The sequence below is a fragment of the Rhipicephalus microplus genome, chromosome X (genome assembly GCF_043290135.1).
Source record: "Rhipicephalus microplus isolate Deutch F79 chromosome X, USDA_Rmic, whole genome shotgun sequence".
Classification (NCBI taxonomy): Eukaryota; Metazoa; Arthropoda; class Arachnida; order Ixodida; family Ixodidae; genus Rhipicephalus; species Rhipicephalus microplus.
Window position 1 is genome coordinate 429,213,219 of NC_134710.1, and position 144,179 is coordinate 429,357,397.

Sequence of the window (144,179 nt, forward strand, 5' to 3'; positions counted from 1 at the left end):
TCATTCGAAGGTCGCAGGTTAGGATCTTGCCCACGGCAAGTTATCTTTTCACCCACTTTTCTTCATATTGTAACGGGGTTTATTTGCAGCGCAGAACGCAGAAAGCGAAGCAGTCAGCAGCGTCCGGCCAAGCGCAGCAAGCACGAGCTTATGCTGATGGCGATGCCTCTGATGCGCCGAGAAATGCCGCTGAAGCTCCTCTTCTTCACTACAATCGCCCTCCGCACAAAAAGACGCCATCCTGGCGGATTAGGGAGAAGAAACGACTAATGGGTCGTAATATGGCTTGAGACGAGAGACGTGGACAGTGTCGCGGCCGCGGTAGCGTAGGTCTGTGGATGGGATGATGGGCTCCACGATATAGTTGACGAGTGACGTTTGCTCTACAACGCGGTATGGCCCGATGTATTTGGGAAGAAGTTTTGCGGAGCGGCCAGGCGCGGTAGCAGGTGCCCGAAGCCATACTAATGAATCAGGTGGAAAGTTCGGAGCCGAACGGTCCCCAGTCTGGCGGGATTGCTGCTGCCACTGGTCCTCGGTAGAAAAAGAGCGGGCAAGCTGGCGGCATTCTTCAGCATGTCGGGCAGCTTCGGACAGAGTTGTACTTTCGGACTCATAAGGTTTATATGGAAGAATAGTGTCTACGGTATTTGAAGGTTCTCGTCCGTACAAAAGAAAGTATGGCGAAAACCCAGTAGTAGCTTGTACGGCAGTATTATACGCGTAGGTGACGAACGGGAGAACTTGGTCCCAATTTGAATGATCAGAGGCGACGTACATCGACAGCATACTTCCAAGAGTACGGTTGAAGCGCTCCGTCATGCCATTTGTTTGAGGGTGGTACGCTGTACTTGTGCGGTGCACGAAAGTGTAACACCTCTCGCAGCCTGCACCACACGAGTCATCATCGAAGGGATTGTGTATATTGTCGAATTCGTAGTGCTGCCCCCGTGTTCCCATGACATGATACTCGGCTGGGACTTCCTTGCGAATAATAATGCCGTCATTGACTGCTGTCGCGCTGAACTTGAGCTATCTGCACTTCCTGATGTTGACGCTGTCGAAGCCTCCCTGCCGTGTTATAAACTGTTTGTTTCCGACGACACCACCGTACCACCGCGCTCTTCTCTGCTGGTGACTGTGTCGTGTGACGCTATTTCCGACGGTGATGTTGTGTTTACGCCCTCTGCCCTGTTCATTCAACGGAAATGTTCTCCACTGCCCATTGCTCTCCTTACTCTCCACCATGGCGTCACGAAGATGCTCATGTACAATACGCTAGAAGGGCCTTTACCTTTATTCTATGGTGAACGTCTCGGTCACGTGCATCCGATCGACGACCGTCACATTTTTGACGCTCCATCTAGTTTACTTTCTACGGACCTCAGCGCACTCATTTCTGACTCTGTTGTTGACCAGTCACTCCTTGACGCTTTCCACCGCTCCATCGATGTCGCAACGTCTTCGTCAGAACGAAGCCAGTTAGTGAACTTGCTGCAAGTTTCGTACTTCTTTTGACAGCCACGCTTCTGGCCTCAGTCGCACATCGAACATATCTCACAAGATTGACACAGGAAGCCATACGCCTCTACGGCAGCGCCCCTACCGAGTCTCAGCGTCGGAGCGCCGTGTTATTGACGACCAGGTTGCTGACATGCTTCAGCGGGGTATTGTACAGCCTTCTAACAGTCCCTGGGCGTCACCGGTCGTTCTTGTTAAGAAGAAGGACGGCTCCATTCGGTTCTGTGTGGATTATCGACGTTTAAACAAGATCACCCGCTAGGACGTTTACCCGTTACCTCGAATAGACGACGCCCTTGACTGTTTGCAGGGAGCAGAATATTTTTCTTCGCTGGATTTACGGTCTGGATACTGGCAAGTTCCTATGGAAGCATCTGACCGACCGAAAACAGCATTTGTCACACCTGATGGGTTATACGAGTTTACCGTTATGCCTTTCGGCCTTTTTAACGCTCCAGCCACTTTTGAAAGAATGATGGACGCTATTTTACGAGGCCTCAAGTGGAACACATGTTTATGCTACCTCGATGACGTAGTTGTCTTTTCCACCGATTTCGACACCCATTTAAATCGTCTCGAGCACGTCCTCACACGTCTCACCGACGCCGGCCTTCAACTCAACCTCAAGAAGTGTCGTTTTGGTGCTCGGCAGCTCACCATTCTTGGCCACGTCGTATCGCGGGACGGCATACTTCCCGACCCCGCCAAGCTTCGAGCAGTCGCCGATTTTCCGAAGCCAAAAAACTTGAAGGAACTTAGAAGCTTTGTCGGCTTGTCGTCATACTTCCGACGCTTTATTAGAAATTTTGCTTCCATATGTGCGCCCCTTACGGACCTTCTTAGCGGCGACAAGGACCTTTCCACCTGGTCACCAGCATGCGACGATGCATTCACCAAATTACGCCACCTGCTGACTTCACCACCCATCCTCCGCCACTACAATCCTGCCGCTCCCACGGAGGTTCATACTGATGCCAGCGGTGTTGGACTTGGCGCTGTGCTCGCGCAACGAAAGGCAGGGTTTGATGAATATGTCGTCGCCTACGCAAGCCGTACTTTGACGAAAGCCGAGGCTAACTACTCCGTGACCGAGAAAGAGTGTTTAGCTATTATTTGGGCCCTTGGAAAATTTCGCCCCTACCTGTATGGTCACGCATTCGACGTCGTCACTGACCACCACGCCCTTTGTTGGCTATCCACACTTAAAGACCCTTCCGGACGACTTGCTCGCTGGGCGCTCAAACTTCAGGAATACGACATCCGCGTTATTTACAGATCTGGTCGTAAGCACACGGACGCCGACGCCCTTTCTCGCTCACCCATATCGGATGAAGGTGTTTGCCTCTCTTCTCTCGAGCCTGCACTTGCGTCATCCGCCTTGCGCAACATGACGGTGGAACAACGAAAGGATCCCTGGATCAGTGGCCTCATAATCATTCTTTCTGATCCTCTCACTCCTTCGCCGTCTCGCGCTCTCCGCCGCCAGGCTAGCAACTTTTGCCTAAGGGATGATCTTCTTTATCGACGCAACTACCTTTCTGACGGTCGCAAGTGTCTCCTTGTGATACCCCGCCATCTTCGAGCTGCCATCTGCGAAGCTTTTCACGCGGACCCACAGTGCGCCCACGCAGGCCTCTTCAAGACATACGCTAGGCTTCGACTCAGATATTATTGGCGTGGCATGTATAACTACGTGCGAAAGTTCATTCGCTCGTGTGCTCAGTGCCAACGACAAAAGTTACCTCCCGGGCCAGTCTACCCAGCACCTCCACCACTTGTAACGGGGTTTATTTGCAGCGCAGAACGCAGAAAGCGAAGCAGTCAGCAGCTTCCGGCCAAGCGCAGCAAGCACGAGCTTATGCTGATGGCGATGCCTCTGATGCGCCGAGAAATGCCGCTGAAGCTCCTCTTCTTCACTACAATCTTTACATTACCATTTGGTCTAATATCTTCCCCTATACTTTCCTTGGCATTATTGTCTGTTAGATCTCATTATTATTGTGTAAAATACGGAAAAACAAGCCCTTAGGTTATACACTTGTTTCCTTAATTCATAGCGAGGGTCTCCTACTGGCAGACTTAGTGCCTTTAAGTTGTATACGCGGGACAATTGGTCAGCTGCCCACTCGTAACAAGTTCACGTGCTACGTGACGCCAAAGAGGCTCAAAAAGAGTATGCCACACTCGCCGCCATGGCTACTGGTGGTGCTGACTGACATTCCCACGTTTAATTCACATATAAAAACCCTATAAAGAGGCTGAGGCCATTTCTGGGGGGGGGTCGCTTAAGGTAACACTGGAGAGAGGGGCGTGTTCATTACTTTTTTCTTATTAGAACAAAAACTTTATCATACCATAAATACTATTAATGTGTGTTCAAAGAGATTCTACTTATTTGTCCTAATAGGTGGTGGCAGGTAGACGGCAAGCGAGAGGGGGTACCGACAGGCTTTGGGGGGGGGGAGGGGTGCGGTCGCCTCTACCACCCTCCTTCTGGATCTGCCACTGGCTGTCGACCATGGAGACCATGGAGAAAGGGTGTCCACTGTGAAAGTCGGCAGGTTTTTTTTGAGGGAGGAGGGTGCACGGGCATGCTGGGCCACCGCCTGGCTACGCCACTGGTACGAGCGCATGCATATGCACGTGCACAGCGAGTCTTATAAGTGATTTCGCACTACCATTTAGTAATGTTACTCACATATCCTGCTTGTGAACCATTTACTTGGGAGCAGCGGCACCGAAGAAGCTAGGCTATAGAGAAAACTAAAAGCGAAAAAAAAAAATTCGCAGCATATCCACGGAGTGAATGATAATGAGTGGGGCGAAGCGTCCATCAGTCTGTCTGTCCGTGCTTGCTTCCGTGCGTCCATCCGTTCGTGCGACCATTCATCCGTACGTTTGTCTGTCCATCCGTGCGACATCGATCCATACGTCCCTCCATCTAGTGAACACTCCAACTACAACCATCTCATATCTTTTCGTCAAATCTTCATCGTATAGAAGTAGCGCCATCCAGCGGACATTCTAAGGACTAAACAAGAGGTGACTACTACTATAAGCACGGGACGTACGACCTATGGCGTAAGAAACTTTGCCCCTGAAAAAAACTAATAAACAACAACAAAAGAAGGATGATCAGCGGAAGCACCAATGGCAAGTGTGCCTTCTGTTCGAGAACGGTGTCTCTCGACCTAAGGCTTTCAGTGCCTTCATAGTAGCACCGCTATTACGCAATGGGCTAGACATCCGAATTATAGCCGAACGTTCACTGGACCCTGATCTGGTTATTCCCAGGATGACCAGGGTGCCGTCGCATTTTGTGCTCTTAACACCAGTCTTGTTTGCCCATCTTAAATATCCTGTGGAATTCATGCGAACGTTTGCGCTGTATATTCTGTGTTAAGGGACATATCTGTTGGAGCCTTTGCATATGTAATAACTCCGAGATTGTAAACTTTTCTTGGCAGAATTGCCGCCTCCTGCAAGAAAAGTGAGAGAGAAAGCATTTATTGAATGAAGCTTGTGAGTGCACGTGGGAGGGTCCCTTATTCCAGAAACCTTCTAGCCTGGACAGCCCGCCAGGCTCGAGGAACGAGTTGATGCTGCTCGACTAGGTCCGGCTAGAAAGATTAAAAAAAAAACCCTGCACGGAACCCACAGCACAGGCACAACGAAAGGTGGAAGGGCAGTCTCTCTGCAGCTTTTCTAAGAAGCTAAAGAAAACAAGGAGTTGTTTTAAATTGATAAACTGCCCTAAGAGAACTCTAATGTCGCAAGTTTCTTTGTTATAAGTTCATTATTAGTGAAAAAAATTATTAGCGGAGGGTTTCATTTTTAAATTTCGCGCCGTAATCTCCTCGCACGATGTAATTCCACAATGTATTTTTTGTATTTTCGCCACAAATTTTCTGAAACTTAATATTCTAAGTCTCTGACACCCAAAGATTACAATTCACTTCCCTTTTATGAGGCTGCAGTGTTTGGAGACAGAATCTTGAGATGTCGTCTCGACCCGCAGTTTCTTTTCGCCAGTTTTCTCGCTCAACCAAGTGTCGTGTCGTGGTAAGAGTGGCGTTTTCAAGGTCGTGAAATTGTACTTTACTAATATGCGTAAAAAAAAGTTTTGCTCTTTAGCGTCCTTTTAAGCATTCTTGGGAATCTATACTACTAAAAGTATGCTTGCATGGTACCCACTACACCATAAAAGATAACCTTCGTGAAGATTGGACGTGTGGAACCCACTACATACCTGTAAAGCATACGTTCGAAATGTCCGTGCAACACCTGGTGGTTTACTAGCCTGAAACATTTTAATATGCGAAAATGTTAGCGCGATTCCGTGGACATGAAGCCTCCACAGGTAGCATATGGGCGGAGCTTCTGCCCATGGCCGACATCTACAGTACGCTTTCATACGAACGTACTAGGTTTGTGATATTTCTGAAATGGTGCTAAAATATACAGGTTATATATAGCTTCAATTGAAAGCTATGACAAGCCTTGAGATACTAATGGATATGCAGCATAGAAAAAGTAAGCGAAATCATTATTGCACTCTTAAACGCTGATGCCAGCTGTTCAAGCCCGCGTGCAAAGCGGGCACCATACTTTATTGTTCGTACTTGTTCTTCTTGGAAAGCAACAAATAAACATAATAAACAGCTTTATTAAAGGGATCCTAATTAATAAAAAAAAAGGTGCACGGCCAAGCAGGAGCTGGGAAAGTACATAAAGGCAACATATATTGCACCATAATTGTTCTGTTTGCAATTAAGCACAGGGCCCACTTCGCATCTTTAGGGCAACGCTCAAACCTACGCAGATGTGCTCTTTGTTGCTTTCCTGCTGCTGCCGATTATTAATTATGAGGACATTGTGATGGGTAGGCCTTTTAAACACACACCTGGCGTTATTCCAAGCCTCTGCCACGTAATATGATACGTTAAGGAGACTCCTTTCACTACATAACATGCACTTTTCTTTTTCAAAGCAGTTCTCACAAATATTGTTCTGTAGTAGAACACCTACCTGCTTGCCACAAAAGCAGATGGCCTGGGTTTGACACACGCAGACACGAAAATTCTCATTATTTTATTTGCATTTCTCTCAGTTTTTTGCCTACGAGTGACCCCAACACCAAAATCACAGCGAAGTGAGCTTTTACACTATTGCATCAAAAACAAAAACTGAGGGGCCGCTGCTCTTCTTTTTCGCAGAGCGATTACTTTTCTGAAATGCCTTTTTGAGGAGGCCTCTCCGAAAGTAGCTGCTCGATTTCTGGCAACCACTCCTTAAAGGTTCGACCTTCAACTTTTGTTTCAAGTACTTCAAAAAGCTTGTCTTGATCCGACCTGAGAGAGAGACGAAACAAAACCATACATACGTGCTATCTTTTTAAACAAGAGCTTTTGAAAAAATCAAGAGTAGTAGCTACGTACAGAATATCCAGAGAATGTGCAACTTCTAATGCCCGTGAGACAGGGTCGCTCTCCACAAAAGACTTTAAACTGTTGACAGCTGCTTCAGCCACTGCGAGTTTGTTGGCAACTTCTGGGAAGAAATGAAAGAAATTGTGCTTAGACAGAGCATTTATTTGGTGCAGAAATAATACTGTACTGTAAGGACATTACCCATCATGACCAAACATTATCTTTGAAATTTAAACACATTGGTAGAGACTTAGCTGTGACCCAAAGAATTTGGCACTGTACACTGTACAAAACCTTCAAAAGTGTTTGCAAAAAATATTTTCAAACGTGCATTTTAGTAAATAACCATATGGTGCGATATAAAAATCATAACACAGTCGTGTGCAAGCACTCTCAAACTTTATAACAACAATGTTGCATCTTACTCTAAAACAAGTTCTTTATATCAAAAAATTTGTTATAAAGGTATATCTCTAACATGTCAAAACTGCACCTGATTTGCTTCGTTATAACCAATATTTTGTTATATCTGGGGTGATAATGTGTTGGTTTGAGTATACATATGATATACATTATTACAACTAATACCTTGATATAACGAACGCAGATATAACAATTTAGATTATAACGAAGTACGTGAAAAGTATTCTTGCAAGATATATCATTAGGAATATACCTTTCAAAGAAATTTTCAGATGAAACGAACTTAATTTTGTGTAAGATGCAACTTTTTTATAATGAGGTTTGAGTGTACTTCACGGTGGTCCCAATAAGAAGGCAAGAATATATTATGGGGCAACCAGAAGTAGCCAGAATAAAGCTGGGTGGAGCTATCACAATACACAGTTTGACAGCTAGTTAAGCACTGCGCAGCTTCTCTTGAGTTTATTTTTTTCTCAGAGAGAACCAATCTTAAAGAAGGTGCCGGATGCAGAGACATTTTCGAAACAAAATGATTTAGGAGCTTTTGGTTTTTTTGTGATAACAGATGTAGGTGAACAGGGTATCTCTGTGAATTTGTTTCTTGCTCCAAGAAAATTTTCTCAAAAGCTGTTTAGATGGTGATCACTGCTTATAAGGATGTTGCTATAAGAAACACTCAAGAATACAAGCGGTTATTACATAAGGGAAAAAAAGCAATGTCAGTTCATAGCACTTTGCTTGATTCATGACACCAATATTAATAATAATTGTTGGGGTTTAACGTTCCAAAACCATCATATGATTATGCGAGATGCCGTAATGGAGGTTACCGAAAATTTCGACCACCTCGGGTTCTTTAACGAGCACCCAAATCTGAGCACACGAGCCTTAAGCATTTTCGCCTCCATCGAAAATGCGGCCGCCACTGCCGGGAGTCCATCCTGTGACCTGCGGGTAAGCAGCCGAGTACCTTAACCACTAGACTACAACGACGGATGCTCCGCACACCAGTCTTACAAACTACAGCCACATGCAGTTTGTAATGCTTGTGGGGGAAAAGAAAGGCATACATTGTTTGCGCCCTTCACACCAGATAGCATAGTGCTTTGTACAGAACAAAAACTGTAAATCCATAAAAGTAACGTATGTATGCACTGCAATACAGGGTAAGTACCACACTCAAACCTCGACACGAGATATTGTGATATAACGAAGTATCTGTTATAGCGATGTAAGTGAACAATAGCTTTGTCACAGTGTTATAAAAAATTGCTTATAATGAATTTTCGGGTATAACAATTTATTTCCATAGATTGTGACCTTGTTATAAAGAGGTTTGAGAGTATAAACAATGCCGCAAATGTGCAAAACAAGACTAACAACTAAAGACCAGATTATAGGCAAATGCCTATATTGTTTGTTGCGCTTCTCTTGTGCCACTTTGATATACGAGTATGAATTAGAGGGTGGAAAGAGCTTTTATAGTGCTTATTTCTGATGTTTGTGCCTAAATCTTATAAGTGCCCATAAATGCTTATTTTCAAGATCGGTGCCTATATGAACACTATTTAAAGAGACATGCTACTCGAAGACACTTTTTTTTAAATATTCACACTAAAGCAATGAAACTTGAGCTGTTTATGAAACTTTTTATGCTAATTTCAAATATAAAATTAGTTTTCTTGCAGGTTGCACACCTTTAGCTCTGGAACATGACAAATTGAGAACCTTAAACCTTTTGCCCCCCCTCTTTTTATCCCTAAACTTCTGTAAATTTTTACTATTCATAGTTCGTAACGTTTCAAATAAAGTGTAGAATGCAAATAACTAATTAGAAAGCAGATACAAAATATCTAATATGCGTGAAAAATAATAGATGTAAAAAGTCTACATTTGACCTCCTCTAGTGAAGGTTTACATACAATTTTTATTATACCAAAAAATATTGGAATTTAAACTAGATACTTGCATTTGTCGACAAAATTTCATGTAGATCCGAGAGATAGAAGTGCCCGAAAAAGGAAGGGCACTTTGGAAAAAATGGCAAAATTGGTGTTTTGAGAAAAACTAGTTTTAAAGTTCAAATTGAGTTTTTATTTATGAAAGATATCATTATATCTGATGAAATTGATTGATATGTGGGGTTTAACGTCCCAAAACCACCATATGATTATGAGAGACGCCGTAGTGGAGGGCTCCGGAAATTTTGACCACCTGGGGTTCTTTAACGTGCACCCAAATCTGAGCACACGGGCCTACAACATTTCCGCCTCCATCGGAAATGCAGCCGCCGCAGCCGGGATTTGAACCCGCGACCTGCGGGTCAGCAGCCGAGTACCTTAGCCACTAGACCACCGCGGCGGGGCATATCTGATGAAATTTGTACACCTACAAGAACAATCCTTCTTGTAGTGGCCATTGGGACTAAAATACGCCAGCACCATGAGTTTGTACCTCTCATCTTCTTCGAGCCGACTCCTCACAGACATTTCGCTCACAGAGAGGGCTATGAAACGCTTGCCAAACTTCCACTCAATCTGGCAGAGCCTTGTGCCAACTGCAAGGTAGGAAGAAGTTTGACAGGACTGCGAAATGCAAACTAAGTCCAGTGTCATGCCATTTTGTGGCCATGTTTGTGCCACATACGATCGTACATATTGGCAATGTCGTCCCTGCTAAGTTCTCTCACTGCGAGCTCTTTCGACCTCGCAAGATTGGCGCTGACGTCATCCATTGCCGCATCACGAAATTTCCAGCTGAAGGGTGTGAATAACTTTTGACGCATTGGCTTTTGCAAGCCAACAAATTAACGGCCGCAAATGGGACCAGCTGCTCGTAGTCTATTCCTACAGAGCGCGCCGCACAACAGCTTTCACTTGCGAGCAATTCCTTTTTTCATTCATAACAGAGATAATTACACGAGAAAAGCATTGTTCAGCTGCGCTGCTCGACAAGACACGGACCCGCAAATAAGTTTCACAGCACATACAGGCGCGCAGCAGCCAATGATGGTCCCCGATTCGTACCACGTCATAAGCCAGTCGCGGCGCTCGAGAATCGCGCAGAAGCGTGCTTCTTTTTATTATTTCTAGCGCTGCATCAGCGAGAGAAACCGTTGTTATTTGAAAAGTGAGGCTAGACTCTTCGACTCATGCGATCAACAATGGCGAGCGGCGACGCATTATCACCAGCAAGGTGCTCGAAGACTGCACACTTTGGACCTTTTAACAGGCACCTTGTGCTCTTTAGATGCAATTTTAAAGCATTTCCAGCGAAGGCTCGATATGTACTTTTTTTTCCATAACAGTAGAGGTACTAATCTTATCAAAACAGGCAAAAATAAAAGAATCAGTAATTTTGAAAAAGCTCGCGTATTTCGACCCGCATCTCCCCTAACCTCATATTTTGCTTTTGAGTACAGTTGGAGACTGGTGTTCATGTTACCAGACAAAATTGAGCTTTCGGAATTCTATGGGGTGCAACCTACATACTCTCTCTCTTAAGTTCCTTTTAGCACCATCACAGGCCTTTTAGACCAGCGGTTCTCAGCTATGGATTTGTCAGGGACTCCTTGTGGACTGGTGGAAGTGATGGGGAACCCTTTGCAGCAGAGGTGAGAGAGTGGGAGGGGTACGTAGGTAAATTAACTCAACTGGAGCGTGAACAGGTGCCTTTTATTGCTACCAAAAACATCAAACAAACGTGCCAGATCACTTCATTTTGGACAGTTCATCAATACGTGGCTCAGTCACCCTTAAAGAAAAATGTGGGTGAGAGTTTGGCGAATCATAAAAATGGCTTTTCGGACCCTAGGGGGGGGGCCGCGCACCTCCGTTTGAGAAGCACTGTCTTGGGCAACAGGAAGGCCTATCAGTCTCTACATATGTATTCATCCACACTGCGTCATCTGCTCGGCCTTTCCCCGGCGTCTGGTCGCATGCATAGGGAACAAGGCGCAGGGCTTATGTGCAGCCGCAGGACAATGAAGAACGAATGCGAAACCCTGGAGTGTCATCAAGAGAAAGTAGAGGGTAGATTTAAAAAAGATTTCCATGTGGTCCTAGTTTTGTTTGTCATTTACTTCTTAAATGGTGTTTCACCAGGTCCCATGAAAAATTTTACCTAGAAACTGGAACTTATCGCGTGCCCGATGAAAAGCTTCGTACCATAATATTTTTTAATTCGTTCATAACAAGCCGCAAAAGCGTGATGTGAGGTTGTGAGCTTAAAACCCTTATCACTTGCCCAGTATAGACTTCTTAAGCCAAATTCCTTCCCTGATTTGATACACTGGTATGTGGGGCTTATGTACCACAACCACAATATTGTCGCAGTACAACGCGAACAAAGCAAAAGTACGCCTTGACGCAGCAAAAGCAGCATGTTTTTAACAGCTGAGCCGCAAGATTGTCTTCTTTGTTCTCGAGTCAAGCCAGAGGCCCACCACTTGGTGTCCGCTAAATCCCCACATCACCGTTGTCGTTTACACGCAGACACTGGTCATTTGCCTCCCTCACAAAGAGCATCGACCCAATGCGAAGTCAATAGTGAAGTTTTTTTAAAAGAAAAGTCTCACGCAATCACTCGCTGACGTAAGGCACTACGTGAACGAGTTCAGGATGCTGCTGGCGACACTTGGTACTACACAAACTGTCGGGAACAACTTCGTAAGTAACCTCACTCAGTTGTCGCAGCACTCGGTATGGCCCAAAGTATCTTCTTAAAAGCTTTTCGGAAAGTCCTCGTTTCCGTACGGGTGTCCAAACCCATACTTTGTCGCCAGTTTGATAGACGACTGTTCTACGGTGAGCATTGTAGCGGCCTGCATCATACTCTTGTTGCTGGCGGATTCGTAAACGTGCAAGTTGCATAGCTTCTTCCGCGCATTTTGTAAACGTGTTAGCGTATGGGTCGATGCCGTCACCTTCGTGCGGTAGCATCACATCTAACATAGTTCGTACTTCTCGTCCATAAACGAGGCTAAACGGGGTCAGGCGGGTCATTTCTTGCTAGGCCGTATTGTATGCAAACGTTATGTATGGCAAGATTTCATCCCAATTTTTGTGTTCAACGTCTAAGTACATCGAAAGCATGTCTTCAATGGTTTTGTTTCGACGCTCTATCAGCCCGTTCGTTTGTGGGTGGTAGGCGGTGGTCTTACGATGCGCTGTTCCGCTCAGCATGAGGACGTGATCCAAAAGAGCTGCCATAAATGCGACTCCTCTGTCTGTAATCATGACGGTTGGTGCACCATGCTTCAGTACAATGTTCTCGATGAAATATCTTGCCACCTCTGCTGCTGTACCTCTCTGGATAGCCTTCATCTCGGCATAACGGGTCAGATAATCCATTGCGACGACAACCCAGTGGTTCCCTGCCGTAGAAGTAGGTAGTGGGCCCAAAATTTCCATGTCGAATTCTTGCAGCCTGAGACTCCAACGCGCTAATCACCCAGTAGGGTCTTTTAGACTTGCTAACCAGCACAATGAGTGGTGGTCGCTAATTACATTGAAGGGGCGGCCATATAGATATGGGCGAAATTTTAAAACCGCCCACACCACAGCGAGACATTCCTTCTCAGTTGTAGAGTAATTAGCTTCAGCGCGTGTTAACATTCTGCTTGCGTAAGCAATTACCCTTTCTGTGCCCTCTTGCTTCTGCACAAGCACAGCTCCCAGACACACATTGCTAGCGTCTGTGTGAAGCATCGTCGGGGCTTCTTCGTCGAAGTGGGCAAGCACCGGGGGCGTTTGAAGACGTTGACGCGGGTCATTAAAGGCAGCTTCTTGTTCTTCGTTCCACTCAAAGGCAACGTCGTCTCTTGTGAGACGAGTTGGTGGCGATGCGATGCGGGCAAAGTCTGCGATAAACCGGCGATAACAGGCACAAAGGCCCAGGAAGCGTCTGACAGCCTTCTTATTGGAGGGTACTGGGAACTGTGTGACTGTGAACTGTGGCGTCCGGCCCAGGATCGGGCCGGACGCCTGCGTTACTGACGTGACCGAGAAACTGAAGTTCGTGGAAACAGAATTGACACTTTTCCGGTTTCAATGTTAGGCCCGCAGACCGTATGGCACGTAAAACAACTTCCAGCCTTTTGAGATGCTCGTCAAAAGTCGTTGAAAACACTACAACGTCGTCCAGATAGACTAGACACGTCTTCCACTTCAATCCCGAAAGTACCGTGTCCATAAGCCTTTGAAATTTCGCGGGCGTGGAGCACAAACCGAAAGGCAAGACTTTACATTCGTATAAACCATCTGGCGTCACAAAAGCGGTTTTCTCTCGGTCTCTTGGGTCTACCTCGATCTGCCAGTATCCACTCCTCAAGTTCATAGAAGAAAAGTAGTGAGCGTGCCGAAGTCATCAAGGGAGTCGTCAATACGTGGGAGCGGGTACACATCTTTTTTGGTCACCCGATTCAGCTTCCTATAGTCCACGCAAAAACGCAGCGTGCCGTCCTTTTTCTTTACTAGCACTACAGGCGATGCCCAGGGGCTCTGTGGTGACGGTTGGATTACATCATCTTCAAGCATTTTTGCGACTTGTTGTTGTATGGCTTCGCGTTCCTTTAAAGCTACACGATAAGGGTTCTGGTGAATAGGTCTCGTCGTGTCCTCTGTGATTATTCGATGCTTGGTCAAAGGTGTTCGACCAACTCCTGAGGTCAATGAAAAGCAGTCGCGGAATTCGGCTAGTAGCTGAAGAAGTCTCTGTCAGTCATCCTCTGACAGAGTGGGGCCATCGTCAAGAACAGGTTCTGGTTCTTGATTAGGCGGTTCGTCTAATACCGATAAACATAAACTGCCTCGAATTTCTACGATATTGTCGTACCAAGCGATAGCTGTGCCTTTCGGAAGGTGCCGGTGCTCAGTAATGAAGTTGGTCGAAAGTAAATTCGTGCGCCCACCAGTGAGACGGACGATACCTCGTGCGACCGAAATGCCATTGGTGAATCGCAGCGAGCCAATTTGGTCGGCAATGCCTTCGCCATCAAACGCTTCGAGCCCTTCCACCGAAACAAGGGTGCATGGCCGTGGCGAGACGACCAAATCATCATCAATTATACGTAAAGTGTTACGTATTGCGTCTGAACAGTCCACCAAACCAGGGCTGTTGCGGAACGTAATTAAACGGTCCGGGATGTTGATGACGGCACCATATTCTCTTAAGAAGTCCATCCTTATGATCAGGTCCTTGCAACATCAGACGATGATGACAAACGTCGCCATCAAAGAAGAGCCGCCGATGCCGAGTCTTGCTGTACACCTTCCGACAGGCATCAACAGCTGGCCGCCTGCTGTCCTCTAGTGAGGTCCCGTCCACGTAGTCTTCACTTTTTTGAGGCGCACGGAAAGGTTTTCACTTATGATTAGAAAAGTCGGCGCAGGTGTCAACTAAAGCTGTTACTTGCCGTCTGTCTACAAAAACGGTAAGATCTGTGGTCACAGTTTCGTCAACGTTATAACTAGTCGGCTTTACGGCGTTCTGTGGTAAGAGTAACGGGGGCTTTTTTTCGTTGCCTTGGCGGCCTGCAACCTCACCCCCGGAGGTCGCCGCCTTTAGTTTCCCCCGCGTGGACTTGGTGACCTCCTTCCGCTGGCGTTGGCTGCAGTGCGGTGGCGCGACGAAGGCGAATATGCCGGAGACGGGAGAACGTGGTCGACGTCCCAAACCTGGCTGGTAATCAGGCTTACTGTTGTCATTGTTGGCACGGCAGTTGTCAAAATGGAACCGAGACAAGGAAGGTCGTTGAGACTCAGCGTCCCGGCGTGGTGGGTAGTCGTCGTTGTGGCGTCGATCGTCAGACTATTGCCGAAGAGGTCGAAACGTATTGACCCGGTGCCAGCAATGACAGGAAATGTGGTCCACACCTCCGCAGGTAAAAGAAAGCGGCCGTCTATCTACGGTGTTCCAGGCGTCTGTTTTACGAAGCTGCGGACACCGCAACGGCTCGTAATGTTGCAAATGCCGTGTCTCGTTTGGGAGACGGCTCTTCGTACGGCGGCACGACGGCAGGGCGCCGCGGTGTCTGTTCTTGCGGCCAAGGAACGGCTGCCGATAGCTGGTGGTACGACGGTGGAACGGGCGGCGGGCGGTGAAGCGTGGCTGCGTAGCTCATGGGTCGCTGATCGGGAGTAGGATCAGCTGCTGAAAATGCTTGGCGTGTTTCTTCGCGGACGACTTCAGCAACAGACGCCGTGGGTGGTTCCGTGACCAGAGTCCGCAAGCTTCAGCAGCTCTTCGCGAACAATCTCTCGTATTAAATTGCGTAACGAGCTTTGATTATCAGATGTCATAGCCGCGAGTTGAATGTGGGTGCTGCTGGACAAGCGATCGTATTGTCGGCATCGTAATTGAAGCGCCCGCTCGATAGCCGTAGCTTCTTTGATGAAGTCTGTCACGGTGCTTGGCGGGTTCCGCAAAAGTCCGGCGAACAATTGCTCTTTAATGCCACGCATGATGTAGCGTAACTTTTTGTCATCGGTAATGTGCGGGTCAGCTTTACGGAAGAGACGGGCCATGTCCTCAGCGAACATTCCGACCGTTTCATTGGGTTTCTGAGCCCGTAGCTCAAGTAAATGTTGCTCACGTTCAACATCGGCAAATGTGTCAATCATCCCTCTTTTAAAGTCACTCCATGTTGACAAACTGCCGTCTCTGTTCTCGTACCAAGTACGAGCACTGTCGTCGAGATAGAAATAGGCGCGGGAAAGAACAAAGAGACCACTGCTTGGTGTTGGCGACACGTTCATAGTGATCAAGCCAGTCTTCGACGTCTTCATGTGCTCCCCCACCAAAGCGATCAGGCACCGGCGGTGAAAAAAAGATTACCTGAGATGGGGTTGGCGGACTATTGTCTCGTAGTAACTGTTGTGGACTGGCAGTGGCCATTGGTAGATGTGAGCGGTGCCTTGTAGAGTGTTCCTGCGAGGGGGTGAACTCTGCAGGGAGGCTTCGCAAGCGACGACTGAAGCGATGCACGGGAGTGTCGACAAGTGCTTCTGGGCTGGATGAACAGCTCCCCGTGGGAGTGTGGAGCATCAGGTGGGGTCGCGAGCCAGCACCTCCACCAGTGTCGCAGTACAACGCGAACAAAGTACAAGTACGCCTTGAGGCAGCGAAAGCAGCATGTTTTTAACAGCTGAGCCGCAAGATTGTCCTCTTTGTTCTCGAGTCAAGCCAGAGGCCCACTACTTGGTGTCCGCTAAATCCCCACATCATCGTTGTCGTTCACAAGCAGACACGGGTCAATATGATTATGAGAGACGCCGTAGTAGAGGGCTCCGAAAATTTCGACCACCTGGGTTATTATACGTGCCCCAAATCTGAGCACACAAACCTAGAGCACTTTCGCCTTCATTGAGAATACAGCCGCCGCAGACGGGATTCGATCCCGCGACCTGCGGGTCAGCAGCCGTGTACCTTAGCCACTAGACCACTGCGAAGGGGCCAAAATTCCTTCCCTGCCCTCTCTGGTATCGAAGGATCTCGGAGCCGGAAGATCACTTGACACAGGCGCATCAACACGTCATGCACACGCAAGGTTACATTGGCATGAAATGCCCATGCCAAGCCGTGCACGCAAGCAGTGTTGTGTCATTTCGACATTATCAGTATTAAACTGCCTCCTCCTTGGGTTGAATCCCTCTATGCACGCACGTTTGGGGAGGCTGGCAACACTGGAACTGCTATAAGGAATGATGGACCAAAAACAAGCCAAGCGTTGTGAATGCTGGCAACAGCACTATGATATATTGGTGAGAACACCAACGCAAACAAAATGGAAGAGCCTTGGTCTCGCATCTACTCGGTATGAAACGAAAAAAATATAACAGGCATAGATTCCGTTTCTATGTTTTAATGTTTCTGTCAAACGTCATACTTCTATTCAGGCAACAAGTTGCACGAATTACACACGTCACCTCCAATAATTCTCGCAGTGTCCCGTACTATTTCAACGTAAGCAATACCATTCCTTGTTTTATATTTCAGCTCCACCATGTCGGGGGGCACGCCAATAAAATGAAGGTTAAGCGGCGTTCAGTCTGATGCTGAATTCCAACGGCAGAGTATGAGCGAGTTTTTCTGCTTTTTTTGGAGCAAGTGTGTTCTAATGGCAGAGTAAGCGCGGGAGTCAAGTGTTCCAATCAGAGACTCAGTGGATTCAGACCGGGTGTGACTTCGAGAAGCAGGAAAAGTTCATTCCAACGAAATTGGCCGAATGAACTGGAACTCTACATGCCGTACTCCCCTGACAGTGAGGGGACAGGGTGCTTGACCGCTGTGTGAGTGACCCACAATACGTTCCCTCGCTTGGGAGTGCCCCCGTTGTCCCATGTTTTGACAGTAATGGTGGAAGACATGACCGACTGGACACATCAATTCATCACAGAGTAACCGCAAAACAACGGCATATGAGTAATATTTCAACCGAATTCAACAGTGGAATTAGCGGAATGGAATACAATCGAGCCCACACATAACGGCCCCACTTAAAACGAACTTTCGCTTAAAATGAACGATACCCGCATGATTATGAAAATCTACATTATTTCAATGGCACAAAATTGCACATACAACGAATGGAGTCGGCACTCTGGCGACTTTCAGAGAAACCACTTTCGACGACTGGTGAGCAATCGGCGAGGTGCCAATAGACTCTTCTTGTTAAACACCGACCCTGCCTCTGCACCCCTCTAGATGTCGCTCTCCCTGATCGTTTTTCATTTTTTTCATTTCATTTTTTTTTCATTTTATTCAACTGTCAGCCCTATTTGGGCTATAACAGGGGTGGGAAAAAAAACCAATATACATACAGAAAAATAGGTACTCCCTATACAACTTCTATTATACATGACTATGAATGACAAGAAATAGTCAAAGCACTCTGCTTTTGAGGACATAGAATAAGCAAAATATAAACTATACATCTTTAGACACGACATCCCTTAGGCCCTTCAAGAAAGAAGGTACACATTCTGATAAAACAGTGGAATTTGGCAGCCTGTTCCACTCACTGATCGCCCGCGCAAAGAAACTGAACTTAAAACAATCGTTGTGTGATCTGGGAGGGGGGATGTACATGTTATGCCGGTGCCTTGACGTTTCCCCAGTTTTTATATACATATACTTCGATTTGTTTATTTTTACTTGTTCTTTATAGATTAAAAAGAGTAATTTAGGTCTTTAATACTCTGTCCTTTGTTGTAGTGGTTCAAGGAGGGCCAGCTTGCAAAGCTGAGTTGGGGAGTGGCAGCTCTGGTATTTGTTAAATATGAAACGTGACGCCAATCTTTGTATTCTATCTAGCTTAGTGCGATTACTTGTGTTGTACGAATCCCATACCACCTTTGCGTACTCCATAATTGGCCGTAAGAGAGCCTTGTAAGCCAAGCATTTGATTTCCGGGCTAGCATGGTGCAGATTTCGCCGAAGTCCCCACAATGCTTTGTTAGCCTTAGCACAAACGGAGTCTACATGCAAATTCCATCGTAGATCGGAAGTTAATAAACCTAAATATTTGTGTTGTTCTACTCTGCCAAGCTCATGATCCTTTATAGAGTACGTCGTATTTAGAATGCGTTGTTTCTTAGTTACGGTCATCGCTACTGTTTTTGTGGCGTTTAGATCCATCTGCCAAATGGTGCACCAGTTTTGTATTTTTTGGAGGTTTAGATTTAGTTCTGATTGATCGGTAGGAGATCTGACTGTTTTATACATTACGCGATCGTCTGCAAAAAAACCTTATGGGGACTGTAATATCTTTAGGTAAATCGTTGACAAAAATCAAAAACAGTAGTGAGCCCAAGACACTGCCTTGGGGAACTCCAGAAATAACATTGGCAAGGGCAGATTTTTCCGTGCTGACTTGAACATACTGCTTGCTATTGGAGAAATAGGAGGAAAACCACTGCGTTAGGTTTGGGTTTTTAAAGATAGTGTTTATTTTTAACAACAGTTTAGCATGGGACACCTTATCAAAATCTTTTGCAAAATCTAAGAGTATCATGTCAACCTGACCTTGCGAGTTAATTTCAGAGGAGAGATCATGAACAAGTTCAACAAGCTGAGTAATAGTAGATAGGCCTTTTCGAAATCCATGTTGCTGTGAGTATAATAGGTTGTGAACATCTAGATAAGCCAAAAGATGCTTGGAGACAATATGCGCGAGAATCTTTGAACAAGTGCTTGTGAGCGAGATGGGACGGAAATTTTTGCAGTCGCTAGTATTACCACCTTTGTGTATCGGTATGACCTCACCAACCTTCCAAGCAGTGGGAAAGCAACCACTACTTACGGAGGACTGGAAAATAATTGTCAAGTACTTCGAGACCCAAACTGCGTAACTATATAAAAATTCATTTGGTATTCCGTCAGGTCCTGCACTTTTCTTTTTGTCGATTTTATGGAGCAGGTTCAATATTCCTTGTTCACTAATTGTTATTCCTTCTATGACAGGTGCGTCCGAAGCCTCATTAAAAGTCGGTACTTGTCTATCATCGTGGGTAAATACTGACGAAAAAAAGGCATCAAAACTTTCAGCACGTGCTTGTGAGTTTCCTTTATCTGCATCAGGATGGGTTTTTGTGTTTGGTTTCATGTATCTCCAGAACTTTTCGGGTGCTTCGTGCAAGAACTTTTTTAGTTTAACATTATAAAAATTATCTTTGTAATTTTTAACTAGACGTCTCAATTCCTGGCTCATAGTGTGAATGGTTTCCTTCCCTTCAGGGCAAGGAGTTTTCGAGTGAGCTTTCCGTTTTCGTTTCAGTTGCCTTTTGGTATGGATCACGTCACGCGTTATCCAAGGATTTTTCTTTGCTATCTTTTTTGTCGTGTTGGAATATAGAATTGAATGCATTCAGTGACCACCTGTGAGAAATAATCCCATAGTCTATTTGTACATGCATTAGAATTTTGCAGGAGAACAAAAGTATCGAAAGAGTTTTCAAGTTTTTTTTAAAACAGAGAAGTCATCAGCAGCTGCGAAGTTCAGAACTGTATTTTTGTAGTCCTTGTGCAACCAGCGAACGTCATATCCAAGGAAAACATAACCATCTGATGATCTGATATGCCTTCAATTACATCACATGCTTTAACATTCTCCTCCAGGAGTGAAGATACAAATACAAGGTCGAGAATAGAGGAAACAGCCTTAAAAACACGTGTGTAGCTAGACACGATTTGGCATAGGTTAAAACAAAAGGCAATGTCCAAAAGATGTTCACAATGAGCTACTTCGTTTCCTATAATATCATGCGAATCCCATTGAATGCCTGGTAAGTTGAAATCATCAATCAAAATTATTTTGTCGTCCTGGTGCATATTAGAATCCATAAAACATCTCAAGTCGGTCAGAGTCGTAGCAGGAGAACAGGGGGGTCTGTACATAACTCCAATGTACACAGGGTGATCATTTAATCGAATCTTTACCCATACGGCTTCAATATCACCATCTGGCAAAGTTAGATACTTTATGTCTCTTTTAATCATAAGTGCTACCCCGCCTCCTCTCCCGCCTCGGTCCTTCCTTATTAGGACGTAACCTGGCGGTGTGACTTCCACATCATGTACATCACTGTGCAACCATGTCTCAATGATTGCCAATATGTCAGGATGATATTCCAAGGTTACACTTTCTATTAAGTGACTTTTGTTCAGTACGCTGCGAGCATTTAGGTTGATCTTAAAATCGGCCTGTTTTTCTCTTTCAGGTCATCGGTGGTTGGGTTTAGCAGATGCTTTGCACTTGATCTTCTCCTTGACATCATCACTCCAGGTGTACAAAACATTGTTGATAAGAACTTTGTCATAAACCAGTCTAACTTTCGCTCCTTTCTTTCTTTCTTCTAGACTTGAGACCCACAAGTTTCTCCGTATCTCAGTTGCACGTTTTGAGTAGTCCTCACTAATGTTAATATGAGTGCCTTTCAGCTTGAAACAATTTTTCAGTATCTTTACTTTGTCTCGGTAGTCTGCCACTCTAAGGATTACAGGGCGGTCTTTGCCAGGAAATTTCTTTCCCAGTCTATGTATTCTTTCTATAGAATTCAGTTTCTGGTTTAGAATGGAGCCAAATATATCGTCATTTATTTTTTTAGTAAGTCATCATCATTCCCAGAGCCTTCTTCTTTTAGGCCTCTAATAATAAGGTTGTTTTGTCTCGAGCGGTTTTCTAGGTCATCAACCCTACTGCATAGAGCACTCAATTCCGTATGGCTCCTATCGACTGCATTCTCAAACTTTAGCAGCCTACCATCCACTTTATCAATGCACTCTAATTTTTTCTCAATTGTTAATAATCTGTTTTGAACTTGAATCATAGCAGACTCAGATGAGGCCTGTTGCTCTTGCATTTGCGAAATTTTAGACAAGATAGTTTTTTTGCGTTTCTAGTAGTTCCTTAAACATTGCATCCGTAATAGGTCTAGGGTTTTGCTCGACATCTCCCGACAGTGAAAGCAACAGACCCAGTAGCGCAAAACAATCACTTATGCAGTTTAGAATGGCGTGTGGACACGGCAACACTATTAAGCAAGGATCGTCACTACGGAAACCATATTTCCAGTCACCAACCTGCACGAGTAGGGGTACGTTAGGTGACATCGTTGCGGCTTGGTTTCCGTGTCCACTGCCGCTTGAAGCAATTGGCGTCCCTTTTATAGCCGCTGGCGTGGCGCTGGCGGGCTGAACTGGTGACGTCATCATGCCACGTAGGTGTGCGCAGTAAAGATGATGCTCGGGCTGCAGGCGCGGCGCCACTGGCGTATCAAGAATATCACCAGCAACGATACCCGTGCTGAGCTTGAACGATGCATCAAAGGTGTGACGCGGATCAAGCTGGCCCGTGCGAAACGCCGATGGGCCGGTCGACGAAAAAAGGCATCCCGTCAAAACCTGCACGAGTAGGGGTACGTTAGGTGACATCGTTGCGGCTTGGTTGCCGTGTCCACTTGGTTGCCGGTGTTTTTGTTACACACCCCTCCATCCCTCACCCCCATCTACTCGGGGAACCTCGATTCGCCAGGCGAGGCCCGTATTTTCATGCTGCCACAAATCTTTTAAAGACTGGTCGGCCAAATAGTCTCCCCTCAGTTTTTGATTGTTGGTTTTGTCGTTGGCCTCGCCAGCCCGGAGTGACCAGATCATTCGTCAACATTGTCGGCCACCGATTGTACCCATTCATTTGCATCTTGTCAATCGGTGTCGTATCGTTCCAGTGCACGCCCTCGTGCTAGCCCACCGACTTTGACAATTTGCAATTTCTCCCGTGTTTAGGACCTGTTCTTGATCACTTCGCACTCGGCTTTGCATGCCCTCGGCACACTTTCATAAGCCTAAAATGAACTTTGATATGGAACCAATCGCGAATTATCGAAGTCAGCGGGGCCGCGCAAGTCCGCCGGTGCCACAATGCAATACCGTATTTACTCGATTCTACCGCCCCCTCGATTGTAACGCGCACCCGGTTACCACGACGGAAAAAAAAACAACTAAGACATCGATTGCAACGCGCACCCATTTTTCTCGTTGGCCCGCACGATCACACCACTCGGGAAAATGACTCCTTTCGAGAGCGTCTTCCGTTTAAATATGAGGTACGGGGGAAGCTTGTGCCTATCTGACGTGCAACGGAGCATTGTTCTCACTCTAGTTTTACCGTGGCCCGATGTCAGCCCACGAACTTGCTTCGCCCCCTTCTCCTCGACGGTTGTGGTGCCAGGCATGTCGAATTAAAGAGGCGTCTGATCGGCATTCCCGATTTGCCCAAGCAGGTAGCTGTTGTTGTGCCGCAAGTTTAGGACGAACCTCTGAAAACTGTGAAGCTTTTCTTTGTACTCTCGAAACTTTTCGCATATGCCCGTTCGCCTTCGGAGGGAAAAGATTTTCCTCTTCATAAAGTTAGTTAGCCAGCACCTGCTCGCTTTAAAGTGGCTCCGCATTAGCCCTTTTTCTATTTTAAAGCTAACTGATTAGCCCGCACTTGGAGCAGTTCTGTCGTCACGGGCCGCTGTGCCGCTCGCTACTCAAGCACATACTTGCCGAGACGCTCTTCAATTTGCGGAAACCGACCCTGCTGTGGTCCACTGAAGCCTTTGCGTAAAGCTTTGCTGTCGACAATCTTGTGCTCTTGTTTCCGCCAGTCCCGCAATCACGTTTCGGGAACTCCGAACGACCGCGATGCGGCCCATTTCCGTCCGTTTCTACACACGCGACGACTTTTCTTTTAAAAGCAGCATCGTGGTGCACACGAGTTTTTGGAGTCGCTCCTTCCATACCGTCGACGCTAATGCAGTACAAAATGACGAACTCCTCAGCACACGTACGAAGTGCACCACATGGGAAACATATAGGCAGAAATGGTCGACGCGCCATGCCGACGCATGTAGGGGGCGGCCATTTTGGAAGTGCCGATGGCTACAGAATGACCGTATTCACTTTTTTTTTTCGTACTCGATTCTAACGCGCATGTGATTTATGAACTCGCTAGACCGGAAAAAAGGTGCGCGTTAGATTTGAGTAATTACGGTACTTTGACCTCTGCACACGCAGACCACTCTCCCAAGTTTTCCTACGTGTCAGTTGCTCGTTTCAAGGATCCTGCAAGTAAGCAACCCATCCTGCTCATTTCCGAGTGCTTTGGTTTTCAAGGTAGCCTTCCCGTCGAACTCTCCTCTCTTTATCGCAACTCCTTCATTCGTTGCCAACGCCAGTCATGCTGGCTCAAGTTCAGCAGTTTCTTTTTCTGACTAGAAACTGGCCCAAAGCAGTTCCACTATTTCCACGCGTGCTGGCTTCTACGACACACATGCGCATCTTTCTCGCTGTTGGAGTGCGTGTGTAGTCAGAATGGCGGACAAGGTCTTCCACGCTTTTTTACGCCGCTCAACAAAATGTCGAAAGTGTGACCGCTTGGCTCGGGCGTAATCTGCGTGTTAAACACTTGTAGGTGCCGTGTTGTCCCTTCAAGTGTCCCTGTATTCAGCTTTTGAGATTGTGGAGGCTTCGTGGGCAGCAGTGACGGCTATGTGTATGCAAAACTATTTTCATGAGGCTTACTTCGCCGATGTCGGACCCGATACTGAGCCTGAAGCTTCTGCACAGGACCACTCTGGTGGAGATTTGTGGTGGCGCATCGTCAACTATGACATGGGAAGGTGTGTGAGACATCCATTGCGATGATTTCATTTCAGCCTATAATGATGCAGACACTGCAGAACTGTGCGAGGATAAGGGAATTTTGAATGAAGCGCACGACAAGAGCGATTTGGAGGAAATGAATGGCGAGGATGACGAAACTTTGGAGCCAATGCCTACAAGCGTGCTTGTAGCAACTGGCTACATTAATAGCCTCGAGCAACTTGTATATATGACATGAGCCTCGGGGAAGCGCATGCTGCCGTTTTAAACAAAATCAAGACCATCCTTATCGCTTGTGCTCTTCCAAACAAGTGCATCGCAAACTTTTTTGGGGAAAAAAAATTGTGTTTTCACCCGCAACTTCTTTTAAAGCTGCGTTTTATTTACAGTGAACTTCGGGTTACAGCGAACAGATGCCGAGTCGTGCTCAGATTTGCTATAAGCGAGCTCGACTGTACTACATGCAAGGTATTCTGGGTAAGCCAAAGCTTCCGTATCGACTTTGCTCCCCATACTTGCTCTGGCAGCGTCGATTGTCTTCCAATTGTGGATTTGGAGGGGTTGCTTTACAACAGGGTGAAGTGCTTGCCGGCAGTGGCTATCAGCTGCTCTGACTCTGCCATTGGAATTCAAGATGACGTTTCACCTTTTTCTGGGGCGCGTAGCGTTGCCAATTTCGGCAGATGAGATCGCGAGAGCCCAGTGCATGCATTCCAGTTGCCTGTTTGAAATTCTAAAACTGGTGGAGGGCCCTCTAAAGGTGTACAAAGGCAAAAGAAAAATCGACCCTGTGCGTTTAGACTGAGCTAGTAGGAGGCAAAAAGACCCTTCTGGCCCATTAGCGCTCCGGCTAAATGCCCCTGTGTTGCGCTTCACATCCATGCCAAAAGAGAGAGACCCGGGAGCATGTTTATCTAATGGTGGACACATTGCTCACCATGCCAAACTAATAAGGAGACAATATTCTGCAAACCCTGAAGGAAAAAAAAATTGCATGACTAGGATAAACTGCTGGCGCCTTTGTACAATCATAAGCTTAACACTTCTGTTTCCTTTCCTGTCATAGACACATACCCCACATGTATTTCTTTAAAAATTATAATTTTGTCAAAGTATATTGTGCCTATATTTACGATCTTGGGGGGCCTAAATGGCTGTTTTGCACGCCTATTTTCGCTGCAAGCCCGGTTTTTTTAGTGCCTATAAATTTAGCCTCTACTGAAAACGTTCCCTTTGTGAAACATCCTCAACATTGCCAAGTATCAAATAACGTATAGGTTGCGCCTCACCTGAAACGGCAGCATCACTCTTTTGTGACTGCATCTCAGCGAGAGAGTCGTGAGCTGCCTGGAGGATCTGATTGTAGATTGTAAAGTCACCAGTGTAGGCTGGTGGCCTCTCTTCAGCAGAGCGTGCACTGTAAGACATGAGAGCGTCCCGTGCTTTGATGTCCTCGACTTGCAGTCTCTTATGAAGGTGTTCCACTTCCAAGATCAGCTGCTGGCACTCCTTGGCAGCGGATGTTTTGGCCTGTGCACAGGTTACACACACAGGCATGTAAATGCTGCCACCACTGTCGGTACTACACTGCCATTGTGCTGCAAGATTCGACATTGTGCAGTGATTTTGTGGCTGCAAGGGCTACCATCAAAACCTGGCACAATGCTGCAAACGTTGCAGAATCAGAGCATGCAAGCGTTTACATCTTGCCCCCACTGAAAAGCCACCACTGCGGTGTTAACGCATGTATGCCCAAACTTAGGAAAATTAACAAAACTAATTTAATTCCCCAAAATTATTGCTCCTACGACCTCAAAAAAACAGAATAAGACTTTACAAAAAAACTCTTTCAAACAATGATTTTGGAGCCGTCCTGTATGTAGGACACCTATGTTTGACACACCGCAAACAAAAAACATTAGCGCCTGTCACTGTCATACGAAAGTTACTGCACACCCAAAAACTGATGAACAATCATCAAAAATATGAGCAGCATTGAGAACAACTGGACTCTATATTACTTACATATTTTTTTTTCTCGGTATGGCACTCAGCTACATTCACGTGAAATAGCCATTTTGTGACTGCCAGCACGTGGCTATTTGCAGCGCAGCGGTCACCTAGACTTGGATGTGATGATGACAGGGAATCATGAACACATCTTAGGTGGTGCTCTTTTTAAGAAATAACATTTCAGTTACACTGAAAAGTTTCACCGCCTTACAAGTAGGACACTGGGCATATGACGCAGGCGTGCACAGGATCCCTCTCCAGGGGAGGGGGAGGGGCGAAGGCAAATCTCAAAGCCCCTCCATATTATGTTAATGCATGGGGTTGACTTTTGTGGTCGCCACTCTACACTGACCAGAAGGGGCAGCCCCCTTCTGGTCATTGATTGATATGCTGGGTTTAACGTCTCAAAATCACTATATGATTATGAGAGACGCCGTAGTGGAGGGCTCCGGAAATTTAGACCACCTGGGGTTCTTTAACGTGCACCCAAATCTGAGCACACGGGCCTACATTTCCGCCTCCATCGGAAATGCAGCCGCCGCAGCCAAGATTCGAACCCGCGCCCTGCGGGTCAGCAGTCGGGTACCTCAGCCACTAGACCACCGCGGTGGAGCCCCCTTCTGGTCATTATGTTTGACACAATATAATGAGATCTAACAGACAATAATGCCAAGGAATGTATAGGGGAAGTTATTAGAACCAATGTAATGTAAATAAGAAGAAAGAAAAGTGGGTACCTCGGTGTTTCTCGGTGGTTTCTCGGAAACACCGAGGGCACCTCGGTGTTTCTCGCACGCTCGCGAGGATACAAGAAAGGTACTACTGGCCACGTCTTACCACCGACGTTACTCGTTCTGTGAGAACATGCCGGGACTGTCAGCGACGCAAGACACCGCCGACAAGGCCAGCGGGACTTCTGAAGCCAATTGATCCACCTTGCCGACCTTTCCAGCAGATTGGTATGGACCTACTGGGGCCGTTCCCGACGTCGGCTTTCGGAAACAAGTGGATTGTGGTAGCTACCGACTACCTCACCCGCTACGCCGAGACAAAAGCCTTGCCAAAAGGCAGTGCATCCGAAGTAGCTAAGTTCTTCGTCGAAAATATCGTCCTACGTCACGGCGCCCCGGAGGTCCTTATCATCGACAGAGGAACGGCATTCACTGCCGACTTAACTCAAGCGATCTTGGCATACAGCCAAACAAACCACCGCCGGACGACAGCGTAACACCCACAGACCAACGGCCTCACCGAGCGGCTTAACAAGACCATCGCCGACATGCTGTCAATGTACGTCGATGTCGAACACAAGACGTGGGACGCCATTCTTCCGTATGTGACCTTCGCATACAACATGGCGGTGCAGGAGACGACGCAGATATCTCCATACAAATTGGTCTACGGAAGGAGCCCGACAACGACGCTCGATGCCATGTTACCCAACGTCACCAACGAAGAAAACCTCGATGTGAGCGAGTACCTTCAACGCGCCGAAGAAGCCCGACAACTTGCGCGTCTCCGTATCAAGAATCAACAGGCGACCGACAGCCACCGTTACAACCTTCGACGGCGCTTCGTGGAATACCAGCCTGGTGAACGTGTTTGGGTGTGGACGCCGATACACCGACGTGGACTAAGTGAAAAGCTTCTGCGACGGTACTTCGGACCGTACAGGGTGGTTCGACGTCTCGGCCCACTTGATTACGAGGTTGTCCCCGACGGCATCACGAACTCTCAACGACGCCGATCGCGACCTGAAGTCGTCCATGTCGCGCGCCTCAAGCCGTTTCATGCGCGTTAACCAGTTTTTTTTTGTATTATTGTTGTATCGTAATTTATTCATTGTACTTTCTTGCATTATTACTGTACTTTCATCTTTAGTTAAAGCATCGGGACGATGCCTTTTTTCAGAGGGGGGCAATGCCACGTTCCATTTCCCAAGTTTTTGTTATCGTCCCAAAACACCACACGATTCTCAGCGCAAACCGCGCCTGCAGTTTTCTAGAAGGTTCCGGACTGTAGTAGATCATTTCGATAAGATCACGCCCACTGTGCGAACGGTACAGATTGTTCTGGAACCTACACCACCGCCAGCGATAACGCTAGAACATTCGACGGCAAGCGTATAAATGCCGACGCGCTTCGCCGCTTGTCAGTAGTTGTTGATCGAAGGCCGACGCTGCGTTCGCCGCTATCAGTCCGAGACTGCTATCTGTGCAAGACTGCTGCTGTAATTAGACTTTCCCTTTACCGGGCACAGGTTCGCCCAAATAAACAGGTAAATCGCAACACGAAGTTTCCTGTCTTCGGCCACGTCACGACCCCGTGACAATATACATATATATATATATATATATATACACAACCCCGTGACAATATATGTATATATGTGAAACCTTCCACAAGATGTCACACGTCCTCACTTAAGAGGGGACGACATGGGGCCCGATAGTGGAATATGTTAGTATTAAGCCTAAAGACATAATTTTTGGGGGGAATATTCAGCTTTGTACACTAATTGAAAATATGTATTTACATTTTCTTTACATCAATCCAAAAAAAAAGTTGCAACTATTGTAATTTTATGAATTTGGGATGTGACTTTCATTTAAAGTAATGCATCAAAAGAGCTATAATTGAACCTGTATATTGCTGAATATTCAAATAGTGCAAATATGCAATTTCATGATAGTATCTAAATTTTACCAAAAGTTATGACGTTTTTATGTTGCAGTCTCCTAGCTCTGAGTTTTCACTGTTGATTTCTCAAAGTTTCAAAAATTTACAAAGTCCTTAAACATTTTATTAAAGTTTTCTTGCACACTTCAATAACCTAGCATTCAAACGAAAAAACGATCAAGAAAATCGAATCAGTATTAGCGACACAGTGCTCATCCAACATTCAAAGCATGCAGAAATCTGTATTTGAGAAAAACGAAAAAAACTGAAAAAGTTGTGAAAATGAAAATTTCATGCATAAAAGCCACAGCACTTGTATTCACAATCACTCAGAAAGCCCCAGCGGAGTAGTCTGAAGCAGGCTTTTGCTTGTGCTTCTTTGCGGCTGCCTGGAACGCCTCTGAAAATGCACATTTCCTCTCCGAGCCGACAGCACGGCGATAGTCTTTCTCAACTGCCCGCTGGTTACCTGCGCATGTTTGATCTAGGTGCAGTTCACACAAAATAAGCGAACTAGATTCCTTGTTCCCTAAGTTGAAATGCATAAGAGCATCTGCCATGGCAGTCTCAACGGCAAACAATGACGCGGTTTTGTCCTTCTGTGAGAGGCTCCAAATGACCGAATGCAAGGCCTCATTCGCATTCTGCGTCTTCCCCCTGGTGCATCTCTGCAGGAGCTTCTTGTCGGACAAGCGTTCATAAACAGGACGCAGTGCATTGCTCACAGCCTCTGGCAAATTGTACTTGCTTTTTGGGATGGGCTCATTCCTTGCCATGGCTGCATTATGCTTGCACCTAGACTCGGGGCCGTGTGGACAGAAACTGTGGTGTAATTTCTCGTCACTGGATGTCACATGATGATACGTAGCCCACACAGCTTTGTGCATCTCATCCACATTCCCGGAATGGTATTTCAAAGCCCAGCCGTAATAACTCGTCAATTTTGTGATGAGGTCACCCGTGAGGCGGCCCTTGCCACTGATGCGCTCGTTGCTGTCCCCTTGGTGCTTCTGCACAAGGTTCCGAAGCGCAGTTCCCATGCGCTTCAGCACATGGTTTGAGCAGTCTTCTTTTTCAACATTTATGAAGCCGTACACCTTAGCTTCTTTGACAGCACTGTACGACTGGCTGTCACCATTCACAAAGCATGGTGGTGTACCTGAGGCCATAAAGCGAAAGGAAGCGTTGAAATAAAATCATTGCTCCCTGTACTTCCATTTAGCCAGCCTTGCATGAGGTATTTTTCTGGCTTTCCATTCAGAGTATTCCGGGCTCTCAGGTTTTGGAACAGATTCACAACCGAGGCAAAAATTAGAAAGCACAACATAGTCTAGCACATGACCAGAAAAACCTTCTATCACAGTAGCTATTCCAATGAGAAAGGTGTGTCCTCTTGTGTGCCAGCTTCCATCAAGAGAGACGGCAATATTTCCGGGGTGGCCGAAATTGACGTTCTTGTAGAGGCACTTTACCACTGTGGCACACTTATTCAAATGTTTGGCACAAGCTCTCGTTGCTGCTAACCGAAGGTTCATTTTCAAGTACTCTTGGTATGTTTTCGTGTGAAGGCCCTGATGTGAAACACCGATTGCGGCAATTGATTGGTATATATGTGGGGTTTAACATCCCAAAACCACCATATGATTACGAGAGACGCCGTAGTGGAGGGCTCCAGAGATTTCGACCACCTGGGGTTTTTTAACAGGCACCCAAATCTGAGCACACAGGCCTACAACATTTCCGCCTCCATCGCAAATGCAGCCGCCGCAGCCGGGATTCGAACCCGCGACCTGCGGGTCAGCAGCCGAGTACCTTAGCCACTAGACTACTGTGGCGGGGCACCGATAGCGGCAAAGACGTCATTCAGAGCTGTGCTGGGATGAATAAACACGACATTTTTTGGCTCAGCAACCCGCCATTTTGAGTTCATTTTTTGCTGGCAAGTGAGGGATGATATGAAGATAACGAAAATTACCAAACTGAACAATCGATTTTTTTGGCGTTTTTTCGTCACCAAGACCCATGTCCCCCCTTAAAGGAACACTAAAGTCAAATAGCAATTTACATCAGACTGAAAGCTCAATGTATGGCAACATCTAGAACGACAATATTATCAACAGCAGTGCCCTACTTACTGGGAAATGCAGGTACCAAATACACAAGAATACATGTGCCTCAGTACGACATTCTCAAAATTATCCGATGATGTCAGACAAACCACCCATAATTTATCACTAGTAATCGATCGAGCTGCACCAAATAAAGAACCTTCGGTGCATCAAGAGACGCAAAAAATGCTGCTTGTTTGTTTTGTTTCATTAAGGGAAAAAAGAACCGCCGGATGTTACTATGGGGAATGACACAAGTGGTTCGAAAATTCAATTTTCGCGTAGTAAAACTGTTATGATGGTGCCATCTAGCGGGGCCCAGTTGAGCGATAACATGTCTGCCATCTCTGAGCCAATGGCAGGAAATTGATCAATGGTTGTTGTTGGTGCTGTGGCTCCCGCAGCTTTCGTTCTGCTTCTACTAGTATTGGCGGCCACGCAGTATAGCCGAGCAACATTGTGCACGGCAATTAACAGTGATGTGAGTCAGTCCGCTTTCAGAGGCAGGTAATTTGAAGTGCACTAACTTGATACGGGCCACTAAACGCAATCTCATTTAAAAATAAGCCGTTCCTTGGCAAAAAAGTAACACTACGAGGTTTCTAGACCACTATTTTAACAATCAACGTCGACTTAATAGCTGTCTTCAGTGTCCCTTTAAGATGCTGTAATGCTGCGACACTGTTGCTGCTTTCACCTCCTAGATACTCAGAACAGAACTGCTGGGCCCAAGCCAGCGTTGCTGCCAATCACCTCTGATCGTTCAGACATCCACTTTGTGCAAGAAAAAGTGTTCAGACAAAGAATACTATGCGAGGAGGTATTTAAATAAAGATTAAAGTCTGGAGTTTTTGTTTGCCAAAAGCATGAGCAGGTATGCCTAGGGCAGACAGAAATTTGGAATGTGCATTAATGAACGAAAACAAGAGAACTGCGCAGCCATCAATGTGCAAGCCGTAAGAGGGGAATGTTATTGTCGCTAATGCCTATGCCTTCTAGCATTGACAGACATGCACACTCTGCACACTAATAAGTGATAAAGACAGGACAAATTTACAACACCTTGATGGGGCACCTTATCCCCTATATATTACTCGTCTGTCGTCGGCCTGTCTCTCGCACCTCCTTTCACCAACATTTCATGTCCATTGTACAATGAACCTTTTCGACAAGACCTAGCTCCCTTGCCACCACATGCTGTGATGAGCTACGCATATCCATCCTGCTGGGTGAAAACCACGTGCTCTGATAGCACTTTGTGGGTGGCATGGCTGACAACTGACCCCAAGAGAGACGCAATGCCTGTACACTCTTTCAATAGGAGAGACGAGACAGAGGAGAGGAAGATGTGAGGGGAACAAGATAGGAAAATGAAGGGGGAAAAATGATGAAGGCTTAGACAAAAAGTGGGTTAAAGACATGAAAAAAATTAATCCACACTTCAATCATTCACAATTCATGGCAAGAGCTATGAATTGTGAATCGCTTCGATAGATAGCATATGTATGAAACACTCCACTCACATTCACGTGCTTCTTCTGAATTTCCTCGATGGTCTTCAGGTTTCTCTTCTCAAGCGCTATGCTTAGCTGGTGAAGGTTTTTCTGCATGTTTGTATAATCACAGATCAGTAACCAGTGAGCACTCGCAAACTTTGGCATGAAACAATTTCTAAGAGCACTGAAGTCCTGACTCCAGCAATACTGAGCCGCAAGAGAAATAAATCCCTCAGCCCATCTTGCAAAATGACAAAGCAGAGACGGGCGGCTCGCACAGAAGTGAAACTTTCACAAATAATCCTCCATTCAGCCACTTTTCAATATGAAAAGCTGCCGAGAAAAAGAAAATGCCAGGCCTGCACGGAAGGCACAGCACAGAAACAGCGAAAGCGGGAAGAGTGGTTTTTCTAAAATGTTTTTTAACGCTCTTGGGGAAACTATTACAGGTAGACTTGCTGACACCCACTACGCCATAAATCCAATTGTTTTTTTTGTAGTGGGGAAGCATTCACACACCCTTCATTCTTTGCAAAAGCGTGGTACCCGCTACAAACTTGTATGATGTACAGTTTGTTGACACTGTGAACGACGACGATGAAGAATTATGCCCGAGGCTTTTGTAATGGGTTGGAGCATTCAACAACCCATTCGTTACATAATTCGCATTGGGTGACGTCTAGTTGTTACTTTACTAAACTAAGACACTTTATTACACATGTTATTGCGATTCCTTAAGTGACATAAAGACTGCACAAAGTCCGTTTGCAACACAGTCAAGCACTGGCATAGGTTAGTAATAGAGCGCTGAACTGCCCCGCAGAGTGACCAAGTTCGATTCGGCCTTCAGCGTTTTTCATTTATTTCGCATTTTATACTTCACACAACAGTGGTTAAAGAGAGCAGCGGCGGCGGTCAACTACAGCAGCTGTCGTGATCTTATGTCACTTTCGCTGTAATAAACGCGTGTTGACGTACACTTTCAAAATTCCAATCTCCTCATATTTCTCCCAAGAGATGATATCTAGCACGAAATGTTTAAAGTGATATGCTTCGAGCTTTCCAAATGTTTTTGGCACATGATGTTAGCAAAAGTACAGCAGAGGTCTGTCCACAAAGAAGCGATTACTGGGGCATCACATCTATGGCCTAGCTTTCACCTACGTATGGCTGCCTCCGTGCCCTTATTCTGGAGACAGACAAGCAAAGCCAATTTATATAAAACAAAACCGCATTGCTGCACCAATGGGCTGGTAGCATCACACTCAATTTCAGTGCACTCACCTTCAAAAACACACGGTCGCATGGCTCAGTCGTTCAGTATTTCAAATTATAGCAAAACTAAAAGAGCACAACCTAAGTCTACATAAAATGCAATGAACCAAAATGTTTCAATGGATGAACGCAGTGCTCACAGTTATTGCAATAAGGACTGGCAACGAGGGTTCTTTCGATAAGCCACTCGAAAGCAGCGCCATTTTTTCTACTAGTGACAACTGAACATTTCTTTGCACTATGCAAGTTACCTGAGAAATTATAAAAGGAAATTTTAACTTAGAACAGGGTTTGTACAGGTTTTCGATGTGAAAATTTCAAGGATATTCAAGAACTTTCTAGGACCTGTTGTAGGTTTTTCACGGTCTCTAAGCGGCATGCAAACTTGTAACTTTTTCGTCTAAAATCTTCAAATAAGGCTAGTTTTATCCTACTTATGTAAATGGACATCACAATTATAAAAAAAACATTTAGTAGTCTTTGATATGTTCTCAAGAGCCCAACACGCACTGAATGTTTACAATAGTGGTTGAGTTTATAAGAATTAGAGATAGCATCCATTGCTATGCCACACCGATAGACAAACTGAATTTTTTTTCCCACAACGACCATGTGCGCTGGTGGTAAATTACTGTTCATGAACTGGGGAGTTTGTCAGATCCACAGCAGTCTACCACGTTAAGGAGATTGAAATGCTAACCTGGGAGTGCACTGCTCGAGAAATTCAAAAATTTTCAAGGGCTTTGAAAAGCAGTTTTTCTAATTCAAGGGCTTCAAGGATTTCAAGGACCTGTACACACCCTGTTAGAAGAACGATATCCACACATGCCTTGTTCCAATGAAAAAGTATATCTACATATTGTACAGATTATGTTGTACGAAAACATTCATTTCTGTTTATGCGAAATATATTATTGGCCAAATCGCTCTTCGCTTCGAACTTAAAGCTCACTATTCTGACATTCCTAGGCCTGTTATGCAAAATCATATCTGGGGTTTTATGTCCCAAAATCACGATATGATAGTGAGAGATGCCGTGGTCGAGGGCTCTTGGAAACTTCTACTATCTGGTGTTTTTTAACGTGCACTGACATAGCATAGCACACTGGCCTCGAACATTTCACCTCCATCGAAATGCGACCACCATAAACGGGATCGAACCCGCGACCTCTGGATTAGCAGCCGAATACAGCACTCGCGATAATTCAAACTTTCGGTCTATTCAAATAAAATTCTATTTCTTGATTGGCCCTGTAATCTTAATTTTTCAATGCATTTAAAGGCCTCTTAATTCAAACTCCGCCACTCGGTTCATTTATTCCTTTTGCGGTTCCATACCACAAAATATCTGCTGCTTTCCCACTACTGAAAATTTGCATGTCTATATAATCCTAACAGTCTAAAAATGAAAAATAGGCGCCTCAGGCCTTGAAGACCTGAGGCGCTTGTAAACATATGTTTGAAACGAAGCACACGCATGGTAAACCGTGATGCTTCTCAACTGGTATAAAGAGCTTTGTGCTGAAGGCACATAAAGCAAAAAAGCACTTAGCAATTCAAGATTTCTTTAAAAGGTGTGATCAACAGTAAATGGCCGATAAACTTGTGGACCTTACACCTCTGCTTTCTGTTTTAGCATGCGGTTAGGTTTTGCAATCGCTTGAAAAATTTTTAAATCTCATAAAATCAATGCCTAATCATAATGTGTGATGTCACTTCACCCACAGTCATGCATCTGAAAACTTCTGATAATTCAAAAAAATTTCAAATGTCCCTTCGAGTTCGAATTAACGAGAGTCGACTCCATTAGTAAAAATCGAACCTCTGAATTGATAAACCTGATGCAAGAGAATTTATTGACTGGTAGCATTATAGGAGAGCTGAATTGTTTCAGCATCTCGACACCTTTCAGTGCACGCTCATACCACCATATAATGAAGCCGGACATAATGAAATATCGATTATAATGAAGTAAATAAAAAACAGTCTTGCAATGAATATAATGTCGGAAATATACCGTTATAATAAATTTTCGGATATAAAGAACTTATTTTCAAGCAGGGTGCAACTTTGTTTTATGAGGCTTGTATGTTGTGCAATTTTCTAAATAAAAACAATTTAACTTTAGATAACGACACCACAGCAGAAAATCAAGAACATTTCAAAGTTAAACCTAATGAAGCATGCTTAGCTACGATTTCAATAGACAAGTTTCACTGAGGCAATGAGTGGATACTATGGAAGGTGCCCGGGGTAAAATGGCTGAATTACGTATACATGCAATTACATCCGACACGAAAATAAGTTCGTTATATCCGACAATTTGTTATAAAGATGTTCGTAACACCACAGCCATTGCAAGACTGTTTGACATTTACTTCGTAATAACCAACATTTCATTATACCCGGGTTCGTTATATTGAGGTTGGAGTATACACGCACCACACGACTGAGCCACTATCGTGTGGAGCATCACCTTTGCTCACAGTTGATAGCAAGCTGGCAATGGCCTCCGTCGCTAGCTCACTGCTTCTCAAAGATCTCTACAATGGGTCCTTCGAAGGAACAACCGGCGTTCACTGAAGTTACTTTACTTTTGCCTGTGTGTTAGGAGTTTAAATGGCCATTGTCATAAGCCGAATTAAAAAAAAAATTATTTGACATGCAGTAAATGATCCAGCTCTAGCAATTTTCATGAGCAGTTGACTGTTTACAAGCTACTTTTACCCCCGAAATATATATGTGCCCATCATAGGAAACATTTTGACAACTATAATGATTACTAATGCACGCTGCGAAAACGTGAAATCTCAAGACATAAAAAGCACGCATTTCAAGGGAATCGAAGTATCAGCTGAAGAGACTGCACTTACAATGTCTTGCTTTAACTCTTTTTTCAGCTGTTTCTGTTGATCCAGACTATGCCTCTGGTGCTCTATCTGATCCCGAATCCCATTTCTCAGTAAGAGCATTGTTTCTTTAAATGAAGGGTCCTCAAATGTCCACTCTGCACTCAGCTTCTTTCGTCTGCAAGAAATGTGAATCCTCTATGTTATGACCCCAGTTGCCAAATAAAGCAACTAGGAAATCATAAAGAAAAGCATGAGGAAATAGGGAAATCTATTCCTCCATTTGTTACAACCAGATGAAGCCAACAGACAATGAACCCAAAGAAAAACATGTGGGACATCAACAGCACTTTTCAATTGCAGATGAAAGCCAGAAAAAAAGCAGGAACTTAGGTTTACTAGGCGTGTACGCCACCAACTTGAAACGAGAAGTGGCACAGCGGTCAGTGCATCAGGCTTCGGCGCTGGAAAGTTGTGGTGTCAAAGGTTTAGATTCGCCGGTCAGGCATCCGAGTTAAAGAAATTCGGTGAAAAAAAAAAGAAAGCATGTGAGCTTCCTGTGCATGTTTTTTAACGTAACACGGCAATTTTGTGCGTCGATTCTAGATGGATACCAGCATAAAACACTTGAATGCACACACGAAATGAAGCTTTGCTCTGCAACTGTTGTTGCCAGGGTGCGGTTGAGTTTTGCGAACACGTGTGATGGCTCAGTTATTAGGATGCTTCACTACACTCAAACCTCATTATACCGTAACGGGATATAACAAAACAATGGATGTAACAAAGTAAATGAAGTTCCCCTTGAAAGCTCCATTGAGAACCATGCATTTTAAACCTCGTTGTCGGGAAGTAAAACTGACCGGTAAATGAATATACCCAACAAAAGTCTATGGATATCGCCACATTCCATTTCCCAAGTTTTGTTATCGTCCCAAAACACTACACGATTCTCAGCGGAAACCGCACCTGAAGTTTTCAAGAAGCTTCCAGACTGTAGTAGATCATTTCGATAAGATCACACCCACTCTGCGAACGGTACAGATTATTCTGGAACCTACGCCACCGCCAGCGATAACGCTAGAACATTCGACGGCAAGAGTATAAATGCCGACGCGCTTCGCCGCTTGTCAGTTGTTGATCGAAGGCCGACGCTCCGTTCGCCGCTATCAGTCCACGACTGCTATCTGTGCAAGACTGCTGCTGTAATTGGATTTTCTGTTTACCGGGCACAGGTTCACCCAAATAAACAGTTAAATCCCAACACCAAGTCTCCTGTCTTCGGCCACGTCACGACCCCGTGACAATATTACTAAGTAAATGAAACTCCCCTTGAGAGCTCCATTGAGAACCATGCATTTTAAATTTCGTTGTAACGAAGTAAAATTGACAGGTAAATGAATATAACAAACTAAATTAGTCTATCAAATAGTCTATAAAAAAAACCACTCGTAGTGCATTAGGTATACCGTTTTTTGCGGAGTTTTACGCTCGTTCGGCGCAACTATTTCAAAACGCCGACCTTACAGCCGTGCCCCGCACGGCCGAGAGAGCCGTTCTCCTAGCACAGCCAGCGGAGAGGATTGGAGAAGCGCTCAGTGGGTCACATGACCGAGAATCGGCGCCGCGGTGCAAAGCAATTTCCCTCTCACGACAGCAATGACTGCGTCTCCCCTGCTACCCTCTGCACCGAGAAAGGAGAACTCTCCGCGACAGCTTTTTTTTTTCCTCTCCCTCTACGCGCAGGGCCTTGAAAGGAGAAGGGTCTCTATGTCCAGAGACAGAAAACACAGAAGCGTGGCACAGGCGCGTCGCGGATCGGCATTTGAGAGAGAGCAAACAATCCGCCACATTTTATTTTTCCCTTTTCTTCTTTTCCTTCTTCGCGCGCAGTGTTGAGAGATGCCGCTGCGGGATGGGGCATGGCGCTGAGAGCATTTTCGGAGTGCGGTATATTTGAATTAACCATCGCAAGTGCTTGCGCGTACAAACTACATGGCGTTTTCGCTCGTTGGAATACACATAAAACTTTGACGGGACCTCAGCGTGAGCTCGAATGACCCGAAAGTTCAAATTAATGGGATTCGACCGAGTTTATTTTGCGTGGCACGTGTGGTCGCTTCACGGTACATAAGCCGCGAGGCGGCCTCCTTCTTTGCATGCTTATAAGTGTGCGCCCATCTGAGCATACTTTGCCACAAACTGTTATAATCGATATTACGAAGTAATGGATATAACGAAATTATTGTGGCTCCTCTTCAACTTCGTTATACCGAGGTTTGAGTGTACATACTGAGCCGGGAGACAAGAATCTCTGTGCCAGGTGCTGAATTTCAATGGAGGCGGTACGCAAGGATGCCTGTGTGTTGCATAACACCAATCAACATCAAGAAACCCCGTGCAGACAAAATTAACCACTGTTCTTTCTTACGTTATCACAGGCAAATGGCTTTGTAGTGTTGAGCACCTTGAATCAATGCTCAGAAGTTTGCAGTGCAGTGACCCCATTTGAATGAACTCACTGTTGCAAAGAGTGACCACTTGGTAGTAGCGCACGGAAACTTCCCAGCCCGCTGCAGTGAGTGAAGTGCGCTTTCATGCAACGCCAATGCAGTACGCTTTCATGGAACACAATAGCGATGTGCTCAAACACTACATGCGCTCAGAAGCGCTTCATAGCAGAGCAAGCCCAGCACGCTCTTGCCGTTTGGGAGGCCACGAAGCGCCCCCTTCAAGCCTCCGAGTGTCGTGCCACTTCGCTTCAAATCGCAGTCGCGCTGCACGTGCTGGTACTAAACAGAGTGGCCACAGAGCACAGAGAGTGGCCTAAGTGCACAGGTCGGGGGCAGTTTCCGACCACGATGAAGAAGTGTTGCAGGGGCCGTTTAAGGTGCATGAAATTGCGCGCACAAGTGTTCTGCATTTCTTTTTCCCACGAAAATGCCACAGTCATGGTAGGAATTGAACCTGTGACCCCAAGTCTGCCAGTACATCCTCCTCTGGCAGTACATTATTAAATATATGTGGTATCACTCCTACAGTTACCACTGATTCACTAACATGCGCATCCACATACATATTTTTTACTTCATTTTCAGAAAACCATTTTCTGAGAAATTCCCCAGACGTATAATTCGGCTGCTGCATAATCACGACCTGTTCTGCTACTAGTCTGTGCAGTTGAACACAAAGCAAACATTAGCAGTGATGGAAGAGATCAACTTTTGGAGCAGATTCCGGAACAGAAAAAATGCTAGCCTGGAGCAGGTATTAATGTTTTCAGAGCAGATGGCAAAATATTCCAAACAACTCCTTTGAGTTTATTGTAATATTTTAGCCTCTTATAAATAATATTAGTACATATTAAACATATTGCAGATACAATAATTGGATCAAATTAAAAGAAACATTTAGCAGATGGATGCTCAATGGACTCGAAGTAACATGAGAAACACATTTAAAATACAAGCAGGCGTGGCATACATTATATAGAAGCATCAAAGCTGAGCACCAAACTACAAAAGTACCCACAATAACATGTAATTATTGTCAAAGAGGGTCTTATAAGCGGTACAAGATCGAAGCAATAAATTATTTTAACATTTTGCCAAAATAGCCAGCACTGAAACTTTCAGAAATGAAAAGCTAGATGAACTACTCCCTTGAAATGCTCATTCTTGTGGCATAAACGAGATCAAAGCTGACAAAATGCTAAACAATAAATCAATAAATCACACTTCAAAGTCATCACAGCAGCAGTTAGCGATCGGTATGATATCAAACTAACCTCACATTTCACCATAATAGTCTACTTGTAAGGTACAAATATGTATATAGGTGATGCCGGTACATGCAGCATTGTCAATGTGCTGTAGTGTACAGCTTGCACACCAGCTGCATAGTTACTAACAAGTATTACGCATTGGAGTAGCACTTTTATTACCTCATTAGCAATATTCATTATGAGTAGGCTTGTGCGAATAGTGAATTTTAGGTTCGAATCGCATTCAAAGCAAATAGTGATTTTGGTCGAACAATTTCGAATCGAATAGAATATATGTTGTGCAAAGAACTAACCTGCACCATATATACATTTTTCAACAAGGCCTCTATGCAAGAGCTTTATTTTTTTCTATTCAAAGAAAGTTTAAACAACTTTGAGGAGTAGCACGATTTTACTTTCAATAGGATGCAAGTGATAACCTGTAAAATACGTAATATTATTCATTACAGCTAGAGTGTATAAGCCAGCAAAACAAGCCTTTAAGATTAGAAAATGATCAATCGCATTAAGGTTAATATTGAGGGGAGAAGCGGCAGCGACCGATGCGTACGATGGTAGCGGCAACGTCATGTTTATTTAAAGGAATCCTGCAACAGTTTTTCAAGTTGCCATAGAATGTATTCACTAAAGAAGATTATTAACTTATGAATTAACCACTGCAAAAATTTTTCGAATTTGTCCAGTGTGAGCCGAGGCACAAAGATTAGCTACATGCTGCAATTGCATTCTCTCTTCTCGTCCCAACGAAAGTGCTAGAAGCAAAGCAGCAAAGAATAGCATAGGGAAGGAAAATACGTCACTTGCGTGCTGTGACCCTGAGCACTCTTTCTCTCTCTTTTCTTTTTACTTTGAATTCACGAATTTTCAGTGCGATCATGCATGTACGCAGAGACATGTCGCGGCCACACGCAGCGGCTCCAGTAACGACCGAGTGCACCATGCTCAAATCAGCCAACAGCTGCTAAAATCGCTGTGACGAGCGTTTTTTGACACTGTGGCACCATTTGCCGAGAGAATAGAGCAATTTTTATCTGCCGTTGAGAATATATTGTGCCCTTCAGGTCACGTGCTGCGCCATAATATCTAGCTCATGTGTTCTTGGTAGCCTCGACTACTGATCGACAGCGTTTGCTGACCATGCTCAAAAAGTATTGCAGGGCCCCTTTAAATTTGAAGTAGGGCTTCGCGGCAAAGCAAATTTCTCTTAATGAGGTGCTTTCACGTCTTATCACTGCTATACTGCAGTGAAGCCACCTTTACAAGCAGTTACATGCGGTTTAGCACACATTTATTCGTTCATCACGAATACTTCGAAATATTCAATCATTTAAATTCGAATCGAAGCGAATGCGAATACTCTACTATTCGTTCGAATATTCGAAGCATTCGAATATTCACACAAGCCTAATTATGAGGCACCGAACAGGAGGAGTTAAACGTCTCCTCACGTTGCTTTCGCATTTGCGCTGCAGGAACTCTGAAGTGTTTCGACAAGTTTCATCCAGTACTGCAGAGATGAATGCATTGACACTTCAAGCAAATGAAAAACTGAACGTGAAAATTTTTGGAAACAAGTGACAGCGATACAGGACAAATTACGGGAAACTTTGAGACAAACTAGTCTAATACGGAAGTCAAATGCGATATTGCTGCATAGTGTGTGAGCATGAATCGCTAACAAATACTTGAAAAATATGGCAGAAGTCCAAAACACTTGTAAACGTGTTCAATACATAGACATAAGAAAACTTCGTTGCGTACACTGTTGACATGTGGCACCTTTGTCTGAACTTGCGGCAGCAAGTTGCAGTAAAAGAAAGCTTTTTTTTTCATTTCTTATTTGTATTCCATATCTTAAAGCCATTTTTTTTTCTTTAAACACGACTAGTGCGTTGTAACACACCTGGCAGCGCACTACATATTTAACGTGGCAGTTGAGCATTTGTATCACACTAGCAGCATGTTTTTTTCTAAACTTTATTTCTCTTTACCGTTGCTTGGAATCAAATATTTACACATAACTTCCTTCTATGCTTTCCTTTCCTTCACTATCTGTTTGATTATTACAGTCAAAACAATAAGCTATATACAAGTTGTGCAACATTGATGGAAGAGATACTTCTTCGCTATTATGGTGTTACTTCTAATAGCAGAAATGAAAACCTAACAGAAAGGGATACACAAGGCATTATACATGTACTAGTACAACCCATATAAGAACAATAATAGGTAAAGTTGCAATAATGTAATTACACCACAAACTGAAAAAATAAGCAGTTTTTTAAGGCAAGACTCAAAGAAAGCTAAATTTAAAACAAAGTACCACAAGCTTATTATTTTCAGTTAACAGCTTCAATGGTTCTCATATGCGACTAACATTGTACAATTAACAGTGTGACCAACAACAAATGTTTAACAAACTGTGAAACACTTGATAATACACCTAGAAGATTGATTCAACTTATATCAGACAAACTGGACACTCACTTTGGTGCACTGTTCCACGGGATTTTCCGATTTCATATAGCCGCCTTTCTTGATCTTCCGAAACACTTTCCTGTAACAGTGAACACATGAATGACCTCTTGATAGATATTGATTGCTTACAGCCTAAATGAGAAGGCAAAGGCGAGTACTTTAAGGGGAGAATGCGAGAGGAAGGGGGAGTCAATGGCAGTGGCCCCCCACTACCTTGGAATCGAAAGGACCCTGAAAGCTTTTGAAATTCAGTCAGCATTTAGGCTACTTTGCCATTACTCATATGCACCACAAATTCAGCAGCGGGCAGTGCATCAAGGCAGCTGCCAGCAATTCTAGTTATACCCTCCTCCTCATCACCACTTTGTCTCCTCAACTTGTGAAATATCTAGCTGCACTTACTGAGGTGGCCTCCACCAAGTGCATTTTGCAGTGCACACCACCGGGCAACAGTGACAAAGCACGCGGAGCAGTTGGGATCTGTTCAGCTAAGCCATTGTACACTACCAGCCAATCTACGTAAGAATCTCAAAAGCATGCGGACAAACAGAAGTATTAGAGATTGAACACAGATTAGCGTAAACTCTGTCAATGTGCTTGCATTTTTAGGGGCAAAGTTAGAGCTGCAGGCATGTGGAGCCTGGCGTTGATTGGATAGCCAGAGTCCGAGGCTCATTGTGTTAACGAGCTGAAGAGACTACACCCACTATATGCCTCGTGCCATGTCGCAGCTTTGCAAGTCACCAATCACTAGATTTGCAACACTCAACTCTGCTCAAAAAATTCGTTGCGTCGGATAAAAGAAACTCCGAGATAAACACCGTCAAGCAGTGCACACTAACATGGAGCCCATAAAGGTAAAGCGAAAGACTGGACATAACCAGTAAGACCCGTTGCCGGCGCTCCTTAACATGTAACAACGCTACATAGAAAGGGTGTGAGAAGTTGGAAACTCATTCAGCTGAGTTGCTGCGACAATCTATCCATTCACATAGTTACACTGCAAACACAACGCAGTTGAACCATAGCTTAAATCTGTCAGCAAACAATTCTTCAAGCTGGCTTTAGCGGCTCACGCGTTTGCACAAAGTTGTCAAAAAGTTGCTTCAGGGGCCTTTTAAAATACTGCAGGTTGCCTTGACCACCATAGAGCATTTTGAAATGAAAATATTAGTGGTGAGACTAGATACATTTACACAGAAGCTTCTCAAGAAACAAGCATTTGCACTTAGTGCCTGTAAAATGTAATGCTGAAATAAATGCTTTGCATCTGTTGCAGCGAATGTGCACTTTGTTGCATTATGAGCACTTTGTTTATGCGGTGGCTTACCGCAAAGAATCATGCCCGAGTTGTTTTTAAGGGGTTAGAAGACTTAAACAACCAACTATTTATGCGATTCCCATTGCGTGATGCACAATACTTATTTTACTATTCCACCAGGCTATACACTCAAACCTCATACTAACAAGATTGTGTCTTACTTGAAAGTGAATTTGTTATATACAAATTTTGTTATAAAGGCATATTCCTAACACTATATATACTACAAGACTACTCATGTACTTTGTTATAACAGATATTTCACAATTATCAGGTTTATATAGAGGTTGAATTGTATTACAGACATGGACAAGAGAGAGAAAAACCTTTTAACACGATGGAGTTGAAAAGCTCGTTTCGTAGAAATACTAATGTCGGTGTCGTTGGCTGCGAGCAAAAAATTATGTTTGCATGACCGAAAAATTGAGAAAGATGCAAATAAAATAAATTAAAACATTCTGGGTCTGAGTGGGGATTGATACCGGGTCGTTTGCATGCCAAACGGGTGTTCTGCCACCCATCCACGCCTCTGCTTGTGAATACAGTCAGAAGTTAAAAAAACCTTCATGCTCTACAGACACATGTGTCCTGTATACGTGCTTCACTATAAAACGAACTATTGCCGTAATAATGCGTGGTACAAACGTGCATTGTCATCCGGCATCAGAACATGGGATTATAACAATGATTTCATTGTTCAAAGCCAGTTGCTCACTACAAAAGGCACACATGCTACCACATCCTTACTGCCACGTAGAGGGTGCATAGCAAGTTGGAGATTTCATACACCGAGTGTTTGAATTACGCACTAGGAATAGATTATCCCAACGGCGTTCAACCATTAATGGAGAAGCTTAAGGACCCCCCTTCCCCCTTTAAAGTTTCATGCACCTGCATGGCTCTGTGGTAGAATACTGGGCTGCCACGGAGAGAGCCCAGGTTCGAACCCTGTTCTATCCAGGCTATTTTTTATTACTTATTTTTGAAAATTTTCGGGGCACTAGCCGTGGCAGACTACTATGGCACCAAAAAAGGGTTGCGATTTCGTACAGCTATCGGTGTGAAAGTAGGAACTAGAATGATGCTTACCGATATTCTTCAAAGTCCCTGTGAAACTGGTTTACAGCATTCTCTAGTGCAATAAGGGTTTCGTCCTGGAATATAGCACAGCATGCCAACTTTCATGTGTCAGGTCACACGAACTACAGCAACAGGCAAGACTGTATTAGTGCCAACAAAACTGCCCCAACAGTAGCTATACTATACAGTGTTCATAGAAATGCTTTCCTTAATTTTTATTTTTTTCAGCCTCCGATCTAATCTCAAGACTAGTGTGCGAGTAGTTGTCTCTCGAAAATGTGTCTCTGTCTAGTGGCTAAGGTACTCGGCTGCTGACCCGCAGGGCGCGGGTTCGTATCCCGGCTGCGGCGGCTGCATTTCCGATGGAGGCGGAAATGTTGTAGGCCCGTGTGCTCAGATTTGGGTGCACGTTAAAGAACCCCAGGTGGTCTAAATTTCCGGAGCCCTCCACTACGGCGTCTCTCATAATCATATAGTGGTTTTGGGACGTTAAACTCCACATATCAATCAATCAAAATCAAAATGTGTCTCTGAAATTTAATGGAAGGGCTCCTTGCAGCAGAGTTACTAAACCGAAAGCCCCGTGCCCCCCCAAGTGACAGAGAGACCGCCCAAGCACTCACCTTTCATCTCTCAACTGAGGTTGAGAGAAATTAGAGAAAAATGCCGTCATGGCAGGCGCCAATCATGTTCTTTTCTCGCAACACTGGAGCATCGTACGACCTTGGAAGCAAAGGTAAGGACATACCATACCCAAGGCGCACATGATCGAATGTTTTGAGCTTCTCAGTGGGCCTTTCCCCACTTTCATTCTCCAACCACAGGGACAAGGCACAGGAAAATAAGAAGGGCAGGAAAGACAGGGATGGGAAAAAGGTGCAGTGTTTCTGCACTATGGAAGTACACAGACGTACATTTGCTCAAGAGGATGTGCGTGTGTGTGCATCACAGTTTTTTATTCGTTAAAAATGCATAATTTTTGCAGTGCGACAGACCAAAGGAGACATTAGGCGAGCCAACGGGGCTTTCACCACCCCGCTGCACACTCATTGTGGCGCAGAGCTCGATAAAAACAAGCATCAGTTGCTCACTCGTGCTGCTACTTTGCATTGATTCTGTCACCATAATGTAAGGCAGCGTTCTATTAGTTGGAAAAATTAAAAGAGTAAAACTTCACTCACTTCGGCTCCCACCCGAAAAAGTATATGCTTTTCATATCTCACTCGGATTTAGATTTCCTAAAACTCTTCTTGCACTGGTATACTCACATTGAAACTCGCAATACCTAATATAAGCCCTTGCAGTAGATTCATAAGATTACAAACCCACGTCCCTTTAAAACTCACCAATTCATTTTTGCCTCCAGCAGCCATGCCTGGTTCCCTACACAGAGTAAATGATGAAGCAGAAATGACTGCATTCAATAATGCTCACTACTGCCAACTTTCACATTCCATTTGATACCTTCGAAGATATGTGCAAATACAAGTAGCTTGTACATCAAACAAAATGAAGCTTTATAAATATGCCTTCTATCCACAACAGCATCAGACCAAATCAAATGAAGGACAGAATGTCTGTCAAAGGCCATCAGCTGCAACTTTAATCCAGTGGCATATTGAGATACCCTATAAATGCAACATTCGATTAATCATTCAATAAGCGCACAATCCTTCATAGTGTGTTGAATGATTGTGTGCTCCGCTGCCACTCACTGAGGCCGTTAACTCGGTAGCACCAACAACTATGTTCGGTTTCCTGCGCGCAGTAAATTACGAAGTAAAAACTGAATGCAATGATAGCGACAGCTGCCAACTTCGACATCCTGTTTTACAATAACTTTGATCGCAACTTTGACGATCTCTGCAAATCGAAGTCGTTCGTACATCAAAAACAGCCAAGCTCCATGAGTAACTTTATCCGCAACAGCATCAGATAAAGTTGTGTGAGCAGTAAAATGATAATACCTGGGATTTAAGGTCTCAAAACCACAATATTATCATGAGATACACCGTGGTCGAGGGCTCCGGAAATTTCGACCATCTGGTGTAACGTGCACCGATATCCCACAGTGCACGAGCCTCTAGCGTTTCGGCTCCATCGAAATGCAACTGTCGCGGCGGGGATTGAACCCACGACCTTCAGGTCAGCGGCCGAGCACCTTAACCGCTACACTATCACGGCAGACTTGAATAAGCAGTAGTGGTGTCTGTAACAGACTGCCAACTACTATTTTGATCTCGCAGCACCTTAATTAAACAAAAAGATGTGGAGATGACGTGGTTATGTTGGTGATTGGCTTACTAATCTTATTGCACTTGATCCTCAGTTAATTCAATTGCATTTGCCTTTTTTAGCATTGTTGCCAAATATAAATAAAAAAACTCACAATGTCTCCTCGAGGTCATCGAGGGAGTCAAAATCAGTAGACCATGGCAGCTGAAAAATAAAGAAAAGACACTCCTACAATGATGTCTGTAAGACTTCGTTAGAACAAAACAAAAACTTGTAATGAATTATTGAATTATATTATTGCATCATACGTGTTATAAGCATTGTTTCATTATATCCCATTTCATTAAAACACTGTACACTCGAAATTTGTAACATGGGAAGTGATATAGCAGGAATATATGAAAGTACAGACACTTTATACGGTTCCTGTATTTCTATTTGACAAAAGAGATAAACTGGCGGTGGACTGAAAATCTATGGAACTAAAGCAATTAATCTGTATAAATTAAGAAAATTCCACTAATTAATAAAATTAAGGTAGTGGAAAAGTGAAATGCCTACTCTTAAGACACGACAGACGGTGAAAACCTGCAACAGTTGTGACCCTGTACTACAGAACGCATAGCTGAACAGGAAATTGCCGCATCGGTGGTGTACAAAGTACACAAGCTATCCTTCCAGTCTGTCATATGTGCGAAACAACTACACTCGCAATAGGTGCGTCCAGCAGCCATCAGCAAAATACAAGACTTAAAAGTCACATTGAAACTTAGTCTCTTAGTGCACAACCTTATCGTGCACGAAAATGGAAAGCTTCACATGGTGCACTAGGGTCCATATTTGAAAAATTGAATCCTTAAAATGCCCATTTCACACTCACCAAAGTCTCCTCTGCATCATCAGCGGCTGCCAAGTTCAGTTTTCTGCACGTAGACAACCGAGTGAAAAGTGTTTTTCAAAACTCTCAGTTATCGCCGGACGCAAGGGTGGTGTTGTAACATGCAAGCATCCATTTATTTATTTATTTATTTATTTAAAAGTACCTTACAGGCCCTTGTTGCAGGGCATTGTGTAAGGGGGGTTACAAAGGGGGAGTGTCGCGACAAAACCGTAAGGAAACATCAAAGTTTGAAAGAACTCAACAAAAAAATAACGCGTTATATGTCACTAAAGAAAAAATGTACAAAAAGTCAATTGAAGTTACACATCAGAACATTGCTGGTGGGAGGAGAACAAATATCCGCAATACACTTACTAAAAAACACCTAGCACACACGTAGCCAATAATATTTTAGAGCAGCGCGCAGAAAGCAATTTGTTCTTGTTTAAGAAATACAGGATAATAAAGGGCGATAAGAGAGTTTTTCTCGTGTGTATAAGAACATTATAAAGTAGGAAAATGCAGGCGGTCACAAAGTGTAAAAAAAACGAATGAATATAATTACACTGGAACGATACAGGAGGTGCAACAAATACTTGTAAAAAGGAACCAATCGAAGTGTCTATGACTGAAAGAAAGAGTGAAGAAGTTGTCTGAATTTTTCGGGGTCTGATTGATATACAATGTCATTCGAGAGATCATTCCAGAAGCGGATGACGCGAGGAAGAGCCGATGAGTTAAAGGCGTCCGTTGACCCATATAATCGCGTGAAACTTAAGTTATTATGCAGCCTACAAGATGTAACGCAAGGTTTATCGAGTTGGAATGGGAATGGTTTGTTACTGTAAACATACTTATGGAAGAGGCATAGGAGAGAAATATCCCGCTGAGTACTCAGCAGTTGAAGAGAAAGGCAAAGTTTAATTTCCGTTATGCTGCTATTGTAGTCGTAATTTCGTGAGATGAATCGGGCTGCCCTATTTTGAATAGCTTCAAGCATGTTGATTAAGTAATTTTGGTGTGGGGACCAGATCGATGCGGCGAATTCAAGTTGTGGTCGAACAAAGGTCTGATAAGCTAGCTGCCGAACATGGGATGGGCAGCTATGCAAGTTGCGGCGTAAGTAACCCAACGATTTTGAAGCTTTCGCACAAATGGTGGTGATATGGTGTGACCAAGAAAGATTTGGTGTGAAATGAATACCGAGGTACTTGTAGGATGATGCGTACGACAGAGGGTAGTCATCAATTATGTACGAATGGCTAGAAATATGTTTCTTGCGTGTAAAACACATAATTTTGCACTTCTGCTTGTTTAGCGACATAAGCCATTTTTTGCACCAATCATCAATCTTGTTGAGGTCATTTTGCAGCGTTATGTGATCATCGGTACAGGTTATTGAGCGATATATAATGCAATCATCGGCGAAAATTTGCATGCGAGATGAGGTGCTGATTGGCAAATCATTAATATAAATTAAGAACAGCAGGGGCCGAGGACGTACCCCTGCGGTACACCTGAGGTTACGTGGGAAGGAGGGGATTGGATATTGTTTATTACCGTGAACTGCTGGCGGAGTGAAAGAAAGTTTCGAAGCCAAGATAAAGTGAGCGAATCCAATCGGAGTGCAGATAATTTAGAAATCAGACGACAGTGGGGTACACGATCAAATGCTTTTGAAAAATCGAGAAAAATGCAGTCAGTCTGAAGGTTATTGTTCATGTTGCAATGTAGTTCTGACGTAAATTCCAGCAGCTGTGTTTCGCACGAAAAACCTTTTCTAAATCCATGTTGGTTGATAAAAATGTAATGGTTAGATTCTAAGTGCCTGAAAACATGAGAAGCGATTATATGTTCCAGGAGTTTGCAGCAGATGCACGTGAGAGAGATGGGGCGATAACTTTCGGGTGAATGTTTATCGCCGGCTTTAAACACAGGGACTATTTTACCAATCTTCCAGTCAATGGGAAGCTGGCCTGTTGCTAATGATTGTCTGAAAAGGTGATACAGGATATTAACAGAAACAGAAAGGGTGTTTTTCAGAAGTTTGGAATTTATACCGTCAATGCCAGCTGAAGTAGATAGTTTAAGATTAGTGACAAGAAGTGCGATACCCTCAGGCGTTATTTCAATACGTTGCATGTAACCTATGTTGAGATCGGGAACGTTCGGAACGTCAACGTGGTCTTCCCGGGTGAAAACGGATGAAAAGAAGGTGTTAAATGCTGAGGTGCAATGACTATCTGAGAGGGGAGCATGGTGATCATCTAGCAAGGAAATCTGTTTAACATCGTGTTCCGCGGATATTTGATTCCAGAATTTTCTAGGATTTGATTTCAGAAGGGAAGGCAAATCATTAGAGAAATACTTTAGTTTAGCTGATTTAATTGTGGAACAGTATATTTTCAGAACATTTTTGTACGCCTCCCATGCAGAGGACGTACCAAGTCGTTTAGCCGCGCAGCATAGACGCTTCTTTTTATTTCTGAGCTGCCGGATGGATTTAGTAAACCAGGGGTTTGTTTTATCATTTTTGACCGAAACAAGTGAAATATACCGGTTTGCCAGTGCGCATAATTTGTCTCTGTACAGCATCCAGTTATCATTGATCAATTTGTCTCTGTACAGCATCAGTTATCTTGTGTGTGAGTTATCATCTCACACACAAGACTGTAGTTACATTGTCTCAAATGATAGCTTTCGTACCCTACAGAAGCACTGTGCTTCGCAGTTGCTAGGGCTCAGAAGCACTGCTGGTAGAACCAATAAAAAAGTGTAGTGCCCCTTGCTATAGGGTCACAGCAATGTGGGTTAATATACGATGGAGCCATAAGATAAAGAAAAAACAATCTGCCAAATAAACACAACATGGCTGCACCCACAAGGTAGAAGAACATTTTAGTAAAGGAAAAAAAGCCATTCACCCATTTCCAGCTGAAAACTATTGAACAACTTAATAAAAATTACTCCGAAAGAAAAGCTTCTTCACAGACAATTTCTCTTAGACTGAAGTACAAATCCGAAACTACGGCTAGTATTCAGCCAACTCAAAAGTGTTTTTTGGAATTTCCCCAAGATATTCCCATGAACTTCCTTGTAGTTTTTGGCTATGAATTGATGGATAGCTATTTTCCCTTTCATGTTTGTAGTGTACACATATCCCGAAGGAGTACGGCAACCAGCGTGGGTTCGGTCTTAGCGAGCAATACGACTGCGTTCACCGTCGCCTTGCGTGACTAACACCGCTGCACACGTTTCTTCAGACAGCTAAGGCACCGAGCGCCGCGTGGCAAGTACACAGTACTGCTCTCAAACAAGTCACAACACTTTATTGCCTATGGCAACACCAAAAAACGCAGTACACCGCCCGTTGCAAAAGGAGGCAGGAAAACAAATGAGACTTATCTATGCCATGGGCGAAAAGTACAACCCAAAGGGTGCCGCGAGCACATCTCCGTGGACAAAAGGGTTCACGGTAATACGACGCTGAGAGAAATAGGCCCTCACAACTAAGCTGCGCACTCTCATAATAAAAGACAAGAGGGCCCGATCGCTCGAGCAAGGGAAAACTTCGCTCACGTTAGCTTCGAGAGGTACCGGTCGACGTAGTACGACCACGCGCGAAAACACTGCACCACTTTTCGGCCTAGCGATTGGAAGGGGCCACGAAAGGTAAGCCTTCGTCGTGGGCACAAGGCACTGTTGGCGAGTCCGAACGAACTCCAAACAAAGAGAACCGACGGACCAGAAAGAAATTTGTGCTCACGCTTCGATGTCCAAAGAGTTTCGTACTTCTGCCACATGTGCCAAACGTCTCAGGAGACTTTGCACGACACCACAGTCAACATCTGCTACCGAGTGAGAAGGGTTAATGTTGCTCCCGCTCCCCTGGTGCCAACGAACCATGGAGGAGGGGGAGAGTCATGTTAGGACATGTGGTTGGCAGAAATAGGCGAAGAAGCCTGCGCAATGGCGACGGGCCAGCTTCAATCCTCACATGTTCTAGAGCAGTTACTGCACAGTTGAAGCTATTCAAGCTTCTTGTCAATAAAGTAAATGGCAACATGCAAGTGATTGATGCAATAAAATGATTAAACTACACTACACTACACTACTAGGTAGAAAAATTAAGCAAGTAATAGAGATATACAAAACAATGATTACAATTGTCCATATTTTGCTGCCTACAAGACTGACTTGACCAAACCCTTCCACAATGTTTAGTACTACTGTATTTGGGGCTAACACTTCATAAAGTCCATAATATCTCACCTTTGTCTTTATCTTAATGTATAAAATTAAATGGGCCAAAACACAGCAGAAGTGCAGTTAAGGTGGCCAATAGGGCCCTATATAATGCAGTGGCACAGAATTGCTAATGACAACAAATGAGGGAAAGAAGTGTAAGTTTAAGGGCTCTTTATCTTTGTTATACCCAATATTTATGAGAACTAACACACAATGATGCCAACAGAAGTAAAGCGGATATTATAAGAAGTAATTGTAATGAAAATATGAAGAAAGAAAAGTGGACGAAATGATAACTTGCTGCCAGTGGGATCCAAACCTGCAACCTTCGAAGAAGACTTTCACTTCTTTCCTTCCTTAATGATGAGGGTCTCATTATGGCAGACTCAGACTTGATGCCTTCAGCTAGAATACGAGGGATCACTTGTCAGCTGCCAGCTCGTAACAACATTACGTGCTACGTGACGACAACACACAAAAAGAGTGTATCAAACTCGCCGCAATGGCAACAGGTGGCGCTGACCAACATTCTCATGTTGACCAACGCTCTCAATGAAACGATTAGACCAACGCTCTCAATAAAAGATTAGACCAACGCTCTCAATGAAAGATTAGACCGATGCTCCCAATAAAAAGATTAGAAGAAAGGAAGCTCAGTGGCTGGCAGAAATACATAAAAAAGATAGAAAGGCAACTGCAAAATTTTGGAACCATCTAAACTCCCTAAGAAATGAGACGAGCCTACAGCAGAGGTTTATAACTACAGCCCAAGGTGCTAGGCTAGAAGGGGACGAAGCTATTGAATATATAAGAACAAGGGTGTCAGAAAAATTTCAACAAAGAAGTGCTTTATGCACCACAATAGACAAGGATGAATCAAGTGGCGCAATGGCTCCATTTTCGCGAGAGTGAGACAAGGCTGAGAAGAGGGTTCCTAGTTGCACATCAACAGGCCAAGATGGCATTCCAATTATGCTGATAAAGACATTAGATCCGAAGTCTAAGCAGGCTTTGAGAGAGGCAGTGAGTAAAATAATAATCGATGGAGAAGTCCCCGATGGATAGAAACTTAGCAGGATGAGCATGATTTATAAAGGAAAGGGGGACAAAGCTGACATAAGCAACTACCGTCCTATAACAATGACATCAGTGGTCTACAAGCTGGCGATGCAGATTATGAAGGAAAGACTGCAGGCATGGATAGAGGATGAGAGGGTGCTGGGGGAACTGCAGAATGGGTTTCGGAAACACAGGAGGTTGGAAGACAATCTGTTCTCACTGACGCAGTGCATCGAAATAGCAGAAAAGAAACACAGGCCTCTGTGGCTAGCATTTTTGGATATCAAGGGAGAGTACGATAGCGTGGTTAAAGAGGACTTGTGGGGAATACTGGACACACTATGTGCGGAAGATGGAGTCACTAATCTTTTAAAGAATATCTATAAAGGTAACAAGGCAGTTATAAAGTGGGAAAAACAGATATCCAAGCCTGCAGAGGTAAAACGGGGGCTTAGGCAGGGGTGTCCTCTGTCACCCTTATTATTCATGATGTACCAACAAGGATTAGAGGCCAAATTAGAGGAAAGTGGACTGGGCTTCAACCTCTCTTTTGTCAAACAAGAAAAACTCATTGAACAGGCACTACCAGCATTGATGTACGCAGATAGTATAGTGCTAATAGCCGACAACAAGGAAGATTTGCAGAGATTGATGGACATCTGCGGTAATGAGGGGGATAGGTTAGATTTCAGATTCAGTAAGGAAAAATCTGCACTCATAATTTTTAATGACAATGAAGGTAGTGAGCTTAGAATACAGGAGGTCACGCTAGAGATAACAGATAAATATAAATATCTGGGCGTTTAAATAAGTAATGGGGCAGAGTACCTAAGGGAACACGAAATATACGTGGCGACTAAAGCTAACAGGAATGCAGCGGTGATGAAAAACGGGGCACTGTGGAATTACAATAGGTATGATGTTGTGAGAGCAATATAGAAAGGGGTCATGGTTCCTGGTCTGACGTTCGGCAATGCGGTCTTGTGCTTGATCAGAAGTTCAAGCAAGATTAGAAATTAAGCAACGTGGAATAGGTAGGCATGCCTTAGGAGCTCATGGGAACACATCAAATAAGAAAGAACAAGGTGATATGGGATGGACATTTGAGGGCAGGGAAGCTAGCAGCAAGATAAAATTTGAGAAGCGATTGAGAGAAATGGGGGAGGAGCGTTGGGCTAGGAAGGTACTCAGCTACTTGTGCATGAAGAATCTCGATACAAAATGTAGGAAGTGAACCAGAAAATTGACTGGTAAATACTTGGAAAACAGCAAGGGGCCAAACCAAACAGAATTATCGGTTAAGAAGGTGAAGGAAGCTGAGACCGACATGTGGAGAATCGGCATGATTAAGAAGTTCGCACTAGAGATCTATCGAACTTTTAAGCAGGAAATTGCCAAGGAAAGGATCTATGATAATCCTCGGGGTAGTTCTCTACTGTTTGAGGCGAGGACTGGAGTATTGCAAACCAAGACATATCGAGCCAAATACGAAGGGGTAGACACAGTATGCAGTGCGTGTGGAGAGGAAGAGGAAAGTGCCGAACACTTGATAATGTTCTGTAAAGGGCTTCACCCTATAGTTCAGGATGATGGCGCACAGTTTTTCAAAGCACTGGGGTTTAGGAACAGGGAGGGCAAGATAGACTTTAAGCGGGTAGAATTAACTATAAGGAGGTTATCCGATTGGTGGCTAAAGTCAAGGCACGAGTGAAAATTAAACCATTCACTGCAAAGTACGAATCCTGAACCTCACTATTTAAAGAAAAAAAAATCTAGTTTTTCGTTCATTAAGTATTACGGCTTGGTGGCGCTAGCCACCGCCCGATCTAAAGGGTAGAGCCATATCCATCCATCCATGTTTAAATGCACATATATACACTGCAAAGTGGACGGGGGGTAGACTGCCACCACATCTGCGGTAGAGCATCGAACGTGCTATTTGAAGGTCGCAGGTTCAGATCCTGCCGGAAGCAAGTTGTTATTTCATCCACATTTCTTTCTTCACATTTGCATTACAATTACATCTGATAACATCCTCTATAGGTACTTTGGTCTTGGCATCATTGTCCGCAAGTTCGCATAATTACAATGACAACAAAGCACATTGTGAACATGAAGCAAGCCAACATTCATAAAAATTCACTCACGACTTTGAGGGTGCACCAAGGGACCTCACATACTCCGCAAGGTCTTGATACTGAAACAAGACTACTTTTTGTGTACTTGTACAAAGAAACACAGTACACAGTAGGGCCACGTAATAACCTCTCCCATTTCTTCATTGACTTTTCAGCCATGTCAAAAGCAGGAACAGCTTTGACATGAGTATCTCTCTCTGCCTTTTAGTTGTGCTAAAGTCATGCCTCCTTGCCTTCACATTCTACGACGAAGCAGAGGAGCAGCGGCACAGAGTGAAAATTGTCCATCACATAGTAATAGCTAGACAGCCTACATGCTGATCGAACTGCGTAGCTGAAATTCTATGCTATACCAACCACAATTTCCCCAATAAAAGCTACAAAGCCAATTCCTTCAACAATTTGCAGAATAGGAAAAACACGCGAATACACCCAGACCACTGCTTGCAGGAAGCGCGAGTCCTTTCACATTTTAATCTAAAACGTGTCCTTTCCACACTACACTTGGTCAAAAGTGAACACTAGCCAAATGTTTTGCATTTTTTCACAGCTTCACTTTTGTATTGTATTAGATTTGTATTAGTAAACTCAAGTGTTTCCGTGGTTACGGTGCAGATAGCTGATTAGTTGGAGAATGCCTCGAGTGTAAATTCGCTCCCCACTTAACTGTATAGTCCCTTGTTTAGTGAAGGTATAAATTATATGTAAGAAATTCAAGAAAAAATGTGGAGAAATCGTCGGCTGCCCAAACTTTGAGATTTTCCTGGTAACTTCCACAAACTGTTACAATAGCCTGCTTTTGTTTAAAACGTACACCTTAAACATGCAATAACATCAGGGGCACACATATTGACAAGGACACCTGCTCAGAAGTCATGTGATTAACATGTCTACGCAAATGCCCCATGGCGGGCACCACCAGCACTTTAAAGACTCCGTATGATCAAAACTGACAAATAAATGTGTGCTAAGCAATCTCTGGGTAATCTAGTAGCCGGTGGTTTTGAACAAATGAAAGATGAAACCCAAATATCAGTGCACATGAATGTGTTTCAAGAAAAGTACATAATGAGTCTCCTTTTCTTAGAGCCTCGAGTTCGTGTGTACTGTTCCCATCTTGGCCATTTCTGCTTTCAACCAAGATTTGTCAGGCCTTCGGAAATCCCTCACAATTACTACTGAACAACATTCAGTGGCATCCCGCCAAAACGCGTGCACATTGTGTCCTGTCCTGTCCTCAGGGCTTCGTACCTTTTTTAAAGAATGTGCATGAGCCCAAAGATACTTCAACAGAGAAATGCATACACAGCTGAGACTGAGCAGGCTATTCTAATAATGTAAAAACATGATGGGTTGTTATAGATCGGGGCAAACGATATTGTTATCATAGACCTTTAGCTACAACATCTTGGCCCTTTGCAATGACTTGGTTCTCTGCATTCATGAGCTTCATTATGTATGGGGAGAGCTACGATTGACTGAAAATAGTGCTCCAGTGGTACTGACATTTAACATGTCTTAGAGCGTCATGACTTGCATTTAAACAATGTGTGGTTTGTTTCTGAAATACCGTACTCCAGGTCCCGTAAAGAGTGAAAGAGTGTCGCCAAAGGTGACTGCCTAGCAAAGGCTGACCACCTAGCATCCATGCTACCACTTATTGCGCAGCCTTTGTAAGAAAAATTTGCAGTCAGCATTCTTATAATGTTACATATAAAGTACAAATGTGTTAAATGTACGAGAAAGAACTAGAAGAAGCATAGGTGATTAGTAAATGTCGTGGGAGCAACAAGATGACTAACACCACGATTGTGAGATGGTTGTAAAAGGCACTAGCACCAGAAGGTGTGATCATTGAACAACCAGACATGTCTGGCCACCTTGTGTGCATGGTCTCTGTGTGCCAAATGTTGGATTATCTCATAGAAGCTGCATGTAATTCATGAGCTCTGCTATGCTTTCACCGTTCATCACGCTAGTTTTGATACTGCAGCCACAGTTTGAAGTCATCGAGCTAAATATGTCAATATTTGTCAGTGTGTGCACTATACAATGCATAAAAATTAAATTGTCAACACTTATAGTAATATTTAGAGGTGCTAGAACTGTGAAACCTACTTTTTGCAGTTGTCTATTGCATTTGCGATCAGTACTCTACCTTCCAAGAAAAATTCAACTTCTTTCCCTACCAGCTGAAGCACACAGCTGTAGAATTAGTGGTTTTTCCAACCCAGAATGAAATGGTCACAGAGAAATGAAGCAGCGTTTGGGCATATGCCCCTTGCTCTGTGTGCGTGTGTGTGTGTGCATGTGTGTGTGTGCACACGTGTATTAGAGAGTCTTTAAGTTTCGATACTCAATCATCATCCAGCTGCACTAGCATGTGCATCTGGCTTTTCACAACACACAATAGTCTTAATTTTGACATTTCTGGCTGGATTATTAGACCGTTGCACCAAGAGGCAAATGTTTTAGATACTGAATACTTTGTACAGTCGGTCTTGCTTTTCTGGGCAATGCTCCTCTAATAATGCTCATAAACCTGCATTATCAATAAAGCTAATGTCGAAACTAGTAAACAAGTATTGATCAAATTTCTTTCCAAGCCACTCACGGATTCCACCGCTGGGAGGGTCCCTTCGCCGCAGCACGCTCCCTGCTCCCCGCTGGAATGGTAACAGAAGAAAGACATGCATGAGAGGACAAAATGAAGCACCAAAAAACCGCTAGACTACATCAGCTAGAACAGTGCTGCACCATTTGCTACTCTTGCATTTGGATCATCCACTAGTACGAAGAAACCCATCTAGCCCAAAGTTTGAACAGACTAAGTATTAACATCTAAGCTACAAAAGGAATTGCTCAGCGTAGTTACACCAAACAACCTTTAACAAAAAAAAAGTTATGCGACACTACTTTGTTGAACTGTAGAAGGATATAAATGTGGGCATGTTCTTCTGCAAGAATTAAGAGAAGAAAACTACATTAAAATATAGCGTGACAAAGAAACAGTGCCACGGTCTGTATAGTTACTTTTGTCCAGCCTTTTAGTGCTGTTGGCTGGTCTTGACCTGTTTCAATAATGCATGGCATTGTAAAATTAGTGCAGAAATTATGCCTGCAGCTCTGTTCCTTGTGCATTTTTGCTTCAATTCCATCACGTAACTCTGCCTTATAGAAAGAAATACTATTATAGTCCATAAACTGTCGCTATGTAATATATTGGAAAAAATAGGTAAGGTAAAAAGAAATGACACCTTTTTCCGGCAAAGCAGGGTGTCTTCGCTCTGCTTTGCCGTTCCAGAGGCCACAAGATTGCGCGCACTTCTGCCAAACCAGAACCAGCCAGAACCACTCCACCAATGGCGAAAGAACTCGTAAAAGTGAAGACAACTGCTTCCGTGCATACAAACATCGCAACACGGTACTCTACTGCGGCACTCACCAATCAAGCACCCAAGACGGTGCTTGTCAAGGGCGGCTATGAAATGTTTCTGGCAGGTGGCACTGCCTATCTTGAGCTGGTAGAGAATCTCAACCACGCTGCGAGTTGAAATGAATAGTAGCCAATGATAGCCAAAGTAGGTGACACCCACTACTGCAAGGTAGACATTGGTCTCTCACAGAAATATGGTGGTGTAGTTGGCGAGATGTAGCCAGAAATCTCAAACATGAAGGGTCACACCGAGAGACCTGTCGAATCATTCCCAATTCACTACACTTTCTCGAGGTCATCTGCGACGTGTCCTTGACAGAGAGAAGACCAATGCCCATATTCAGTGACACTTGAATGCAGTGAGCTGTCTACGGGTGAAAGAAAGATGCGGATAGATGGCTCTTCAGTCGCCAGGACGTCACTTGAGTATAACGAGCAATAACTGTCTAGTGGGAACCCTACAGGCAATAAGTTCTTGAGCCTTCCTTCTTGTTCTCAGGCCCCACGGCACTGCATCGACCAGACATTGCCGCCTTGTGCTTCCACCCATTATGGAGACTTGGGCTAGTCTATAGTCATGACAAAAGCCATAGTGCAACCTGGAGACAAAGGACAAAATAATGTTGAATTAAAATGGCAGATTCGGAGCAGCCGATTGACTCTGTGAGTGAGCACTCCACTCTGGCGTAGAGCAACGCCTCCAAATACGCAATTGGAACACAGTCCACACCGCCGGAGCAAGCATGGAAGCTAGGAGCAAGCGAAAGTCCCTGAGTTGCCCAGAACACCTCACGTGTAGTTATTCCAATCCGCTGACTCCGCTGTCGAATTCTGTTGAACTACCACTCATACATAGCAGTTTCAGTGTCAGTGACATGATCCGATCAACTGCTCGTGAAGGAACTGGAGCTTCCCGACTCGAAACTGTCGCGAATCACGCGACGGTGGCGGTGCCAACGTATGTAGTTGTTCTGTGGTGCCACCAAGTGGGCAAACGTGTCAAAAGGAAGTGGGTCATGCAGGGTTCAGTTCCAATGTGCCGATTTCAGCGGAGCAACTTTTCCTGCTCCTCGGAGTTACTCCCACTCTGAATCCCCTCAGACTCTCTCATTGGAACACCTTGACACCCGCCCTCACTCTGTCGTTGGAACACACTTGCTCCAATAGGAGCAGAAAAACTTTCTCTGGCTCTGCAATAGGCAATATGCGAAATTAACAGCGCCATCTAGTGAACGCAGCAGGTACCCTATCCGCCATTTTGATGCTGGCGAGGCTCGACCACTACGCACGGGCGACCCGCATGCGAGCGTACCACGGAACGTACGCGCTTCGACGCTTCGACTGTCGCAGTCAGATTTTTTTTTTTGCTGGCGAAATGCCAGTACACTGCTGTGTACCGCTGTGCAAGCAGCGCGGAGTCACAGACAGCGATGGGAGCAAGGTATGTGGCATGAATTACGTTTTCGCAGCGATCATTTAAACGCAAAACAGGGTATGGCGTGCAGAAGCTTTATGGGCACATTCTAGGTTGCATGAATCTCCGCGGTGCACGGGCTGCACGAGAGCAATGCAGGACTAACCATTTTTCTGTGTTACTCAGACAGGCCGTGTTTTTATAGGTTTGTCAGCTTTGCGGCTAGGTGTTTTCACTACGTCGGCCCTCTCCACGACAGTGGTGCTCTTCGATTTACCGTCTCGGACTCGCCGAGAAGCTGTCCGGCATTCGAATTTCCCTATGGCTTCGGGGAATCCTCGGACTACCCGCGGCGAGTCCCAGATGGTAAATCGAAGAGCCCCGGTGATTCTCTGCAGTCGAGTGGAGAGTGCGCCGCTGCTGTTGGGGTAACTAGTGTGATAGAACCGAATTGTTAGGACGGGCTGTTTTGTGATGAGATTACACCATGTAGGTAGACGACGTATAAATGTTATTTTTGAAGGTGATTGCGCACAGAGACGTGTAGAGCTTCCGCTACTCCGAGTAACATGCCGTACACGCATCCTAGAAAGGCAACTCGGTTGCTTGTCCGCGTTCAGGCTCCGTTGTGTCCCCAAGTACGGTCACCGCGCAGCAATAAAACTGTCATTCGGAAGATGAGGGCTATGCCCACTTTCGAACAGAAAAGTATCTGCTCAGGCGCTTAACTTCAGTTCCCCCAACGTGCGCGGACGCAACTTTTCCATTCGGTCCTCTCTCACCGATATTCCTTTACTAACGAAATAAAATCGAAAAGATAGCGGGGCGCGCTGCCGTAGGTTTGGAAAACTGGCACCATGAGTATCGCCAGGGCTTGACTGAATGACGTTCTGCATGAGTTCAGAGCGCGGCAGTTCCATTTATTCGTGAGACGGGATTCATTCTCTGCATTTTAGTCTCTTCGGCTCAGTTGTGTTGCAGCTGTTTGGTTGTGTTGCAACTCACCTCACCTGAAAAATGTTTCATGTTGCATTATCAAACATACAGCTGTGGAGGCAGCCATAACTTAGTTGTACGGGATTCTGCCTTTTGGCTGCCTTAGACTCGCAGATCATAGAAACCTTTGAAGCTACCTGGAGATAAAAAATAACTGATTTAAATTCCCCCCAGTGTCCACAAGTGACTAATGCCTCTTAAGGCTTGCTGTGAAGGGCCATATCTAGGAAAGGCTGCTAGAAAAGGGGAGTGTGCGCAGAAAAAACTGAGGGGGGTGGGTCACATTACAAGTGCATCATTAGTCCTGCAATGCACGTATTAGTGTGACCTCTATTCTTTGTGAGATGAATTTGTGATAGTGCCTGTGTTTGTAAACAACAATCAAACAGCTAAGAGAAACCTAGCTCATGACGTCGCACTGAATGTTTGTTTGCTTATATCTTGTAGGTATCCTTCCACCGCTTTCCGAAAGATGCAATGATATACAAGAAGTGGATTGTTGCGATCAAGAGGGATGAAGGCCCGGAATTTCAAGTCGGCAAGTCAACGAAGGTCTGCTCGAAGCATTTTAGGTCATCGGACTTTATACCTAGCGTTGCGAGTGGCCGCAGCCTCCTTCGGGACTCGGCAGTTCCGTCAGTTTTTGCTTTTTCCAAGGAAAAGAAAGAACGGAAGCCCCCAAAGCCACGTGCTTCACCACAAGTAAGAAGCCAAAACCCGGTTCTAGGCCCAGGAGTGCTAGGCGATGAGCTTATGCATAGCCCAGATGAAGTGAAGGCAGCACCGGTAGGTCTAGAGGAACCCACTAGGCTCAACAGCTCACTTGAAGGGGAAAATGCACGTTTGGCCGAAACGATAAAACAGAAAAACAACGAAATCGCACGGCTTTGAGACGAGCTTTGCCAAATCAAGGAGCAGCTTGTTGCTGCAAAAGGAATCATCGGGCAACTGGGCTTCGAAAAGGCGTCCTTGAGTTACCAACTTGCTGCTGAAAGAGAACGAACGGCTCCCTTCACAGTGGAACGGTTCAAGGACTGCGACGAAGACATGCTATTTTACACTGGGCTGCCAAGCTACAACCATTTCAAAAAACTTCTGGTCTACTTGAACCCCGGTGATGATGGGTGCAACGTTCTACGTTCAGAACGTACAGAAAGCAGTGAACCCAGATCATCGCGAGGGCGGAAGAGAAAACTAAGCACGGAAAATGAGCTGTTTTTGGTGCTAGTCCGAGTGCGCCTCGGCCTGTTTGAAGATGATTTGGCTCACAGGTTCTGCATTGCCCAGTCAACTGTGTCCCGAATATGCACATCGTGGATTAACTTCCTGTATGCCAAACTAGGCCTGTTACCTCTGTGGGCTCCTAGAAGAATTGTAGATGCTACAATGCCACCCGAGTTTAAGGAAAAGTATTCATCGACTCGAGTAATCCTGGACGCCACGGAAATACAGTGCGAGGTGCCATCATCCTTGTCCCTACAGTCTACAACGTACTCCCCATACAAGTCGAGCAACACATTCAAGGGACTCATCGGCGTCCTGCCTAATGGCCTTGTCGCCTTTATGTCAGAGCTTTTCACAGGATCCAGCTCAGACAGAGAGTGTGTGATTAGGAGTGGTTTTTTAGACTTGAAGTTTGACGACGAAGATGCTGTTATGGCAGATAAGGGCTTTCGCATCGAAGATCTCTTGGAAAAGAAGGGAGTGAAATTGAACCTGCCGCCGTTCCTGAAGGGTGGCACATTCTCACCTGAGGAAGTGAAATCTACAAAGGAGATTGCTGCTTTGCGGATACACGTGGAGCGGCGGATACAGCGGATAAAGGCATTCCACATTTTTGATAGACCCATACCGTTAACCTTGGCTCCACTGATTAACCAAATTTGGACTGTGACGGCAATCCTGAGCAACTTCCAGTCTTCTCTCATGCAACAGTCAAGTGGCAAACCACAACAAGAGCCTTAGATGTGGCAAGCTAAAAAATTACGCCCTTTCCCACGAGGGGATTCCTGCGAAGAATGCGGAGCGTAACGGGGCTCCATCTGAACAGCACTTTGCGACTTATCACAAAGTATATACTTTTGCAATGCACCAATGAAGTGCAAGAGTTTTTTTTTTTTCAGCGCACGCACTTGCTTTCACGAGACGAGCCCGCTTCCACTTTAAAAGCTCTGAAGCGACAGTGTTGCTGGTGTCCTCCTGGGCCGGCACGAGCCCCGACCATTGAGATGGCTCCTGGAGCGACAGTGTTGCCGGCGTCTTCCTGGGCGCATGCGCAGGTGGCGTGCGGACGACGGACTATGGAGGGACAGAGCCCAAGCCTAAGATGCATTCGCAGTTACGCTCCGCACCTAAAAGAACACACAGCACTTGGCACATTTTAATGCACCGACGACTGATGATTGACTGGTTGTGAGGTGTAACGTGCCGAGGCTACACAGGCGATGAAGCGCGCCGTAGTGGAGGGCTCCGGAGTAATTCTGATCACCTGGGGGTCTTTAACGTGCACTGAAATCTCAAACACGCAGGCAATTCCACTTTCCGCCTCAGTCCGAAAAGCGGCTGCTCCGGCCAGGAAACGAGCCCACAAATGGAGGATGACTGCAGGATCAAAAGGGAGATGACAGCACGGACCGTGAAACTGGTAATCTGCAGCTGTGTGACTTGAGCACTCAGGGGCGCCACGTGCGCGAACAAAAAGCCTTGAGCAAGAAGGCAATGTTGTGCGCTGTTAAGTTGTTGCTCACTGTGTGATTCGTTCAAAGACGTAACCACCAAACTTGTACTCACCGTGTAAATACTTGTGCAATTTTTTTTCCTGGTCATCTCCGGACACCATTCACGCTACCAAAAGGCTCCCGAACCTGGATTCACAGCAGTACTTTGTCAAGCTCTATTATTATTTCTTCACTCATTTGTAATCCTTCCTTATTGTTCATATACTGTGTTGTATTTGTTAACCTACCTCAAGTTGACTCTCATTGTAACAAATCTTGCAAAGATTGACTATAAACTGGTTTTGTTTTGTCCATGTGCAGCTCAATGGCAGAAGATGTGGTTGTATCCAGTCATGACATGCTTTTGGTTACCACAGACTAAATTTTAAGTAATCTAGTCCAAAAAAATGCTCACAAAGGGATTGAGTGGTGCTAGCATGTACATTATAACTTATTTGGATGAGATAAGAATTTAATTCGCGGCATTGCAATGTGGCCCACAATCATAGCTTTTCTCCCCCCCCCCCCTTTTAGGCATGTTTCGTTGCCTTTTTTGCTTTTTTTGAGGCCGTAGCACTTCTGTGTATCACTGTGTATCACATGTTAAAACATGTGGAGCTGTCCACCTTGAATGGCTTGAAAGGCGCACTCGCTGCGTGCGGAGTATTTCTCTATTTCAAAAAAAAAAGTGCAGGAACACAAAACTACATGTCCCTTGTGACTCTGTAGCATGTGGTTAAGAAAACTGCTACGTTGTGTTTGCGTCTCTTCCTGCAATATCACTCAAACTGATGCGTTACAAAGCATCACTATGCCTGAAAAATGGTGTTTTTCTGAACTTTCATCGGCGAGATTTTAAATTATTCAAGATTAAATCGAGCGAGTGTGAGCTCACGTACAATATCTATATTCTCTTAGACGTATCCAAAACTTTTAAGGGCTCACTAAGTTCTGTATGAATACAAGCAACTGGATGCTGCAAGTATGTACTAAGATTCATTAAACACTGCTTAAAAAACCTTGGATGGGAGTTTAATAATAATAGGTATGGCATGCAATCTTTTATCTTTACCCAAAATATGATGCATGAGATTTTTCATTTCCTTATTGTGGTCTCCACAACTTGTGCTGTGGCAATGTGAAGTCTAGTGAAAAAAGTGAATCTGAAAAAATTCTTGCACGAAATCAGCCTGTGTATGTTTGGTTCACAATAAAGCAGCCAATGTTTTTATTTCCACATGTCCGCAAAAGGAAAATTTTTTGTCTCAAGGTATTATGTTGTGTTGCCTTCTCTGCGTTGAGATTTTGGTGCACGTTAAGATGCCCAGGCAGCCAAGACAATTTGCAACCATCCATTACAGGGCACAGTATTGCCCAGATGCCCAAATGGCAAGTAAAGCTCGGAGCGTTATTTTTTTAGTATTGAAAAATCCTCTGGCACGAAGGTAGCACCGAGTTACCTCTTGGCTAGGGTGTGCAGGTATTGTGCACGCCTCATAGGTTAGGTGTAGCTTTGGCGCACTAATCAGCCGAAATCTGGAAGCTTCACTGATTACCGCTTGGCAAGATGGGGCAGCATTTGTTCAAAGAAGAAGGCATCAAGCTTTTTGCGCATATCCTCCCACTCGTTCCTGTCGAACCAAATGCGCTCAATGCCAATCCACTTTTCCGAACACACGACAAAATCGCCCCACAAGCAGCCAGTGAGGGCCATCTGCCCAAGCATCTGAGCATAATACTCATGGTCTCTGTCCAGCTGCGGTTCACCATTTTCCCCGAACACCAAGGAAAACTTTCTTTTCTTCGCTTCCTCTGGCTCAGAGTCTTTCAGAGAATGGGGGCACTTGACCTCCAACACACCATATGAAAGTTCTTCCGGTTCGTACACGAGTCCGTCTGGTGTTGCACCCAACCAAGGGCACACAGGGTCTACCACAAGGCCGCAATGCTGCACTGACACATTGTGCCCGTAGCTGTTCATGACAGCTATATACCTATCTTTGGCCATGTTCTCATTCCTTATGCCATATTGCACCAGACGGACGTGCGTGAGGTCCTTCGGCTCAATGAGGTTACGGAGGCCCTTCTCCGTCCATGCCTGCCGCCTGACGACGTGGCCGAAAGTTGACGCTGTCAGTCGATTGGCCCGTGCCTGTCGCCAGCGTTCACTGAGCCGCTGCTGCCTTGAGTTCAGCTCGAGGTCCCGAGCTTCTTCTTGTGACAGCTGGATCTCCTGCACAATGTGGAAGTAAATATAGCATAAGAAAGCGCTAGAAACTTTTAACGGCTCAGAGCTTGCATACACTGTACTTTGACTACTAGCAAGACCCAATCAGCTTTCCTGCAGCCTAGCTGGTATGCCAATGTTTGTTTTCGGTACCGTGCTGCACTAAGATTAATAGCCAGTCATCAAAAGACAGATTTAGGAGCCACTTTTAGGAGAGTCAATGGCATGAATGGCAGAACAGCAGCAGCAATGAAATTGTGCTTTTTAATAAGAAGAGGCAAGAGAGGAGCACAGTTCCCGGTTTTTTAAGCAAAGCTTGGATAGCTAGGGTTCCATATATTTTTTGCATTTGGATATAGAAGCTCATGAGGCTGCAAATGTTTTCAAAGCGCAATACAATAAAAAGAAGTCCACACGTGTGTCCCCTCATGTTTAAAATGGCATATGCAGTGGATGGTGACCGCGCACATAAAAAAAAAACGGGGTGTTTGTCGTCCTCGCAAAAGTAGCTAGAGATTTGGGCTTGAGAGTGGCACACACCCCAACCGAGGCATCGGTGTTTGCACCACAGAATGAATGCGTACCTGAGTCGGGCTCCACCACCTGCCGCCACAGCGTTAGCGCCCGGTCATCCCTATTCTAAAACTCTATTGTTATAATGCAGGTTTGACAAAATCAGAGGACATGCAATCGACAGTGGCCCCAAGTTCGATTAAGTGTAAGTCTTGGTTTACATTACACTGATGCATTGAAATGAATCAAAATACGGATATTGGGTGGTAAAGCTAGCAAATAGCAAATGTTAGCCTGTAGAAGCACATATGAGTGAGACTGTTTAATAACCACACAGCTTAACATCCTTCAAAGCGTAGAACATAAAGCAATGATCTGCACTGATAAAATAAAGCACAGCATTAGTGCTGGATTTGCCTGTAGTTTAAAATTGCTTAACCACTATCATCACTGGGGCCATTGTCTTGGCATTTGTAACATTTGGTGGAAGCAAATAGGGCATTCATAATTTTCTCGCTTTCTCTTTTTACAGAGGACTGCATAAGAATATTTCTAGGCTGCATGTGCTCTACATCTAGGTCCACCTAATCAGTTAAAAGCATGAATGGTACACACTCCACCAGTGCAGAGAGAAGTATCTTTTCTATACTGCACTTACAGTCAACACCCTCCATTCTTCAGCCGTGAATCTGCCGGGCAAGGGTGGCTGTGAGGCTCCGTCACTAAACAGAGTCAAAGCTGGCACTGGTGTCACGGTGGCTGCCCCTTGCGAAATGCTGGGTGACATCCACGTAGTGAAGCCTGCAGGGAGTTTTGCCTGCTGGTACGACAGTGCAGACCCCGCAGGCCCAAGCTTTGTGTCCACTGACGGCCCCCCAGCAGCAAGGAGAATGGCAGCAAAGTCGAAGGTCCCGAGGCTCTGGAGGTCCTCTCCCAGGCTATGGATCGCTTCAAGGTGTTGCTGCGTTTTTGCTCCTCAGCCCGCGCATCAAAAAGTCGCACGGGCATTGGCATGCCCATGCCACCCTCACGTGGACTCCGCCAGTCCACGTTCTGCACGGCCATAAGCCTGATGCCTTGTCGTCGGGGGCGCCTCCATTGCTGCGGCAACTCGGTGCATGAAAGCTCTGGTGGTGCCTCTTTGAAGCCCTTCTGCTTCAGCAGAACAAGGAGGCGCAGAGCCGCAAGAATGTGGCTGCAGGCACCACCAGCCCCAGCAGGGCACTCACAAGTAGAATCTGCCACTGCTCCACTGTCGCTTTTCAAAGCCAAGCTGACTTTGTACGGCCGCCCACTCTTCTTCTGGCTTCGGTAGCACGTGGCACGTGCATAGACAATCCCGAGACTGTAAGAGCAACAACAACAACAAAAAAAAGAACTTTGTAAGCTGCACACAGTCAAGTTTGTCATTTTTTAACCGAGTGCGATATCACAAGTACGAATAAAGCTGTCGTGGCACTTGCCATGACAGCTTTATGCAAAGCAACAAGGTTATGCAACCTACTCTCCACAAAGTAATCACCATGTCATTCGGGAAAACCCCTGCGCAGCTGACGTTACAGTGCAATAATACAAAACCTGCATGAAGTGCTTCGATGTGAACAACCTCTAGTGGAACATAAAAAAACACTGCTTTTTATTGACGAGTTGGAAAACCACATGCCAATGCTGCTGAAAAATCTCCAAACCAACATGCACCGAATGAATCAGGTTTTTAAGGAGTCCCACTGTTAACTTACGTTGACACTTGCGGTGGATCAGTTCCGTTCTTTCTAGCTGTCCTTGTTGACCCGTTTAGTTTAAATGTTTAGTGAATAAACTAGCCTACGTCGTGTTTTATACAAAGCAGCATGCGCACTCGTAAAGGCAGCACATTAATATTAGACCAGTAATGCATACGTGCGGACGCGAAATTTGTTTGCGCAAAAAACTGTTTTCATAGTACGAGCGATGTCCTTCAAGGCATGCACACTGCACCACCGGAACAGCTGCGAAGTTCCTGCGCGACCACGCCTGCTGATCGGACGTGCTAAAAATAAACGCCAAACCATAGCCTCCTCTTGCCAAGCCATAATGACAAGTTATCCAAGCACGTGAGCACGCGTAGTGAAAGAAACACGCAGTGACATGACCGACCTCGCCGAGAACGCCCGCACGACGTTAACATCGGTGGCACTATTCGTACGTTGCTCCAAAAGGAAAAGCACTGCATGCTTTCAGAAGGTTACACAAAACGTCGCTTACGTACCTTGTGTCACAGGCGTTGGTCACAACCGACGACGGCAAGGTGTACGCTTCCACGGCGAAGGCATAAGATTTTGTTTGCTGCTTAGATGACGTCGGCGCCTGGTTTATTAGGTCCGCTACAGTGTCGTTCGATATATGCGGCAAGTTTTCTAAACAGTTTGTCCACATCACATGTTCGGGCACTGGGAAACGTCTTGCTGTGGCCATCGCAGTAGCTCAGCGCAGTGAAGCGGGTGTTCAGAAGTCGTACGGCCGTACTAGCGAACGCGTTTCCGTCGACCGCTCGCCCACATTAAAATGGCGGCGGGGTCGAAGTGCACAGTGTTGCCAGAGCACAAAGCAATTTCGCATATGGTCTATTGGAATGCAACATAACACCTGAGGAAGAGTGCAGGGGAAGGGGAGCTTCCTCGCGCAGCAATGCTGTGAAAGTCGGAGCGCACAATGTGCGGTGGATCTATTAGCTGAGCGAGCCAAGATGGCTGGCAATTTTGTGTGGACTGTATTTACGTGCCTCATGATGCAGTTCAAATTATTTCAGAAGATGCAACCCAAAGCATTTGCTCCCATCCTCTCAAGAAGGGGTGGAACAGGGTACATGGGTTTGGGAGCATGATGATGATGATGTGTGGTGCTTTGTGGCGCAAGGGCCAATTGATGGCCAAAGAGCGTCATTTCGATGAGTAGAGATGCGGACAATGATATGTTGCGTGGCTGTATAGGGGCCTTAAAATTCCTCGCGATAATGCGGGTAAAAACATAAGTATTAAGATCATGACAGTGGCGTGATATGCATAGTAAAAAGGGTGACAAAGGTTTTGATAATAAAAACATGTAAAAATATTTGGCACTAGCACAAGTGCCTCATCAGCGCCATTTTGTCCAAGGGCTGCGAGGCAAGTGCTTTTAAATTAAGTCACTGCAGCAGCAACCTCTCTTGAGAGGTCACGCTACGCAATGCCTGGGTATATTACATGGTAAAAACCGACATCTCTTAAAAAAGCTAGCAATGATTTATGGGTGAAAAGTGGTTCCCTACCGACAAACATTGCGGGGTGTATTGGTATATGTTGTCGGTAGGGTAATGGAAAGTGTTGTCTTCTTAGAGTGTCTAATTGTTTACATTGGATTAAAACGTGAAGAGCTGTTAATGCCTCACCACATCTATCACACAATGGTGGATCGCCACCGGACAAAAGATGTGTGTGTGTCGTGTATGTGTGTCCTATCCTGAGTCTTGTTAGTGTTTCCTCTGTTAGACGCGATTTTCATACTGGCGGCCAATGGCCAAGGTGTGGCTTGATAACGTGTAGCTTGTTTTGTGTGTGTCTATCCCACTTGCTCTGCCAGTAGTCCCTGAGCTTTCATTTGAGAGGCAGCTTAAGATCAAGGGGCGGGATCGATATGGGTGTAGTGGCACTGATTTCGTGCACGGATGCAGCAAGCTGATCCGCCATCACGTTGCCTTGAATCTCTCGGTGCCCTGGCACCCAGCACACTACAACATGTTGGTTGAGTGCGTAGTGTGTGCATAAAATGGAGTAAAGTGAGACGAGGACAGGGTTTTTTTGTTTTTTAAGACAGTGCAGAGCCATTACCACACTGAGGGAGTCTGTATAAATTACTGCTTTTTGTATTTGTAATTGTTTGATGTGTTTAGCTGCCACAAGTATCCCGTAAGCTTCCGCTGTGAAGATACTTGTGCTTGGATGTAGAGGGCCAGCATCCGAAAAGGAAGGGCCAACAACAGCGTAGGACACAGAGGAGTTGGACTTAGAGGCATCTGTAAAGAACTCAGGACGTGTGTATTTGTGTTGAAGTTCCAGGAAGTATGTTCGTATATGGGCAATAGGCGCATGTTTAGTAACTTCTAGGAAAGACACATCGCAATCTATAGTCTGCCACTGCCACGGTGGCGGGTATGCTACAGGAGCCATTAAACTGTGTTCAAGTGACACTCCAGGGTCCTCAGCTAGACCCTTCAGGCGAACTGAGAAGGGCTGCCTCATCGAAGGCCTGTTTTGAAACAGAATGGAGCTCGACAAATCAATAATAGTAGAGAATTAGGGGTGCTTCTTGTCTGCTTTCACCTTAAGAAAATAAACAAAGGACATGTAAGTTCTCTGCAGATGAAGTGACCACTCATTTGACTCAACGTAAAGGCTTTCTACGGGGCTGGTGCGAAAAGCACCCGTAGAAAGGCGGATGCCCAAATGGTGCACGGGGTCCAGCATCTTCAAAGCACTTTGAGTCGCAGAGTGATAAACAATGGCCCCATAATCTAAGCGGGTGCGAATCAGGCTTCTATGCATGTTCATGAGACATTGCCTGTCACTACCCCACGTAGTAGGTGACAACACTTTTATAACATTCATGGCTTTTAAACATTTTGTTTTTAAATAATTGATGTGTGGTACGAAGGTCAACTCGTTGTCCAAGATTAAGCCTAAGAATTTATGCTCCGCATTGACAGACAGACGTTGACCGTTCTGTTCAATGTCCGGTTCTGAGTGCACGCCTCTCTTTCGGGAGAACAAGACACAGGTGCTTTTTTCTGGGTTCAGCCGGAATCCGTTTTCCTCTGCCCATTTGGACACCTTGTTTAAACCTAACTGAACCTGCCGCTCACACATTGCTAGGTTGCATGACTTAAAGCCAAGCTGGACGTCATCTACATATGTGGAATAAAACATGTTGCGGGGGATGGACAGGTGCAAAGAATTCATTTTGATAATAAAAAGTGTACAACTAAGTACACCACCTTGCGGTACTCCCGTTTCTTACACAAATGTTTGGGAGGGAATACTGCCCACACGGACACGGAATTTCCGATTGGACAAGTAACTCTCGATTATGGAAAGTATTCTACCGCGCACACCCAGGTGAGACAAGTCTCTTAAAATGCTAAAACGCCATGTTGTGTCGTAGGCCTTCTCGATATCGAGAAACACAGAGAGGAAGTATTGTTTGTGGACGAAAGCGTCTCAGATCTGTGCCTCGATACGCACCAGATGGTCGGTGGTGGATCTACCCTCTCGAAACCCAATTGGTATGGGTCGAGCAATTTGTTTGTTTCTAAGTAGTGGAGTAAGCGGCAATTAATCATTTTTTCAAATAGTTTGCAGAAGCAGCTTGTTAACGCTGTAGGTCTGTAACTTGATACAGTAGAGGGATCCTTTCCCTTCTTCAAAAATGGAATTATAACAGCCTCCTTCCAGGAGGAGGGGATCACACCTGAAAACCATATGCGATTATTAAGAGAGAGGAGGGTTTCTTTAGTTTCGGAGGGTAGTTCCTTCAGCATCGCGTACATTACGTTGTCAGAACCTGGGGTAGATGTATTACAGCAGCTGAGTGCTGTTCGCAGTTCTGCTAAGCAGAATGGTGCATTATATGCCTCATTTCTTGCGGATTTTCTTTCTAACTTTTGTTTTTCTATTCCTGCCTTGTAATTCCGGAAGGATTCGGAGTAGTGTGAGGAGCTCGATATGTGTTCGAAATGTGTGCCAAGAAAGTTGGCTTGACCCTCCAAGCTTTCCCCGAGGCTATTTACTAGTGGAAGAGAATACGTTTGTTGGCCCTTAATTTTATTTACCTTATTCCACACTTTTCCCTCATCTGTGTACGAGTTTTTATTCAATAATATGCACAAAAATATCATAATGGTTAGGAAAGAACTTAAATACAAAACTGGGTATAAGTGTATAAGTTAAAATCTGGTAAAGAAAAGGCTAAAAACTGTTAGTACAAACAGGTTAAAAACCGTAAAACTGTAAAGGTGTATAAGTCTAACAACATGAAAAAATCGCTTCTCTAAAAAACTTGGCTATATACAATGTCACTGCACTCCGATGTGGCGGCGCTAAATGTCCGTGGAAGCCGCGATCGTGTCACTGACGCACAAGCGTTTCATTGTTCGCAGATAGCTCCTAGAACACAGTCTGCGGGTGACACGATCGTTCGCCGGATCCCACGACCCCAGGCAGCCGACGACGATAGCTTCGACAGAGACGCGCTGGAACCGTTGGAGGAGGCGACGCTGTAAGGGGGCGTACTTCTCCTCCTTAAGCCTCGATATAAACTTTGTCCAGCTCTTTCGTCTAGCTTGTCGACGCGTTCTCCTTGCCTGCGATTTGACCCGCTTGAAATTTTCCAGGTTTTCTGCTGTAGGGGAATCGCGAAGCAACGCCCATGCTTTGTTCTGGGTGGTCTGTGCTTTCCTGCATGCGTCGTTCCACCATGGGACTCGCCGTTTAGAAGACATGCCACTCGTTTTGGCAATACATTTAGATGCGGCATCAAGTATAAAAGCTGTAAAATACGTGACAGCGTCATCTATGGTCAGAGCAGACAGCTCAGTCCATGTCAAGTGTGTAAGAGTTCGATACCCTTCCCAATCAGCTGAGTCAATCTTCCATCGAGGAACCTGCGGGGGTAGTTGATCTTTGTTCGGCGCACTCAGGATGATTGGGAAGTGATCACTCCTATAAGGGTTTTTAAGAACGTTCCACTTAAAAACAGGTAAAAGGGACGGTGATGAAATGCTAAGATCTATGAAGGAGTATGTGTTGTTTGCAAGGCTAAAATACATAGGCTCCTTTATATTTAAAAAACATAACCTAGAAGAGAAAAGGAGCTGCTCAATGAGACGTCCTCACGCATCACAGTGAGCATCGCCCAACAGGACATTGTGTGCATTAAAATCACCTAGAACCAGAAACGGCTCTGGGAGTTCATCTAATAATGATTCTAGATCACGGCTGTGTAGCTGTTGATGCGGTGGTATGTACACAGAACATATGGTAATGAGTTTGTTAAAAAGTACAGCTCGAATGGCCACTGCCTCAATGGTCGTTTGGAGCTTCAAATGCTGGCATGCTATACTACGATCAGCTATAATGGCTACACCGCCAGATGGTACGACAGCATCCTCTCGATCTTTTCGGAAAATAATATATTGTCGTAGGAAGTCCTTGTGCTTAGGAGTTAAGTGCGTTTCTTTTACACATAGCACTTTCGCGTTGAACTTACTCAGAAGTTCTTGGACGTCATCTAAATTTTTAAGTATTCTCCTCACGTTCCACTGTATGATTTTGTCCATAGTGGAAAAAAAAAGAGAAAAAGTGCTGTGTGCAAAAAAGACGGAGATTAACTCATTTTACAGGGCCTTTGTCAGGCCCTGTAATCGGCGTTCTGTCCTTTTTGGGGCGGTCGAGAGAAGCTCGCCGCTCCTTCGGCGCTTTCTGCGCCGTTTGGCTTGAACTGGTGTCTATAGCCTCTTGCGAGGCACTGGACGCCCGCTCTACAGAGCGATCTGTGCGTCGCTTAGACTTCGCCTCGATCGACGAAGTCTTTGTCCCCACCGAGCTGGGGGTTGATAAAGCCCCCTTGGCCTCGTGATTGCCCTGGCTGCTGCCAGAGCTTGTAGAGGTCCCTGGTGTGGACAGGCTGAATGTGGGCAGGGCAGCGCTGGCTGCTCCCGCCGTAGGGGCTTGTGGCGTTGGCCTCTGCACGCTAGGCGCGGTCCGGGAAATTGCCAAGGGTCTTTGTGGTGCCGCCCCTCGTTGCACCACTTCGGCGAAAGGTGTTTTTAGTGCCAATGTTAACGACATCCGTTGTCTTGCTTCCCTGAATGTGATATTTTCCTTTACTTTTATAGCTATTATTTCTTTTTCTTTTTTCCAGGCTGGGCACGCTCTGGAGTATGCGGGGTGACTACCTTCGCAGTTAGCACAGAGGACCTCATCATGACTACATTGATCAGCACTGTGGCTGGTTGTGCCACACTTCCCACAGGTCAGCTGCCCTCGGCAGCTCTGGGATGCATGACCAAATCGCTGGCATTTGAAACAACGCCTCGGGTTTGGAATGAAGGGTCGGACATGGAGTTTTATATAACCAGTTTCGAGAGTCTCAGATAAAGTGGTTAAGTTAAAGGTGAGTATTAAGTGCTTTGTTGCTATTTCATTGTCGTTACGTCTGATTTTGATGCGCTGGACATGTATTACACCTTGGTCCTTCCATCCATCAAGAAGCTCTTCTTTACTCAGTGTCATCAAATCTTCGTCCGATACCACGCCCTTCACTGTATTCATGGTACGATGTGCGCTCACAGAGACCGGGATGTTACCACAGGCTACAAGGTGCGAGAGTTTATTGTACTGTTCCTTGTCTTTTAATTCGAGAAGCAGATCTCCACTTGCCATCTTCGTGGCCTTATAGCCGGTTCCAATGGTCTGTCTCAAGCACTTGGCCACAAGGAAGGGCGAGATCACTCTAGCTTTTGTAGATGATTGTTCGCAGTGGAGGACATGGTATTTTAGGAAAGTTTCTCTGTTTTTCGGCCAAAGTAGTGAAGTTGCGTCGGTGCGTACCCTTTTCGAGGCACGATCAGTTAGAGAGGTGGTCGAGGATCCCATGGGAAAATGTGTATTTTTCGGTAACGGCGCCTATTACCCACCACGGAGTCCAACAAGGGGACGTGGCAGAGCATGTGGGCATGTCTGCGCAACGCCAGCAGTACGCAGTTACTATAACCCAATATGGTTTACCCTAGTTTGGATAGCCACACAAGGTTAACCCTTGCCGTCAGGAAAAACAGGAGTAAATTGAAGAGAGGAGAGAACAGGAAAGATGTAAAGTGAGAACAAAAGACGAAGATGTAGGGAGAAAAAGAGATAGGAAAAGGCAACTGCCGATTTCCCCTGGGTGGGTCAGCCCATGGGTGCCGTCTACGTGAAGCCGGGGACAAAGGGGTGTGTTGTTTCTGCCGGGGGGCCTTAACGGTCCAATCATCCAGTGTCGGCTCAACCCCCAGGATCCCCTTTTCCCCGGACACGGCAAAGCCATGCAGGGCTAGGCGTGGGAGGGAGTAGAAACTCCCCCGTTAGCTTGGGTCCGTGGTGTCGCTACACACCAAACGCCTACTTGCGCAGGCGCCCCGGCGGGGGGGTTTGGGAGCAGTCCTGTGAGAAGGCAAAAGTGTTTTTTGTAGCCGGCTTGGAGCAGTCAGAAAGATGTTTTGAAGCAGACTTGGAGCAGCCAGAAGGGCTTTTTCGAGCAAGTTTGGAACAGTAAAAATATTTAGAGCAGATTAAGCCCCGTTCAAAGCACTTTTGAAGAAAAATTTGTTCAATTCTGCATTTTCCAAACATTCAGCTGGATTGCGCATAGCCTCATTATTGCGATAAAAATAACAGACCTTCATGACGCGTTTTCGCATTGCAGTCATGTCTTGTATAAATTCCAAATTGATAACATAACCCTGTGCATTGTATGTTTTATCCGTGGGTGAAAGCGCACAGCGGGGGCGACGAACGAGATTGAAGCGGAAATGAAATGATCCGGCCCATCTCCGCCGCTTGGACTGCGAGTACATTACCATCCGATACCTCGACTCTGGACGCCTCTAGTCGAAGAAGAGAGGAAGCACACCACCCTTGTTGGAAGAGCGTGCAAAAAGAAAAAGAGTAAGGGTGGTGAAAGTTTCACTCGAGAACTATGAACTTCACTTCTAAAGGCGTAGTTGCAATCGCTGGCGCCCACGCTAGCTCGGCAGCCACCAGCAGGCGACTCGCATACACTTCTATGTGCTGCACTCTCATCACGAAAAGACTGCGTCTAATTGATAAGCGCGAAACACAGCGGCGAAATGAACGAGAATGCGCATATGCTGGATGAACGGTCATGTGCACCAGTCTTTGCTAGGCTTTTCCAAAAATAGGAGCCCCCCCCCCCCTTATTTGAACATTGTTACTGTTACTGTCATCCTTTATTTTTTTTTCGTACGCTGCCATCATGTTATAAAAAAAAAGACGGTTTCACTTAACCGGCGAAGAAATGAATGCGATAGCAACAAATTGTAAGGCTGGCAGCCAGCCTTTTTAAATCCAATATCGCCTAACTCTACAAAATGCTGGAGTAACTATGCCAGAGAGCGATTCTCTTCATGCAGTCTCTTTGCGTTGAGAGCACGGCACATAGAAGGGTTCACGAGCTATTTCCCGCTGACTCTGCCGTGACTGCAAACGCAAAGCGATCGCAACCACGCCTTTAGGACCAAACTTCACAGCTTCTCCTGGAACAACCACAGCCCTTACGAAACCGAAACTAGAATTGTTTCGATGAAATTGAAAATATAACGTTTCAGCCACGTTTCCGGGCACAGAGCTTGATGGGTTTCACACTTTGCGCTAAAATTCTGGTGCTGTTGCGCAGTACGGCGCTGATAGGCGAGTTTGACACAGCAGGGGTGGTTCGGCGCAGATGAGCAAGTTTGGTGCACAATGGCGCAGCTGTTTCACACCTGTTTTAGGCTGCTCATGAAACCTGCACGAAAACCCAGCGTTCACACCAGTGTGCTTAACTAGCCTTGTTGGTGTCATGTGTCATTTCAATTTCTCCTGTCGCAAGCGCTACTTTGTTTCCTTTCGGTGCTTGCACACCTTGAGTGACGTGTACGCGCTTCACTGAGAAATATGAAAATCTTTGGTACAAAATACAAAGCCAATAAAATTATGAACAATACATTACACAACTGTTCATCACATTGCTAACCACAGCAGGGCTTCGCTTTTTGGGTAAGACTTCCTTTTTCCTTACCACTGGTAATTAAAATAATAATTCATACAGCAAAAGATCCCCTTCAAAAGAATTCCAAGAAGCAATATATCAGTGAAGGCTTACCTGGGTCGCTCACCACTGTCAGGAGGGCCATCCTGAGAGAGCTTCTGCGTTCTGCGCAGCAGGTCTGCTGACTGTAATGAATTGGAAAAGCAACAGCGGCACCATTAATGCAATGGCATTCGAACTAACTGAAGGTATTCTGAAGAGTGAGAATATAGACAGAACTGCCACTTAGCCAGTTTCTTTACTGGCAAAGCCAGTCTGTAGCAGCAGACAATGTTCACCGGTTGAGCTTGCCAAGTGGTATACCTATGCCCGTGTTCGTGACCTTGTTAGAATGACCAATTAAAGAACTCGCACTAACTTGAAACAAGTGAATCTGGTGACAATTGGTAATTTTTATACTTTTCAACAGCAACTTGTGTTATTTTTCTGATAATTTCCATAAATTAACATCTACTTCAGTGTAGTTTATAATGTTCTCACTAGCCACACCCTATTATTGTTGCCACTTTGCAAGATGAATTTCAATTCAGCAGAGCTTTCTTGTTATTTTAAATGTTTAAGGAAGGAGGCTACACTTGATGGGCAACTTGTTTATTTATGTATAAATCTCAACGAAATTTTCACAGTTTGTGTATTTAGATGTGCAGATTTTAAAAAATCAATTGCTTTTTTGATAGATCAAGCAGTTTTCAACACACTCCATAATTAATGTAACACCTGGGTCCTTTGTTTGCAGCCTAATTAGCATCTAAGCAGGAAGCACCAAAACATTGGTGACAGTGTAGAAACAATGTAGGATGTTTAGGGAGTGCAATATGCTATAAATAAATTTGCTAGGCCAATTTAAACAGAACTTAGAAGACGTCAATCTTCAAAGAAAAATACGCCATCTTCACCTGTCTTCCATGTGACCTAATTAAAAACATTTTTTTTATCCGTATATTGCCTTCCAAATAGACATATTGCGCACAGCATGCATTTATCTTTCTGGGAAAAAAAGAATTATCATGATAGCTCAAACGGAACAGAAGTTATTTTCCCTCCAACTTGGCAAAAGTGCCAAAATTAATGTTTTGAGAAAAAAAAAGTTTCAAAACACCTTTATTTAAAAAATACTGATAAAATGCACCAGGGCCATAATCTGGATGCATCCCATCCTTATGCTTCTTCTTGACCAGCTTTCTGAGACTTTGGGACACTTCTGTCTATTTATTTGATGTTGCACTCTGACGACAGTCCTTCTCCCTAGCCCTCAGGGATGTGCTGCTGAATATTATGATGTCCAGCTGCTCTAGAATTGCAGCAAATGTATAGACATTGCCCGTGTTGAAGCACAGCACAGCTTCTGCAGCAGCAGCTTGCACAGCAAGGAGAGAAGCTTACTGCTCATTCGATACCAAAATCCAAATGACGGATTGGAGGATTTCGTGTGCGTTCTGAGTTTTGCCTTGCTGGCATATTGCCTCGCTGCCACACAACTTGACTCCCAAAAGCGCTCATATTTTCGCGCTGTGGCCAACACCGACGAAAGACCCTCAAGCGCCGTGGTTGCCGATAGCATCGGTGCCGCCATAATTCACAGAGCGTTTCCTATCTGGAAAAGCTGTCTCGCACACTACTCCATTGATAGCATCTTCAGTACACAGGAGGCCAGCATCTACGCCACGCACGCATGAGGAATCGTCTTCGGTTAGGATGGCGTTATTTAACAACGCCGGCGCTTGCTCCTGCGACACAGTACCAGCACTAATGCGCTTTCTGCCTTTCTTCCGTGAACGGCGAAAATGATGCTGCGTTTGGAACATTTTTGCACTGCCGGGCATAGCAAGACGCACAAGCACATTAAGGATACGAGTCACGACACCTTCGCAAGGGTGATACCTTTTAAAGATCGCAGCAAACACTGCCAGCGAGTTTTGCTGGCCAATCGGGAAGCGCTATTTTGGTCACATGTGTCAAGCAACTAATGGAATCACGCGCTGTGCGTAATTTTGACTTCCCTTTTTTTTGCTTTTGCGAGGGGCACATAGCTGTGTACTGGAAAAGAAAAAAAGCTAGAAACACGACCTTTCCAACAAGACCAAAATGGCGCTGATGGAGTGCATAGTTCGCAAGCCGTCGGCGGTTGAAGTACAGCTAGTTTACACTTCAATTTTAAAGGTCCACATGCGCAAAGTTGCTCTCTTTATGGGTTATAACTTGAGAAATAAGAGGAATTTCGAAGGCAAACTTTGCTGATAGGTGCGGAAGGGCATCGGGAACGCGAAAATGATGAAAGAAAAAATGCAATTTTCGGGCCGATTTTCGACTTCCAAGTGCCACGTCCCCCCTTAAATATACGTCTCCATCCCACAGCCAGTCAAGAACTGCATCAACTAAAAGGTTGTCGGCTTCTCTTGTACGGACGTTGCGCAGCCTTGGCTAGATTCCAAAATACCTTACTGCAGCTAGCCGCACAGTCATGTTAAAATGCATTATGCTAAAAAACAATGAAGAGGGTCTCACTTGTGCTTGGTGGAACTGGAGGAATTCATCAACTCTGAAACAGAGAGTACAATCAGCTGTTGCAATTGCATTCATGAAGCGGGATGGGGGGCCCCTACATATGTATGTGCATGCACATATCTATAGCTACACTCGAACCTTCTTACACAATATAAGTTCATTATATCTGATAATTCCTTATAAAAGTATATTTCTAACACTTAATCTACTAGAAGACTATTTTTTATTTCTTACTTCGTTAAAACTGATATTTTGTTATGCCTGGATTAGTCGTTACGAGGTTGCAGTGTGCATGTAAATGACTTGCATTGATGCCACTGAATTGACTTTGTTTTGGAGCACCAGCATGGGGGAACGCGAAGTTAGCGATACCACATTAATGCTATCAAAGCATCCACACGCAGGTTTGTTCGTTATTTACGCACAGAGGCATTCCTCCCGTGTCGTCACCTTAATGTAGGTTGTGAGCAGCTCGTTTGACATTAAGAAGCCGTGTCCAAGACGCCACATGCAAGCCATCTATAAATAACTGAAAATTATCTGTGGAAGGGGGGGGGGTAAGGGGGTGAACCCAAAATCTGGCTACACTCACGATCAATTTAGAGGCATATTAAGGCCCAACACTGGTAACGACATAAACTGTTTTCTGAAAACAATGATGCACTATTGCTGTGTGTCAAAACACTTTCTTTGGCTGAACCACTTTTTCATTGTGCACAGAAGTAAAATCTCAGTACAGTTAAAGAAACTTTAAACGAAAATTACAATTCAGGCTACGCTCAAATACTTTAGACAGTATAGCATTAATAATTAGCACATAAGTAATTGAAGCACCATAGAAAAGAGAATGCCGGGCATGAAATGAAACTTCAGTGCAACACTGTACCATTAGCCCGAAGATTTAGTGCATCCTCAATACATGCAGTCCCTGGTGCTATGCCCCTGATAATAAAATGGCTTTCGGACATGAGCCTGATGGTGTGAAAGCATGATACCCTGTAGCGATTTAATCGGACTAACATACACCACTCTCTAAGGCTACGTCTTTATGAAATGGGAGCGCCAAATTCAATAGGGGAAGTTGTGAACACACGACCACCACGCTTAAAAAAAAAATTTCTTTACAGTAATGCAGGCAACAGATGCGGTCAAAATTTCACCCATTATTTCACTAATTTTGTTAAAATGTTGAGATCCATTGGCTTCACCTGAACAACAAGCTCGCACTCGTAGCCGTGCCAAATGGCCACCAAAAAAGAAAATGACACCAAGTGGATGATGCCTTAATTACCAAACACCACTTTTCCAGATCTAAATTTAAGACCTAATGATGCGAATAAGAGGACCTAAAAAATGAGCACGTCAACAAAAATTAACATGCGCTTCCCACAGTGAAAGTCAGGTGAGATGTAAAGCTAAGCGTACTATGGTTGACTCTGTTGCCATCTTCTACAATGTTGCAAAGTGAACACACTAATTCAGCATGTTTATTTCGAAGCCTAAGGCTTAAAACACGACCCATGTTGCGTCAGAGCCCTTGCAATTCCGAACTTAAGTTAGTTAATTATGGATTATCATGAGATTTCTAAGAGGTGATACATAAAGTATTTTTTTATACAATAGATGATATTTTAAATATTCCCAGTTTAGGGCAATGCATGAGCTGAGGCATTAAGAGTACACATTTTGCAGCCAAGTACACCATGAAAAATTCAATAAGCAGTGACTTGCATTCAGGCCAATAAAAAACTCGTACAGGTTTCAAGAAAGGAAATTCAAGGACTTTCATCACAGGTTTTTCAGAGATGAATGAATGCCATCCCAAGAATAATTTTTTTTAAACATTTCGAAGTTCCGACAGTCTTTTTGCCCCTAATATATAGATATTGTGATTATTAACAGCAGCGGAATCTGTGCTCTAGTGTGGGCAGTTCGAGAGAGGCAGAGGAAAAAGAAGAGATAAAGAACAGCCAGCCTGGAATACAGGAGTGACCTGCAATACTTCTAGAGACATCTGGGCTGAACGACGTGCCAAAGACACCGAAACAGATCACAACGCGGGTCTTGTGATTCAGGCCTGTGATTTTGCGCATGGACTCGGTTCCCGAATTTTCTTGCCAGAAATCACCACCGCCTCAGAGTTACAGCTGTCAGAGTCGCAGATGCCACGCATATTACTGCTCAGAGATGTGGAGCTCCCAGCAGACGTACAACTACCATCCCAGAAACACGGCCTGCCTGCAGATAGCAAAAAAGTCGTGTCTGGCCAGTCGGTGTCACATGTGCAAGCTTCACCGCTGTCATTGGCCGAGTATGCAAGCGGTTCACCCTCAGAAGCCAATGCAACTGAAGTCATAATTGTCCAACATCCGCCTGTTTCGTCCAGATCTTCCGACGCCAACATGGCCGAGCCTATCGATGCACCCCAGGTAGACGGTGCCTGTATAGACAATTCTGGCTGCATGATCTGTGAGCTCGTAGGTCACTACGAGGCTTGAAGTTCGGGCAGTGTCCAGCTCGACCAATGCAACGAAGTTCCATTGAACAACTGCTGCAGCGCAGAATCCAGTAAAGATTGTGTTCAAGCATCCACACGCCAGATGAAGTCACGAGAGATCATATTTCGTCCCAGTGACCGCACGACAAAAGTGCACAATGACAGCATGGAAGAAACTGCTGCGTCGCATCACGACCTCATCTTGCAGTCAGTCACAGCTGGCACACATACCGTGTTGCCCAGGTCTTTCCCAGACCGACTCGCAAAACACACATCAAAATCATATCGCCAAACCGAGGCTGTATATTTGTCAGATTGACATCCGATGACCCCTATGTCACTCACAATTTCGCTCTCCAGAGAGCCCTCTGGCGGCATCACAAGACCATTCTCAGCGTTGTAAAGACCAACCACCACGATGCAGCCCACCCTACCCACCTGAATAACTGTGGGCACCTCCACGCACTCGCAGTCATGGCCGAGTGCGATGACTAACAGCAGCGGCGTCGGTGCTTTAGCGCGGGCAGTTCCAGCGAGGCAGAGGAAGAAGGTGGATAAAAAACAGCCAGCCTGGAATACAGGCATTGTCTCTTGAACTCTCCATTACAGTTTGCTCTTATTACACTCCACTAATGTCTAGCCTTGATCACTTTTAAAGTAGATCACAACAAGCAAATGTTCAGAATATTTGCCGAGCATTGCCTAGCATTAGCAGGGCTTACACTCGTTACAGTGTACCAACTCTCTACACCACTTGCTTGATATGCAAAAAATACAGCATAGATGCAGGAGACAGAGTGAAGCAGTCAAGAGGTAAGTAGAGAGAAAGAGAAACAAATGGGAGTGAGACGAGCGATAGGATAACAATTGAATAAAGCAGTGCACCACCGTAAGGGAGCTGGCACTAAAGTGCCATTAAGCATCTTTCGCTTCATTAACAGTTCATTTTATGTCATATGTCAATGTCCTGCAAATCGAAACAGGTGGGCTATAAAGCTGGCCTACTGCTTCCTAAATGGAAAGTTTTGGTGGATCAATACTAAGCTAAGAACATTGCATTGTAAACTTTGGACTGCACTGATATCAAAATTCAAGGGTTTTCAAGGCAAGAAAAAAATTCCAGGACTTTTATTTTGAAAAGTACATTTTCACAGCCCTTGAAAAGTTTTCAAGGGCTTCAAAAACGTTGGTCCAGAAGCCCTGCAAACGACATTGGTCCTTCGTGACTTGGCACTCTTGTTTGTACACGAGACTTGCTTTTACCCTTACGGTGCGTTATCCAAAAGGAAGACAGCATAAACGCTGAACTAATAATACTACTGTATTACATTCTTGTTACCAAAGATCCTTCATGTTACTTCTAAGTGAAATATCTTGTTACACACATTTACTTAGAAGAAGGAAACATGGTGTTCAATGAGATGTCGAAAATAGGGGCATTTTGGCAGGAATTTCCTCATTTTTTATTTAGGAATGCTTTCTGCCAGCTGACAAGTATTGAAAGCAGTTTGAGTGGGTAGTTAAATTTCTTTTATAAGTATGCCATGACTGACTGAACGATAGTTAGATGATTATTTGTGCTGTAACTGCAAGTCACTATAACACACGATGCCTTTTTTTCTAGCACTACCAATGGCTTTAAATTGGGCCTCTAGAACATGACATCACATTATGTAAATTTTATGTATTTATAAACATAATGATCCTGATGTAGATACTAATGTAGGCCATAAAGGTTTAGGTTTGCCTTTAGGCACCAGACAAATGGCACAAAATTTTAAGGCATACCCGTGCCCTTTTTGCATGGGTGTAACAGCAAACAAAAGATAACTCTGAGTTCATGTGAAGTTGCCTCAATTTCTGCAAACACATTTGCATTCTTGAAAAATGTTTAGCAAAAATCTACAGCACAATCTGTTGAGCGGTAAACAATGACTGTATAAGACAATGACTGTATAAGACTTATCCAACATTCTTTCCCCTCGATGCGGGCGTTATTAATTGCACTACACGTATGCAGACTCTCCATATGAACTTTTCTCTTATACAGGACCTTGTCTTGACACAAAACAATTGCTGCGAGAATCCTGGAATCTTATTTCAACAATGCTTCTCAAATTAAATAAATAGGCCGGGTCCCCTTTTTACAATGGTATCTCTCAAACCCTCCACGTCTTTGGTGTGGGCTTTGGCTGTGTTGTCGAAGCGTTGCAGCAGAGCAACCTTTCTTTCTAAACTCTCAAACTTCTCCATTTTGATCCTGAAACATGAAAACCGACATAAGCACAATTTCATTACAGCTGCACTGCTTCTATATAACTCTAACGAACGACAATTGATACGTGAGGTTTAACATCCCAAAACCACCATATGATTATGCGAGGCGCCGTAGCGGAGAAGTCTGGAAATTTAGACCACCTTGAGTTCTTTAACGTGCACGCAAATCCGAGTCCACGGGCCTCAACTCTAACAAATCCAAACCACATATTTGCAAAGCCTTGGAACAGTAGCATCTATAAAACAATGGTGGAAAATAAGTGGAATAAAAATTCAGACATCCTATCAGATGTTTTTACACATATACTACACTAGTACTGCAAGATTGAAGGCGCGCAGAACATCAACTATTGTTGTTGCAAGGATTCTTAATGCACAAAGTAGTATATCAGGCCATGACAATTGTTATATAGTGCAAGCTCCGAATGACGACAAAGGGACAAGAAGACGAATGCTGCATGAATTAGTAGATTAGGACAAGACAAGTGCCAATAAATTCTAACTTCCAAATTAAACTCATCACCTTACTGTGTCACATCACAGCTTTGAGCTATTCTGGTGTATCGGTTTCACCGGAGAAACTTGTTAGATATATTTGCTCACAGATATTACTAATGGCTACTCGTTAGAAATCTCAAAGCATCAATGGGTTTTTCACATGAAGAGCATTATTTTCCAACGTAATCCGACTGCATGTCTCCTCCAACTAAAATTGATTCATTTGATCTTTTTTTGTAAAAATTGAGCACTAGAAGTCGCCGGCTATAAACCTCATCCACTGCCAATGGTCACCATTTTGGTATGTCGTGCACGAAGAAAAACGAGCCCTTAAATCTACCCCTTTTTTCATTCATAGCGGGGGTCTCGTTTTGGCAGACTTGATGCCTTGAGGTGGTATGCAAGAGATTATTGGTCAGCACCCTCTCGTAATAAGATCACACACTACGCGACACCAAAACAAGCAAGAAGAGTGTTTCGCACTTGCCACCATGGCAACAGGTGGCACAGACTCACACTCCCACATTTAAATACACATATAGACCCCATAAAGTGGAAGGCGCCACCGTAGCTCAGTGGTGGAGCAGCGTTATTCGAAGGTCGCACATTCAGATCCTGCCAGTGGCAAGCCGTCTTTTCATCCACTTTGTTTCTTCTCATTTCCATTACATTTATAACAGCATCTTCTATACTTACCCTGGCAATATTGTCTGTTAGTTCTTATTACTATTGTGCGACGTCATGTTACCCACACTGTGAGTGGCAATTGGTGGAAAACTAAAAGACTCGTCAATTTTGTCAACCATAGTGCATTTACGACCATGGTTCAAAAAGCTTACCCTGCATGGTATCAAAGGTTGTTTATTGTTTTTTTGTTTCACTTTGTTGCCTTGTTTTCTTGCGCACATTAGCACGTGTACTCTTTAGCGGGACAACAAAAAGCTTGTGGTCATATAGCATTGTGAAACAATTTCTGGCCAGTTATGCTGCTCATTTATACGAATAACATCATTTATGCTAATAACACGAAGAATAAGTATATTCAGTGAATCAAGAAATATTTCAACAAATATCATTCATGGTCATTAGATCTGGTTTAGTACACAGAAGCAGCTTAATCAGGTAAGATTCAAATTATTTGATCTCGGTTTACGGGCAATTCTCCAGCTTCAAGAAAGGCTGCAAAGCAAGAAGGTTTAATTGGCTCAAAAGGGGAAGGAATCTATGCTTCCAAGTATAAAACTATGCAATATTCGCCGACTTTCCCGATTGTGACAGTAGTAGGACATAAAATAGCGAGAACCGCGACGCAGCACAGCGCAGGTTACTGACGTCCCAGTGTCGCAAGCGAACTACGGACACTGAAAAATCACGAGAGCCAAGGGAACACATTATGGGCGCAACTTCAGCTAGTACTGTCCGCACAATATCTGCGAACGGTATAATGCCTGTACTGTATCCACGGCCAACAAAAAAGTAAACAAAACGTACAAGTAGTTCGAATATCGGGCGAGGCGTCTCTGTTCCAAACGTGTCCGAGCTATGAAATGCTTGGAAGTCACTGCTAAACGAAAACGTGGGTTCTCGCTAACACAACGTACGTTTTTCTACGCCGAGTACACGGAAACCACACGTTACAGGAACAGTCAGGGTAGGACGAGACGCGCGAGCGTGGAGGCTTGGGCGAGTTCTACTTTTCTCATGGCTCTTACCCAATGCAAGAGATTTACCAAGTGTTAGGTCATTTTTTTTCGGTGTTTTTTCGCATTACTTCTTGTATGAGCTAGGGATAAGTGCTTTGGTTCATGACGGCCTTTTTTTTTCCTAAGTTCGCGCACTGTGTTTTACGCTGTCATGCAACATGAGACGCTTAGGAACACAAACGCTCCACAACGGTTGAGCCCACACATCCTGCCGCTAACCTCGAGGCGTGCTTTCAGTTACGTAATCAACGCAGTCAATTCGCTCACCTTGTTCGGAACTCGCAGGCTAAGCGCAAAACACCTGCCTGAGTTTGCGATTGAAGTCGTTCCGTTGTTTGGTATCTAGTACAACTAACGCCTCCTCTAGAAAGATGCCTGAGGAATGGGCTTGCGCTCCCAGAGGAGTTGGCCTGCCTTCAGTTTCAAACAAGCTCCACTTAGAGGCGCTCGCGACCGACACTAGTACATAGCATGGTTCAAGAGAAATTGTGGGGAATACTGGACACACCAGGCGTGGAACATGTAGTCACTAATCTTTTAAAGGATAGCTATAGAGGTAACAAGGTAGTTATAAAGTAGAAAAAACAGGTATCCAAGCCTGCAGAGGTAAAACGGGGGCTTAGGCAGGGGTGTCCCCTGTCAACCTTCCCGTAGGGGGACAGTGCTTGTGCGAGGACTTGCTGGGTACGCGGCACGGCAGGAACAGGACGGTCACTTGGGGCACTTGGGGTCCCTGGGGCACGATGGCGACGCGATCTTTTCGGATGATGAGGTACGACGCGTCCACGATTCGGGCCAGTGCGGCCTCACTGTTGACGCCAACTTGGTAGTTCTGACCTCCAAAGTGCTGAACGCAGTGCACTTCTTCTATTCCTACTATTGAAGACGTCGCGTAAACGACGTCTTCGGGACTAGTCCCCTCGGCGACGAATACGTCGAAGGCTAGCACCTTCTTCGGAGGCTGGCTTGCCATTACGGGCGTCCGCCAGCCCAGGGACGCCCTGAGACGCTAACGACGACAACGAGGGAACACGAGCAAATAGAATATAATTGCTCGCCCGAAAAGCGATTATTCTCCGGATGCTCACAGCTGCGTTGCAATGACGGCTACATAATGGCCTTCCATCTTCCCGTCAGGAGGCACCTCGTAATTAGGATGGCTAGTTTTTCTCACACAATCTGTCCTCCATCTTTCAGTAGATCTTATGTTACCTGGTTCTCACCAGCAGCTTTACCTCTTTGCATGCTCTCCAATGCTTTTCTGACTTCTTCTATCATTACTGGTGGGGTGTCATTTGGGTCACTGCTAGTTCTTATAGTACTAGGGTGGGGTTGCTCCGGCTACTGTACAGGTCTCTGTAAAACTCCTCCACTATTTTAACTATCCTATCCATATTGGTAGTTATTTTGCCCTCTTTGTTCCTTAGTGCATACATCCGATTTCTGCCTATTCTAAGTTTCCTCTTCGCTGCTTTGACGCTTCCTCCGTTTTTCAGGGCGTGTTCAATTACCGCCATGTTATACCTTCTCACATCGAATACCTTATGCTTACTAATTAACTTCGAAAGCGCTACCAGTTCTATTTTGTCTGTTGTACTTGAGACTTTCATGCTTTGACGCTTTTTAATGAGGTTCTTCGACTCCTGGAACAGCTTGCTAGTGTCCTTTTTAAGTAGCGTACCTCCAACTTCCACTGCACACTCCGTAATGATACTCATCAGATTATCATTTATTGCGTCAGCGCTAAGGCTGGTTTCCTCGATAAGAGCCGACTGCCCGTTCTGAAGTGAGACTCTGAGTTCTCCTACTTTCCCTCTCAGTGCTAGCTCATTATTTATTATTAGATTCAATTTAATGCGGATCTCAGCTTTTCTTGTAGTTAGCACAATAATACGCGCTGGGTATGAGCGTCAGAAACGGACTTCAGAATAGATAGCGGTGAGCGTGAGCTGCGTGCCATCCACGCGTTTCGCAACTTCACCTCTTCTCCTTCGCAGGCGCGGCGTGCATTTCATGCAGATGCCTCGATGCGCACGAGTCTTGTGGTGGGGCTGAGATAATAAGAGGGCACATTCGCTAGCGCCACAGAAATGATTGAAAATCGTTGGTGGTCTGTAGGGTTGCTCGTTCTTTCTGCCACCAACAATAAGAAAATAGGTTACTAAATGCGAAAAACTGAGGTTCAACGTAGCCAAAAGTAGTGACGCACCAACCTGGAATTTTCGTGGCCAGACAAGGTCCAAAAATTGTCAATTAGACACAAAGAAGCCACTTAAGACTACCCTCACCAAGATCGCCGTCGTGAATGGTTACGTTATTCTGGTCGTCTTCTACACTCTAAGCCGCAAATGGCGGAAAGGGGTCTGCAGTTTGTCCTTCTAGGGGAGGGGGCAATTGCATAGCCGAAACCGTCACTCCCGAAACGATGAATGCTTGGTCCTTTCGGGAGCAATCATCAAGGTACGAACTGTTAGTCTTCAGTAGTTTCGAGGGAGGAAACGTCAAGGAGTAAAAGTTACATCTTTATGGAAGGCGTAACTGCACAGGGACAAACTGACACCTCAAGGGACTAACAGTAGCTCTTTCTCATAAAAAAGAAAAAATATTTATGTTATGATTTCTGGTTGATTCGTCAAAAGGTTGGAGGATGATGAATGCGTGCTTTGAGCTTGATTACGTGTATAATAAGTCTATGCAGAAATAAATTTTTCCTCGTATGTTGCCATTGCGGTGTCAAGCTTGCTCGTTTCTCAGAGCACAGAGCGTGGTTGGTTATGCCGTTCAGCGAAAATGCCTGTTTAGTGCCAAAGAAAAGACGAAAACGTTTAAAGAAACAACAAAGTTTATTCAGGGACTCGTGTAAAATCTGCACCGTCATGTCCACACATAAAATCAACAACTTTTATGAGTACGCAGAATAGAAACACTTCTTTGAACTCTGGGAAAGACAATGAAAGATGCAGTGTTTCATTGGAATGGTTGCTCTCTAGTCGACTTCAGCAAGAGCACCCACATCGCCTACAGCTGCTGAGGGCGTGTTCGTAGCTGCAAGATGTGACCTTTGTCGGAAGGCGCAACGCTGTCAGTCATTGATTTTTTGATAATCTAATTGCAGAAGCGATCATAATTTTTGCAGAAAAGTTCGCGCCCTGGAAGTTACGTCTCATGCTGTCAGTTGGAGTTTCCGCATGCGCAAAGTTTGAGCAAAACTACTTTTTCACCGAACCCGTCGTAATGCAATCGAACAGTTAAGAACATGTTACCAAATTTAAGAAGCATGTTCTTCAGTTTAATGCTTCAAGCTTTCACTGGGATACGCATGTGGGCCCACCTAATTATCAATGAAGCTTGCACTTCATTTTAGATATATAGAATTGAAACATACCTAGCATCATAACAAACGAGCGAATTCACCGACGTGGTCACCGACTGCCTGTGGTAGCGGTGCAAGGCCACCTAGACATGCAATGTTAACAACCAGCCTTCCTAAATTACTTGTTTTCCTTGCAAAAAATGGCGGTGAGTGAAGTTTAAAAGAATTTTCTTTTTAAAAGCAGTGAAATTTTCAGATGAACATTGCTCATTTGTGCTGCACTGGAAAAAAAACAATTTTGCAAGAGCTGTACTTGCTACAGCTAATGTTGAGCCCTGATCAAGGCTACCACGTTTCGGCAGCCTAGTCATATCGCTTGTAGCTATATGGCCGGCAGAGCAGCACTTGCTACGTTGTGTAGAGCGAACTTATCAACCATATGGGTTTTATACGCAAAGAGCATGAGTATTAAACGAGCGGCGATATTTACATGTCAACAGAACACAGGTGAAATCTGGCGGAGTGATCGCAGTCTTGTTTACACTCAACTCTACCGTAATATCCTAGCCGGCGAGTAGCATTTCGATAGCGCAGCCCTTCATTCCAGTAGTGGAGCACGTTCACCACAGCGGGAAGATAATTCAGTGCACCACAAAAATGCAGCTATCTCAACCACGTAATGATAACACATCCAAGTCACACCGCTAACGCAACGAGAACACTACGCCGCGACATTATATTGGTTGAGCGTGATCACAAAAGGGGTGTTAGACATTTGCTTATTTTTGTGCTATATAAAACGACATTACTTAGCTCCTGACGTAGTTGCCATAGTTGTCACGACCATTTACACTAACTCAACCTGTTAACAGCTGATTACTTTCAGAAACTTTTTGCTTACGCGCATGAAGACCATTTCCTGGAGGCCACCACTGCGCTGGAAAGTTACATGGGAAGGAAGGAAAGGTAGGACAATAGAAGGAAAAGAACAGCAGGGATGTTAACCAGCCTATAAAAGTTACATAAAACGATGCTCTGTATGGGCTACCAGTTCCTCCCTCAGTTTCCACACATCACCCTGGTCTTGCAGGTGATCCCTCCACAGACTGTGAGCTAATTGTGAGGCTCAGAGTGAAGTTGCAGTCATTGGATCTTCTTTTTCACTTTCGCCCATCAAATCTGCTGAACTACTTTCCTCCGGAATAATTACCAGAGGCTGATAGCTCAAAATCACAAAGCGGAAATGGAATTCGCGCACGAAGGACAGCCATTCTCTGATTGGACTTAACCTCATATCTCCACCAAATAAATTGTTGTAAACGAATTTATCTTATTTTCGTCGTAATGGTCGTGCCTGACCATGTTAAGACGTCTTCCACCACTACTGGACTGCAGGCCTATGTGAACTTCTTTACAGGGCCACTCACCAGGTTTGACCATTTTGAGCTGAAAAGCACAATACCTATATGAGGCATTCACGATCGCGTCTGCCGAAACTTGCAACGATACGCGCCACGGAAATGGTCAAATTTCGAGATGAACGCTGCTCCTCCTGACCCGCACGTTTCATATACCATATTTTTGCCATCTTTTACACCCTGTGATATACCCCTCCACTTTGTGCACTTTCAGCCAACACAGAGCTAACCGAGACCATATAAGGGGGGGGGGGGGTGTACTTAGAACCCACCACTTAACACTATATTAGTAAGGAGCAGTGGGAGGCTGCTATGGGCAGCTCGGCGCCTGAGGTCCAGGACCAGATTTTGGATTGGGCCAAGAGGGGAGCGGAGACCTACGCTGGGTAGGCTCCTCTGACACTCCACCACCACACCTTTCCCTCTCAGGATAAATAAAGTTTTTCTCCTCCTCCTCCTTTTGCGGGCGCGTGTCCAGAGAATGAGAGCATGACGTGCACGTATGAATGGCTCTACGTACATGGCAGTGTAGTGACGTTGGTCCTCTACGTAGACGACTGTGCTCTGACGTTGCCGACAGTGGCACGGGACAATGCGATAAATATGTAACACGACTTGCGCAGTTTATGTAATTTGTTGCTTGAAGAGATTAGTAAAGCTTGAGATAAATAATGAGATGCAATAAGGGTATGTGTGCCTCCTTTTTCCATTTGTTTCCCGTGAAATGCAACGAGATGTGGGGCTAATTTACCGGCGTTGCGCATGCGTTCGTGTCCCCGCGGTCAGCGCTTCAAGCAGACGACAGCCGTGGAAGCGAAAGTAACGCTCCTGCGCGTTCGTGCACTTCTTGTGCTCATCTAGTCTACCGCGTCTAATCCAGGGTTTCCAAATTATCCCGCAAAAACAGGCAGTAGACAACAAAATAACGCTGGTAAACAACAACCAAACTAAAAAAAAAAGCCGCTCGTGTGTTCGGTGGTTGGGCTTGTTCGGGCACGTCATGCGCAAATGACGAAAAGGGTAGGGAAGATATTTGGCCTGTGAAGGCTACGTGGGGGAGCGGCAAGGGTTTCGAGCTCGGCTCTTCAAATTCTCCTGTCATGCCGCTTTTAAAAAGCCGTTTTCTCAGCTCGTAATACACCGATTGAACAAATTTTTTTGGCGTAAGGCTCCTTCCTCATCGGACACACATCTTCCACGGTCAAACTAAAATTTGTTGTGGGACTAATGAGTGGCCCTTTAAGATGTACCACTCTCTTATTGTTTTGGGGAAAAATCGGTAGAAAAAGTGTTAAATCTGCATTTCAAGGTAAATATATTTTTGGTATTTTCACAGCGAGTGCATGTGTACGGTGGTTGAACAAGATAATTATGATGTTTATTCCTGTGTTAGAGTGATATATCTGGTGCAAAAGTGTAAGCCACAGCTTCTGTCTACGTACACGTAGCTGATCCCATTCCAAAGTGCACATAATTCGTGAAACGCTGGCGTAGGGGCTATAAATATTTAAAACAAATCTTCCCACTTGGTTATGATGTTTTTTCTTTTTTTATTTATAAGATAGCCTTTGTAGGGTTCCATATTGTGCATGCGTAATAGAGTTCAGACCAGACCTGCAAAAAATGTAATGTTTCCTTTATTTCGCGCGTCGTCTGTTTGAAATTCCTGCGAATAAAATACAACATCCTACTATCCTTTGCTATGGCTGTAATAATGAGTTTGTTACATGTAAACAATTAAGTGAAATGAACACATAGATACGTATATTTGCAGCGTATGTTGATAGATACGTCATAGACGTTATATGGATGATGTGGTTTAAATATTTTTTTTTTGAGAAGCTGACGCTGCAACACTTTTTATATTCAAACTTATTTTCTATTTTTCACACCAGTCCGCGATTGGATCTAGGCCGGTTTGCAAAATGCGAGTATCAGATTCAGTCATGATTTCTGTGAACTATGTTGTTTATGTAGATTAGGAACAGTAAGTGGCGTAAAACACTACCTTGGGGAACGCCCAAAGTTACCGCTATCGACGAAGATTTGACATTATTTAAGACAACAGCCAGTGTGTTACCATTCAAGTAATTTCGTATCCATGTTTGAACGAGTGTTTATGCCCAATGCAGCAAGCCTTATATCCAAGAGAGTATGGGACACAGTATCGAATGCTTTTTGAAAATCTCTAAAAGTATAGCGTCTACACGACCACTGTTATCAATGACTTTGGATACAAAATGCTAAAGCTCCATTAATTGTGTGTTACAGGAATAACCTTTTCGGATGCCGTGCTGGGATGGAATAAAAAAATCGTATAGTTCAAAGAGTTCAAATATATTGGTATGTAAAATGTGTTCAAATATTTTGCAACATATCGACATTAGTGAGATCAGCCTGTAATTTTCTGTGAGCTTTCTATCTCCTGATTTGAAAGCGGGTGTAACATTCGCGGTCTTTCAATCTTGGGGACTAAGACTACTTTCGAGCGAGAGTCCGTAGGTGATACCTAAATATAAAGCAATAATGTGATGACTCTCTTTGAGGACTACTGGAGACAGTCCATCAGGTAATATGGCTTTTGTTTCACCAAAGCGGTGCTATAATGAGTCGACACCACTAACATCAATTTCGATGTCTCGCATCTCATTGATCCAAGTGGTGCTATTTAGAATCGGTGCCCGCTCATTAGTTTCATGCGAGGAAGCTGATTGAAAATATGATTGAAACATTCTGCTCTCTGGTATTTTTACGTCGCGAGTGTGCTGTCGGCACATAAAGCTGGTATATATATTTTTATTTTTGGTTCTGCTTTACATATTTCCAGAATGACTTCGAGTTGTCTTTTAGTGGTTTGCCTAATTTAACAGAGAAAGAAACCTTCACAGATTTATTGTTGCTTTTAATATAAAAATATTTATTTGAAATAAAATATTATATTTTTTATTATAAAATATTTATCATTCAAGTGCTTACTAAACTAGAGTTAGCAGAAAATGTTTTAAACTCGCGTCTATATTTCCTAATAATTTGTGTATTTCCGCGTTCAACCAAGGTTTATGCGTTTTCTCTTTGTGCAGGTACCTACATTAAACATGACTTCAGACCAATCTGAGTAATTTGTCGCAGAATGTTGAGAAAAGAATCAACGGACAGCGTGCTTTTGAGTTATGCTTGAAAGTAGAAAAAGAAATTTTCTAGTTCAGTTCTAATAGCAACAAAATCTCCTCTGGCATAGCTGAAAACGTCTTTGTGGAACCCATGATTCCGTACGCGCTGTACGATAACCCCTGAGACAACCCAAGCAGTTTTTGAAACTCCAAGTAGATACGGGAACCATCATCAGTACCAACCTCCAGCACTCCAACTAAAGTTCGACAAGTCAAAATCTTCAAAAGAAATACTCTCAGTTTATAAAGACCGCGAAAATATTGATAGCTTTAACATTGTGGTGATTATTTTGTTCATTCAAACAAACAAAGAAATTCATTGCTAGAATAACATACATTACGTGTTCGTATGATACAGACTTCAGACACTTAATCTGTTGGAACAAAAATAATGACTTCGTTTCTTAAGGTGCAAAAAGTTAGCGTGTGGTGCGAGTGCTGGTTTTTTTTTTTGGATACATATACTGGATCGATCAAACCACGCACATCATCTTTCAATACCACAAAACGAGGTATTGTCCACTACCTATCTGCTGGTCGGATCATCATTTGAACCTTTGGGTAAAGTGGTGCCACATATTAGAATTCACAGGGCTCTTTTCCCACACAATACCATCGCCCAGGCTATCGTGGTAGCCATTCAAATTCAGCCCGTTTAGGTTATCACCGAGACAATAACTGTACCACCAGCCTCCTCGAGAACGCACCGCGCAGTTGAGCCTATTTGGACTGTTGTAACGATCGTAGGTTGAAAACTTTTGGCCTGAAAGTTGTCCCATTCCGTCCCACCCTGAAAAAGAGAGAGGTGGAAGGCATGCGAGATTCGTGAAAATTGTTAGATTTTTTTGAAAAAAGCTATTATTCTCCAATGGCAGATAGTATTTAATAAAAGTAAATTATGTAAGCAATTTGGGCTCGAGTAAATGCGCCGTAGAGTGGTGGGCGTATCGCATGAGCTTTGCGTAATTGGGTTTGGTTTGGGAATGTGTATTTGTTGTTTCATCTTCCTTATTTTTACTTATTGATTGAAGGTGAAGCTTTGCCTTCAACGTCAAGCGAAAGCCAAGACGCCCGTGACTGAATTCCTAACGCGTGGTCCATCACCTACATCTATGGGCGTGGCCAGTGAGTAGTTGTGCAGCGTGAGTATTTGTTGGTTTTCCTTTTCTTTTTTGTAGCAGACGCTGCCTGCTTCTGCACTACGAAGTGAGCGAGGGGAGTGACAGTTTTGCGGGTGTCTTCCTGGTCCGGCACGAGACGCGCGCAGGTGGCCAGGCACAGTAAGGCTATATACGAAGCGCTGATGCTCGCGAGGATGCTGGCCCTCGACACTGCTACATGAATCAACTTCAGCGCATAACAACTAACCACAATTGATGGTAACCCGACGTGACGGCTGTATTAAAGGAACACATATGTAATGTTCGAAAAATTGGGTAGGCATCACTGAAACCGCCATAGACGTTTCACGAAGATTACCGTCTGTTCGAAAAGTCATGTTGGGCCATACCAAGTTTGGTATTGATACCATTATCGAAACGGCCAGGAGAGCTAAGAGTCGTATTCGGCTAGATAGATAGATAGATAGATAGATAGATAGATAGATAGATAGATAGATAGATAGATAGATAGATAGATAGATAGATAGATAGATAGATAGATAGATAGATAGATAGATAGATAGATAGATAGATAGATAGATAGATAGATAGATAGATAGATAGATAGATAGATAGATAGATAGATAGATAGATAGATAGATAGATAGATAGATAGATAGGTAGATAGATAGATAGATAGATAGATAGATAGATAGATAGATAGATAGATAGATAGATAGATAGATAGATAGATAGATAGATAGATAGATAGATAGATAGATAGATAGATAGATAGATAGATAGATAGATAGATAGATAGATAGATAGATAGATAGATAGATAGATAGATAGATAGATAGATAGATAGATAGATAGATAGATAGATAGATAGATAGATAGATAGATAGATAGATAGATAGATAGATAGATAGATAGATAGATAGATATGCTCAAAGTCGCTGAAGTTCACTAAGAAATGTTTAGCATTTATAACGGAAACGCGAACATACCTACCCCCTCTAGAAAAACAATATTCTGGCTACACCCCTGGGGCAAGTCTTCCTCAAATGGCAGAAGCGCAGAAGAAAGGAGGAGTGGTTGAACTGACGAGTGCCCAGTTTACCATCCTGAACTACGAGAAAACGAATCGAGTATAGGAATCGAAAGAAAAAGGGACGTCGAAGGTTCGTAATTGGTCTGGGGAATTCATGGAATGGGCTGAAAACAGGCTCCATGCTACAATAGTTTCAGTGGTGCTATGCAGGATCGGCGGAGTTTTGCCCGAGTTTCACAAAACCCGGTATCTTCCCGAGCTTGGCGACACCCTCTTATGAAGGAGCCAACAGTACAAAAAAGTGAAATTCATCCCTAAGTGGGCTGCGTTTCGTTGGTTACGATGGAACCAGTCATCGGATCACGGACGGCCGACTAAGTTGGGTGGTGTTTTCAAACCAGAGGCAGTGATTTTGCGCACTACGGTGAAAAATTCCCATTCAGAGACATGAAAATTGTCTATTGCGGAGATTTTTTTCCCACCAGAACAGTGCTAATTTCCACCACCGTCCACGGACGCACATACTATAATTACTCGTGTCTGACGTATTGGTGACTTTTGAAATTATGACTGGCCCCTCCACTGTCGCGCAACAAAAGCATGACTTTATTAATTCATATACCCAGGAATATCACAAGAATTCACTTTTTCCCTTTCATTCAAAATCAGAGGCGGATATTCCCTGAAAAAGTGAAAATTTCCTGCACGAAACATCATTGACCAGAGGCATTTTCTTTCATATGTTAGTCGTTCTACTGAGTGCAGAAGCGCACCCATGCAATGGAAGTGTGAGAAACTTTTCGTGATAATATTTTTCAGAGGAGAGGGGTGTTTAATTTTATCAGGAAGCTTTTAATGCCTGAACTAAGTCTGTTTTAGAATAATCAGCATGGTGGCCTCTGAGAGATCAGCACTGGCCGAGCGTCTCACAACATCGCGACCGCAGCTAAACCTGAGGCCACGTGTTAATGATCATGGTGAGCCTGTACATCATAGCGCGTTGCTCGTCTGGTGCGCATTGTCTTTGTTGTCAGCGCCCGCTAGCACCCGAGTACGCGTGGCCGGCTAATTAGCTATTTAGGGCAATGCTCCTAGAGCTGTGGGAATTGTCTCTTCTAGATCGTGGTACGTGACCACCTAGTTCGGTGACTCCCTCAGCAGGTGCGGCTGGACGGATGGACTGACAGACAGACAGACAAACAGATAGACAGGCAGGCAGGCAGACAGACAAACAGACAGATGGACGGACGAATGAAGGGACGGATGACTCATGAACAGACCGATTAACGGGCAGACGAACAGACGGACGAACGGACGGGCGAGAACACAAATGGACAGACATTTCTCGGTTTACTAATAAAGCCCCTGAAGCTTCGTCCCACTCAACATCATTCATTCCGTGTATATATTGTGATTTTATTGGCTGGACGGTATACTTGGCTACTTAGGCCAAGACAGGCTTTGACCAAGCAAACTACGCGAAGTCATGGTAAGGTCGAGGTAATTACGCCACATCTTAAGAAAACCGTTTCAATGAAGCTATGTAAAGCTTGAACCGGGCTAACTAAAGCATGCTAGTTGGTGATCTAACTAAACTATGCATTAGCAAGATATTATTCATGAGCACGTTAAGTAAAATCACGCCAATCAGCCCTTACTAATAGATGACAATTGGTAGCCTGCTAATCAGGATAACGTTTAATAGCTTCATACTGATCTAGGACTTGCTGATTTCACCCGAGACAATTGCCTTTCAGTTTGAACCTTCTCAATAAAGACAAGACAGCTCAGTGTAATGGCCATTAGGCATCAGCAAGTTAGTACAAAATATTTTGACATAGATGATGCATTCTTCACTTTTTTTGTTCGAAAGTGTGCCCCTAGGCATAATAACTTTCAAAAATACACATACAAGTTTTCTTCATCTAATAAATCTAGTGGAAAACAATGGTGTGGTACATGAAGCCAGGGCTCAAAGTCGGGTGGTCGGCCAGGCCTGAGACCTGTTGCATGGAGTTGACGGAGACGACTTAATTGTAGATCAGTGCAGGTCCACAGTAAGTGTGAGGCAGTTAGATCTTGGATTGGGGCGTCACAAAATGGGCATAATGTGCCATACGGGCCTCGGTACCATTGCGCCCAGAGGGTGGTCATGGATGGAGTAAGCACAACCCCAAAACGAAGCTTCCGTAACGTAACCTCCTATCGGCGGGTTAAACCACCAGGAAGGTCTAATCCACATGGAGGTATAAGAGCTCGTGTGGCATGTAGCAGTCTTTCTTTTTCCCGGAGCACCTATCCTTGGGCGTCCTCAGGAAAATTCGGTGTAGCGGGTATGATGTAACTGCAGGGTGGGTCGCTAAGTCAGCTTTTACAAGGTCCGGCAAAGCGGCCCGTGGAACCCACTGAACGGGTATTTGCACAGATGCGGAGACAGCAACAACGTGAATAGTATCCGATAGTGACGTAGAGTGATACACTCGTCGCATATCATGAAAAGCTTGCTTCGAGTCCGTACAAATGATGAGCTGGGAGCATCTGCCTGGTTGTAAAAGAGGGAGCAGCGCTGCCAGTCGATCACGTTGTTACGAAGCGCGACGCCAACACAGTCCCGAAGGCGCCACTGCTCCGAAACTCACCGCTGCCAAGATAACTGGCTGTTGGGTAGTGTGCGTTTCGCAGCTCGCGACTGCGTCAGCGCAGAGCTGATAGACGAGCGGACAAGACGACGGTGAGTTAAGGCAATGTCTACGTGCAGCATAGAAATAGAGACGTTGCATATTCGGCACTTGGGTCGACAGCTTAGGGACTCGAAGAACCCAGATGTCTCCTCTGACGCATGCGTCGGCTTCTCTCTGACGCATAGGTCTGCGGCTGGCAACGCGCCGCTTGTTTTTTATAGGCACCGAGTGGACCTTTGCGTCACCAACGTCCAATCAGAAGTGCCGCTGGCAGTTATGTCAGAGTTTTCCAATGGGGACCCGCCGCTGGGTCACGTCATTATCCTCAAATCTGGAGCCGCTGCGCTGGGTTGCACCCAAGGACGAGTGATGTTGCCACGCATTGCGCAAGACTAGCTGGACTGGAAGGCACCGATTGCTTCATCGGGCTGCTATCAGGCCCGTGAGTTGAGTGAGCTCGCTGTGTGTTGCTTAAGACAGACCGGCGTCGCGCCTTGATGACGTCGTTGAGTTGATCGCGTCAGGCGGGCTCGATCACTGGCCTTGACACAGATTGCCTTTGCAGAGGAAATGACATTCGATGTAGACACCCAGGCGCAACAGTACCCCCGCCACCAGACAATGCGCGGGAAAGACGAGCTGCTTCAACGTGGCTCGGATGTCGGGCGCAATCGTTTGCCAGGTCCACACAGGTTCGCCACCAGGGCCATGGGGAGGATGTAGCTCCAGGCTCAGTTCCGTGAAAACATCCTATTTTTGAGGACGGATCCCAGCTCCACTGGCTTTTCGCGGAAGCTTGTCGACTGCTTCGCTCGTGTCTTCTGGCGATTTTTGGTCTCAGCACTTGTCGATGGCTCTGCAACTTGACAAGAACGGTTCGACAACAGACAACACACGACACAAGCAAGTGCCCTCGGTTACTCGAAAGAACACCAGACAAAGTATAGTACAACATATACCTAGCTACGCGTCTATCGGAATTTCGTTCCCTCTACATTAGGAGGCACATGTGGGACATAAGACTCTTAAAATGAGAACTCAATTTTTTACACGTACAATAACGTAATGAAATAGAATACAACATAAAGTTGGCCCCTTGAGATCACTCTAGACGAGAGCGCTCAGCTAAGGCCGTGATGAAGCCAAATTTTGCCCCGACTTGCCAGCGAAAGACCGAAAGGTGGGGAAGGTACTAGCTAAAACGCACGGCTCAATGCGCCTGTATTAGCATTCAACTTTTCTTTCTTGTAGTGAACGTCGAAGTTGTGCTGTCGGAGTATCATGCTCCACCTCAGTAACCGGCTACCTTTAGGCAACATGTTATTTAACCAGGTTAGAGGACAGTGGTTGGTTTCGACTACAAACCTCGAACCGGAGACATAACAGGTTAGCTTTTGAACAGCCCACACGAGGCAAGCGCATTCATTTTCAGAGGTACTGTATGCCTCTTCCCTGCAGCTAGGTTTTCGACTTAAATACAAAACTGGCCTTTCGTTTCCACCATCGTCTTCGTTGTGCAAAATAGCTCCAAACTTCAGCATTTTATTGATCTCCTCTTTCATGATCTGATTTTGCACAGGGGTACTTGAAACGGCTCGCTAAAGATTGGATTCTCATAGGTTAGCTCGATATCGTGTTCAATCCTCGTTGTGTTTCCGGGATGATCCGAAAACACGTCTTCAAACTTGGAAACACTCCTCCTGAAGTCCTCCATCTGGACTTCACTTAACCTAAACTCCAGGCTCAACTGCTCCAAGATTACATCGGATCTCCTTTCGATTACAATACTAGAAGCCAATATTTTTGCTCCTTCTTCCTCTGAAGCATTCAAAAGCAAATTTACGACCGCTTGCCGTTGAACGTATGGCTTCATCAAGTTACCGAGGTAAATTTTGTTCAGCCGCTTTCCTAATTTCACTTGATTGTTGGTATCAGAAAGTTTCAATATTACTTTGGCAGGCCCTTCCCAATGAACCTAAAGCTTGTTCTTTTTGGATGGCCGCAGCAGCATCACCCGGCTACCTACTTCAAAGGCACGTTTGATCGCCGATTTGTCGTAGTACTCCTTCGTCAACACTTGTGCAGCCTTTATGAGGCTTTCCGCGAGATATTTTGGTTTTTAAAGCCCCTGAAGGAGGTCTAGAACATAAGCAACTACATTAGGGCCCTCATCAAATGCATTCCAAAAACTCGAGTAGCATTCGCAATGGTGTTCTCAAACTTCTGCAATACACAAGCTCTGCAGGGCTAAAACCATTGCTCTCATGAGTAGCTGATCTCAAAGTGAACAGAGGATTGAGGTCGAGCTAGCTCGCTCCATGGTATGTTTGCGCGCGTGAACCTCTCAGAACTTGACTACTCGATCGATATTTGATGGCGATAGAATGCCCTAGAACGCGACTGTGGTCTTTAAGTGTGTGATGCTCGCTGGTCGTGAACAGAGCGCGAGCGCACTTCAATCTATGGGCCAGCCTATGTGATACGCGAGAAAAGAAAAACGAAGACAGATTCAGAAATGTATACATTCTTTCGTTGCCTATTTCATTGTCAGCTATGTCTTTTCTCACCTCTTCGTGATAATTCCGCACAGTATGTGCGCTTATGACCAAGTCAGTAGAATGAAAGCTGATATACATATAAGTGGCACTTAGGAATGAAAAAAAAAGGCACAAGCAAGTCCCAGAACGAGTCAAAAACGTGTAATGCAAAAGGTTATTTTAAATATGACACGCACTAATCGTATTCATACCTACGCATGTCTAAACTTTAATCAAAAATTGGCAGATCACACGTACAGTGGGAATCGATAATATGCGAAGCATGCATGAGAAATGTTGATGTCATTTTAAAATTAAGAGGTTGAGGTAAATGATGCCGTACATGACTTCCTTGTCGTGATTATCATGTTTGGATTTGTCTTTTACCTTCGTCATCTATTCACGTCAAGTGATACCGAATTTAGCATATTTGGAACTAGCTAAACGGCTGCGAGCAAGCTAATAGCGTGGTATGTTGTCGTGTTTTTTCATGACACGCGTGCCAGGATTATCATGTTTGCACCAGTCATATGTTTCACCTTCCATTGACGTCACATAACACCGAATTTGGTATAAGTGGAGCTAGAAAAATGACCACGAGCGCATTATGAATGGCCCAATTATATACTCTAATGTAGCGTTGACGCACGCGCACGCTGGGCACAGCGATGATGGGTGATTCCACGAAAAATCGACACGGGTCCAAAAGTTGATATTTTAGATTTCATTGAGTATTTCATATTTCGTGCAACTCTCACCAGGTAGCCCGAAAGTCAACTTCGTTTTATGATTAACGGCATAACTTACAAAAAAAATATATCAAACTTCACCAACACGGAGGCACTAATTTCGTCACCTGTCATTTTCGAAAATTGAAGATGCTATAAAAAGCCAAATATTTTTGTTTCAAGGAAGATATTTTTTACCTGAAATGCATGTCTGATAAAGAATGAACACATACGCTTTCAAGTTTTTAGACCTTAAAAAATCGCTTTTAAAACTGTCTAATTTTGCCACAGTTTAAAATATGTTACGTATTCCCCATTTCTTTCTCCGAAAGTAATGCAAGCAGCGTTTTCAAACTTGACACGTTTTAAGGATATAGTGTGTTCGTTAGGTACATAAAATATTGCTGCCGTAGGGCAAATGTAAATTTTTATACATTGCCTTAAAATTATCATATTGGCAAAAAGGTACTCAACTGAAATTTGAATATTAAAAAAACCGCATCTTCGATTTTTCTTAAGATCTCGTAAATAGACAAATGAAGGCCATCATACAGTAATGTAGAAAAACATGTTGCATTATTTTGTTTTTAGCGACAATATTCGTGGTACAAATAAGAGCTTTTCGAGAATGCGCTGTTAAGTTGAGAAATCTAGAAATCAGGACGGGAAAGTGGGAATAAGCTTCAAACGTGAGTAAACGTGACCGAATTTGGTGAAGAAATGAAGAAAGGCGGTTTTAGCAGATAGGAGTAACTATTTGGAACACGGTATTCTACAGTATCTGAATTCACTCTTACACGTAGAGCAGTGAGACTTCTAATATGAGGTGCCTCTCCATTACTGACACACAGATGGAGCTGCTGTGACGGCCATGTGTTTATAACACGTTTCGTTTATAACACGAAAACCGCGATGCAAAGTATGCCCATACGTGCGCACATGCCAACAGGTCACCAGTACTCGTTCCAACTTTTCCTTAAAAATCAAAGGCAATCTTGACTGTGATTCTAAGAACGTGACATAGATGATAGAATGTGCGCTATGTGAAATACAGTACATTGGTCAAACAGAAGGGCCTTTTAGAGTGCGTTTTAACAACCATAAATCTCATGCTAACACTTTGCCCCACTTGCCCATTTCAAGACACATGCACCTGCCTGGCCACTTTTTTGAAAATCTACAGGTCACATTACTAGAATCTGGTTTCCGCACAAATTATAATAGAGAAGCCCGTGAATCATTCCTCATCCATAAGTTCGACGCCGTCGCATCAGGTCTAAATGAAACCGTAGGAAAACTTAGTTGCCTATCTACGTAACCTGTATCACCTTGTCCATCTTTTTTCAACCTTGCTCAGCAAGTCGCACTACATTGTCTGTATCGGTTGATTACGTAGCAGCTTTGTAACGTCTTTGTGATTTTTTGTTATTATTTTATTATTTTTTCTGATTTTTCTCTTGCTATTACCGGTCGGACTACTCTTCATGTTATGTGCTTCATCTTTTATGCGTTTTATCTTTTATCTGTAAACAACGTGCTCGCCACGTGCTCGCGCATGGAAACTATATCTTTTTACTCGTGTATCAGGTGCCCTTCAAATTGTGTGACTTGCATATATATATGCCCATATATCGCCTTTCATGCCGATTTTCATATTTGTATCTTATTGATATGCACATGTATATAAACAGCACTTGTGCCATAAACTGTATTCTGATGAAGGCCGGACCCGCGGCCGAAACGTCAATAAAATCATTTCGTACGTGCGTCTTCTTCCCTACGGATAATCTTACCCGGACCCAGCATCACTTTTGTTTTTGGTATATATATATATATATATATATATATATATATATGCGCCATCGAACAGACGTCATCACCCCCACACATTACACGCACTTTCGGGCGCCTGGTTTAGACACACAACTTCCGTTTTGAAATCAAGTTTCATTTCATGGTGAAAACACACCAAACATATATAGCTTAACAAGAAAAAGGTTATGGAAAACAATATATTTCTGAATAGTACTTACAAGAGGAGACGTCCGCCCACGTCCGAAGACAGCTTCAGCCACAATGGTGGTGTATGCTCGCACCGCACCGCTCGCAGACGCGGCCACCGGAGCGCCACCGTAACCAGAGGCTCGCGGAGGAAAAGGTATCAGGTGATAACAGGTGATATAAAGCAAGGCTTGCTAGGGTTGATGCTTGGGCTGGTCGGTTCATGTTATTAAGAGCGGAAAAACACCGCGATATTCAGATGGGACACACAAGATTAAGGAGGCACCACAACAGCGCTCAATTGCAACCAATTCTGTTATTGACATCTAGGCAGATATATTTCATCAAAAAACAAAACAAAAAGGTACAACAAAAAATAGAAAGAATACTAAGTTAGCAAGGCGCCCCTATCTGTCGTCGATATTCATCAGTGAATCATCACCGCCGGGTGCCACAAAGAACACGTGCTATACAGATAATCTTCACTTCTAAGAATCTATTTCTTTTCGCATAGTTACAGACGGAATGCTCTTGCAGTTAGTATTGGTACGTTTCATTTCTGCTTATTCAATTATTTATCTAGTCCTTTTATCTTTCTTTCTTGCTATTACTGTTTCAGAAAAGACTGGCTCACATCCACTATCCGTTCAATGGAGCTCGAGATGGTCACTGATAACTCTACTTACGTTGTAGGAATGCTCTTTTAGTTGCTTATTAAGGCATCGTCCTGTTAGCCCTATACAGTTCCACGTAACTTTAGCCAGAGTTTAAAAATATGCCGGAACACATAATTACCACTCGAGCAAAAGCATGTTGCTCACCGTTGCCTGGAGTTGGACAATATTTGGGTTTTCAAATATGGTTTATTAGATATGTTTAATTAACTAAATTTTCAAAAAACGAAGATAGATAACAATTTCAATGAGAATGTTGTAGATCAGCTTGCGAAACGTCACGATTAGATGGTTTTGAACTTTCTATCTTTTCAGCATTAGTGTTTTTCTGCTAATTACAAATGCCCGCGAAATACAAAAAATACCACGTGACAAACCCGCTTGTGTGCCAGGGCGCACAATGATTCTATTTCTCCCTAACGTTTGGCGTACCAGCGACCATAGCATTTCCCCGTTGACTGTCTCGGCAGGGCAGCAACGATAGTACAGTGTCTAGAAATATACTGCCTAGTGCACTGAGTGCGCACATTCCGTACGACAGAAGGTGGCCGCGCATGTGAAGAATGCACTTAGATGCCACAAGCGGCGCTGAGTGTCGAGAGAGTGCACGAACGCGCGAAATTACCAAATCTAAATTTTATAAACACAGGTCTGCTCAGGCACCTTCGCCACTGTGCGCTTTCTGTGATGAACTGGAAACAATAGATCATTTCTTTTTGACCTGCAGGCGGTTTAACACATTACGAAAAACCCGTTTAGAAATACTTCTACGTGGTATTGGTATGCTCTTATCTGTGCCTGTCATTTTGTCTTTTGGAGCTTCCATTTCTGGTTTCTCTAATGCGACAGTACGCGTGGCCGTCTGGGACTATATTGATGAAAGTAATAGGTTATCTAATTGACCAGTTCTATTATCCTAACATGTCCACATAATTAAATACGTATATAATCAGATTATTGCTGTGTTCTAAGGATAAATTCGTTTGTGTAAATATTTGTATGCATTACATTAAGCATCACTTTTTCATAGGCTATCGGTAATCTTTCTGTTATACCTCCATTATTCCAAATCTGAACAGTAATTTTTAAAACCACTCGATTCTTGGCCGATCCCTCATAGTAGGTATGCGCCACTATTAATAGGTGAACAACAACAACAACAACCTCTCTCGTCCTGTTGCTGCCAGTGCCTCGCCACGTTTAAAATCAGTGTGTGACAGCTGCCATCTGATTTAATGTGAAGTTCGACGGCGCCATATGTACACTGCAACACCCTGAGAGACTAAAAGCTAAGCGGCAATGCAAAGAAAGGACGTGTATTGTGCCGTTATGTCAAAAATGTTATCGGTTGAACAAGGAAAAGGTGTCTTCTCCGTACTAACGGATCCAGCACGGTTTCCTGAATGAAAAAGTAGGATCAAGAGGGCATACAGAAGGCTGAATACGAAGGCTGTCGTGTGAGAAAAGCATTCTGAGAGTGACTCCATTGAACCGTCTTTCCGGGTTAGGGTGAACGATGTCAGGATTGAAATCAACGTTTAGGCAAAATTTCAAATATTATTATTTATCTAAAAAAGCGAAAATAACCTTTCGAATTTCATTCACACAAATTTTCTCCCATGAGAACGTCGGACTCCCTTTCCAACAACGTTTTGAATATCATGATCACACCTGTAATAATCTCCATGGGGGATCGACAGTATTCTGTAAATAAAAAAAGTATGCGGCGAGTGTGAGAATAATCATTGGCATGTTATCATTCTTTGTTGTCACTCGAATCCTAACGGAATGCAGGCTAAGAGGTAAAGCTTTTAGGGTCTTCTGTGATAATTCTTGCTCTCAAGAACAAAGTGCATTCTAAAAAATGACTCAGGTGGTTATAGTGTCAATGGTTTTTGAATTTAATTTCTTTGTGTACTGCAACCACTTTGAGTATCTATCTATCTATCTATCTATCTATCTATCTATCTATCTATCTATCTGTCTATCTATCTATCTATCTATCTATCTATGTATCTGTCCGTTCGTCTGTCCATCCATCTGTCTGTCTGTCCGTCCACCTGTCCGTCCGTCCATCCATCTGTCCATACGTCCATCAGTCCGTCTGTCTATCCGTGCGTCCATCCGTCCGTCCGTCTGTCCATTTGTCTGTCTGTCTGCCTGCCCGTCCGTCTGTCTGTCTGTCTGCCTGTCCGTTCATCTGTCCATCCGTCTTTCTATCCATCTGTCCGTCCGTCTGTCTGTCTGTCCATCCGTCTGTCTGTCCGTCCGTCCGTCTGTCTGCCCATCTGTCCGTCGATCTGTCTGTCCGTCCATCCATTTGTCCGTGTTTCTATCCATCCGTCCGTCCGTCTGTATGTCTGTCTGTCCATCCGCCTGTCTGTCCATCAGTCCGTCCATCTGTCTGTCAGTCCATTCGTCTGTCCGTGCCTCTATCCGTCCGTCCATTCGTCCGTCCATCTATCTGTCTGTCTGCCTGTCCGTCCGCCTGTCTGTCCATCCATCCATCCGTCTGTCAATCTGTGTGTGTCCGTCCATCCGTCTGTCTGTCTGTCCATCCGTCCGTCCGTCCGTCTGTCTGCCTGCCTGCCTATCTATCTATCTATCTATCTATCTATCTATCTATCTATCTATCTATCTATCTATCTATCTATCTATCTATCTATTTATCAAATCGCCTACGTCTGGGTGCCCTCACGAGCACCCTCTTAACTTAGGGTCTTCTAAATACTTTGCAAGAAAAGCCAAATGATCGTGAAAGGCCAATGCTAGTTCCTGTGCTGACTATCCAATTTATTTCATATATTTAGCGCCACTTCATAATGTTTCACTTCATAAAAAATTACAACAGAGTCACCTTGCATAGCATTGATTCCCAAGTTATGTGGGATCTGCGTCTTTTTTTTTTTTGCGGGCAGTAGCGAATGGCGAAATGTATGCCGCAAAATAATCTACATTTGGTATTGCAAACTACAGTACTGTGAAAGCAATCGAGTAGTTCTTATAGAATAAAGCATTATGTAAAAAAAACACTCCGAAAATGCAGCAAAACAATAGTTGGCCTCGCGCGGCTCGTCCTCCTGCAGGCTTCGCAGCGCTTGCGGAGCGCAAGGATTGAACGCAAATGCACCCACTCAAGGTCCCTTTATATATAGAGGGACTTTACACCCACTCGCACAGCAGCGTACCATGCGGGCGCTTCCGGCAGTCATCAGCTGTGGCGCCATCTCCTAGCCCACGCTCAGCACACTAGGCAGTTTGTTTTTAGACACTGTAACGATAGTGGTGGCTTTACGATGAACACGTTTTGCAATAGGGAACACAAACAATAACCGCTGTGACTACTTATCGCTGTCATGAACCGGTGTGAGGAAATCGTGTCGTTTGTACGCGGGATGTTAGGAAGCACTGGAATCATCGTGCGCACTGATGCGCGAGCGGGTTTGTCACGTCTTATTTTTTGTATTTTGCGGGCATTTGTAATTTACTTAATAAATATAAAGTTTCAAACTATCTATTTGGATGTTCTGCGAACCAATCTAGAACTTTCTAATTGAAACTTTTTATTCATATTCGTTCCTTCATAAGTTACGTAATGAACAGATCTATTTAAACAATATTTGAGAAGACAAAAAATAGTCTAAATACAGGCAACGGTCAGCAACATGGATTAAGTCGCGTGGTAACTACGTGTTCCGGCATATTTTTAAACTCTGGCAAAAGTTACGTGTGACACCCTGTATATTTCGTTGCAGAGGACACCAGAATTGAATTTACGACAACTTCAATACAGTTCGCAAATCGCTTTACGTGATCTATGAGACATGCCTGTGACTTTCCTCCTGTTTTATTTACTTTGTAACATATTGGGAATAATTTTTCAGGCGCAGAAGGTATGAATCTTACATGGTCGAGCATTCCTAGTTTTTTAAACTTGGGCGCTATAACCGCACACTCTAATAAGTTGCAGTGGTTTTTTACTGTTCTGTATAGTTCCATTTGCACTTAGTCGCCCCTTCTGTTAGCATTCGTCTCTCTGAGAACTGGGTCTGCTGCGGATGCTAGCACATGCTTCGGGTACCTTACTGCTCAAAGACGGTTCATCTGTTTGTTAAAGCTAAGTGTCATCAAGTGAAAACATGATTTGTTTAAAACGTTGGTGAATCAGGTGAATGCACAGACCTTTTAACGCCCTTTGAATGGGCCGAGTCAAAGGAAAGAAGTGGCATGGCGCTCGTAAACCCTGAAAATGTGAACTTTAGAAAAACGAAGTCTTATATCTGAAAACTGTGTGGCACTTTCCAGAGGCAGTTTGATGGTAAGTTGAATTGTTTTAAAACACTCCTAAATATTTTAGATGACTTGAAACATTTCAGGATGTAGGCCGCTTTCGTCCATGTCCAAAATAATTATAAAATTCGTCAACGCAACAAAATACCTTCTTTATTTGTCACAGTTTTAATTGTTCATTTACTCGACCATACTTGTGGAAAAAATAGTTTGCTTATTATAAAAACAATACATAATCCAGTGCTTATATTCGCACGTTGTTCGAGAACAGGAAAGGCGTTGTTCTGTGAGTATTCAAGTGAGGAGTGTCATCGTTTTTCTTGCGTAATGACAGTGTGACGTTTCTCAACGAGAAGGTTGTATGCCCGGACAACTCCTCGAAAGTTTCGAACCAACTATTTTCTCGTGAAGACTTCAGGAGCTTGACTAAATATCTGCCGTTTCTTGATTGATTGACATGTGAGGTTTAACGTCCCAAAGCCACCTTATGATTATAACACACGCCGTAGTGAAGGGCTCCGGAGATTTCCACCACCTGGGGTTTTTTAACGTGCCCCCAAATCTGAGCACACAGGCCTACAACACTTCGCCTCCATCGGAAATGCAGCCGCCGCAGTCGGAATTCGAACCCGCGACCTGCGGGTCAGCAGCCGAGTACCTTAGCCACTAGACCACCGCGGTGGGGCTTGTTAGACATGTTAACGAGATTCCTTATCACACATGGCACCTGCGCAGGGTCAGCTTGCAACGAAGCTTCAAACGCGGGCTTAGCTTTGTGGTAGAGTATTGGGCTAGGACGGCGTTGACCCGGATTCAATTGTTATTCTGTCCTCTGAATATATTAGTTAAAATTTTTTTGTTACTCCGTCCGATGGTGGTTACGAAAACCAGCGGTGGTGCCTGCTTTCGATAGAAGAAGAAGAAAAATTTATTTGCAATGAAGATATTTACAAACATTCTGCGAAAACATCCGGATACGTAGCAGATATGGCTAGGTAAGTATCCTTTGAAGACTAATGATGTTGTGGTTTAATTAGTCAGTACAATATCTACACAAAGAATTTTACCACAAATCACTCGATCAAATAGTGCTCATGTAAGAAAAAAAACAACAGAAATAGTGTGACAAGTAAACACATTCCAACGACATTATTATGGCAACTCGTAACCCCCCGATAGAAAACTTCTTGATTGACTGTAAGATATTTTGCGGCTATTTTATTGCGGTAGGCATACCGTTCAAAAGTTTACCAGCAACAAAGGTATTGTTTGACTGCTGTAGACGTTGCGTAGTACTATAGTTAGAACAATGTTTTGCTGATCTGCCTGCCGAATACGACATCTGGGTTTTAATAATATTTGTGAGTGAAAGATTATTGGAATATTCATTTTTTGGTGTACTAACACTGAGATTTTTAATTGCCTAACCAAATTGAAAGGCATTATGTCGACGTTGCTGAAAAGTGCAGCCAACGGTGCATTCTCGGGTTCTGATGCAATGGCTCGTGAACCTCTTTTTTGCGAAATGGTAACAGCCAAGCAATATCAGGCATATGTGTACCTCCATGATTCGATGCAATAAGCTGCGTGAAAACACAAAAGAAACGTTAACGTATAAAATATGAGGTATGTGTGAGCTAAAATAGTTTCTAGCCTTACATATAGCAAAGGACGCAAAACATTGTTTTTGACACAAATTGTCTATGCGTCATATTAAGGGAATTTAATGGTCTAATGTCACACCAAGGTAAGCATGTAAGTTTGATTTATACAAGAGAATTTTTCCGAACAGATCATGGGTTCAGGAATCACTTTTAAGTTAGAGGTGAAAACAACCTACCTTTTCTTGTATTTCATAATAAGCTGTTTTGTTTAAACCATGAAAATTCATTTACAGTTCTTCTTTAGCTAGTTATACGGCTTCCTGAAGAGCGTGATGAGATATAAGTAAAGCAGTGTCATCTGCATACACAGCTGCTTGCTTATTAGTTGAGGATGGAGGATAATTATTAATGAAGAGGGAGAACAAAATCGGTCCAAGCACTGAAGCTTGCGGCGCACCTGTCTCGACGAGTTTGCTGTTTGATTAGTCACCAAGTGTTGGTACATATGGAGTTCGATCGGACACACAACAACAAAAACACTTTGACGTATTTCTTTGAATTCATAGCGTTGAATGGTGTTAAGTAATATAGCACTGATTCGAAAGCTTTTTTCTGATATCGAGAAAATGCCGAGGAGAAAATGGTTATCGTTTGATGCAAGGCTTACTATTTTTGTCACAAAGCTTACCACAGCAGCCGTTCTGTGTTCTTTTCTAAAGCCATGTTGATTTTTAGTCAGGATTCTGTATTTTGTAATAGAGGTCATCATTTTTTTTTGCAAGAAGCTTCTAAAAATAGTGTTCACACATAATAAAATTGCTATGGGGTGGTAATTTGCTGCGGTATTAGAACATTCACTTGAGAACAGTTTTGTCACCCTGCCTATCCTAAAGCGACAATGAGGCACTTTTAAAAAAAAAACGAGAATATGGTGTCTTGACACGTAATTTAATGCGGCGAACTCGAAAATCAAGTCGAAAATTTGCATACTTTAACGCAAAAATTTTATTTTGTCTAAAACAAGCAGCAGGTGCCACGGCTGCCATTGCGAGTCTCACCGCTGCTGTGATTGGTCGAAGCTTCATGACGTCACTGCCAAAAAGTTGAGGACAGTTGACTGCGCTCGCCAGCAGTCAATGCCGTGTTTATCTGTTTAGGCGCTGTGCCATGCTCCCTACCGGGCTGCAGAAATTAGGCGCCTTTTCCTCTTCTAATCACTAACAGCACCGCTACCCGTTGAAATCGGTCAGTTGCTGTAAGTATGGCGAACTGTGAATCTCGGACCGAGTTCGCTGTACATCCATACATGTTTGAGCCAGTCGCCACTTTAAGAGTGACGCCTGAAGCGGCAAAGGAAAGCGAGTCCCAACCAGCCACCTTCACCGACGTCGGAAACACAGACTGGCACCTATAAGATGCATGCCAGTGCTTCATTTCACTGCAGTAAACTGTTACAGATGATACGCTCATCACTGGATATCAAATACGATAAGAAACAGCAGCATCGACACTCGCTTTCAGCCTACTGGCATGGTCCGTGCTACGCGGGGCAGCGTGGCAAAACATCAGCTGTTCGTGGATTTCACAGCTCAGAGTGCAGCGTTGTTAATGCAGTCAGTATCGTACTTCGCGGCGGGCAAGGAGCTCGCAATGATTCAGTAAGCTACCCAGAGAAAAAAAAAAAAGAGTCAGACGAGTGCCGCTCTTGCCGCAGTGGCGATATGTGCTCTGCACTGCGCTGAAAATTGCGCAAGCTGAGTTAGGTTCATACATTGCAATTCTGTTTTTTTATATAATACCGTCGCTTTTCTAAATTCTGCCTCGTACTACATTGATGATGTGTTAAAATGAAACGGTGTATTAGCTGCGCTAAAAGCATGCGACTGTCATGTAGAATAGCTGATTTTGAATATGCGTACTGATATTTTTGTACACGTGTTTTCGCTTTAGGTGCTCTTGCATGCCCTGCATTGACATGCAGAGAGGAGAACTGCCGTTGCTGCCTCGAAATTCGGCAGATTCGCGGCCGCCACAAAACGCTTCATCTTGTAGGTTTGAAATATTTTTTAACTGCAGCGGTGAAATTTGCAGTCATCTTTTAATCCCGAGCAAAATTGTGAAAAGTGACCCCATCACTACCGTTAGTGCTGCGGAAGCTATATGCAGCGCAGCTACTCGGCATCGCCATCGAGTACCCTCAACCTTGCAAAAACACAACTAGTGAATGTCGGATGGCGAAAATCTCTAATCAGAAGAAGAAAACAGTGCAATGGCAAGAAATCCATACAGGCCCCTCCGCAGTGATCTAGTGGCTAAGGCACTCGGCTGCTGACTCGCAGGTCGCGGGATCAAATCCCTGCTGTGGCGGCTGCATTTCTGATGGAGACGGAAATTTTGTAGGCCCGTGTACTCATATTTGGGTGCACGTTGAAGAACCCCAGCTGGTCTAAATCTCCGGAGCCCTCCACTACGGCATCTCTCATTATCATATATTGGTTTTGCGACGATGAACCCCCCATATCGATCATTCAAGTCCCTACGAAGTGGCAGAACTGATCCTTCGCCAGGCCGCAGATCACAGCAGAAACAAGGCACAACCGCGAACAAGCTGAGCTACTGAGTGACGCAGGCGGCCCCACACATAGCCGCCGGGCGGCGGCCCGACCCTGACGGTGATGCCACCTTCCCACGTGTCTATCTCTCCCATTCTCCAGCCCTGTGCGCGCGCGTGCTGGTGGTGGTGGTGGTGGTGGTGGTGGTGGGGGGGGGGGGGGGGGTGCTGCGTTCCCTCGGGCGAAGTTTGCTCGCTCTTAGTGCCGTCGCTTAATCGAGCCTCGTAAAGAAAAAAAACATCTCCGTAGACATGTTGTAAGAGGTCGGGAATGCCGAATTCGCAATGAATTCTCGAGTTCAAAACATCTTCAGTGCCCCTTTCAGCTGCTCCGGGCACCCGCCTTATTGTGAAGGGCTGGTTGAAAATCACAGCTAGCGGTATATTTTAGGTTTCAATATTGCCCTTCAATATTTTAACTGGTACTCCATCATGTCCGACGACTTTTTGTGGTGACATCTGACGGAAAACTGCAATAATTTCAGCTTCAGTAATTTGAAGAAAAGTGTCTTCGTGAATTGCACGAAATGGTGGCTATTATTTTTCTTTTATACTTGTTGAATCCTTTCCTTTAGGTACAAAATAATCACTACATTCTTCTCGCTGCTTTTCATTGCAAACGACGATACTTGAATTTGGTAAAACAGGTTGCCGAGGCTCTAGATTTACTACTTCCTTTTTTATGCCAAATTTCTTTTGAGTCACCGTTCGTTTTCATGATAGGGCTAGTGCAGTATTGTTTTTTTTTTTCGTTTTCTCACCGTCCACAATGACAGATTGCGTGTGTTTCTGTACAAATCTTTATGATTCCCAGTGTCCTTAATTTGCGTCATTTTGGTCAGCCAATGTCTTCCTAATCTAGGAAGTTCGAGTATTCCTTCGTTCATCCAATGGTAAACTGGGGCACACAAGAAGGCTGATCTGCTAGATTTGCGCTCTGCTTTTGTGCATTGTAATGGCAATAGTGATAAGAAATTCACGTAGGCTGCGTTCACAACTCTATCGCTTGAACATAAAAACTGTGTTTTTTTTTGGATGGCCCGTGTACTCTTTTCGTATTCAATCCTAAACGACTGGATGGTAGTCTCATTTCTTGCCTGTACATAGTTGACAGAAGCATGAATAAACATTGGTATATGGCCTGAGACGTTTTCTGATACTACTGCGGCAGCTTCCCTATAAATGTTAGACAAAGTGTTGCCACTTGTTGGGGAACGTGGGTGTAAATTTTTTTGGTGCCTATTTGATTTCTTAAAGCACAACCTAAAATGAACAGTTCATATACCATGATTTGTAGTTTGTTCATGCCTATAGTAAAATCACCACATAGCACATGTTTTTTTTACTCGTAAACTGCTCTAAATTATGTTTTAATTCCTCCAGAAATGACTGAAATTTGCATCTCGTGGCCTGTGTGAGACGCCCACGATTGCGTTATTGTTCATCTCAACAAACAATACTTCTAGCTCTCCTAAATGTGTTTCCGCAAATTTCCGTAAAATACTCTATAGGATGAGATCTGCCAACAGACATCAGTGAAAAGGATAAGATAGCCTCTGATTATCCGGGCATGCTATAAAATTTGAACGCCCATACGTAACCACCAAAAGTCTTAGAGAATTAATGTATGTTATCATCTACAGATTTGCATATTGGAAGTCTTCCAAGTCCAATGTTTTATTTAAATTTCATTTCCGCAAGGTCATTACCAGAAGCAACCACCAATCCCATGCAATGACGCATTTTGAAAGGTGGCTTTACCGCAAAGCTTGCTCAATGGTAAAGCATATAAAGAAACCTGTGAGGACACTACGGCACGTTTTCGCTGTCGTCTGTGGTTCGTTAGCCTGAAATTTGATTGCGGATCATTTCATTGTCTCACCTACTCGCAAATCAGGCGTCGGCGTTTCTTTTACACTGCTCCTGCGCATGATCGCGTCTTGCGTCTCCTGCGAATGCTTCCGTTTCGTGCCAATTGTGATCAGAGAAAAATCATCGTCACGTGAGTGAGCGAAAAAAAAAGCAAATGAAATGAAAATTCCCAAATCAAGTGAGAGCCGAAACCAGGTCGTTTGCGTGGTAAGCAGGTGTTCTACGACACAACCACGCTCTGCTCGGAAATCCCGTCAAATTAACTCCCATTAGTCGGAAACGCCAAAAAATTGAAGTTCATGCGTTAATCCTCTCCCTGAATGAATGAATAGACTGTAATTAAAGTCCGGCAGTTTTACCGGGCGAGGTGGGGGAAGAGCGGATAAACCCCTGTCCCTTTCCACTCTCCGTAGATTAGGATGGTGGTGCCTCAGATGACCGCTCGAAGTCCTTGCTTTATAGAGGCTTCACAATACCCGCATAAAAATGGCGATGTTTTGGCAATTTACTGTCTGTTTCTCACTAATGCCCTACATGACCTTTATGGTTTCTCATCCTATATGTTACCTGCAGGACATTATGTGTACGAAATCCTTCCTCTTCCTGTGGAAGAATTCGTTCTTGTTACCTCTGCGATATGTCCTTTATGTTTACTGCAGGATTTTACCTGGCAGCGAACTATATGTTACCTGTACGTGCACCTTAGTTCACGTGCTGGTTACAAGCGGTCATACGTCGTACAAAAAGAGTTCCTACCAGTGCCGCGGGTAGACGGGTGAGTGACTGTGCCAAATCCCCCTCCCCACTTTTCCGTTATGACACACACACACGCACCCCCCACACACACACATAAACCCTATATATATATATATATATATATATATATACGGTAGCGAGAAAGCACGACGTACGAGGAAACACTTTTGTTAATCACATACGTTTCGGCTGATGAGCCAGCCGAAACGTATGTGATTACCAAAAGTGTTTCTTCGTACGTCGTGCTTTCTTGCTTCCGTTTTTACTACGGAGCCAGTGCGCTTCCTTCCTCTCCTCGCTATATGTCTATATATATATATATATATATAAATATATATATATATATATATATATATATATATATATATATATATATATCCATATATATATATATATATATATATATATATGTCACGTTAGACCCGCGCGTCCAACGTCGGAAAATTTACATGAGCTCTCTATTTAGTTTGACATCTCTTCAGGGGGGGAGCGAAGTCAACAAATGAGGTAATTTTGCACCCCCCTTCGAATTGCTGTGCCCCCTCCCTATTTCTCTTTGTATAGGCCGATTTTGCGCCCCACTCTTCAGTGACAAGGGGGAAAACAGTATCCGCCCCTGCACCCTCCCCCTTGTGGTGCACACTCCTATGCATAAGGGCCATCAATGATTGCAATAAAATTTCGCACGTACATGTCTGCATCAATAATTGTATATCTTTTCTTCAACACAGATGAGTGTTTTGTGGGGATTATAAACACTGCTGTTCTTTTTTTTTCTCTTTGCGTTCACTATATAGTACCTGCGAACGTTTCAAATTTCGTGCGCCCTAACTTCTTGCTTTTTTCTAACAAAAATAAAAATATTTTACGCCCTACGTATTTGTGTAACGTATATTTACGTGTGTTGTTTATAGTTGAATGCAATAGTAAAGTTCTTTTTTTCCCAGTGCGCAAATGCGGTGTACGTCTGCGGGGCTGTAACTATGATACTTGTTCGTGCCGGTTCGGACGACATGCATATCGCCAGAGTCTGGCACACTCTGCAAAGAATGGGTGACGTCATTGCCACGTTACCTATGCATGACATAATTTTGATGTTTATTTTCCTAAGTTGGTTTTGCATTTTCCCCGTGTGGCCAAAGGGTGCCTAGCATGTCACGTGCTTGGCGAAGTTCTTCCCTAGTCATTTCGTGGTCTTGTGCCATGGGTCCCTCATGGTCACCATGCAATGCTTATTAGAATTGCAATGCCACCCGAAAACCTACAAATACAGGTACTCGCAGCTATGTCCGTCCTTGCCCACTCCGCTTCAGAATGGCGCAGGTTGACTGTGATTGAGCTGTCAGTGGCGATGAAAGCCGTTGTTGCGAGATTCACAGAAAGATGCTCACCCAGAGGAAAATGTATACTGCGGCACTTACGCAACGTCCACTAAGTAGAGACAGAAGTCAATAAGCCCATGAAATGCGACACCTGTGGCGTAGACCTATCTACACTGAAGAAGTATGTGGAACACCACATTTTTGCTCACAAGTTCGCCACCGAGTACGTTCACGAGGCGTTCTACAACGAGAAAGGCGAGTACGATTCTTGTTTTCAGTATATCGTCATTGCAAAAGACAATATCAGTACATTGTTATAATTGGTGGTAAGGCTGTGCAGCACGTGGATCACTCGCACATGTGGTCACTGAGCTAGCTGGGTAATTTGCGACTTGCGTCACTTTTTTTGTTTATCATCTTTCCAGATAAACAGGTCAGATGCTTTTCTGGTGGAGCTGGCGGTGGTTTTGTACGTCTGCAACAAATATGATTTATACATAATCAGTCGTAGTGTGCATGGCATACACGTGCGATGCGTTCTCAATATGGCTTAAGTTGTCTGCGCAAGACGCACATGCCCTTGTCAGTGGAATTATTGATTCAATGGCGCAATTTTGGAAAATTTTGTGTTCTTTGGTGCGCTATACCTCATCGGCGATTTTGCGTCAGTGCAACGCGGAGTATAGACAGGCTTAAACAGCCTAGCAAAGAAATGAATGTGCATGTCAGCTTAGTGAAATGTAAAATTAAATTAATCAGTCATTTAGTAAGCTCTAATGCAATCCAACTTCATATTTTTAAGCGATTTGTGGATTGGCATGTACTTTCTGCAATTTAGCTTAGAATTTACCAGCGGAATATCGGGAAAATATTACGAAAAAGTTTTAAACGCATACTTGTCCCCATTAGTCTAAAAAATAGAAGAAAAGCAGAACCAATGTCTGAAGGGCCCATGATGTATTGAAAAAGATGAGTATACCAATTTGGTAGGGGCCGTGAAAAGAACTCTCACAGCACAACTTCCAATCAAACATGCCATATAAGTAGTTTCATCGCTCATCATGTGTAACATCAAGCTTCTAAACCACGTAGCGTGTTTTTTAAAAGAGAGAAAACATTGTCTTATCATTTTATGAACACACCTATTTTCATGCGGTTTAACAAGTTCCTCACATGAAATTGCTAAAGTCGAGTGGTAGACTGGGGCATTCACAAATTACACGAGATCATGCTCCAAATTACTGAAATTTGGCCGACTTGATACCGTCATAGTGCGAAAACTTCTAGTGGACGTAATTTCTAGCTGCGGAACACAACCTGCTCTTGTTGTATTATGCCAAATCGTGTCTCTCAGAGTGTGACTTCTTCAAGTACATGAGCCATTTCACTGCTTTCTGTCCCTCAGTTTGTAGCATATACCCCAAGCCTTTGTCTGATTTTCTGCGAATGGACAAAAGTTTGGCCACAAATCATGCACAACACTTATATCCCGTTAAGCAGTGGTGTCTACGGTTGTGTACGCGATTTTTGAATGTTAGTTGTGTCATCATCAATCTTAGTACGCTTACTGCAGCGCAAAGGCCTCTCCAACGATTTGCCAATCAATCCAGTCTTGTGCCTTATGCTGCCACGTTATATCTGCGAACTTCTTGATTTCATCAGCGCACCTAACTTTCTCTCCTCCTCGTGCTTTTGCCTTCTTTCTGTGAACCTGTGGCCAAAACAGAAAAAATACTTAGTTTATCAGATGACTTGAATCTTCTGCATAGTCATTATGGCTTGACTAGTATGTGTGTCATATCGGCATTTTGAAAGCCATCGAATCAATGGTTGGTTGACTAAACTGTCAAACACTATATCTCCAACAAGTGGTTTCGAATGCGATTGAGTCAATGGAACACCCCAACACTCCGTTAGAACATCAGTGGCCATTCAGTACCGTAAAGGGATACAGCATGAACATGCTTTACCATTCACAATGTGCTCATACACACAATTATAAATTGGAATCGAACCAGTATGTTTCAAAAGCTGTATATGTGAGCGTTGTGAATTATTTATTACAGTATTTTTGCCACTTTAAATGTGCAAACTACATGTACTCTCGGCAACAGCGATGTGCCTGTCTTCAGCGTGTGGTCTTGCTGTGTGTCGCTCTCCCCAATTTCACTGTTCAATACCTTAAAAGCTAAAATTGAATTCGTAACTGTGATGATAGGCCAAATTGAAAATATGTAAATACCATCAACAGGAATTTATGAGTTCTTGAGTGCACTTATTTACTTTCTATTATTATTTGACATGAATATGCAAGTAAGTATCCACAGCACCTCACAATTTTTGCAAAAAATGCCTGAACTACCTAATAGCAGTTCAAAACTGGGGTGTAGCAGCGCAACAACTCCATCACGTCAATATAATTGTGGCGTCTAGACAGCCATCGACTGGATGGCCTTTCAAAAAGGCTTGTATGACACAAGTATTAACCTCAGTCTGCTGCATATTACCACAGCCGATCTCGTTATTGAAGGCACTGCAATGTTCGATGGGCCGTTAGACGCGCCACGTTTCAGAACCAACTATAAAATGGTTCCTTTTCTTTTCTCAAAAAAGAATGCAAACAAAAACTAATTGCACACACATTGGGATCTTATACTTGCATTCTTTTTGTGTCAGAATGACACGAGTGACTTCTGAATGAGGAAGTGTTAAATTACAGGGTAATTACAATTCATTGGTGAAACTCGCACAAAACAACGCATTACATCATGATCTTTCTTTGGGTGTGATATCGAGCATCTTGGGATTGTGTTACATGCATTTGACGCGTTCATTTACATTACATTATAACTTACGCCTGAAGCAAATAAACGAGGACACCAACCGCAAGATGATAAAATTGTATTGACATTTCGACACGTAGAACGGGAGCCTTGCGAGTCTGTATGAAAATAAGATAACATTTTTTACTATTTTGACATGATTGTGTGTTGCGATACAAATATCCAGGAGACAACAGGGAAACAAGTTGTAGACAAGTGCTAACTTGCAGCTGTTGGTCTTTGTTAAAATACGGTTTACACATCAAAAGAATTGCTTTGCTTCTGGCATGTTATAAGTCGCTTTACTATACAAGATACCAGCACAAGTGGCATGCTGCACTTCACAGTCAAAGGCATGCCTTCTATAAATTTTCATAAGTAGCTTGGTATGGGCATCATTGTTGATCTTCCGTTTAGTGTAGGTGAATGAAATATGCAGTGAGAGTACAGTGTAGTGTAGCAGTGAGCAATGATTGAAAGTTTTTTGAATAGCTAATGTGTAGTAATAAATAAATTAAAATATCAATGCATTGAGTGAGCTGAAAAGTAACTGAAGGATTTTATTTATTTTATGAATCAGGGAGGGTGAGGATGTATAATAAAACATTTTACATTATTCTATGACTAAGGCCTTTGAACTATTTTTATTAGCTTAGTTTTCTCTCTGACACTACGTTGTATTGGTTTTACAGAGTTCACTTAATGGAAAGTTCAGGAAGAGGTGAATGAGAACTGTTCATTTATACTTCCCATGGCTTCTAAAAAGCTGGCTAGTGGGCTAACAAGGAGCCACTGCTACTGTAATAGATCAGGAGTGGCTAGGCCAAAGGCAGGTCATGGTAAGCATCGAGAGAAAAGTCAGGGAACCTGCAAGTGCGGTAAGGTATGCCTTTCATTTATTACCGTGACGAAGCAGGAGAACACTCATAGCCCAGCACCTGAAAATATCACCATAAATGTAAATTACCAAAGAAAGCATTATGGCCATGAAGCAGAAATTCGGCACTTGAGGATGAGTGACAAAGAAAAAGCCAACGTAGCGGAGGACCTGGAGCATGGTGTGCCCTTGAAAACTACATTGAAAATCATAAGAATATCTGTGGGCATGCAAGCTGTGGCTAGCACATTTGGCAGAGCGCATATCTCCGCACAAAATGAAACGGCAGTTTCACATTGCTGCTCCTGAACAGTGTCACCCCAATGATGCTGTAAGTGTAGATATGTGGGTGAGAGCAATGAAAGACAAAGGTGAAACACTTGTTCGCCTCTATAAGGCACAGGGTGCAGTGGACCCAAATGGTACCTTTGGTGAACAAAAATTTGCCGTTCCTCTGATGATAGAGCCATAAAGGAGCTGTTGGAAGAATTTGGTACTGAAACTGTGTTTTAAAACTCGACACATGGAACTACAGGGTACAAGTTTGAACTGACCACTATTCTAGCGCTGGATGAAGTGGAATCAGGTATACCTATAACCTATTTCATCTGCAATAAGATGAATGAAGAAAACTTCACAGCTTTTTTCAATCTCTTAAGTTAGCCATCAACAGAGATGTGGCGGCTAAGACATTTATGTCTGATGATGCCTCACAATTTTACAATGCATGGTCGTCAGTTATGCATGTCCCTGAACAGAAACTTCTCTACACCTGGCATGTGGATAGGAATTGGCGGAAGAAGATACAAGAGTATGTAGAAAAGCAGCTGAGGCCAGACGTCTACCAACTCTTGCGGTTCCTTTTAGAGCTCCGCGAGAGGCAATTATTTGAGAAATTTCTTCAATTATTCATTGACACTAATGAAGAAAAGGTTAGGAACTCTCTGAAGTACTTGAAGGACAACTACGCAGTTAGACCTACTGCTTCAGTGTGGCCCTACTGCTTCAGTACGAGGGCAGGCATCAACACCAATACGCTCCTTGAGAGCATACACAGGACATTGAAGCATAGCATGCTCGAAGAAAGAAAAAACAAGCATGTTGAGAAACTAATTTCTGCCCTCATGGACTTGACATACCATTTTTGATAAAGAGGGTGATCCAGATAGTCAAAAGAGCGAAGAGCGAAAAGTTGAGTGCAATAGAAAAATATCACAGATCTGGCACTGAAATGGCAGGCTTTGCAAAATTAAATGAAGGTGGCACGTGGACTGTGCCATCTAAGTCTACTGAAGGGTAGTGTTCTATTATGACAAAAGGTTGGGATTATGCATGCTGTCTCTTGAGATGCAAGAATGTGCAGTGAGTGTGTGCAAACTTACCAGTGCACTTGCCATGCACACCTGATACCCTTCACAGTGTGCAAGCACATTCACTGTGAGGTCATTGAGAACACAATGTCAAGCAGTGCCAATGAAAATAAGAGCCCACCTATAACAGCAACTCAAAGAAGCCAGGCAATGCACATAGTGCAAAGCATTGTGAAGTTGCAGACAGTCACAACAGTGTCAAGCTCAGCATTATTCAACGCGAAGATAGAGTTTGCAAACAAGCAATAGTGGATTATGAAGTGTCTGAGGAAGTTGTTGAGAAGGCAAATAAGTTGTTCAAGCCAGTTCTGCAGCTTATCGAAGGTGATAGGAAAAGGAAAATGCCAGACCAATCTAATGAACCAGCCAACAAGAAAGTAGAGCGTCAAGCAAGATTTTATTCTACGAAGAAGCAAAGACTATCCTAACCATCATCAACTCTTTCAAGGCCTACAGAAACTCAAAAGGAAGTTTTGAAAGAGCAGCTCAATAACAGAAATGTGGAGTCTGCACAAATAATCCCATTAGCAGGGCATGACTACAGTTAGCAAAGAAGCCTTCAGAGTGATGAAGTACCCTACTGATATTGGGCTCCTGGTACTTATTAAGAAAGCAAGTTAAGTGCTTGTTCACTAGCAAGCTTACCATGACAGGCATACTATGATGGCCCGTTTTTTCCCTCCTAGGTTGTAGTGTGCAGCCATACATAACAGCTGGATGGTACGTGTGTTAGAGCCCGATAGGTGCCTCCATGCTTGTTGTGTAAGCTGCTGATAAATATTTCGCGAATAGATAAAAACCAAGAATTTGTAGCTTTAGTGTGCAGCCATACATAACACCTAGACGGTACGTGTGTTAGAGCACGAGAGGTGCCTCCATGCTTGTTGCGTAGGCTGCTGGTAAATAAATCTGTGAACACTGCAAAGGCGTGCATTTGATGGTTCAGGAAGATGACTTCATTTTAGGGTGTAAATGTGCAGTAAAATTTAAATTTCACAGCCTCTTTAAATAGTAAGCTTTTACTTTTCAGATTCCAACTCTTGGCAGCACCAGCTGTTGTGGCGTATAAAGTGATCTGGTTGTGAACACTGTTAAAGCATTTGCATATTTGGCTTGTCAAATATGGAAATGGTTGCTACACATAAGTCCGTCATGGCGGAGCAGTGGTTATGGTGCTCGGCTGCTGAGCCCAGAGCTGCGGCGGCCACTATTCGATGGAGGCCAAATGGTAGAGGCTCGTGAGCGTGCGATGTCGATGCATGATGAAACTTCTAGAAGAAATTTTCTAAGCCCTCCACTACAGCATGCCTCAACATATTGTGTTTTTCGCACGTAAAACCCCATAAATTCTAATTCTTCTTCTTGCCAATGATGACCAGTGCCCAAACAGACATGACAGGTATCATGCAATGATGTTTGTGCTGGACTGAGGAGAATGATCGAGGTGTCTACTAAAATTTAAAGTTCATCATCAGCTCCATCTGATAAAACTCCTGCTGTAATTATTAAATGACTGAATGCAAAGTGTTTATTTCGTGAATTCTGTGACATGCACATTTCTCGCTTATCATTTTTCAAATGAATGGCAAATTGCGCTGGTTGGTATTGAATTTTTGAAAAAAAAAAGATACTTCCTTAGTGCGCAGGAAACGTTTTCAGAAGTAAGATAGAGCCGAGAAATAGGGTCCTATTTCTCGGCTCTATCTCTCGGCTCTATCTTCCTTCTGAAAACTATATGCTCATTCAGAGTGATGGGGTTGCACTGGCAATCAACAGCATTTTAAGAAAATATTACTTTTTAGGCTTCACCTTGTGTCTGCACTACATACAGTGCCATTTCAAGTCCCACGGTGAGTTGCAAGACGCAAGTTGATATCAGGGTAAAATTGATTAAGGATATTTTTCACATTTGTTTAATTATTATTATTTGTATACTTTTAGGTACGTGGCTTCAAACTTTATTTCATTATCATTATTACTTGTATATTTTAGGTGCGGCGCTTTCAGTTCTCTACAAAAGAGAGCTCAATCGACTTTGTATGCAATGGCGGATAGCCGTGTCGCCATCGCCATAGTTTACTTTCGGTGTTTGTGCGGTTCACGGAAGTTTTACATGCGTTAATATTCATTTTTACGACCGTTATCGAGATTGGCGTTTTGTTTTGCTCGCACCAAGGTGTCATACTTTCTTTGCCCATGGACACTCCTTCTCGGTACCGCTCGCCCACTGCAGCATGTGAGGTCATCAGAAACATGCGTGCTTCGTAGGAACTTCAAACTGAGCTTTGTGTTTTATATTTGTCACACGCTGCGTTTTTGATTGGTATCGAGTTATATCATCGTTCACTTGCGCTAGATGCGGCATCGAGCGAGTCTTGTACGACTCGACTGGCTCGATACCAATCGTGCATGCATGCGCGCAAACCGGACAAAATTTCAGCTAAAGCTCTGCAGCAAATTCAGATGTACTAAGTTATCAAGTTAAATGAAGAAGACTTATTACGCAGGAGGATCACTTTGTCGACTCTTCGATGTATTTGTTTCTTTCTTAGCCGCTAGTTGGCATGACAAAAACAAGCGATGTACTATCGGCGTCTCATGAAACCCGAACAGCGGCAAGCCTTCACCGCCCGCTTATCACCGCGGACAAGCAGGCATATATACGCAGAGCTGCCGAATGGAATGCGCGCCTGTCAATCATGATGACTGAATGGCGCGCACTATACCATCGGGACGGGGAGGTCACTACCTTGATCTGAAGTTGGGGTCCGAGCAGGCAAATGGTCATTTTCCACTCTCTATGTCGAGCAAAAAATTTAAGAAGGCAGGAGCACATGGACCCGGTGTACAACCCCGTGGCTACACCACTGCTTAGTTGCTTTGTGCCAAGTCACCAGAATGTTCCTCAGAGTTGCTTGTGGGCAAGTTGGCACATGCTTAATTAATATCAAAAAAAGCCACAAAACGTCGAAATGAGAAAAGGCAGAAAAGCAGAAACAGGGTCAGAGAGCAGAGACGTCTGCTTTTTCCAATTTCAACGTTTCGTGGATTCTTTTGCAGAATGTTTCTGTTGATCATGCGAAGGTTTTTAGTCAGTCTAAAGGTTAGGCCCCACAACATTGGCGGTGAACACAGGGTAAGGTCTTACATAACATCGTTAAATGTGGGAAATTCGCACCCGTTAGTCACTTGAAAACAAAAGATTGTGAGCACTTCGCCCATTTACAACTAGTGGTATATTATTCGGGTGTTACGAGCACCGTTGCCTTCACGCATTAGCCTATATAAGTTGCCAAGATGCCACCGTAATTTTTACTCATTTGCAACCGAGTTTCTTCGTAGCATTCGTGATGGCAACTTAAAAGGCGTTTAAATAGTTTAGAGCAGTCAGAGCGACAATGAATCATCGTCAGATCTTTCATTCTGTTTGCGGGCACCGAGTTGAGCTTCACTCCCTTTTCATCGCTACGAGACTGAAGGCTCTGCGTCACTTATCTTTCTTGGTTCAACATTTGAGCATGGCGCGTAAAGTTTTATGTGTGTTTTCAGTTCTCAGCATATTCATACTTGTCCTTATTTTTTATATGCTTTACTGCGCAAACTTTGAACTAATGAAAACAGTCATGTCAGCCACGGGAATGCTGTGATTAGCACAAAACAGCTAAGTACATTAGTTGTGGGAGTGGGTCTTCAAGGTTCCTTACTTGTGAGATCACATGCAGAAAAGAAAGGAAACATGAGGAGCGAATGTTGGATAGTACTGTCGTGGCGCATACCAAAAACCATGCGCGATTCTTCATTTCCATAGTGAGAGCAAAGTTAGCTGCACCGTAAAGCAAGCTCAATTCGCTGTAGCTGCCGCTTTTTAGCAGACGACGTAGCCAGGGCCTCACCTACAGCTGTTACAGCACTTGCGCGCTAGTTCCCTAAGCGCCCACGAAAGGCACTCCATGGAGCGCTGGTAGCATGGTGCGGTGTTCGAGGTGGAAGTGGAAACCCGTGTACATCTTGTACTCGTTCCCTTTATTTCACCTTGAGCATGCATGGTCAGAGTATATAGATTTCAAACAAAGACAAATTAGTGCAGTGAACATATAAGCAGACCGAGCTAGAAAGTGTCAAAAAGACTATCAGTGCTATGTGGTGTATTGAAGCACTACTGACTGCAGGGTCTGTCCATATATTCGAGCATGAGTATGCTCTTCAGTATCATCAAACGAATACCATGGTTGAGGTAATTAACGTTATCGTGCTAGAGTGCACACTTGGAAAGCCTGAGCGTGCTTGGCAATGCCTTAAATATATTTTAACCCCCCAGTCACATGTCATTTTTATTTATTGATATTCGACACATCGAATGATATTAGGTGCCATGCAATGCTACACGACAGTTGATAGCAATCACGAAGTATTGAAGGCTGAAATGATAGCAAAAAAGTCACAGCGTGTGTAAAAATGTATGATGTATATTGAGGGTTGTATAAATTGTTTTCGCCGGTATCGCATTGATTCTTAAAGGTTAGTATGTGCTTTTGGAAATATCTAAGAAAAGCTTCTACACAAGAAGTCGAGGCAAAACGGGAACTAATGTTTGGCCAACATGCGGTGTGGCCGACATGAAAGTTGTCAAGGAAGGCTCCTCAACGTCTCCCGCTGACTAGTTCAGAAGCGCTGACGCAGAGTGCAAGGTGCATTAATATTATGAGGCAGTGTGGTATGCAGGTTACACACTGATAGCTCAGACAGGTGATACTAACAATGAGCACACAGCCAACATGGCCAGCATCGTTCTTGACAATGTTGCTGGAAACGAGGGTGGGTATTCAAACATTTTATACCGAATGTTTCGAGCTGTTCAAAAAAAGAAAAGAAAGATTATGCAATACTTGAAAATAGCAATAGATTATTACTTGTTATTTATGAATGCATGAATATACAGTAGAATCTCGATGATACGAATTCAAAGGGAGCACGCAAAATATTCATATTATCGCAAGTTCGTATGAGCGAAAGACAACTTAAAGCTGATAATGAAGATTAACAAGAACTTTATTGGCAACTACTTCTTACTGAAGAAGTCGATGATGTCCTTCGAACTTTCCTGCCTTTACCATCTTCTCTATAAAGTGTCGCGGTTTTATGGTGCGTTCCCACTTGACAATTGAAAGAAGCAAAAGCAGCCAAACTTATTGGTGATTCACTCACTTCGCCACGCTTAGGTGGACGGAGAACCGCACCACAAAGCTGACCCGAAAAAAAAAACTGTCTTGGAGAATTCACACTTGCGAATTCACACTTGCGAACCACGTCCATGCTTGTCGAAAACGTTCACATTCGTTCTGCCCATCGTACATGCCACCGCTTAAGAGTTCATTCCATTTTGTCAATTTCCAGTGGTAAAAAGTTCGAGCCGAGTTCTAGTTATGCACGAAAAGCACTGAAAAGAAACAGTTTACACCTTTACAAATGTTGTCTTGGAAGATACCCGAGCAGAAACGACCTGAACGCATGCAGCGGTGGCGACGAATTCAGATGGTAGTGCAAAGGGGAGACATGTTAGGACACGTCGATTCGCTGCTGCTTCACTTTTTTCTACTTTCAGTGTTCTTAGCAATCGTAATTTAAAGCAGGCTCTCTATGAACGCGTCCTCGTCAAGTTCATGAGCTATGACGTGCGGCACGTGTTATTCAATATCACCTACGTGATCCAGCACCGATGCCTTTGCCACCGTGTTCAATTTGCGGCTGGCTGTTTATAATGTGGTCTGAGAGCTAGAGCAGCCGGTGTAGCCAAAGACAAAAGCGATCTGGTATCAGAAGAAATTTGATCTCTCACACAGATTTATTTCCGGTCGGTCTTGCGGCATGTTTCCGCTAATCGAGGAAAAGCAAGGAAAAATTCCGCCGAGTTTTGCTTCATTTACTCTCTTTCGAGACGAAGAGTGAACGGGCCTTCCTCCATCAGACAAGTCAAGTTGCACAGCTTGCCTGCAGCGGTGAATTGTAAATTCGTATTATCTGTGGTGACTGGGGAAACCATTCGTATAGCACCGAATCACGGCGTATTTTATGTAATGTAGTCCATCTAAAACAACTTTAAAATTTGTATCATTTCGAAATTTTCATGTACCGTAATTGTATCATCGAGATTATACTGCATAATTTATTCGTGCCCCTCCTCCCTCTAGCAATAGTACTTTTTGCGACAAAAACGTGGTGAAAACGCATTCGAATCAGTCCAGCTAACTCAATCGTTTGCTAAGTCGTTTCCTTTAGATAACATTAGACTTCCCCGTGTGGCAGCCAACTAATCTCATTCATTACATACAAATGACACTCGACACTACTTTACTGACAAAGGTATACTACCGTCGCTTAAAAACAGCAATTCCAGCTTCGGTATCAAGAGGGCTGCTTTACAGCGACTTGTCGACACAAGTCTGCCATCACAAAAACACTGCAATTCGCCCCATTTTCTCAACAGCTCTCATATTGTCTCGCTCATTGGGTGGTGTAATGGGTTGTTGTGCGCGATGCCCAATCACATTATTATAAGAGAAATAAACGCACATCCTAATGCTGTTACAGTCTTCAATAGCTTTTTTTTTGTTTTCCCCTGGGGGCTCATGCACAGGCACAAGATAAGCTCAAGCGCTTAATTTTGTGTGCTGAATGTTACAACGAACAAGTAAAGAGGCTATTGCAGAAGTTGACAATGCAGAGGCTGCCACGCACAATAGTGTTCGCATCCACTGTCAGGTGCAGTTGCACTCTTGGTGGAGTGTCCTGGCTCTACATAAAACAGGAAGCAATTGCAAGTGAGGTAATATAGATTCTGTGAGTTTAATTTTCCCAAAAATGCATTACGATCATGAGACTCTTCAGTGAAGGGCTGGAAATTTCAACCACAAATGTTCTTAACGTGCACCTACATCTACGCACACGGGCCTTAAGCATTTTTTCATCCACTGAAAGTGCGACCACTGCGGCCAGGATTCGATCCTATCAACTGTAGGTCCACATTCGGGAACTATAACCAGTAGACCAACATGACGGTAAAGTCAACAGAGGTAGGTGAAGGGTTTAGAAAAAAAATACATCTCAAAACACATTTTCCAAACATACGTAGTACTTTTTATCTGTACAGTTAAGTGTATGGGAACCAACATTTCTGCATTTTGTATGTATATTACAGCTTCAGTAATCGCTGACAGAGTTATATGCATACCTCCATTGCGTACAAGACCACAAGCACTTGCAAGTGCTTCTTTGCTTTGGACGTCACCATCGACTTCAAAACTGAACTTGAAGAAACACGCGACTCCACCAACCCAGTAAAAACACAACTGACGCCTAGGCAAGCCACATAGCCCTAGCGCGCAAAATGCAGGGGCCAAGACAGCCAGGCGTACAAGTTGTGGTGCCTCTTTCCTCACTTTCTTTTGGCCCGGTGATGAGCGCATCCCGCGGCCGCCGGCCTTCGCTCAGATGCGCATTACTATGGTGCCTAGAATATACTGAGCGGTACGTATTTGGTTACAATGAGCTAGAAGTGTAGTGACGAGTGCTCTTCCCCACCATTGCAACAGTCGCAGCAGAAAAAGCTGACGTACACGCTCGATTAAAAAAAAAACATCTCATCTGTGGTGGCAATTTTCGGGAGATTACAGATGTCATTCGTGTAATTGGGAGAGTAGGTCGAAATTCTGCAGTCTCGCGGACTGTTCGGGAGAGTTGGCAGGTATGTACCGTGTTGACAAGTAAAATGGACCCACCTTTTTTTTTTCAGAAAAGTTGGGACAATTTGGGGGAAACGTTCATTACGTGGGAGAAAAAAAGTCACGGGAGTCATAACAGAGAAAATTTATCGTGACGGCTTTCCTTGTTTTGGCTTGAGAAATGCGCGACAAATCTTTTTTGTAGCCAGAAGCTCTTTCTGTTTCCTCCCGTAATGAAAGCGCACAAATCGATTGATTGATTGATATGTGGGGTTTAACGTCCCAAAACCACTATATGATAATGAGAGACGCCGTAGTGGAGCGCTCCGGAAATTTAGACCACCTGGGGTTCTTTAACGTGCACCCAAATCTGAGAACACGGGCCTACAACATTTCCGCCTCCATCGGAAATGCAGCCGCCGCAGCCGGGATTCGAACCCGCGCCCTGCGGGTCAGCAGCCGAGTACCTTAGCCACTAGACCACCGCGGCGGGGCAGCGCACAAATAGACACCAAAGGTTTGTCCAGCCGCTCAGTTTCCATGCTACAGCGCATGCTGTTCATAACCCGCCGTGTAGCTAGCGTACCGGCCGAACGCGCCCTCGGGTGACCCAAATAAGTTCACAATGACAAACCCGAGAACGAAAACGCAGCGTCGGACGACGGCACACAAACGTTGCGGTAGACGTTGAGGGTGCACGACGCACCACCATCATCGCGGTTGCGCTTTGCATGGTCTCCGGGATCGCGGTTGCGTGGTGTGTTTCTATGCCGCAAAACCACAAATTCGGAGGCCACGCGCTCTTTGTTTTTGTGCCGCTGTGCTTGCGTGGCATTATCACCATAGAAGTTTCTCCTCCATTCGACAGATGGCGCTTTGCCCAAACGGCGCGGCTTTCAAATTTTGAATAACGTTGTCCGCACTAGTGCTCATCGCAACTGCTTAGCATGGTTGCAAAATTATATTTTGACATTTATTGCGTTTTTGTTTTGTGATATAATAGCTTGATTTAACATTATTTCGATTGTAAATCACACTTGCTATTATACCAAAACAAAAAAAACAGATAAATTTAAAAAATTTTCTTTTTTTTTTCAAGGACCAATGTGAGGGATGGGTTCATTATGCGAGTGAGTTCAATACGCGAATAAATACGGTATATAGACAGAGGGAGAGTGTGAAATTCTTACATGACTCCTGGCATACATTGTTACCTTAACAGAAAAACAATTCTTGGCCAGGCAAGGTTACCAGGAAATCTGCACAGAGTGGGACCGTTCGGAGCACTTCCAACCTGCCGGACAACACATGGGTGGCCCTGAAAAGGGCCGTTAGAGGGCACGCAGCATTCACCAAGGTTCAGTGAGGTAGAATGGCGGGCGAAATGGTGGCAGAGCATCTTAACAAGTGAGGTGGTGCGCAAAAATAAAAGAAGACATGAAAGCAAGAATATGATCGAGCAGGATTCACACTGCACTTGCAACTTGGTTATTTTGAAGGGTAAAAAACGAGGGGGTAATACAGATATGCTCAAGTACACCGCATGCAGGCGCGAGTTTTCCTTATACCTCTGCATAAAAAAGAATGCGTGAAAGTTGTATGTGGTGTGTTTGAGCATATGTGCATTACCCCATCCTTTTTTCCTCCTCAGAACAAGCCTATAGTAAGTGGAGCGGTTGGCCTGTTAAATCATATTCTTTTGTTCATGTCATTTCTTTGTGTGCTGGTTCACACATTAAGATAACCCAACGCAGCCTTGGTTCATGGCGGGAAGGTGAGCAAATGAATTGGCAACACTCGCCGGACTTGTGGCCTTTTGGGTTGAAGGGGCCGTACTTCAGTATCCTGTAGCAGACACCTTGCTTGCTGCGTCCAGGTGACCTGATTCCGGGTCCAAAGCCACGAAAAAGAGCACTGACGATAATTCTGGCCAGCTGGTCAATGCCTTGGCCTCTGTTCACGTGGTAACCATCACAAGCAAACAGGGTGCGTCGTGACTCTTTTGAAGCATTGAGAAACCGAAGCTGTAAGAGCAAAAAAGTTAACGGGGTCAGAAAAAACATGGTGCATTAGGGCAAGAAAGCAAGCCACTGCGCAAAAAAAAGAAAGGAAGAGAAGTGAACCACATGGGGCCACAGAGCAGTTTCACAAGTGGGCGATTCGGTAACATGACGCTACTCTGCGTCAATGTGAAAGCTGTTCACTGCTAGATAGGACTCTGTCAGAACTTCTGAAATCAATACATGCTCCACTGAATGCCTGTTTTTCCCTTGTATATGTCGATTGCAACAGTGTCACAGCTTGTAAGTGCTCAGCCAACCACCATTACGGTGAACCACTACTGAATGCTGACAAACCACCACTGAAGCTATAGTCAGAATAACGAAGTATGTGAATACACTTTACATTCAAATAATGGTTATCTAATCATTTGTAGTAAGTTCCCTCGTGTTCACAGAGCATCTCAACTGACAGAAAAAAAAACTAAGAGCCGAACTAAATGCAGCGTTTTTGCTGACGTCACTCAGCGTCGACGTGACCGGTGACAGGAGACGTGACGTCCACTTCAAGACATTCCAGGGATCTGCAGAGTCAGTGCCGAAAGCAGTTCGATAGACTGAGAATCAGTCAGAACGTGGCTGGCAGCAACTTCTGCTATGTTACTGCATTTCCACTGCTGCCAAAATGGCGGATTCTACCCCCCCCCCCCCCCCACTCAGATTCATAAAGTCGACGCTGTTCTCTATATGACCCGCAAGTTCTCAACTGATGCTTGTATTCGACTTGGCTTGTTTCTCAGAAGCTTCTACAGTGAATGGTCTGGATTTGTTCTGTTTCTGAACGCCATCCTCAAGTTCATTGGTACACTCTAAGGCCAGAGCATTCGCTGAATACATGGCCTCAAAAATGAGTGCCTTCAAGCTCAGAGGCCATATATTACGAGCGTGGTTTCTCTTTCTTTCAAAAGCTTTTGCTACTAGTAAAATGAAAGAATATGTCCTTAAGGCAGCACAGTAACTTGTTTCCCTCAATACAGAACTGCAAAGTGCACTTAAACTTAAATTTAGGATTATTTCCTGTTGGCCGATTCACTGAGGAGAGGTGCCAGGTTCATCCCCTTTGGTCGCAATGTGTGACACTAGGCTAGTGCTGGCCTCGGTCGTTTCTATGTGATTGGTCACTCTTCCTGATAGCATTGATGGCCTGACTCTTAGAGAAGCAACACCAGAAAGCACCAGCAAAAAACAATACATCTGGTTCAGCTTTAAGAATTGCTTTAAAGTGCAAATTTGTACATTTGCGTGTTTGCTTTTGGCCTGGTAAAACTTCATCTAGATTCAAACTCTTATATGGTTTTCAAGTGCAAAAGTTTGCAATGGTTTCCAAATGCGACCAAATTCAAATGCAATATGGTTTCAAATGCCACAGCTCACTATGCTTGAAATAGGCTGAAAGCATAGTAGCAGATCACCTTTCACATCTGTCAATCATGTTGAAACTGCACAGCAGCCCTCTATTGAACAACGTATACAAGCATGCATGCGCTTCTTGTACTCCCGTGATATATGGCTTGCTTCCCCAGCTTATTGGGTGTTCAAAATTTTCAAATCTGTTTTTTAACTTTATTTAGTGGCTATACTACTTGCTAATTGTGTTAAAGAAACTCATTTGTCTCATTTTGTGAACTCATTTTGTGAACTACAATATCAATGATGCCACTGGCCCCATATGTTATAATATTATCTGGGGTTTTAACGTTTCAGAACTATACAGTAGAGAAACAAACGCATAGGGGACTTCACACACAAATGCTGCAAGGCCACAAAAACCATGCCCAGAGAACGACTTCAGAGGATATACCTGAGAGGAGACCTAAATGCGTGAATGTGAATCGGAGGGGGGAGGGTGGTTGGAATCAGTACAAGGAGCAAGATAGTTGGGTGATGTAGTTATCCCGGATGGCGTAAAAGATGTCTTTAGAGCCTAAATTCTGCGTAGCGCCGAAGCTGCAGAGAATTCAGGCTTTGTCACAAGTCAATGCTGCAGCCAACGAGGCCAGTGCCCCTGAAGCAGATTGCCTAGTTTTTAGTCTGTCGAAACACCACTAAAGTTTATGAGATCCTGACAACTTGTACCAGCGCCTATATCGGGCAGAGAAGTTGTTGCCTCAACGACGATCTGCCCGAGCACACCAACAACCTCAACCCGAAAAGCGGAAGCAATTTGGCGATTCACGGAGCTAAGTGTGATGCTTGCCACATACAAAGAAGACATGAGATTTTTAAGACTCTGTCGCACTGGAGGTGTTAATGTCATCAGGTTCAAACCTCAATCAGAGCAACGAATGCCATTCGATCCATACTGGTGCTACACAGGAAAACTGTTTTTAAAAGACATGCAGGAAGTCATATCGCTTAATTAATATGCATAAAAATCGTACATCGCAGAATATATGGTCGAAACATGTTAAGACAGTCTGCTTAGCCAGTAGCCACAGCCCATAGAATGAAAACAAGCACCAGTACATGTGCAGCGCGATGATTAAAAAAAAATGGGTAAGGAAACGTGTCGCATATGTTCATGTTTTCTATACCACAAAGTTACAGATGCACCCGTGGTATATTTTGTAGTTTGACCACACTTAAAAACCCAGAGCACTCTGCATTTGTTCGCTTTAAAACACAATATCGCATGCGGCCATGTGGACAGCTTGCAACGGAACTGCCATAACACGCATACACGGGCACAGAGGAGTTTGCTTGTTTATATTATAGCCGACAGCGCCGGCAGCCAGACGCCACTGAGGTGGAGAGTAAAGATATTTTACGACAGCTCTCCGTACTCTTTTCCCTGTTAAAATGCTGGCTGTCTTTAAAAAAGCAACATTACAGCATGTATCGGTCAAATTTAGAATGCCTAATGTCACGTTTGACGTAGTCTCAGGTGTAGAGAGCATACATTTGGTTTGAGTGCGACGGTTAATGTGTTTCTCGAAGTCTTGGATTCTATGACATTATATATCGCTGTTTAGCAGCCGCATAATATCATTAGAAGCGAATATCCATTCATTCAAATAACATTAAAAACCCAGTGTGGCAGTGGTGTAAGGCATTTGCGATGAAATGTAAAAATGAAAGGTGCATTAAGCCTTCTGACAAGGAGTGTAACAATTATCTGCCGCTGGATGCCGGCGCTGCCAGAAGATTTGATATGTTCCCGTTCCCTGAGTCTTCTGTTTCAATGTATATGTGCGACCCATGATATTAACCCAAGAGTTGCAGTCAGGGCTCGTCCTGTGTGATGACTTCTTCATGTTTACTTTGTGCTGTTTTCAACTATAGACCTACAGGAGCTTTTGACAAGGGCGTGACAAAAACTGGCAACCATATGCAAGCAAGCGTCATCTACGAGTCCCCAGATAGCAGTAGGGTGTCTACTATCAACACATTAAAAATAAAACCTAAATAAGGAGGAAAAAGCACGTTTTGGTCAACATTCACAGAGTAAATGCTTCGAACAGGTGCACAAAGGCCAGAACAGTAACCAAAGTTATTTGACAGTCGGCAGGACGTGAAAGGAGATGGATGTAGCCAGGCTCCGTCAACCACATGCACAAAGTGTGCAGAAAAATCTGGAAAATGGTGGCAATGCAAATGTTGATGTGACTGACACGGCACATCTGATCCATGTAAGTGCTAAACATGTGATTTATCTACCATGCGTGTCTGACATTTTAAAGTTGGATACAACTTTAGAAGCACTTCGTCATCAAAGGCGGATGCACACAAGTTTGCACCTTTAAACACTCAACCGCATGCACGCGATTTTCCAGCGACAGCGACCACCGACAGAATTTGTTGTCGTGGAGGCTCATTCGTCATCGCCGCTAGTCGCGCGTTAATGGAAAACTAGATACGATCGCCTGTAATCCGGAAGCCAGCGTGGCGATTTCCGGTAACATGGCTGCGCCCCTGGTCCTCGCTTCACTTGCAATTTGCTCTCGATGCTTGTTACTCGTGCGTACTTTAAGGAGTGCAAGGTATTGACCACCTTTTTTTTTTACATTTGCATCTCACGTGGAGAGTGAGAGATATTTTGTCGTAAATATTGTTATCGATGGTTTGTTCTGATGTTTCGGCAGTAGCTTGCGACAAAGATGGTCACTTGCTGCATTGTGAAATTGTTATGCGAACTGCGTCGTAACTGTCATAGCATACGCTTCTGGGCACCCTGTACTGGTGAAACCAAATATTGCGAAAAAAGATGGTTGTGAAATACTTTTCTGGCTTCCAGATGCCACACAAAACAGTAATAAGTTTGGCATGCTGCCAGTGACACACTTTTACACTTGTATTCGCAATTTATGGGTATGCACACGATAGTTTTCATTCAAGTAACAATGACACTTCGACGCCGACATTGCAGCCTTCGCGACGAAGCAAGCTGGTCGCTGTCGCTAGAAAATCGCGTAGATGCACCTTCAGTGGCTACTCCAGACTAACGTCAAGAACGGGACAGCTCGTGACCCTTCCTTCAAGGAGCATCACCGATTGCATGAGCCGGACTATTTTTTTAAGCCACGGAGGCAACATACCTTTTTAAAGCTATCCCAGAGCACCCCGCAGGCGTATGGAACAGTAAGAGAGCAGTGCACATGCCAAGCAAACGGGCTGTTCCGCCGCCCTCTGCTCCTTGGCCCCGCGTGAGTATGGCGCAAGCACAAAACGAAAAGAAGACTTTGCCGCTTGTTGCTTATTAAATACTGAATACTAGATATGTCCCAATGCACCTCCATGTGTCTGAGGTATAAAATGTGAAAATGCAGTCAGTGTAGATATAACCGAGCAGATGTACATCGAATGCAGCAGCTGAACGGCGTGCGAGCTGTTTCGTCCCGGTACACGTAGTCAAAACGTGCTATTGTGAGAAATGTGATCTAGTACACTCAATTCGTATTTATTCAACTATTAACAGTTCACAAGACACCATAGAATTTAATACAATAGCAGTTTTATTGGGCCGCTAATATCAAATAGCAGAGAAGTGTCTCACAATTTTAAATTTTCATTGACAATTCAAGTGCTGCCATAAAATGAACCCATTCTGAACATGTTTAAGACGAAGAGATTGAACTGGAATTCACTTGCGAGGTACCTTGCCCTGATAATTTGTGGTGTGCTACTGCAGGAAATGTTTGCTGCCGGTATATTCCGCATTCAGCAAAACCGCTGTTACATTTTGCATCGACGTTCTAGAATATTTTTTTAATAGAATATATTGATGATGTGATTACGCACATTGCATGAGAAATAGTTTCCAGCTGCATATCAATTGTCTCAAGGAGATGCGGTATCTTGTGCATGATGTAGCGTCTGCTTGCGAACAGCTCATTTGCATAGCAAAAAAAAAAAGATGAAGATGAATACAAACATCCTCAACCTGTGAACAAACGAAAAATATTGAAGTATTCCAGAAGTCTAGAAAGTGATATGAGATGAGGATTGTGTTTTTCACTACATCGTCCCATTTGTTCCGTAATGGGCATATGGTTCTGCAGTGGGCAGAGAAAAATACTATCAGAATCATGACAATGGTGGTGTAGGAGTTGCAAAAGGAATTTCTCTTTATTGTGTTCATATACACACATCGGCCAGACTGGTTGATTGATATTTGAGATTTAACGTACTAAAAGCAACAAATGATTATGAGAGACGCAGTAATAGGGTACTCCAGAAATTTCAACCACTTGGGGCTCTTTAACACGCACCCAAATCTGAAACACAAAGCATTTTAGCTTCCACCGAAAGTGCAGCCGCCACAGCCCGGATTCAATCCCACGGCCTGCGGGTCAGCAATCGAGTATTTTAGCAACACTGGACCACCGCAGCGGGCCTCGGCCAGACTAGTTAATGTATCAACACACACCTCAGAGAACATTGAAATTCATTGAATGAAGCAGCATCATCATCAGTGATGCAAATGTAATTTGATCGTCAAAAGCACGATAATTTTACACCGTAACCCTGCCCAGACCATGAGAGAAATTTCGGATGCGTATCATGAAGAATACCACACTTCGCATAACACAACCTTCTATATGATTACACTCCAGGAAATTTTATTAGTCCACTATATACACGTGCCTTGATTGTTTGCCTTTTTGCGCCTCTTTGCAGCATGCCCGATCAGCCCCTATTTTCATATATCTCTTTTTTAACACGTGCAACAACCTTTCAGTTGTGAGTGAGTATTTCTGGTGGATATATATTTCTTTCCTCATCTTACTTCTTTCTTTTTGTCCTGTGAGTTTTACTCCAACCTACAGTTACAGTGCCAAGAACGTTGGTAGGTGCACATAATTTTTTTTGGTAGGTGCATATAGTGACGTGAATGGAAAGAAGTTTTGATAGAAAAAAAAATAAACTAATACGGGTGCTGCTATGCTGCGTCGGTACATAGTCCTGAACTGCAGGCGTGCTGGCAAAATTTTTAGTAGCTCCTCAAGTTCTCCGAGGGTCACAAAAATCTTTCACAGCATTTCAGTTTGAAGGAATTGGCTTTGGCCACTGGCTAATCGTCGCGCATGGTAGGAGCGGTGTGTTAATTCCTGCCCCCTTCCTTCTTGGAATCCACTCAAAAAGCCTTCAAGGTGTCACATGGCAGGAAATGATATAAAAGCTGATAGCTTGTGTTGTCACTACATTCACAAAACTTGAAATTCATTGAGCTGGTGCTCTGCTATTGTAAACTTTTTTAGCGCAGAACAATACATCGAAAGGGCATTGACAAGCTCCCGTCCCGTCTTTCTAGTTTTAGCGAATATTTTTTTTTTGCGCTCTGACATTTTTAATCGCCACACTTATTCATGCAAAAACCTAAGCGGTGTCTGAAGACAAGCAGTTCGGTGCATAAGAGAGTATAGCGGTGCTTGATGCTCGCGAATCGTGCTGCTCTGTCGCCTTGAAAGCCGCAAAATTTATGAAGGTGGAATACAGTGCTCATTCTCTGTTGATTTAGTACATAATTGTTGAGCAAACGCATTGTATATCACGATGTTGGGAAATAAAATTCCCAGAAGTTGCACATGTGCCAGAACATGCTGCACAATTCACTTCCATGCCCTCTTAAAGCCATGTTCATTTAAATCAAACAATTGTGAATTACACTAGATACAAAATAATGCAGTTACGGATAATTATTCAGTTTTTCCTCTCGGTATTATTGCCATCCGATATGCGTTCTGCTTTGAGAAAAGATCATACAACTTTTGTAGCATGCATGAGCATAAATTGCTTATTTTACTTTGTAATATTCTGCGAACGGTGTACTCTATAAACGCGTAAACTATTAGCATTAAAGTTGAAGCCAGAGAGAAGAAGCATAAAGTCACTATTACATCACCTAAACTTACGGGTTTTTCAGGAGAAATTCCTAAAGTCTTGTTAGAAATGTTAACTTCAAATTGTGAGATCTTACCGGCGCGAACGGCACTAGCTCCGTACACTCCAAACAATTTTACAAATAAGCGTGCACCTTTGAAGTAGGCAGTATATATTATGTCTTAGTCATATTAGCATTCTAATGTTGATATCTCATCTCAGTGGTGCATTTTATGTCACCATTTTATTCCATGCCTTTAGGCTAAGGTTATCACTTTTATACGAAGATAGGAGCAAGTGGTTTTAATAAAGGACCTTCACTGGAACGAGTTCCAAGTGTGCGGGGAATTAGACAAATGTACAACTTGAAATATCAATTATGTGGCTTTACAAGCCGGCCCATACACGATTACAAGGTACACCATAAAATGAGACTGTAAATTTTTGTAACCATAGGGCAGTAAAATAAAAGACGCCCTCATTAAATAAGTTTTTTTTCTCACAGGACTCACATGGACCCAGACTAACGAAAGTTACAGAATTAGAATATCTTTTATTGGCACATAGTCCCCATGTTGTATTACTAATAGAAACACGGCTACGCGATGAAATACGGAGTGATTGCATTGTTCCTCCACGGTACAAGCTTTTCAGGTGGGATAGAGATTCACGAGGCGGTGGTGCTGCTATCATTGTTAAAACTTCCATCCCAACTTGCATGATACAATGTGATATTCGCGAAACTGTATGGTGTAAGATTACATTCAGCAATAGAGTATACATTATTGGCTCGGTATACCGACCACCTGCGTGTGAGCCTCAGTTTCTGAATATGTGAAGTGATTTTTCGTGTAAACATGTTAGCAGGAGCACGAGGTTGATAATGGCCGGAGACTTCAACTTGCCTCACATTGATTGGCAAAATGTTTTGCCGGGTGAGTCTGAAACAATTAGCTGCGAAAAACTTTTGGAAATTAAATTCTGTCATGGACTGGAACAATTTGTGCATGAACCAACGAGTGTTACAGGTTTGTCGAAGTCATTGTTAGAACTCGTGTTTTTGTCTCAAAAGATAACAGACTATGTTTTAAATATTTTAGATGGCATGTCCGACCACAAAATGTTGTCTTTAGTCATTAGAACTACTGCATGTAGTTTAGAGAAACCGTTCCTTCCGGTTAAAGTAAAGGACTTTAAAAAGGCAGATAACACTTCCATTATAGATTTTCTCGAGCTACACTTTAATGATTTTGAGCGAGCATCTTATATTGAATCTGTGGAGCAATTGTGGCAGAGATTTAAGGCCAACGTCGTAACTTGCGTTGATCGCTTTGTCCCTACTCGTATTAAGAAAACACGTAAACGAAATGCCTGGATAACACGCAGAATTATACATATGAAACGGCGAATTAAAATATTAAGAAAAAGTGAAAGCAGAGCGACGGAAGTTGCAGCTATTAAAATCAAGTTGAAAGAAGCTTTTGTGACTTCCAAAAATAAGTTCTTTGGCCAAACGCTGATGAACTTCCTTAAAAGTTCGCCATCGAAATTCTGGCGTTACATCAGTGACAGAAAGGAAAGAATTGAGCAGATCGAACATGAGGGTTGTATCCTGACAAAAGTTGAAGACATAGCAGATACTTTTAATCGCTTCTTTCAGTCCGTTTTCACAATAGACCAGGGCGATAAGATAGGGGCACCTATCAGTAACAGTGCAACAGCCGCATAGGAACCTGTTATTATCAAAGGCGAAGGTGTTTTTCGGTTACTGCTTGAGCTAGATGCGAAGAAAGGAAGTGGTCCGGATAACCTGATTTGATTGATTGATTTGTGGGGTTTAACGTCGCAAAACCACCATTTGATTATGAGAGACACCGTAGTGGAGGGCTCCGGAAATTTCGACCACCTGGGGTTCTTTAACGTGCACCGAAATCTGAGCACACGGGCCTACAACATTTCCGCCTTTATCGGAAATGCAGCCGCCACAGCCGGGATTTCATCCCACGACCTCCGGGTAAGCAGCCGAGTACCTTAGCCACTAGACCACCGTGGCGGGGTGTGGTCCGGATAACCTACCAACAGAGTTTCTCAAGAGATACGCAGAACGGGTCTCGTTTTATTTAGATATAATATCTGTGAAATCGGTTGAGACGCGATCACTTCCACAAGACTGGCGCAATGCAGTTGTAATTATGATTTTAAAAAAAACGGTAACCGCTCGTTAGTAAACAATTACCGGCCCGTATCTTCGACGTCGGTTTGCTGTAAAGTTCTGAAACATGTATTAGCAAAACATATTCTTAGTTTTCTTGATTCTAAACAGTTGCTTTGTGCAAGCCAACATGGGTTTCGGCATGGTCTTTCTACTGTGACACAATTAGCTGAAACGCTTCATGATTTCAGTAAAAACAGCCCTTCTGCAGACTGATGTAATTTGTCTCGATTTCAGTAAAGCCTTTCATAAGGTCTCTCATCCTAAATTACTTTTCAAGCTTGAAAGATCAGGAATAAGCGAAAAAGCATTAAAATGGATAGAGGCAAATTTATCAACACGTCAACAGGCTGTAAAAATTAAAAATTACAATTCAAGACCACTGGCCGTGTACTCGGATGTTCCCCAAGGATCTGTGTTAGGACCAATTCTTTTTCTGATATTTGTTAATGATCTATGTTCAGTAGCTGAGGCTCCCATTAAAATGAAACTTTTTGCAGATGACTGCTTGATTTATTCCCCAGTTACTTGCGAAAGTGACCAAATTAATCTGAACAGGTGCTTACAGGCATTAGATCAGTGGTGTATAATAGGAAACATGGAAATAAACTATAGCAAGATGAGATTTACGCATATTCACTCTAGTGGGCGGGAATTGTCATTCGTGTATCACATCGGAAGTCACCCTTTAAATAATGCCGATTGTTTCAAATACCTAGGAGTTAGTATTATGCACACGTTGAAATGGCACTCGCATATCGATAACATCTGTTTTAAGGCAAACAAAAAACTATACTTCCTAAAAAAACTGGAACATGCCACAGCAGATGTAAAACTAACTGCCTAC

At 44.0% G+C, this 144,179-nt stretch overlaps 3 protein-coding genes and 2 pseudogenes across 8 annotated transcripts; 2 read left to right on the forward strand and 3 right to left on the reverse strand.

Moving 5' to 3' along the window:
- Window positions 1-6,607: 6,607 nt before the first annotated feature.
- On the reverse strand, window positions 6,608-88,168 carry LOC142776555 (uncharacterized). 6 transcript variants are annotated; one of them, XM_075880425.1, is made up of 12 exons: window positions 88,042-88,168; window positions 85,485-85,604; window positions 80,848-80,881; window positions 78,397-78,467; window positions 58,776-58,827; window positions 56,171-56,220; window positions 48,717-48,759; window positions 47,991-48,040; window positions 46,948-46,984; window positions 45,611-45,675; window positions 43,210-43,279; window positions 36,963-37,116 (listed from the first exon to the last, which is right to left on the reverse strand). In XM_075880425.1, exons 2-12 carry the CDS (start codon window positions 85,595-85,597, stop codon window positions 37,084-37,086), a joined length of 618 nt encoding a protein of 205 aa, XP_075736540.1. In that variant the 5' UTR covers window positions 85,598-85,604; window positions 88,042-88,168; the 3' UTR covers window positions 36,963-37,083. The 6 variants fall into 6 exon arrangements, with proteins under 6 accessions (XP_075736537.1, XP_075736536.1, XP_075736540.1 ...); XM_075880424.1 differs by lacking the exons at window positions 36,963-37,116; window positions 88,042-88,168 and adding exons at window positions 41,723-42,229; window positions 87,611-87,948; XM_075880423.1 differs by lacking the exon at window positions 36,963-37,116 and adding an exon at window positions 41,727-42,229.
- LOC119161834 (uncharacterized) lies at window positions 20,438-22,339 on the reverse strand (annotated as a pseudogene).
- On the forward strand, window positions 60,973-62,898 carry LOC142777062 (THAP domain-containing protein 1-like). The gene is made up of 2 exons (XM_075881360.1): window positions 60,973-61,038; window positions 62,455-62,898. The coding sequence occupies exons 1-2, from the start codon at window positions 60,973-60,975 to the stop codon at window positions 62,896-62,898; spliced, it is 510 nt and encodes a 169-aa protein (XP_075737475.1).
- Window positions 63,249-64,365, forward strand: LOC142776554 (uncharacterized). Its single transcript, XM_075880420.1, has one exon. The coding sequence runs from the start codon at window positions 63,394-63,396 to the stop codon at window positions 63,970-63,972; it is 579 nt and encodes a 192-aa protein (XP_075736535.1). The 5' UTR covers window positions 63,249-63,393; the 3' UTR covers window positions 63,973-64,365.
- Window positions 65,924-70,067, reverse strand: LOC142776553 (uncharacterized; annotated as a pseudogene).
- Window positions 88,169-144,179: the final 56,011 nt, after the last annotated feature.

Coding starts and splice junctions, on each gene's coding strand:
- LOC142776555 (XM_075880421.1), bottom strand. CDS start 37,061: ATGCTCTTACTGAGAAATGGGATTCGGGATCAGATAGAGCACCAGAGG. Junction 26,049..32,841: donor TTCAGAAGAAGCACGTGAAT/GTGAGTGGAGTG, acceptor ACCTGTGCACAG/GCCAAAACATCCGCTGCCAA. Junction 6,873..6,959: donor GCACATTCTCTGGATATTCT/GTACGTAGCTAC, acceptor TCTCTCTCTCAG/GTCGGATCAAGACAAGCTTT.
- LOC142776554 (XM_075880420.1), top strand. CDS start 63,394: ATGCCACCCGAGTTTAAGGAAAAGTATTCATCGACTCGAGTAATCCTG.
- LOC142777062 (XM_075881360.1), top strand. CDS start 60,973: ATGCCAGTACACTGCTGTGTACCGCTGTGCAAGCAGCGCGGAGTCACA. Junction 61,039..62,454: donor CAGACAGCGATGGGAGCAAG/GTATGTGGCATG, acceptor TATATCTTGTAG/GTATCCTTCCACCGCTTTCC.